Source organism: Cavia porcellus, unplaced genomic scaffold (genome assembly GCF_034190915.1).
Source record: "Cavia porcellus strain 051 isolate PalLab524CR breed Dunkin Hartley unplaced genomic scaffold, mCavPor4.1 scaffold_6, whole genome shotgun sequence".
Lineage (NCBI taxonomy): Eukaryota > Metazoa > Chordata > Mammalia > Rodentia > Caviidae > Cavia > Cavia porcellus.
The window spans coordinates 82961447-83102400 of NW_026947489.1; the positions used below are offsets into that span (position 1 = coordinate 82961447).

The window sequence follows — 140954 nt, forward strand, 5'->3', positions numbered from 1 at the left end:
AGATCAGTAAAATCAAACAAAACAGAAGAGAATAAAACCAATCAAAACAAAGTGATACAGGACTTTAAAACAAGATAACAGGCTACTATATATATATCTTGTTATCTTTGAAATAGCTGCCCATGCCATCAGATATAATACAATCAAACCAAACAAAACAGAATAAAACCAATAACAACAAAACAATGAAAATGCTACAGGACTTTAAAAAAATGCTACAGGACTTTAAAACAAGATAGTAGGGAGTTAACAATGGCTACTATCTTCTCTTCTTAGATGTTTCTTTCCCTTTTACTTTATAATATCCATTGTACATTTTGGATCTCACTAACTCCTTCAGTTTTTTATACTAGGGAGACAACATGATGTTCATTTATGTGACTCTGAATCATTTCACCCAAAAGCATGATCACAAGTGGCATCCATTTACCTACAAGAGCCTCATGATTATCCATTATAGCTTCCCATTGTACAAAAATGCCACATCTGGGCCAGAGATTTAGCTCAGCGGAATCCTCCGCCTGCCTGGTAAGCGCTAGGTTATGAGTTTAATCCCTGGTACCAAAAAAGAAAAAAGAAAAAAAAAAATACCACAATTTTTTTAGCCATTCTGCAGTTGATGGGCAAGCCACCTCCTGCTTTTTTCTGGTTCCCTGTCACATCAAGCATTGTTTTCTCTCCTTTGACTTTCAGTCTTTGACTTTTGAATTAATGTGTTTCTTGTATACTTTTTAAGAGATGTTTCTTTTCATGATACAAGAAACCTGATGGTATCTTGTTTCTTGATGGATCTTGCTTCTTGATCCACTCTGCTTGTGTTTTTTTTATTATATGTCTAGATGGAGATTTATTTTGGTTATGGCTAGTTGAAGTTTTGTATGCCCCACTTATCTGATGTTAGGTCCTTTTCCCCTGCTTGGGAAGTTTTCTGCTATTACTTCTATAAATAATCTCTTTCCGTCATTTGTACTGACTTGCTTTTTTAAAATTTTTATTTATATATTTTTTTTATCGGTACCAGGGATCGAACTCACGACCACCTGCTTGCAGGCGGGTGCTTATGCCACTGAGCTAAATCCCCAGCCCCTGACTTGCTTTTTTGCTAACAACTACCATTCTTAAATTATTTTTCTTTGTGTCATCTTGCAGCCATTGAATTGTTATTTCCTGGTTTCTTGTTATTTTTAAGAGATGTTTCCTTTCCTGACCACTAGTTGCCATCCTATCTTTTAAGGTCTGAAAGTCTAACTTCAGTTTCTTTCAAGCAGTTTTGCCAGCTTTCAGTGGTGTTTTTTTTTTTTGTTTGTTTGTTTTTTTTTTTTTTTTTTTTGACTTTTTCCTTTTTATCGGTACCGGGGATCGAACTCACGACTGCCTGCTTCCAAGGCAGGTGTTCAGTGGTGTTTTTAATTTTCTGGCTCTCTCGAGTCTGTTTCATGCATTCCAGTTCTTCTCTATATATTGTTCATTCAAGGTTTCCCTCATTCTCCTATGCTCCTCTTTTTTTTAATCTATGTCTTCTCTAGATATGCTCAGCAACTCTTTTATTACGTTTGTCATTTTTTCTTTTACCTGAGATATTATTTCTGATCTGATTCTTTTACAGCCTCATGAAGCAGTTTCTTTACTTCAGTTGCCATCATCCCAGAAATTTCAGGTGTGTGACTTCCACATTTTTCCATATCCATGTCTCTTGGACTTGTTCTGATTGGGTTGAAAGCCACAGGTTGCCTTTTGCTCCTTTGCCTTGACATTTTCCTGGCTTCCCCCAACCCAGGTGCTTCCCATATTAGTTACCTCCTCATGGTGTAGGAGGATGGGTCAAGCACCTGGGTTCCTCCTAACCCAGGTTCCTGGGGACTCAGCAGTGTGCAGGACAGACTTCTCTAGACATTTGTGGCTTGCTTCTCCAAGGTATGGCTGGCTGGTTCTCCAAGCCCACACTAGCTACAGGTCCCTCTTATTTTGTTTTTTTTTTTTGACAGAGGGTCTCACTTTGTAGTTCAGGTTGGCCTTGAATTCACTGTTTAGCTCAGGCTCACAGCAATCCTCTTGTCCCAGCCCCCCAAGTGCTGGAATGACAGGCATGTGCAACCAAGTCCAACTCTCATTTTCATATTCTAGAGAGGAATAAAGTTAGAGTCTGAGAGGTTTAAGCAATGAGCTTCATGGTCACCAGCTAGGACAGAGTGTAGCAGGGACTTGTTTGTGCTCTAGTCTGACCGTCACTAAAGTCTGGGTACTAGTGTAGGCACTACACTGTGATGTGGGCTTTGGGATGGGGAATTATTTGTAGCAAATGCTTGATTCGAGGCTGCTTTTATCCAACAATTTTTTCAGGTGGGCATGTTTATGCTGTGCCAAATGAGAATGCCTTTGTTCCCACTTAGAATCATTGTTGCCTCACAAGGTTTATCTCAAATGCCAGTTCTTCTAAATTGCCTGCTTTGACTTCTCTTCCCTCTAGAACTACTACTCCGGTGGAGCCCCAGAGCTATCACAAACTACCTGTGCTATTTGCCAGCTGTTCAACACCAGCCTTCCCCTTAGCCTTGTTACAGGGTGAGGGTACTACATGGTTTTCATGTGTGGTGTCTTACTGTGGGAACACAGGAGAACAAAAATGGCCATGGAACTAGACTGAAATAGCCTAAATTAAACATACTTGTACCAGAAGGAAATTTACTTGTAGTTAACCCAGTTTTCTTCCTCCTCTTCTTCCTCCTCCTCCTTCTTCTTTTCTTCCTCCTCTTCTGTCTTATTTTTTCTTTGGGACAGTATCTCACTTTGTACTCTAGGCTACCCTTGTTGTTTTTTTTTTTTTTTTTTTTTTTTTTTTTTTTTTTTTTTTGTACCAGGGATTAAACTCACGACCATGTGCTTGCCAGCAGGTGCTTATGCCACTGAGCTAACCCTGGCCCTCTAGGCTACCCTTTCGCTTTGTAGTCCAGACTGACCTCAAACTCATGATCATCCTGCCTCAGCCCCTTGAGTAATGAGATTACAGGTGTCTGCCATCAGCCAACTTTTCTCTTTCTAATCATGATGATTTTGAAGGCTAAATGTACACACAAACACATGCACACAACATATATGATTATAAAGGAATGTATGACATTTGTTCAGCATGTGCAAGGCCCTGGTTCGATTCCCAGCCCTGCAAGATAGGTAGGTAGACAGATATATATGATAATAAAATAAAAGAATGTATATTCTGTGTGTGAAATTTATAAAATCAAGAAAAATATTAATAGCAAGCTAAAAGTATATCTATAAAGCCCTTGTTCAGCAATTGTAAGCAGTTTGGCTTTTTTTTCTTCCCTTTATAACTAAAAATAAATAAATAAATAAAAGTCATATTACATAGAATCTGTTGTAGCACTCCTGTCCCAGAACTGTATTCTGTGACTGTTTTTACAGACAGTAAATGTACTTTGAAGCCAGTTTTAATGGTTACATAGGATTCCATTTATCTATGCCTGACCTCCACTTCATCACCATAGAGAATGAGCTAACATCTCTGGCAAAAGGGCAGGATACCTGGCATTAGAAACAGTTGTCAACAAAGGGAAGACATGGTTTTGTAAGGGCATGTCTGTCAGAACAGAAGTTGGTCCTATGGCAAATATTTACTCAGTTTGGGGGCTCTGCCTTGGACTGGGAGGTGCAGACATTGAGACAGACATCCCACAGACACAGACATCCCCTGTCTCCTGGGAGTTCTGCAGAATCCAGCTATAGTACCCAGGGCCAGCCATGCTGCCTGGCTGGCTGCATGGAGGGGCCTCCTGAAAGGACCATGAACTTGTTTTTGGAAGGGCATGGGACTGAGAACCACACAGGTATCGACCTAGTAATTATCCCAAAAAAGAGGGGTTTTTTTGTTTGTTTGTTTTTCTTAATCTCTGCTTTCATGTTTCACCTGTGTGTTCTTCCAAATCTACAAGAGCTGCTACTGATTTTTTAAGTTTCCTCTGAGTTTTTGGCTAAACTGGTCAAGTTAGAGAAAGGGACAGGTTATCGAAGCTGTCTGGGTGTTTATACCCCTTGCCTTTCTCCCTTAGGCTTTGTTGTGTGGCCTTTAGCAGTGCTAGGAAGGAGTAGGGCTTATGGCGATGGGGATAATGTGGTAGTTCCAAAGCCACCATCAATGCTCTGCCCTTCGCCCCAAATGGGGGAAATCTCGGAATGGAAATGTCCTGACTTCCCTATTGTCCAGCTGGAGCCACCCTACCCAAGGCCAAGCCTAACACCTCCCCATCCTCACAGTACATAGTGAAATACGCTCCTAATGATCTGAGTTTAGCATAGGCAGAGACTCAGCAAAAGATTCCATCACTTTCCCCTTTACTTCATGGGAACCCCTGCTGCTTCTAGTTGGTTCTAACAAGCTGGGTGCAGGTAGGTGGTAGGAAGACAGGAAAGGGGAGGAGCTAGAACTTAGATTAAAGGCAGAGTGGGAATGACCTGTCAAAGGAGTTTCCAGCTTTATGTTGTCAGGAGTTAGTCAGTTTTATGTTACTGTCACAAATACTCAAGGTAATTTACAAAGAGGGAGGCTTGTTTGGCTCATGATTTCAGAGGCTCTAGTTTGTGACTGACTGGCCTTGTTTCTTTGAAAGAGAGGAAGAAGAGGCTGGAGTCCTTCTTTTCCCTTGGAGCACACCCATCCTAAAGTCTTCCTAGGCTCCTCCTCCTGAAGGATCCATCACCTCCCAATAGTGCCACGCAGGGGCTGTGCCTTGGACACTTGGGGGGACATTCTAGATCCAAACTATAGCAGAGTTAAAATTTTATTCTTAGCCAGGTGTGGTGGCTCATGCCTGTAATCCCAGCACTCGGGAGGCTGAGGTGGGAGGATCGTTGCAAGTTCGAGACCAGCCTGGGCTACAAAATGAGCTCAAGGCCAGCCTGAACTGCATAGCGAGACCCCATCTCAAAAAAAGACAAAAAAAAATTTATTCTCCAAGCCACAGGGAACCGTTCACTCAACTCACTAGGGCAGAGACCTTACTAGTCTGTCTAGAAAAATAGCTGCTAGCATTGAGGAAGGAGGAAGGGCTGGCAGGCTGAACCTGGTTGCGGGACCTAAGCCAAGGTAGTGTGTGGGAAGGGAGATGGTGCAGATTCCAGAAAAATTCAGGAAGCAGAAGTCCTGGCTTTACAGAGGGGTGTACATGGGAGAAGCGGGGGTGCATATGAAGTTGCAGAGCTTGCGTGAGCATCCTTATCCAGACAGAGTTTGAGAAAGGAGGTGGGAGATGACTGGTTAGAGGCTTGCTATGCAGAAAGTGAGGCCGCTGGGGGACAGCCTTTGCGGGCAGCTACACATGCCACAAACAATGGCAGTGGGAGACCCTAGGGAGGAAGTGGGTCCAGAGAGAAATCTCCAGTATAGCATGCTGAAGAGCAGACTTGCTAATGTAATTATTAATAAAAGCACTAAGCTGGCCATGGTGGTGCATGCCTGTAATCCAAGCACTTGAGAAGCGAAGGCAGGAGGATCACTGTGAGTTCAAGACCAGCCAAGGCTACATAGGGAGTTCAAGGCTACCCTGGAATACACAATGAGAGTCTGTCTCAAAAAAATCAAATAATAACAATAACATGACTAGCAGTTACTGAACCAGTAATGTGCCAGGTGCTGTTTTGTATACTTTCTGTCCACAGATTTGTTTCATCCCAGCTGCAATCCTTTGAGGCAGACACTAGTGTTAATGCCAACATAGATAAGGAAACTGAGGCACAGAGAAAGTTAAATAACTGGCCTACTGTTATACAGCATGCAAATAAAGCTGCTAGGGCTTGGTACCCACGCCACACTATTAACCCCTGTGTGTCCTCAGAAGAGGGGGATGGTGGGAAGAAAGAGGACTGAGTCCTGGATAAGTCCTAGGGAGGCAGAACAAATGATTGCAGGAGCGGGTAGAAAATTAGGAGTGAGGCATCAACTGCTGGGGCTATAATTTGCATCCTTGCCTAGTACGCACAAGGCCCTGGGTACCACAGGAGAGAGGAGAAGGCATTAACAGCATCTGAGGCTGTGGCAGGGCCAAAGAGTAAGGCAAGCAGAGGGGGTCCTGCAGAGGAGCTGCAATGCCTCCCACTGAGAGCTGCCCCTGGGATGGTGGCCAAATGCAGGAAGCCAGAGGGTGGAATGGGGCTAAGGAAGGCTAAGGAAGCAGAGAGAGTGTACGTACATGTGGCGCATCCTGGAGGAAGCCTACAGATGAATAGGGAAGGCAGAAACAGGGATGCTTGGGGACAGGGCAAGGGCAAGGTTATTTATTTAACTTATTCCTTTAGTGATACTAAATATTCAATCCAAGGCAGTCACTCTGAGGTACAACCCTAGTCCTTTATTGACTGATTGATTGCCTGACTGAGAGTCTTGCTGTCACTAACTTGTCTGGGAAGGGCTCAAACTTGGATCTTCCTACTTCAGCCTCCCAGAAAGCTAGGAGTACAGGATGGTACCACTACACTTGCCCGGCTGGGGCAAAATTATTGGTCTTTTCGATGGGTGGGGAGGTTTGAAGCAGTGGGGAAGCAGAGAAACAGAACTAATAAGAGTTTTCTGAGGTGGGCAGGAGGTTTGGTTGGACAGCAAAGGGAACATCTCACCCTTTGAGAAGAGCAGAGATAATCGGCCCAAACAGGCAGAAGCTGGGGGAATGAGGGAAGAGGAGGGGGAAGGAAGACTAAACAGGGCTGACAAGATCGTGCCTGAGAAATGGCAGTGGTGGCACTGGGTGAAGGTCTGAGGTTTGCAGTCCTTGAGCCAGAGGTGGCCCGGAGGTGGCGTTCGTTCAGAGGGGAATTGCTCAGGGCTTAGCCTCCTCTAATTTGAGAAGCCACAGATCCTGTGTGGATTGCCGGTGTGAGCGCAGGAGAGAGTCTGGCTTGGGACCCTTGGAGTTCAGAGGCAGTGGTGGCAGTAGGTAATGTGGCCCAGGGGGTGTAAGAGGCAGGGAAAGGATCTGAGAAAACACCTCCAGAACAGACCCCAAGGGAGGAGTATTGTTAGCCATGCCCAAGTAAAGTGTGCTTCAAGCAAGAACATCCATTACGGTGACTGGGTTTTATGAATGACTATAACGATAACACTTAAACATTTTATGAACAATCCAGAGATGAATGCAAACAGGGAAATCTACCAGTTGGCAGATGCATTTTCCTGGTCCTGAAACAACAATGCCATAGGGATGCACTACCGAGGATCTTGCCAGTAAGCAGACGAACTGCACTGTGGGTAGGGATAAGGTAGCATACTTGATAACATCATCTCAACTGCTGGCCAGCAGGGTAAATCCTGAGCTAGGTTACAACTTGGCAGAGAGCCAGGAGTCTGCAGCATAGAGGCATACACAGGTCAGTATCTCTAGATCTAAGGTCTTTAACCTGGGGCCTAGGCACCATCTCTTTGTGTTTTGAGGGCCTCAAGAAATCAAATGCATCACAGATGGAAGGAACATGGGCAGAAAGAAGCAGGAGGAGATCCTCAGAGGGTCTGGGAACCCAGTCCTGGAGCTCAGCTTCTCGTGGTCACCTAATATTGGGTCTCTGAAGTCTGCCTGGCCGGCTCCCAACTTGCTGAAGGTATGTACTATTGACATTGAAGTGATGGAAACACATTGGTGGCTGGGGCGCTTTGGTTTGTGGTTTTTACCATCAGATGATTCTGTGGCAGATTGAAACCCTTCAGAGGGAGAGGGGACTAGTCCCAAACGACTGGTGAGTCTGTAAGGCAGGCGTTTCCAGGAGGAAGGTTCAGATTCTTTACAAGCCGAGCTGACTGGGGGAAGTGATGGAGGTGATGTGGCCTTCAGCCTCCTCAGATCCTCTGGGTAACTCCTATTTTTTTTAAAGCTGGGTGCTTGGTGGGCAGCTCCTACCCCAACCTACCCATCCCTAAATGGGAACCTGAATCCAAACCACGTGGAAAATGGACAGCCAAAGCCGATTTCTCATTTATTAAACAAGTTCTTTAATGGAAAACCTTAGGGCTCTGAAGCCCCTGAAATGACTGGGAGATGCTTAAGGGGGGGGGGATGGGGAGGTAGCAGGTGGTACCTGATAATGTAAGTTTTTCTTTCCAGCCCCCATCTATCTTTTCCGACCTCAGTTTGCGATCTTGTTTCCTGGCTCCAACTCCCAGGGAGCCGCCCCTCCCCCACACTCTTCCCGTCCCGAGCCCCAGCTGGGCACGGGGGTTCTGCACCTTCGCCCTGGGTTCCCGCTATTGCTATTTATCAGCCATCTCTGTTCAAAGGTCTCCTCCCCTCCAAGTCTCCCCGGTTTGGGGCCTCCCCGCCCCACCATCTTCTCTCGCTGCGTTCAGCCCTGGGAGGGTCAGGACGCTCAGCACCTCCCAGGACCCCATTCAGCCTTCTCTTCGGAAAGTCACTGCAGCTGGTGCGAGGGTGACAGAGAGAGCGTTGCCCGCGTCTTCCTCACCCGGTGTCCCCGTCCCCCAGCCCCCGCGGCCACACTGGTTTCCGCACTCCCATTCCCACTGCCCAGCTCTCTGGAGAGGCTCGAGCATCTGAGATGGTTTGGGGGCGCCCTGGCCTGCCCCCCACCGCCCGCGGCGCCGCTCCTCCCCGCCAGCCCCACTTGTGGCCCCGCCGGCCGCGGCGCAGGGACAGCTGCACTCCCGCCGCTCGCCGCTAGGCCGCCGGCCGCCGGCCGCGCCTCGCATTCTCCGCCTCCCGCACCCGCCGCGTCGGGCCCGCCGCCGCCGCGGGAGCGCTGCCCTTCCCCGCCCCCCGGCCCCCGGCCGCGGGCAGCGGACGCGCGTGGCGGCTGCTCGGTAAGACCCTCCTCCGCCCCCGCGGCCCGGGCCCCCGGCGGCGCTCGCGCCCCAGCTCCGGCCCCGGCCGCGCCTTCCCGGGGCTCGCTGTCCGGGTGCCGCCGGGAGGCCGGGCCGTCGCGAGTTTGATTCCCGGCGCTGTCGCCGCGGCTCCCGGGGACCCAGCCCGGCAGCGGGTCCCGGCCCGCCCTGCTCCCGCCCCCTCCTCTCCCCTCCCCGGCTCCGGGCGCGGGGGGCGGGGGCCTTGGGCTGGGCGCGGGGCGCGGGGCGCGCGCTGGAGGGGTGGTCGCCGGCCGCGTCGCGGGAAGGGACGCGAGGCCTCCGAGCCGGCGCCGCCCGAGGCCCCTCTCCCGCGCCCCCTTTTGTGTGGGTGCCCCTCCTAGCCATGCGCCGGTCCGGGGGCGCAGGCTGGGCGGCGACGGCGGGCGGGGGCGCGGGCGCGGGCTGGGAGCGTATCTCCTTTTAGGGGGAGGGGAGGCGCGCTTCCTGCCCCCGCCGAGGTCGCGGGTCGGCTCAGCCTTTTCTGGGCCCACCCTGTCCCCTGGGAGCTGCATCTCCCCGCGCCCAGGCAGGGAAAGTTCAGGACACGAACGCGCAGTCCCCGCCCCTGCTCCCCCGCCCGCCCCTCTGGTTTTAAGCGCCCCCCGGCGCTAAGCTCCAGGGGGTTGGTGTCCCCCTCCATGCCTTCGATCCATCCCATTTACTTCTGTGCTTTGTTGCTTTACACCTAGCTAGCATTGGCTTGTCCATTTCTTTTTCCCTTAAGAAAAAGTTCTAGTTCCTAGAAATTTATGCCGAATTTAAATTTATGGAAAGGAATTTCTTGTAAAGGGGGTGAGGTTTTAGATTCCACACCCCACCCTTTTTGTAGTATTGGAGATTGAACCCTGAGCTTCACATTGACCTACAGCCTTAACTCTTTTTTAATTTTTAATTTTGATTTTTATTTGAAACAGTGGCTCACCGCAGTCTTTGCCCAATCTGAGCTCGAACTTGTGATCCTCCTTCCTCAGCCTCTTAGAGTACTAGGACTACAGTACTACATCCTGATACCAGGCATTTTAGAAATAAGATGCCCTAGAGGTGATTTTGAATAGGAGACCACCTGCCTTGCTCTCCCCTGCTCCTCAGGAAGCAGCATCCTATAGCTTTGAGAATAAGCCTTTCTCTAGTGATCTTTTGTTTAACTTATTTAACAGCTTTCTGAGACAGCATCTCTGTATATATAGTTCAGGCTGGCTTTCAACTCACTGTGTAACCCAAGTTGTCAGACTCGCAGATCTTCCAGCCTCAGTCTCCCTAGTGCTGGGATTACAGGTGTGTACCACCATGCCCAGCTTCCCTTGGTGAAGCTGGCCCAGGAGAAAGTTCTCTGGCAGTTATGCTGGGCTTCTCATCCATTCTCTTCAGCCTAGTGGACAGAGTCAGCGGGGCTGGCTAAAGGAAGTGAGGTCTCTTAGTGAAAAGGTCATCTCACCACAAGCTTTGTGTGTGCTGGACCTGGCATGAGGCTGACTTCCATTTGGGAAGAGGGTGGCGTCTCTGGGATGATGTGCTCCAAGAGAACCCTGGTTTAGACCACCAGAAAGCTGGAGGGTACATGCAGCAGAGATTGGTTCAAAGTCCCCTGCCCACACTTCCTGTCCTCTTTCTGCCACTGGAGGAGCAGGAGGCAGTCAGGGAGACTAGCCAGGCTGGTCCGGGGATAGCCATCGAGGTGGGGTTCAGGGTATCAGGGTTTGGGGGGGTTGTGAGCCCCTTGGAGACTCTAGTGGGAGTTCGGCCGTCCTAGCCCCAAATGTCCCGCGGCATAGAGACATATTTGTTTCATGTCAGAGGGCTAACACAGCTGCTGGCAACCAGGACCCCAGTTGAGACCCTTGTGCTGGAGCTGGCAGTCTAGTCTGGGCCACTCAGGACAGATGCCTCCTTTGTGGCTGGTCAGAGACAAATTCTGGGCAGGGTGCAAAGAGCAGACCTCTTGTGAGGTCTTTTCTCCTGGCCTTCCTATGCTGCTTTGTGCTTGTGGCCATGGAGACCTGGGAGCTCTGGCCCCACTCCTGGAGGACGGGGACAGATGAGGTGGCCCTTCTTCAGGGACTGAGTTTGTAAGGAGGCTCTGGGCACTGGCTGGGGCTATTGGGCTATTGCATTAGAGGAAAATAAAGGGACCAGGGCAAAGTGGGCATTCTTTGGTTTTAGCTAGGTGTAGCAGCCATGCTGTCCTTTAGGGTTCCCCACTTGCCCTTAGAAAATGGGATTAAATTGCCTGAGAATGACTCCTTTTGAAATTAAAAAAAATTATTAGCACATGTTTGCAGTACATAATGTTTACTTCCATTCCTTGTGTGGAGTTGGACACGTACATAATGCATCCCAGTTCTTTTTTCATCTCCTGTCTTTCCCATCTCTCCATTTCCTGATCCCCTTGCCCTTAGAAAGATCCATCTCCCTACCTCCTATTATCTATCTTTTATTTTGCTCTGAAAGATCCCTTTTGAGAAGGCCTAAGGATGGGATTGTCCCAGAATGGGATCTGAATACTGTAGGACTTTAGAAGGCAAGTGGAGGCCAAGTGTAGCTCCTAGAAGGCCAGACTGCCCTATCCTTCTTACCCATAGCTTGCTGTGCCCTGAGCTGCTGTGCAGGTATTTGTGGCATCTTGTTAGGGATCTGGGGGAGCCTTTGGGTGGGCCTGCCATGAGCGACGACTTGCCTGGCTTGGTGTCAGGAAGCCTTCCTTAGGCCCAGGCTCTGTTCAGAGGCTCAGGGGATTCTTCGTTGTAACTGTTGAGCGTGGTGTTTGCCACATGGCCCCACTCACACCTGTTTTTCCCTCCAATTACTCTGCTGTGGCACAAAGTAACAGAGCTGGAAGTTTTCTAGAGCTTGGGAACAGGAATCTGGATGTCAGATAGGGATCACTCAGTGTTTAGCTGGCTCCTCCACCTCTGGAAAGTGAAGGTGTAAAGAACACTGAAGACCCTAAGACCTGCGGTCCACCAGCCACTGACTTGGGACTCAGAAGATGTCTTGGTGGTGTGCAAGGGTCCTAAAGAAGAGATTGAGGGTTCAACAGAATACTACAGGGTTCGGCTTCCCCCGTGGTCAGGACTTGGCTGTCTTCTGTGGCACTTGCTGCTACAGGTTGTTGAATTTCACACTGGCTCAGTCTGCTTCTCTGGCCCGCCCTGCACTGGTCCATGAGCCTCCCAGGAATGCCCCCGATGGGCCAGAGCAATGGAATGTTCCCTTAACAAGGCAGCTAAAGATCAAATCTGTAAAACAGGTCCTAAATGATGATAATGTTTGTCAACTGAACTCCCTTCTCTTGTGACCACTGTGTTTCTGATGCGGTAGCACCAAGGGTCTTCAAGGTTTTTTGTTTTTGTTTTAGTTTGTTGGCAAGGTTTTGCTAAACTTATCTTAAACTTGAACTTCTCTTGAACTTGCAGTCCTGCCTCAGCCTCCTGAGTGCTGGGATTACAGGTATGGGTCAGCATTCCTTGGCCCTTACTAGGGTTTTTGACATATTTTTAATTTGAAAATTTTTATTAATACAGGATTGCAATACATCATGAATACATTCATCTTGGGGAGTTGGTACATGAAATATTGCGTCTAAATTCTTTTTACTTTGCTTTTCCTTCTCCTCCCTCCATCTCTAGACTCCTCTCCCATTTGCACAAGCTCTAGTACCCTGTTTTTACTTCTGCTTATCTATCTTTTATTTGACTTTTTTTTTTTTTTTTTTTTTTGAGACAAGGTCTCACTATATAGTGCAGGCTGGCATGGAACTCACTGAGTAGCCCAGGCTGGCTCAAACGCATGGAGAACTTCCCTCCTCAGCCTCCCAAGTGCTGGAGTCACAGACTTGCATCACTGTGCCCAGCTTTATTTGCTCTTAAAATTATTTATACTTCGGGACTTTCATAAGAGAGAAATCTTGCAATACTTAAGCTTCTGTGTCTGGTTTCATTAACGTCAGTGATCTCTTGCCATGGGTTTAGCTTAGTGACATAAGTGCCTACCTGGCAAGTGCAAGGTCATGAGTTCGTCCCCAGTATCAAAAAATAAAAATATGGTTTCAAGGTATGTCCATTTTCCCATAAATGATTCAAATTTATATTTTTTTATGGCTGAGTAATACACCAGTGTGTATACAAAGCGTATTTTCTTTATCTTTTTTTTTTTTTTTTTTTTTGGCTTTTTCGTTTTTATCAGTACCAGGGATCGAACTCACGTATTTTCTTTATCCATTCGTGTGTTCTTAAGTGGTTTTATGGCTTCCTTTTGCGGGGCGGGGATCAAACCCAGGGCCTTGTGCGTGCTCACCATGTGCTTTACCATTGAGCTGCCTCCCAGCCCGTAGTTTACTGGTTTAAAGCAAAGGATCCGAAATTAGACATCCACAGGTGGGGTCCCACTGCACCATCTCACTCCAAAATTTCTGCCTTGTGTTTAGGAGATCTAGCAGGAGGTCAGAGAACCTAAGCAACCCTCTGATAGCAGCTATTGTTATTTCTGTACATGGATGCAGAGATTCCGAGTCTTGTAATTAAGAAAAATCTTTACTCAAACTGTAAAGGGAGACGCTGACTTTGGACAGGTGGACATGGGTGGGGTGAGGCTCCTGACTAGTGGGGGATCCTACAAAGCTAGGGGTGGCAGCGCGGCATAGAGTGGTGGGATGACTCAGTACTGGTGGCCCTGTGGTGGAATGGACTCCTCTCCCTTCCTTGGAGACTGCCTGGGTGGGGGATTAAATAGCTTTTTATGGTGCTGGTAACAACACTGGTACAGATGGACAGGGTGTCCAGCGTGGGGTGGGGCAGGCCCAATATGCAACCAGTGGTGGAAGCCGGTAGAGGAAGGGACTGGGAAACTACTGTTCCAACCTGCCCTGAGGGGTCAGAGCACTTGCTTAGCGCTTTGTGTGATGGGCTTGTGTAATCCTCACAAGCCCCTATGAGATGTTATCTACGCTTCTCAGATGAAGGAGCAGAGATAGCAGAGACTTCAAGAGGTTAAACAGCTCACCACGATCCTGTAGCTAGCAAGTGGCAGAGCGAGACTGGAAGTAAGAGGACCTGGCTCACCCCTGGTGACCTAGAAGGGTCATCAGGATAGTGGCTGGGCCTTGCTGGAACAGCCCTCGCTGGTTCAGCTTGCGGTCTGCTGAGAACCACTAGCCAGGGGCCACATACTCTGCTGAGGCCTAGCCTGGGGCATAAAGGTCACTAAGGCATGGCCCTATCCTCAAGGGGTCTGTGGCCCAGAAGCAAGTCACACACCTTAGCCTGGCATTCAAGGCACCATAGCCAGTGCTGCAGTGAGCTGGGGTGGCAGCTCAGTGGTGGAGCACTTACTTGCCCAGCATGCATGAGATAAAATGTTGAAGAACGGCACTGTGCCAGCCAAAGGACCAGGAGCAGGGAGGCCGCTGGAGCTGAGTGAAGGTTTATTAAGTGACTACCGCCTCTGGACTCTGGGTCCAGCCCAGAGCACACCACTCTCTGACCCTGTGAACTGCGGGGAGAGCTGAGTAGCTGGCATGTGGTGTCAGAGGAGGGTCAGCTTTTCTGGATCCTGTAATTCCCTTGTCAGGGTGAGGCAGGAACTGGGCAGTGTGGTCAGCTTTCTTGATGCCTTTGTGGCTTTTAATAGCTGAGCTACACTGTCACCTCCTGTCATGCCTGCAGTGAACATCCCAGGGAAGCAGCAGAAGTCTCCTAAGGCTCCCTTTTCAGAACACAGTGATTCACTCCTCCCTGCTCCTAGAAACAGAACCAGAGGCGAATGCATTTAAACTGCGGAGGAAGGACTCAAGCAAGATATGGGAGGACGCTCCAGATAGCATGTGAGATGTCAGAAAGTGACTCAGGCATGGAGGGGAATGGCCTCTGCCTGGAGGTCTTTGGAAATGGAAACAAGTTTCATTTGTCTTTGTGGTTTAAGAGATTTTTGCCTGGAGACAGGAAGATGATGTACAGGGCCCTGGAGGTCCATGTGGGCTCACAGATAGGAGGATAAAGGAGCTGGAATGTGTGAGCTGGGAGGTGCTCAAACCTGGCCTGACTCCTGCTTTTCCCCTGAAGTGATTGAGGAATACCCAGGCTCACTGCTCACTACTGGGCCCAGGTATGGGCCTGGTCACTCAACAGCAGAGGTGTTCTCTGCAGTGACCCATGGCCCGACAGCATAGGGCCAAGCCTTGAGAGAAGAGACAGGAAACTCTGGGAGTGGCCGAGCCTGTGGCTACAGAAAGCATCAGAGGCATTTCTGAGAATGGCATTCCTGCGTGGAGCTGGTAGGCCAGCCCGTCCACCCTGCTGGCCCTGCACTTAGAAGATCCTTGGGTGGACAGAGGAGGCCCTCAGTAAAGTTTGCTGAATGAATGAGTAGACAGTGGATAATACATGTATTTCTCTTTTACCATCTGCTTGCCGGATCAATGCTTACGTAACCCTTCCTCTTCTGTTTTTCTTAAGCTAAGAGTCGAATCATTTCATAACACACTTCAGCCATGAGGAAGGCCCAGCTATGCAGTGGGCCAAGGGTAAGATTAATAAAGCAGAGTGGAAGATCCTTCTCAAAATTTCTATTTCTTTGAAAGATCTTCAGAGGCTGATGTTTTTACTTATAATAGCTTAAAAAATTGTACGGTTCCAAGAACAAAAGTAAAGAGCTTCAAGATTTAGGGAAATATGGAATGTAATGATCTCAGCTGCATTCAACAAGATGGTTACAGAGGTCTCAGAGGAGAACAAGTTTGCTCTCAGAAGGGACTCTGAGTAAAAATGCTCAAATATAGGTGAGGTGATGGGGGAGAACTGTAAAATCCCAGCAGTTCAAGAGGCTGAGGAAGGAGCATCACAAGTTCTACTACAGCCTGGGCTGTTTAGGGACCCTGTCTCAAAAATGAAAAAAGGGCTTGGGAGGGCTGGGGATTTAGCTCAAAGCAGCCTAAGTGCCTGCCTTGCAAGCACGCAGTTGGTGAGTTTGATCCCTGGTACCAATAAAAAAACAAAAGGCGTTGGGACCTAGCCCTTAGTAGAGTACTTGTCTAGCATGCAGGGGCTTCTGGGTTCAATCTCAAAACTGAAGAAAAAAAAAAGTACCTTGAATAAATGCATGATGGGCACAAGTTACAAACATCATACAGTGGTGGACCATAGCTCCTAGGATGAATGTAAACTGACTTGTGCAAATTAGAAGTAGCAGAAACCACCATGGCGAGAACGCCTGCTTCCTCCTCTAGCTCCATGATTCCCTATTCGTTAAAAGAGTATTCAGTTCTAGGAGGGTGCCTGCAAGGCTCTGTTGTTTTTGAAAACTGAATTTGAGGGGCTGGGGATTTAGTTCAGCGGCATAAGTGCCTGCCGTGCAAGCAGGCAGTCGTGAGTTCAACCCCTGGTACCGATAAAAAGGAAAAAGACAAAAAAAAGAAAACTGAATTTGGAGCTCATTTGAGGCGAAGATGCTCTGGGTGAACAGGCTCAGGAAATGTTTCACTTTGTTCAGGTTTGTGATTAGTTTCGGTTTCAGGCTGTGTACCAGACCTGAGATAGAGTTGATGAGAGCCTGGAGAGGGGTGAGCTGAAAGACAGTTTCATCCTTGACAAGTGGCAAGGTGGGTGAACAGGGAACTCTTGCACTGAGCAGGGAGGAGAGGAAGGAGGTGAATCCAAGATGGAGTTGGGGGAGGTAGCAACTGAATGTGTCCGGAGGCTAGGCTGAGTGATTGGGGTTGGAGTGGTGCACAAAGAGACCAGATGTGCACAGGACAGAACCCATGCAATTACAGGGCTAATTGAGCCACAGGTTAGGAGGTCACAGGAAAATCTTAAAGCAGATTTCCTGGCAGAGGTGGATTTTCCTGAGTAGACCTAGGAGGAAAGCAAACTAAACATGCCACAAAGTCAAAGGCGTCTTGTGCTGGCATCCTTAAAACCAGCCCTGCTGTGCAGCCATTTTTTTTTTAAATGTGAAATTAAAGTTTAAAAATGGACAGTTGCAAACTTGCAGACTTTTGCTTGCGTGTTGGTGCATCCTCTAAGAACTTCAAGCCGTCATTTTTCCTGAGAAGGGGTTTGGGGCTGTTCTGGCTGCTTCACAGGGCATCATTACCCCAGAAAATCAGCAGGTTTCCTCCTTTGACACAGATGTTTCATTCCATGTTAGCAGAACTAGAGCATCATGGCATGTGATGTCTTGGGGTCATAAATTCATTTTATTTCTAAAGAGAGACTCCCTGAATTTTAAAGCTGGAAAGGATTGTGAAGATTAGTCCTTCTGCTCCTGTAGGAATTTGTGGTGCTGGGTCATTATACACCTTGAAAAGACGAATGGCAGGTCATTAAGAATATCAGATCAGACTGCCTGTGTTTGAATCCTGTGTCTGCCAAGTGATGATGGGTTTTTAGGGCAAGTTACTCCCTCTCACTGGCCCTTAATTTCTCAATCTGTACAATAGGAGAGTAATATGGCTAATGGTTACTAATGAAAGCCAAATATTTATTATAGCCTTAGCACAATACTTATTATATTGCAAGTTTCAATAAATGTTAACTGCTGCTATTATTGTTTAATTTCATGAAATCAAGCTTTGTAGTAGAGCCAGGGCTAAAATGCTAAACACTTTTGATTGCTAGTTCTCACCAGGATGGCCATAAAGTGATGTCATTTTAGTCTTGAAATACATGAAAAGACTTATGAAAGTGTTTGTGCAGAGTTTTCTAAGGAATGATCACAATAGAGCTGGAAAAAAATGGGCTTAACACCTTTATTAATATAGTTAAGCTTTGGGCATGAGGACTTGAGTTACCAAATAGTTGTTTTCACATATGTCAGTTACTGGCATTTGGAGATTTTGAAAGTTTGGGGTTTTCTAGAGGTTTTTGTGGAGGAATTCTTGAGCTGAAAACATCCTTTTCAATGAGTAATGGTGGCAAAGCAGACTTTTGAGTATAATGGAAATATTCCCAGAACTTAGCTACTATGTATCAAGGGTGAAGACAGTGCAGATGTTTTAGAAAAATATATGGGCTTGGCAAAAGTCCACACGTCTTAGGCTATGCCTACATAACTGTGTTCCCAAGTGATTCATCCTGACCTTTTGCAAAATTGCTGACAGCCTAGAAGCCTCCCAAGGGGGATGCTTTAGTCTCAGACATGTCAAGGCTGCTAGGATCCCTGGCTTTCAGCAGTCTTTGACACCTTTGATGGGTGGCACCCTCTCCATAAGGACTCGGTGTGTTTTCTTGGAATATGAAAGAAGGAAGGAAATTAATTTCATTTAGCAAGTCCCCATCACTCCCTTGAGACCCTGCTTCCCTCTAAGGGAAATCAGTTTTTGATAGAAATGCATAGAGCTTCTCTTAAGTTCCTTCTTCCTGAAGGAGGGAAGCATGTTAAAAGGTGAAATTTGTCTAGGTGCTAATCAGAGTCCACAATGAGAGCTCTGGCCTCAGCTCTTCTGTGTGTGGACATTGTCTTCCTGAACAGGTCTTTAACTTTTTAATTTGTGCTTTTCTAGAAGTTAATCTATTATTTTGCCACATAACAGCAAATGGCTGATATGTTAAGTGGAGCCCAAATTAATAATTCACACTGCACAGGATTGTTGAGACAGTCAGTAACAACAGTCATGTTATTTAGCATGCTTATTGTGTGTCAGTAAGCTTTCTAAGCATGTGGGGATATTCAGGTATTTAATCAACTCTAACAGATAGTGTTATCAAGGGTTACTTGAACTTGTCCAAGGTCACACTGCTAGTTAGCTGAGGAGGTGGGGTCTGAACTCGAAAAGCTGGGTAGCTGGGTGGGCACCCATGTTTACAGGAGGGTTCCATAGCACTCTGGCATTGTGCTTCTTCGTTGACTGTTGCTCTTCTTATGAGACAAGTGAGGGAGGGATAAACTGAGATTAAGTGTACAGATCACAGTGTTGGAAAGAATGAGGAGACAGGGCATTCTGAGAGCTGCTTTTGGAGTTACAGGGAAACAGCTGTTTCTAAGTTTGGGACAGAGCTGAGAGATTGGGCAGGGACAGGGAAGGACATTTTCTGGGTAGATTTTTACTCTCTGCTAAGAGGGATTGCTTGCCGTGGGCTTGAGTCATGTGTCTCCTTCCCTTCCTAGCACATTTTTATTTGGAGACCTATCTTTAAACCACAGCTGAGCTCCAGCTCGAGCAGTCTTCGGAGAAACTTAGCAAACTGTCAAGGGTAGTAAATTCTTGAGGCAGGAAAGGAAAGGTGGAGGGTGGGACTTGTGGCGTATTTGTGAAGTGCTTGTTGGGAGGGTGAGCCGTGGAGTGGCCTGTGTTCAGTGTAGAACTGGTTTTGTTTTGTTTTTGTCTTTTTCCTTTTTTATCCATACTGGGGATCAAACTCACGACTGCCTGCTTGCAAGGCAGGCGCTTATGCTGCTGAGCTAAACCCCCAGCCCCAGTGTAGAACTGGTTGAGAATGCAAGTGATTTCCTCTTTTCTCACTTAATAAGAGAATGAATCATCCTGTCAGCTTTCATACCAGAAAAGTGAAAAGCAAGAGGAGCAAGTGACATGCCATTTGACTGAAGCCAGCGCCCACTGTGTGGGGCTCTTAGGGCGGGCACCAAGGCCTGGGCTGCTGCGCCAGGGCCTTTGGGAAGGGCACCCAGCTTCCTGTCACCGCCACCCTTGGCCCTTTTCATCCTGGTTAGGTTTTGGGATCTTAGGGCTTAAAGGGAAATAAATACGGGTTGTGTCATTTGAAGTACAGTTCTAGTGACATTCATACACAGCAAGGGGTCATTTTAAAGATGTTAACATAAAAATTCATTCCCTAAAAATGAGACAATTAAAAAAAGTAGTTTTTGACCCTCTAGGATGTGAATAGCCACTCCTATCTTGTCTGTGAAGGTGGCAGAATCATCTTTTACAATGACGGATCCCCCGGGACATATTTGGGGACATCGAGTTCCCTTCTAGGACACTAGCTTTGAGTCCTTCTGTGGTTGGCTGGGAAGCTGGGAGCACATCCTTTCCTCAGCCACCCTGAGGGACCTTTCTGGGAGTCAGTGATCCCATGGACATGTGAAGGCTGCCAGGGAGGATGGGGTGCGTGAGAATCCTCAGAGCAGCTGAAGCCCAATATGGGAACATTAATAAAGTTGTATTTTCAGACTGGCTTCTGATCATGCATCTCCCAAAATGCTTTCCTGTCTTCTTCCTCCTCTTTTTCTTCATCTTCTTTGTGTTTTTGGAGGTTGAACCCAGATCCTTTGCACTGAGCTACATCTCTATAGCTATCCATAGACATCTCCAGGCTTTTATTGTTTGTTTTGAGACAAGGTCCTTAGTGCTAAGCGCCCCAGGCTGGACCCAAACTCGGGTCTTCCTGCCTCAGCCTCTCCAGAGTGCTGGGACTCCAGGCACGGAACCCTGTGCCCAGCTAACATTTGCTTTCCTTGACAGTGGCCCTCTGTCCCCATTTGCCTCAATTTTCTTCCTGTCTCCACCTATCAGCAGCAGCTACTGTTAATAGCTTCCATTTGCAAAAGGACTTACTCTGTGTCAAACATTTTACTTATGTGATTTAATTTAATTTCGTCCTCATACCAACTCTCTGAGCCAGGCATTTTTGTCTTTTTGAATGTGAGAACACAGGCTGAGGGGAAAATAACTTGTCCAAGTACCACACCCACTTAGGGGATGGGATTTGTTTGTCTTCACCTTTACTGGGACACATTTCAACCATACAAAGGTGGAAAGTCTTACTATAGTTAATTTCCATATATCATCACCGAGCTTCTTCAGTCTGTATGAGAAAGCCCTGGCAGACAGACACCGGGTCCTGAGCATGGTGAGCGGAGAGCTCCGGATGGACACTTTGTATAGAGCCATCCTGCCTGCCTAACTGTCTCGCTTCTCAGCCTGCTTTTGGCATCAAGAAAGGAGACTACAGGGCTGGGGATTTAGCTCAGCGGCATAAGTGCCTGCCTTGCAAGCGCTTGGTCGTGAGTACGATCCCTGGTACCGGTAAAAAAAATAAATAAATAAATAAAGTTGTTAAAAAGAAAGGAGACTACAGCCAGACAACAGACAGAGAGATGATTTCTCTGGTCTGTCCTCAGCAAGATGGGGTGCAGGAAGGACAGCTCAGAAGTTGAGGACTTTTATAGTTAAGAACTAAGTAAGCAGGGAGATGATTCCCAGACGATGTTACTTCTGCAAGGCAGGACAGGGACAGATGAGCTGTGTCTTTTGCTGCTTCTGTTTCCTACCTCCTTCTTCCTTGAGGCTGCCTTCTCCACTGTGTTTGTGCCAGGGCAAGGGAAGAGCTTGACTCTGGCCCCAGCCCTGAGGCTGGCAGGAAAGCTGCGGGTGGAGCCCAGGCTCACATTCCTGCCAGCCTCAGGTGTGAGCTCACTTCTGGATGCCACCATGACAGTGTCCCAGGGACATGGTGTCTTTGACTCTTGGTGGCTCAGGTTGGCTGGGGACTCTGGTTAGCCAGGGTCTATTTGAGCTCTGTTTTTGTTTTGTTTTGTAGAGCTGTTTCTTTTAGTCCCAGGTGAGGCCTGTGGGTCATCAGATGGGGACGTTCTTCAGAGTAGCTAGTATTTGTTTGAGACAGGATCTCACTATGTAGCTGAGTCTGGCCTTGAACTTGTTACGTAGCCTAGGCTGGCCTTGAGCTTGAACTTACAGCAATCTTCCTGGCTCAGCCTTCTGTGTGTTGGGATTACAGGCACGCACTACCACGCCCAGTGTTTGTTTGTGTGTTTTTTATTACTGTGCCCTTAGCTGTACATTTGTAGTGTGTGGCACTGGTGCTGTGGAAGTACTTGTTAAGCAGACCATGTTAGACCACTGAGTGCAGTGTCCTGCAGAGGGAATAGTGTGCTGAAGAGCCCAGGTTGGGTGATTTGGGGGCCTCAGCCAGGAGAGTTAGTGTATGCCATGGGAATACCAAACCCCAACGTCCCGGGGCTCACCACTGTCCAGGTTTGTTTCCAGCTTGTGGAAAGTTACGTGGTTGAGGCAGTGTTCCTGCATCTGTGGTGGCTCCATCTGGAACATTCGGTCTTCAAGGTGACTGTAGGAGGGGAGATGTGGAGGGAACATCTGGACCTGAACTCTCTTGACCAGGGACTGACACCTGCCACTTACCTTCTTGTTTCCCTGGCCAGAGCTAGTCATGTGACCTGGGCCTTGCCGCAAGGGGTGCTGGGAAAGGTAGACAAGGGAAGGAGAGGATTTTGTGTCTTAATGTTGGCCGTGGTCCATCGGAGTCCTCTGGCTGAATCACTTACTTTGTCACTGTGTTTTGACACAGACAGAAAAGGAACATCTGCTACTTCTTTAGCCCCAGGAAGGAGGTGTGAGGGACCACTGAAGGAGAGGGTCTTTTTTTTCAGTTTTGGAAGTTGAACCTACAGCCTCATACTGAGCTACATCCCCAGATCTCCAGCCTTTTGCTGCTGTTGTTGTTTCTTTTTGAGACAGGGTACTTGAGAGGCTGAAGCAGGAGGATTGCTGCAAGTTTGAGGCCAACCGGGGCTAACAAAGTAAGTTCAAGACCAGTTTTAACTGCATAGTGAACCCCTGTCTCTAAAAGACCCCCCCACAAAAATTTTTTTTTTGAACAGGGTTTCCATGAGTTGCTAAGTTGGCCAAGCTGGGCTTGAACTAATGATCCTCCTGCCTCTGCCTCCCAGGGTTCTAGAAACATAAGTGTGCTCCACGCTGCCTATCTTGGGCAAGTTTTTTAACCCTTGTGTAATAACATTGCTGGTTATGGGATGATCATTTATTCACTTCACCGCTTGAGCCTGTTCCCTCATCTGTACAAAGAGGGTACTAAAAGCAGGCCGTTTCGATTTAGACTAACTACTAAATTCGAGAAACAGTAACCGGATTGAGCTATTGGAAGCCACAGGAAAATTGGAGACTCAGGGCTGGGAAATACAGCTGGCTCCCCTTAGAGCCTGGTGCCAGGGCTGTAGCTCTCTGCACCTCTGCCTAGGACACCCACAGGGTGCTGCTGCTTTTGTGGCCATGTGTCAGGACCGAAGTGCTAACTGCAGGCCAACACCTGTGGGTCCTCGGCTCCCAAATTTATCCGTCTTCTTCTTTCTAGTAACCAGCAGAGACCAGATAATGTCTGAACCTTGATTTGACTTTCTGGGGAGGAAATCTGATTGGCTCATTTGACAGTTAGCTGTCTACTGCTGATCCAATCACCTGTGACTAGGATGTGATCATACAGTACCTCAGAGGCCTGGGGGACTTCCACTGGTAATTGGGGGTGGAGGAAGTGCTCACGAAAAGGATGAGCAGGGCAGAAATGTCAGAAAGGAGTCTGTCCATGGGTTGTCTGATTGGGTGGATAATTTTTGTCAGAGCGCTCTGAGCGCTGCAAGGTGCTGAGCAGTGTGAGCTGGTGAGCTGGTGTGAGTCTCTCATTAGGAACCTGGAGATTGCGCTGCAGAGGGGTGGGAGCAGTTACACTGCTGTAGGAGAGGACTGAAAAGCCTTGGTGGAGGCAGGGGAGCTGTTTGCTGGGAGGTCATGGATTGAGGCTGGAAGGAGCTGCTGAGGGCAGCCAGGCCATTGCCAGGGTTAAGGCAGGCTTATAGGCCATTAGATCGTAACATTGTAAAAGAAAGTAAACGGGCTTCTCTAACTGCATAAATACCCGTGCCCCGTGCTTAAGCAGTTGAAACCGTGTGATGTGGAAAGGGTATTAGCCTGCAGTTAGCACTTCAGTGCCTGTCCTTACACTGCCCCCACTGGCTGTGTGCCTGTGAGCAGGTCACCTTACCTTGCTGGGGCTCAGTTCTGCTCTTTGAAGACTGTGCATGCAGCATACGTCTGCATAGCTGGGGGTGCACACAGGGAGTCTGGAATCAGACAGCTCCGTTTGTTTTTGTTGTTTTTTGTTTGTTTGTTTTGTTTTTCTGAGTCAGGGGCTGGCTGTGGAGCCCAGGTTGGCCTTGAATTCGTGGTGATCCTCCTGCCTCAGCCTCCTGAATACTGGGATGACAGGCATGTACCACTGAGCCCAGAAAACAGCCTCACTTGAAGCCTTGTTCTTGCTGTGTGTGTGATCTGGGCAGGTTTTTAACCTCTCTGAGCCTGTCTCCTCACCTTCCTCTTATGGGTATTACGAGGACTACAGTAATAATGATAACTACTATTATGGATAGAAACTAAGGCCAGGCCAGCTCCAGGGACCCGTGGTCAGGTGCAGCAAGGTCTGTCACACAGCCAGTGGGATGTGGTGCAGGAAAAGAGGGTAAGAAGCTGCAAGACGAGCCAGGAGGGAGGGGAAACTGCGAGCCAGGAGGGAGGGGAAACTGCGGTTCAGCCTCACCCCGGGCAGCAGCTCAGGCCTTCCTGTGGATCCAGCCCAGAGCAGCAGGGGAGACCCCTCCTCTGCACTCTCCCCTCTGTCTGCTTTCTTGCTACTTAACTGAGGCCTCCGGATACTTGGACCTCAAGGATGACTCCACAGAATCCTGGCTGCTGGCGCTACAAGCAGACCTCAGGTTTGGGATTCCTGTGCTTCTTGTCCTGAAACTGCAGAGCTCAGATTGAAAAAGAATAATAATAAATGAAGAAGCCATTGTGACCACAGAGCCGTGTGAGGGCTGAATTATTCAGAGCCTTGGCTGGCTCCCCTCAGCCTTCTCCGGGAGCTGGCCCACGGGGGAAGGGAGGGCCTCTGTCCCTCCTGGGGTGCTGCTGTACTCAGGAACCCCATAGAGCTCACATTGCCAGGCCTGGCCCTTGCTGCCTTTGTCCTTGGGCTGTGAGGTCCCCACAGTTTCCTGTGGGCTGCCAGGTTCAGGTTGAGGCCTGGAGGAGAAGGGCCCCTCCTTTTCCTCCCTCCCATCCTGCTGGGCTCAGGACACAGCGAGGATAAATTACATAAATAAGTCATTCCCATTAGCAGCCCTGCCAGAGCCAGTCGCTGGCCTGGGAGGCAGGGCAGATCCCAGGAAACGTGGGTGTGGACCTGGCCAGTGTCCCTTCCCCAGAGAAGCTACTCAAGCTGCCTCGTCTTGCTGTCAGGGGCCTGGAGGGTGGTGGTCCCTGGCCTTCTTCAGGAGGAGCCTTAATTATCTTTCATTTCCTGCAGAGTTGTGCTTTCAGCCTGGTGGGCACAGTGTTTCCTTCAGCAGTACAGCCCAAAGACTGGTGTTTTGGGGTCAGTAGGGCCCCCATAGAGCCACCCCAAGGTGGAGTGTCTGGGTGCTGGGCTCTGGCTGGGTCTGCCTAGGCTTGGCTGGCAAAGGTGGACCGTGGCCATGGCAACCCCTGGCCACAGGCAGCTGGGGTAAACACAGGCTTTCAAAGGGGGCCTTGTTCCCTGTGGGAGCCCTTCACTTCCAGCCTACTGGGGCCTTTCAGACCTGGGGAGGAGAGGGAGGGCAGTGGGGACCGAGCCGGCCTGCCTGGGAGGAAATGTCCTGCCTGCTTCCCCCTTCGCCCTGGCCCCAGATGTATTTCCTGGAGGCCCCCGTTTCCAGAGCTCCTGCCTGTGGCAATTGAAAAGAAGGGTAAGCACCAGGCCAGTGTTCAGTCTCTAGGCAACAGGCTGAGAGAGCTTGTGTACTTAGGGGGAGGGAAGAAAGATCACTGTCACTCTGGCCACCTCAGAGTGGAAGGCCTCACTGCCCTGCACTGATTTGAGCAAGCTAGTCAGGGCCACCTGGCGCAGATCTTGAAGGATTGCTCATCCTTTTGGCACTGAATATCAAACAAGTAACATCTCAGAGCGAACACTAAACCATTCATTAAATATGAGATGACCACGTTGGCAATTTGCATTCGTATGGATTAGTTAGTGAATTTTAGTGAGGAGGCACTAAAATGTGGGCACTTGGATACTCTTTGCTATCTTCTGGGAGAGCTTGGTCCCTGGACTTCCCTTTCTGCATTTTTATCTTTAGGCTCCCACCTCCTTACCACAAGCATAGAAATCAGGCAGGATGGCCTACCTTCTTTTTAAGCAACTAGATCGTGAATGAGCTGGTCTCTTGTGTGTCTGTTAGAGGAAGAGTGGATGCCAAACGTGCTGCCTCTTCTTAGGGGAGGTCAGGGTCCATGCCCAAGTACCCTCCCTTGCTATTGCATTTCTTATATTTTGGCAGAAGGGGCAGTAGGGACTGAACTCAGGGTCTTTGCATTGACCTGTATCTCCCCAGTTCTTTTTTATTTTTTATTTTGAAACAAGGTCTCACCAGGTTGCTAAATTGCTCAGACTAGACTTGAACTTATAGGAGGATCCTCCTACCCTAGCCTCCCAGAGTACTGGGACTATAGGCATGGGCTGCCATGCAGGGATTGATCATATCTGAGAGCGCTGGCCTGGTCTCTCCTTCAAGTTTCCAGTTGCTCCTGGGCTCCTTGAGGAAGGTGTGGGGGGTGGAAATCTCAGCCTTTACAAGCAGGGACCAGAAAGGAACTGATTTGGGCCTGTATTCACTTGTTTAAAAGTCACTGCCAGCCCAGGAAAGAACACCTAGTCTGAGAGAGTGGATTTCACTGCGGATGAACCCAGCCTTATACCCTCTACTCTGGTCAGGGTCTACAGGCCAGAACTGAGGCTCTCTTTTGAGAAGGAAAGCCTGATCAGCTCATTCAGACTCAGACACAGGGCCCAAAACCAGTGGTCGGATTCTCCTGCAGTGCCCATCTCTTCTATTCTTGCCTCCCTTCTTAATTCTTCCAATTACATGCTGAATTTGGGTGACTTGGTGTTGTGTTTGTGCAAGCACACATGCGTGCTGGGGATCAAACATAGGCCTTATGTATACTCTTTCAGACCCAGTTGGTGCTATTTAAAGCAGCTTTTTCATGAGAAGATGGGGTGGAGGGCACTTATGAATTTTCCAGGCTTTCTTGAGCTTTTTCTTAAGAAGAGCTTTGTGGAGAGAGGAAAAAAGCAGATGTAGATCTTGCATCTGGAGAAATTTGGTCTAATGGAGGAACCAACTAATGCATTAGAAGATCATTAGAGGGTATAGAGTGACAGATTTTCCTGTTTCCTGGAAGAATCTTAGATCAGGCTGAGAGTGTCTTAGATCAGTACTGTGTCCTGAGGGGGACATTCAGTGGTTTTCCACCTTGCTGCACACCAGAATATCTGGTTTTGCCTGCGTGAGGCAGAGCCCAGGCATGCATGAGTTGTTTTTGTTTTTGTTTTTGTACTGGGAATCAAACTCATGACCTTGCGCTTGCCAGGCCAGCACTGTGCCACTGAGCTATATCTCAAGAATGCATGAGTTTTATTGGGTTGAAAATCATCCCTCTAGGGAAGCAGACCATACACAGGGACAGTTTTGCCCCTCAGCACACACTGACAGTGTCTGGAGTCTTTTGATATTGTCACAACTGAGGGGTGGTAGTGCTACTGGCATTTTATGGGTAGAGGTCACAAATAACTTCTAATTACAGGATAGCCCTTGACAACATAACATGTCAGTAGTTCCCAAGGTGGGAGAGCCCTGCCAGATCATACTTTCTGGGGATGAGAATGTGGAGAGGAGGAATGTGGCAGGGTGCAGTGGGGTATAGGCATCGAGCAGTGATGCACGATGCATGTGGCAGAGTTTGGGGGTAGGACAGTATGATTTGATTTTGCAAAGGTGAAAGAGTTCTGTGGTTTCATGAGAGCTGCCTGAGATCCAGTGGGGTTTTTTTAGGCCTATGCTTCCTAGATCTGGATTTGTACCATGTGCAAACATCTTTAAACTGGGACACAAACACCTTTATGTGTTTGCCTTGAATATCAATAATCCCAGCCATTCCCTCGTCCTTTTGTTGGGCACCATTAACCTCAAATGCCCACTGTGACATTCTGCAGGTTCATGCAGTTATGGGAGCCACTGATCAAAAACCTACTCTATCACAACCCAGGAACAATCAGTGCCCCTTGACTTGGCTAATGGCTTCATGACCCTCCTATCATTTATTTCTTCCTTTCTTATTTACCTTTTTTTTTTTTTTTTTTTTTTGTCTTTTTCGTTTTTATCAGTACCAGGGATCAAACTCATGACTGCCTGCTTGCAAGGCAGGCACTTATGCCGCTGAGCTAAATCCCCAGCCCATTTCTTCCTTTCTTAGAATAGCATGAAGGAAGAGCCCTCAGCTGCTGATCCCAAATAGTGGGCCTGCCACCTGACAGCGTAGCAATGTAGTTTCTCCATCTATGTTTTTGAATGAATAGATCTTCTGAATAAATGAATGAATGGGAGCTGCCCTGTTAATAATAGTCACAGTGCAAATTGAATTAGGAGAAACTGAGGTTAGGTATGAGAGGAAGGCCCACACTTTCAGGAATTTCCAGGGAGTACTTCAGGTACCTGAGGGTCACCCAAGGAATGGGGGGGGGGGTCATTCCCATTTGGAATTGGGCTGTTCCTGGCTGTGTCCTGGCCATAAGACATAAGAAAGACCACTTAAAAAAAAAAAAAAAGAAAGAAAGACCACTTCAGGGTGATTTCTGTCCTCCTGGTTTGACCCCAGCATGTCCCTTCCTCAGAGGCTTTAGCTCTTAATTAATTAGATACCTTAGCTCTCCCAAGGATATGTGAGTATCGCTTTTTTAAGAAGTAAAAAGTGCTGCCTAAGTGTGTGCATGTGGTCATCTTCCCAGAGCATCATGGTCAGAGACCCTGGCATGTGCAGAGCTGAGGAAGCGGGCACAGTTTTCTCACCACGCCTCCTCCTTCTGGGCATGGTTGTGGGTAATGTTCCTCTTAGTGTTTGTGGATGCTTTTCTCAGTCTTCTGTGAAGCCTGTAGGACAGAAAGGGCTGTCTTGTCTGCAACTAACAGGAAGGTGGAGGTGCTGAGCTTCCTGGCCTTGGCTTGGAGTGGGGAGAGGTATTTTGCAAGGGCTGCCTGTGAGCCCAGTCCAATGCCAATGCTAAAGCCTCGTGCAGCCAACTCTGAGTGGAAAGCTCTTATGGCTGGGTCCCTTCCCTGCTCTCCGGCCTGCTCAGACCCAGCACCAGCCTCATAGGCCTGGTGTGTTGTGCAGGTCTGGGGCAGTCACAGTCCCCCGCCCCAAGAACTTCCTGAGTCATTTTAAGAAGTGGTTCATGGGTGTGCACACTGGGGTCTGGGAAGGCTTTGGATGGAGGCTGAGGGAGCTGAAGTGGTGACTGAAGGCCTCATTTAAGCATCTCAATGCCTTGGCTTTGCAGAGTGCTTTAAAGCTGTGCTTCTCAGGTTATCTGAAATAAAGCACAACATGAGGGGTTTTGTTTTGTTTTTTCATTTGCTCAGGAGCCAATGAGCATGAGCAGTCTGTGCAAGTCTGACACCCTCAGCACTGGTCTCTGTCCTACTCCGAGAGGCAAAGCCGCTGATCACAGGCTCGGAGATGGCACTAATGCCAACTTGCAAATAAAGTTTTAAAATTCTTCCCTATATTTTTTTCTGTACATACCTTGCCAAGAACCTATAGCTAATCATTCATGGGTGGTCTGCAGATACGATTTTAATGGCCCCAGTGTAGAATCCTGTCTCTGGGACCAAATAGATCCAGGCTTGCATCCCAGCATGCTCATGTACTTGCTGTGTGTTGTTGGGTAGCTGTTGAGTCTCTCACATCCTTAATTTTATCATCTCTAAATTGGAGATAATAACGACCCTGCTTCATGGCATCAGAGTGAGAATGCCGAATCGTGTGTGATATTGGGAGTCAAAGGTTGGCAGCAGCATCATTATTTGCTGTCTTTGAGCATCTGGAAATGAGGGCAGTGGCCTCAGGTAAGGGACATCCTTGTTTTTAGGCAGACAGTGGTTTTCGAAACTGTAGTAAATTAGCTTGGAACAAAGACTTTTCCTCCAGCTGGGCATGGTGACACAAGACTATAATCCCAGCATCTGAGAGGCTGAGGCAGGAGGATCACCGAACATTTGAGGCCAGTCTATTTTACATAGTGGAACCCTGTCTCAAAAGAAAAAAGAAAAGAGCGGCATAAGTGCCTGCTTTGCAAGTGCATGGTCGTGAGTTCGATCCCTGATACCAATTAAAAAGAAAGAAAGAAAGAAAAGAAAAGAAAAGAAAAGAAAAGAAATTACAACAACAAAAGAGAAACTTTTCCTTCCCAGTTAATTTCTGGTACTTTAGGCTGCTGTTAATGAAATTACTTGATATGGATCCAAACAAAACCCAGGACCAGAACTGGGACAGTGTCAGAACTTGTTTTTAGCAGTGGGAAGAAGTAATAAACGCTGTGTAGGAAATCCCTTAATCCTCTAGGGCCTGGCTGTTAACGCTTTCTCTCCCTCCGCCCATTGCATTTCCTGACAGCATCACCCAAGCAGGTTGGGTGGATTTTCATTGCCAGGCTGCCTGGGCTGTCAAACTGCCAGTTTGACACCCTCTGAAAGAAAGTCAGGCCACCTCTTGAGAGCAAAGGTGTGAAAGAGAAAAGTAGAGGACTCCACTTAGGTCTGTGTCGTGGAATCAGCTTTGCAAAGCATTGGAGTGTTAGGCTGTGGCTGTTGGCTCTTAACCTTTTGCTGGCCCCAGACCCCCCTGATCCTCTAAGACCATTTTGATACCTCTCCTCACCCTAAGGAGTGCATGCATACACAAACACATTACAGTGGGCGTTTGTCTTCACAGGGTTGCATAGAGGCAGGAACCTGGGCTAGGTACCTCTTACCAGGGGAGGTTAGGGTTCAGTGCACAGTCTTTGAGTCAGGGTGTGGGGCGCTGTGTTCTTCCTCTGCTACTTGCCGGCTTGTTGACCTTCGGTGTAGTTATTTATGCTCTCCAAGCTGCAGGTTCCCCATCTATGAAGTGCAGATAAGATTGGTACCTCCCGCCCAGGGTAGTTGGGAGGTTAGATGAGGTAAAATTCTTGCGTTGCATGAATTACCGTTGTGTCACCCACACAATGTCCCCTTGCCCTTTGGAGGAATCCTACCTTAGTGGCAAGTGCTTGGGCTGCCTTTGTCCAGAGCGGCCGGTTTGGGCTTTAAGTAGCTGTGAGGCTCTCTTTCGGATAGGCGGGGGGGGGGGGGGGCCTGGGCATACCTGGGAAATGTGGGGAATCAGCGTGAGGCGGGAGACGCAGCTGCTTTTGTGCAGTAGCCCAAGTGCTGGTGTTGCTCTTGGCGCCAGAACTGGAGTTCCCTGCCTCGCTGGTTCGGGAGCTTCCCTGGCCCAGCGCGCCTGAGGCTGTGGGGAGGAGGGGAGGCTCAGTGGAGAGGAGGCGCAGACGGTTTTTTGTTTTTTTTTTTCCTTCGTTAATTAACTCTGGCTCTTGCGCTTTCAGGCTCTCAGGCTCTATGCATCCGCAGCTATTAGGGGGAGTGTTAACTGGGGTCAGGGCAGTAGCAAGGCTGGGGCCTCCCGGGGACAGCGCCGAGGGGGCGGAAGTGCCTCTCGGGCGCCCCGGCGAGGGCTCGGCCTCCTGCCGCCCAGGCCCGCCTGCCCCTCGCTGCCCCTTTTAGCTGAGCTGCTCAGAAAGCCCTCGCCACCCTGCTTAAAGCCCCTCGCTCTCAGCTGCGCCGTGAGAATGGCGGGAGGTGACGGATTCCAAACATTGGCCCCCACCGGGCCTTAATGACATTAAGCACAAAGCGGCAGTGGCAGCGCCCTGCGCCTCCCGTCCCGGGAACAATTGGCGGTCTGTTCTCACGGCCTGCTTCCCCCAGCTGTGCCTCCCTTTCATCTCGGCCTCATTCCCAGGAACGTGGGGCTCCAACCTCTTTATTTCTTCCCTTGTTTCCTGAGCTTTAGGTCCTGCGTTCCCCGGCCGGCCCCGAGGGCAGGCGCAGTGGCAGCCTCCGAGCCGGTTCTCCTGTTGCTGTAGTAGCACTGTCCCCCTTTTCACAGCGTGTGCCCTTGGAAAGGTCACGCATGTGCTTGTCTGGTTTTGCTTCTGATTTGTGTATTATCTCTTTGAAGGGGAAACAAAATGCCCCCCGCTTTAAAATGACACTGCATGAATCATAACGGTACCCCCCACTTGTTTAGAAATTGTGTGTGTGTGGTATGGGGGATGGAAACCCAGGGGTCTTCTACCACTGAGCTACAACCCTAGCACTTTTGTATTTTTTATTTTGAGAAAGTCTCTTGGTAAGTTGCGCCAGGTGGGACTCAAAATTGGGATCCTCTTGCCTCACCCTCCTCATTGCTGGCTGGGATTACAGGTGATCACCACTTCGCCCAGCAGAAGCTGCTGGTTTTTAGAAGCGCCATTTCATACATTCCTGGTGGATCTGTAGCCATGTCGATGACTGTTTTAAGACACTGAAGAGCTTGGGGGACAGGACCCAGCAGGCGTTCCTCCTGCCTGCCTCCTTGTCTTTACATTCCTCCCAGCTGTCTCTGGCTGCCATCCCAGGAGGAGCACCTTTGGTGATGTGAGAGACTCCTAGAAAACTACTTTTCTCTCCATTCCACTTAGTTCTGTCCCTCCTCTGGCTCTGCATGGGACAGGGATGTCCCCTTTTCTCATTCCAGGGTTGAACTCTTCCAGAAGCTTGATCTTCAAAATCTCCAGAGAAGCACATTCTGTAGCCCTCGCCACATCCCAGGGGCTCTGGCCCCAACACAGGTCTCTTGACCCTGTGACGAGGACAGGAAGCTGGAAGAGCACGGGCCCTCAGCCCCAGGCCGCGATTGCAGGCAGCGCGAGCTCTAGAGCCTCTCTGCGGCACAACCCCTGTAATTAGTGTCTTTGGAGACAGCTGCGGCCGGTGCCTGCTCTTTTAACCCCCTTGCTTCCTCACATATGCACATAGCTTAGGGACCTGCCATTGTTGCTCGCCAGGGCGTCCCCAGGAGGCTCCCACACCCCATATGGTGAAGCTTGTCTGCTTACAGTCCCTGTGCTGGGGGTGGCAGCTCAGGCAAGAATCCTGCATGCTGAGGGTCTCTAAGGGACGCTGGACTCCACAGGGCAGCTGTCTTCTGCCTCTGCCTGGGGCGGAACACCTGATTACGGGTTTCACTTTGATGTCTTTCGCCGAACTCCTTTAGAGCACTTGAAAGACAAATGGCTTTTGTTTAGTTCCCTGGGGAATTTCGGCCCCTCGGGAAGGCTCCGGCAGGCTGGCTTGTCCACATGCGCCCACAACAGCCCCGGGGCTTCTTGACTGCTCTGTGTCGGCAACAGCTCAAGGCTGGGGGCTGTCTGCTGGTTTGAACAAGCAGGGCTTAATCTCTGCAGCCGAGACAACTGACTGGGGACAGGATGTGGTCTTCTTGTCCCTGGGTTGTTTATGCTTCATTCCCAATAAAAATTGATCATTCTGATAATGTAAATACTGCTGCTGCTGACATTTGATTGTGCTTCCTTCTGTTCTATTTTTAAAATATATGTAGATTTTAAAAATTGGTTATGACCTGATTATATTCCTTGAACGGCGCCTTTTCATGTAAGACTGCATGTAAGCATTTATTTATTTATTTATTTATTTGCTTACTTAGCCCTGAACTCACGATGTACCCCAGGCAGGCCTCAAACTTGTGACGATCCTCCTGTGTCAGCCTCCCAAATGCTGGGATTACAGGTGTGTACCACCTCCCTGAGAGCTACCTATGAGTATTTAAAATGGAATGGTGTAGCTTTAAAATTATTTTAAATATTTCATCTTGTGGCTTTACCATTGCCTGTTGTCATCTCTCCCTCACATCTATATTTAAGCCTTGGAACTTCATGGAGCAGAAAAGTCAGGAGCCATTTTCTGGGTTCTCCGGTTGTAATACTAATCCAGGGTGGGAGCCCTGCCAGAACCCCATCTTGCCAAGGTGCTAGGAGAAAGGACCAGGCTGTGGGATAGGTGTGGGCCTGTATGGAACAAAAGTTCCTGGTGTGGCCTCTGCAGCCCTCAGCTCTGTACTCTTTGGAGTGGAACACTCCCTTGAGTGCTCTCTGTTTGTTTCAGAAGCTTCCTGGGGCTTATGCAGGGGTGGATGATGGCTTTTTGGGGCCATCAGCACATTAACTGAACCTTAGTTTCCAAGCTTGGGCCTGGTGTGGTGGCCTGGGTGCCAAAAACTTGCTCATCTCTTGTGGTCTCCTTCCTTGAGCTCTTGGGGGTTTTGGCTCTTCCCTGAGATGCCTGGGTTTTCTCCTTGGATCATCAGGTGCTGTTCACCTCGCAGAGGGCCTGGATGGCTGGAAACTGCCTGGGGCCAGGATCTTCCTTAGCTACCCTACTTAGAGTATAGATCCCTTTCTTTTTTCTCAACACTTCTTAATTACACTTAATAATCATAATGATTAAGAGTAATTATAATAAGCTTTGTCCCTTCTTGAAGACCTTATCCAGCTTTTATACTCTTCCTGTTTTCCTCTGCCACTGTGAAAGGGTAAATTGAGTCACTGAGAGATTTAAGAGTTTTGAGCATCAATATAAGGAAGCATGGGCTAGGGTTCCATTCCTGGCTTTGTTCTGTGTAAGCTTCCTTGTCAGTTACTCTTTTTTTTGGTGCCAGGGATCGAACTCATGACCTTGTGCTTGCCAGGCAGGCACTTAAGCCACTGAGCTAAATCCTTCCCCCCCTTGTCAGTTACTCTTGAGCCTCAGTTTCCTCCTGGATACAATGAAAATAGTGATGCCTGGCTTCTTGCAAAATTGATGCAAAGATCCAATGGAAGGATTTCTATGAAACTGACAGGCACATCGTTGGTGCCCAGTCAGTGTTGTATTTGTTGATGTTCAGGGTCACCAAATACACCAACCTCAAAGGCAGAGGGGCCGTGCACCCAGCTGCCTCCCTGCTCATGTTTCCCCAGAGCCCCTCCAACTGTGCCCTTACTGAGCCAGCTCCAGGCAGGAAGCTGTCCTGCTTGACTGATCAGAGGAGTCTGGCTGCCCAGAGTCGCTATTGTTCTAGCTCCTTTTGGCTGGGACATCCTGCCAAGGCAGGCCATGATCTCCTGTGCATTGTTCATCCGAGTGAAAGTAACAAGGTCCTTCCCTTTCTGACTTCTCCCTGGACCTCGAGTGATCTTGAGAATGCAGGGTATTGGGGCTGGGGATTTAGCTCAGCGGCATAAGCGCCTACCTTGCAAGCAGGCAGTCGTGAGTTCAATCCCTGGTACCGATAAAAAAGGAAAAAGCCAAAAAAAAAAAAAAAAAAAAAGAATGCAGGGTATGGAGACACTAGTAATTTGCTAGTGGCCAACAGGATTATTTCCCGCAGCTCTGCCCAACCAGAGAACATTCTGGGGACAGGCTTTAGTTCTGAGTCTCTGTGCACCCCAGCCTGGCTGGGCAGAGCTGCGGGAAATAATCCTGCATCCTTTCCAACTATCTGGGCATCACCTGCCTTTCTTCCTGCAGCATCAGCATCATTTGGTCACTGGTTAGAAATGGTCTCGCGCCAGACCTAATGAGTCAGGACCTACATCTTAGGAAGACACCTAGAAAATTCAGATGCCTGCTAAGTGTTGAGAGGTGCTGATTCAGACCACAGTTCTCAGCCACAGGTGCACATTAGAATCACCTGGAGAGCTTTTTGAAAAATACACTGGTTCCCTAGGACCTACTGCCAAAACAATGAAGCACAATCACCAAGGATAAAATCTGGGTATTGGGACTCAAAAGAGAAAAAAGAAAAAACAAAAACAAAACAAAACAAAACAAAACAAAACAAAAAAAACAAATTCCCTGGATGGTTCTCGTGTACAGCTGGACTGGAGAACTGATTTCAACTTGTCTTTGGGATGGGTGGTCTCAAATGAGGGCAGCCTTGACAGCAATAATTGCTGTTTGTTGAGCTCCTGTTATTCAAGGAGAGCTTTATCCAGTCTGTCATCTGCATTCCAAACCTGGCAGCTGCTGTTGTGCTCCCCGTCTTCCTGGGAGAGAACCACAGCTCAGCGAGCTGAACTGAGTTCTCTCAGGCCCTGTGGGGAGTGGGCTGGAGCTGTGGGCCTCCACGCTGTTGGTTATTGTTCTGTGACTTGAACCCAGGGCTTTCGCATTGAGCTACATCTTCAATCCTTTTCTTATTTCTTGTTTTGAGATGAGCTCTGTCCATGTTGCCAGGTTGCCTGACTGGGCTCGAATTTGCCATCACAGCGTGCTGGGATTTCAGGCCCATTCTCTTTCTTTGGCTTTCGCTGGGCTTCTTTTGCTGTGAGTACTGTAACTGAAGCTCATCAGTGTTTAAACAGGCCTGGTTCTCTGAGGAAAATCTGGCTGGGGATTCTTTTTTTCCTTGGTTGTAATGATATTTTTGGACCATGCCACTTTAAGACTGTTCAGTTTGAGGAAAAGTACAGTGGCTCTTAGTTCCCAGATTTATGTCTCCTTAGGGTGAAGGGTCAGGGGGTGAGGTCAGCAACAGACAAGTTAAAGGCAAGTGACAAAGAAGTTTAAGGAAAGGAGGCATTTCCAGAGGCCATACAGAAAGTTTGGGAACAGACAATCTTAGCCAACTCTATTTTAAGCTAACTGTCTGGGTTCGAGAAAGTTTCTTTATCCCTCTGCACCCAAACTCCACTCCACCAGACAAACTGTTGGTAACCACTCTTTCCACTTCTGAAGATCTGAGTTCTAAGATTCAGAGGCAAGAAAGAAGACATTGGCCAAAAGCCAGGGGAAATGCAGACCCCAGGTCCTTGGTCTGAGGGCAGCTGGGTGGCAGTGCTGAAGTCACAGGCAGGAGTCACAGAAGTCCACGTAGAGCAGCTGCTGTGCCCAGAGAGAAGAGGCCTAGAAATAAAACCTCCTGAGGATCCTCAAGCCTGCAGAGAGACCAGGAGAGAAGGGCAAAGAAAATGGGCCAGACATTGAAAAATAGCCCTTTCTTTTCATGGTTTGAACCATATCCAAACCTAACGTGCAAGTTCGAATAAGGATTTGAAAATCAGCCCAGGGCTCCCACAGATTCTAAATCCAGGTTACTCTGTATATCTTCCTTATAAAGTCATGGAATATCTGTGTTTAGGGAGTGGAATGAGTAAGGATAAACGTTTCGTCGCTTTTCCTCCCTCTCTTCTTTTCATGAAAACAGTTGGCCCTTGGATTGTACAGCACCTTGCAGTTCCCCAGACATTATGCATCTCACTACATGGAAGATCCCCACACGCACCCTATGGGGCTGACAGAGGCCATGGTTACCCCTGGCCCATAACGGGAAACAGGTCTGTAGGTGAGAGCCTTGAGATTCCACAGCAAATTAGGGGCAGAGCTGGGACTTGACCCTGGATCTTCCTGCTCTCTTTGATTCCCCATCCCTCATCTCATCCCGCTCCACAGAGGAAATCATTGAGGATGGCTTGGTTCACCTCCTTTGAGCCCTTTTATTAAAAGGCCTTTTGCATGTATTACTGGTAGATCATTGTAATCTCTGACCACCCCACTTGCTTTTATTGCCGCCTGTGTATGTGAGCGTGGAGAAAGCAAAAATTCTAATATTACCTTCGGCAAGGCACACTGGGATGGTACCCCGGTAAGGCTGGTGCTGGAGAGCAGTAATTCTCAGACCTGGATGTGTGTATGAATCCCTCACAGACTTTGCCAAAATGCAGATTCTGATTCTGTAGGTTTGGGCCAGGTCTTAGGTTTCTGCTTTTCTAAGGTTTCTGCTTTTCTCTGCTGAAGGGTGCACTGTCAGCAGGAAGGATTTTTAGAGTTTGGGCTGTGCAACCAAACAGACCCAAGCCGGGCATGGTGGTGCATCCCTGTACCCCAGTTACTTGGAGAGCGAAGGCAGGAGGATTGCAAGTCTGAGGTTAGCCTGGTAACTTAGTGAGAGATCCTGTCTTAAAAGGGCTGGGATGTAGCTTAGCACCCCTGGGTTCAATTCTTAGTACTGTTAACAAAGCAAAGCAAAGCAACTTAGTTGCTAGCCAAGTGAGCTAAGCAAGTACCTAAACTTCTGGTACCTGTGAATTAGGAATAAGAATGGAGCCTGATTTGTGGGGCTGCTGTGGAAACAAAATGAGCTGGCACCTGGGAGGCCTTTGGTCCAGGGCTGGCACAGAGTGAGCCATCAGTGAATATTAGTTCTTAATATTGTTGAGAGGCAAAGCCAAACAAAAAATGCTTGCGGTGGATTACTGTTTGGGGCCCTTTGTGCTGATGTACTCCCCATTATTCACTAATATCCTCCTCATCTTCCTCATCAGGATTTTCAATATACCTAGGGTGGTGTTACACTTATGGGGAAACCGAGGCTCAAGGAGTTTGGGCGACTTAATCACATCCCTACAGCTAAGAAGCAGCACAGGCAAGCTGGTATCCAGATCCAGGCTTGTGCTTGCTTTGTGCCTGTAGCTGTCTTCTCTGGCAAACTTACTGCTCCAGCCAGGAATATAGCTCAGCGGCACAGCGCCTGCCTGGTAAGCTCGAGGTCATGAGTTTGATTCCCAGTCCAAAAAAAAAAAAAAAAAAAGAAAAGAACTTATTATTCCAGGCCTGCTGGGTCTTCCGCAGAGGGACTGAGGGCCCTAGAGCCCTGGACCCTGGCTCCAGGGAACTCAAGCAACAGGCTTCAAACCTCTTTTACTCGCACATTTATTGAAAGAATTTTGTAAAACTGGATTTCTTTCTCCTTTTTTTCCCCCAGTACTGGGAATTGAACCTAGGGAACTCTACCACTGAGCTACACTCCTAGCCTTTAAAAAAAATTTTTTTTTTTTTGTTTTTGTTTTTTGAGATAGAGTGTCAGTATATAGTCCCAGCTGGCCTTGAACTTGCTAGGTAGTCCAGGCTGACCTCCAGTTTGAGATCCTCCTGCCTGAGGGCCCCTGATCTCTGTAGGAGTATGTCACTGCACCCAGCTTGGCTCTCATTTTTAAACTGACATATGCCTTAGATGGCATCTACTTGCTTTACATATGTTTTTGTCAAAGCCTTAGAGCTGCACACTCAGCCCAGGCTGAGGATGGAAAATGTCTGCTGTGTTCCTCATTGGTAAAACTGGTTCTCATTGCAAAACCAGGAAGCCCGTCACTCTGTGAGTCGGAAACATCCTGACTCCATATTTTTACTGGGAGAGTTGTTTGAAGCAGGCATCCCTGGGGCCGTACCTTTGCTTCCTAATTCTGACTCTAAAACAAGCAGGAGGCCAGATAGGACAGAGGTGAGATAAGCCAGCGCCCTCCTCCGTGTCTCAGGGAAGCACTCTGTCCCCCTGGGGACATCTCAGCAGGGACATTCTCCAGTTGAGCAGGGAGCCAACCAAGGTGGGGTATCTTTGGGAAGCCATTAGGAGGGCCACTGGGAAGAGAGACGAGGGAGCCCGGGTGGTTCCTAGCAGATCGAGTTTAGGAAGGTGTGCAGGTGGCAGTGGACTCCCTGGAAGCCATCCTCTCTGAGCACCCTAGAACTCCCCAGATATCTTCTCGTGGGAAACCACTCAACTTCCCCCCAGAACCTAAGGCCCCTGTGTGAGCTAGATGTGCGGTATGCTCTGTAAATGCCGCGTTGCCCTTTCCAGGGCCTGTGGGTCTCCAGGAGTAGGGACCAGAGCTGAGCCTTCTCCTCTGACTGGCTCCCAAGTGACACCCTGGAAATGCACCCGCCCGTGTTTCTCTTTTCAGTGGGATGGTGGAGTCCTCACCCTGCAATGATGCATCCTTGTTGCAGAGAGGCAAACTAAGGCACAAGACAGGAAAATGACTTCAGGGCCACAGATCAGTTCATATACCTGCCAAGAAAGCCAGCTGGCCTTCCTGGAAGAGGCATCACAAGGCAAGAAACGCCTTGGCTGGGTTACGGAGCTGCTCTTTAGAGTTCGTCCTCCATGTGGGTACATTACCTACCTCCCTGTGCCTGTTTCTTCATCACTCAATGGGGAAAGAACAGCATCTTTTTCCTGGGGTGTTCAAGGAGATAAAGGACCTCTGCATCCTTCTGACCACTTCCCAAAGAAAGGTCGTTAGCCTCAGGCCCCACAGCATGCTCGGGGAATATGATCTCTGCTCACCTTGGTTTTTGTTCTTTGTGGGGATTAGAGTCAGGAGATACCCAGTGGAGGGACGTTCTGATGAGAGTCTCCAAGGACTGGGTGTGTGGCTGTGTCACCTTGTCCCCTTTTCAGGATGACTACATGTGCAGAAGGCGCTTAATAGTGTCACCTGATGAATGGTGAGAGCAAGCCAAGGGCTCCTGTGACTGCCCTTGAGCCCTGGCCATCTGCTGAACGGACTGTTGACAGCTAGTGGCCTCCACTGGAGGACATTTCAAGCCTCTCCTTTGCTTGTGGCCCTGGGGAGGTGAAGATTGGTTCCCACATACTTCCTCTCAGTTCCGTCTGGTGGCTTGGGGAGTTCCCTACGCCCGCCAGGACCGCCTCACCCGTGGCCACCTAAGGGGCCTCTTTGGACAGTGCTGCTGCCCAGCCCCCTCTGTCCTTCCGGGTCCTCGGTCCCTCCTGTTGGATGGCCTCCAGGCACCCAGCTCACCTTTGTTTCAAAGCTGCCTTGTGGCTGTCAGCAGATGTCTTAGAAGGAAGTCCTGACCCCACACGGCCATCCTTCCCCTTAGTGTCTTGTCATCTTTTACAGATGTCCCCCTGGCAGTCCTTCATAGGGTCCTCCTCCTCTGCTGCCTCAGAAAAGTCAGAAGACAGGCAGACCTCTCCAACCCATCCTGGGATGTCATTTCCAGGAATTGCTTTTCAAGCAAAGAATCCTTCTGTGCAATGAATAAGCACTCACTTTGGATTTCGGTTCAAGATTTTTTGTTCAGGATCCTTCAGAAGATTGGGGCCCCGAAGGCAAGTTTGTAGGCCTGAGGTGGGGGTGGTGGGCCACTGCCTCCCTCTCTGCCCACTGAAAGGAATCCCGTGTAGCTTCTAGATCTGCTGATTACCTTTCATCCTTCCGCGGTCTTCCTGTCGGGGTTCTGGCCGCCAGCATCGATCACAGTGGCCCGAAAGGTGGTGATGGGCTTGTGTTTTTTATCGCTCTGTTTTGTTCCTTTGCTTGGTCAATTGTGTCTCCATGGAAACAGGTGCAGCCTTTGTGTTGCCTTTGCTTTGGGCAGATGGATGCTGAGTGGAGATTTCTCTTTTACTCCCCACCCCCTCCCCTCTTTGGGATCAAAGCGGGAGGTGAGGGCATCACACGCAGGGACTGACCAGAGGTCTTGTGGCAGCCTGGGAGGCAGGGGTTAGTCTTCCACAGGGACTCCACAATGTGGCTCCTGACCTGGCTTGCCCTGCCCTGCTTCCTGGGGCCGTCAGGATGCAAAGGGATCTACAGTGATTTATAAACGCTTCCAGCCTCTTTGCCCACTGTGTCCTCAGAGGCACCTGCTGGCCATCCGGGGTGCATTGCTGGGCAGAGGCCGGGACCAGCTCTGCTTCTTTGGTATGCCCCCAAGCGCAAGGCCTTTGACCCTTCCAAGCCTTGGCTTCTTCTGAGAGCTTGGAGAAATTCAGAACTCTATCGAATACAGGGTTTTGGTGATGGGATTCCCTTTACCTTCAGAAAAACCCTATATGGAGAAATGCTGCTGTTTTTTGGCCCAATGAGCAGTAGGAAATTCTGTGTTGGGATCAATCCAGTGAGTTGCTGGTTGGAAAGAAACATGTAGAACAAGAGCCCTTGTTTAGACTTCGCGTTTTTCTTATAAGCCAGCCCCCTCCCCCTGCCCAGTGGCCCAGGCTAATGACAGCGTATTAGGAAGCCTTCTGTTCCAGGCCAGAGCACAGTGTTGGCCTGAGGAGCCGAGGGCAGCCGCAGATCTGCTTTGTGTCCTTGAGGTCCTTGCAGAGTGTCAGGCCGGGCGGGCAGCAAGCAGGCAGGGGCTTCCCGAGATAGGTACTGGCTTCCGCCTGAGCTCTTCACCTGCCTGCTCATGCAGGAACTGCTGGTTTGATGAAATACAGTATCTAACAGGTGACACAGGTTGGCTTTTGGGACACCTGTGCTTACTTTAATGCCGTCATGTGAGCCTCGTTGATTAAATCAGCAAACTCCAAACCTTAAAGGTCAGGCTGTCCCGTCTCCTGCTGCGGCGTGGGCACTTGAGCTTGCTGCACCTTTCACAGCTTGATCCCGGGAGCCGCGGGCACCATGTGCCTGTAATGCCTCTACTGTAGCTGGAGGTTTTCCTCTAACCTAAATCCCATTTTGTCGTGTTCTGTCTTTAAGGAAGAAAGCCAATAAAGAGCCAGCATCCTTAATACTTTTCTCAAAGAGACTTAAAGCTCTCCTCAGCCTCACCAAACACACCCAGTGTTTGAGGATCACCTCCCTCCAGCAGAACAATGCCTGAGTTTCCTGTTGGTACAAAAAGGAGTATAGTAGTTGCCTTGTTGGGTTGGTGTGAAAATCGAATAAAGTCTGTGGGCCGCACCTTGCCAAAGGTTTGGCACCTGGTTCATTTTCAGTTACTCTAGTTGAATCTGAGTAATTTTATTTCCTGCCTACTTTGATGTGCGCAGGGTAACTGCTTTGCTTCCCAGCCTCTCCTGAGGAAAATACCGGGGGGCCTGTCTTCCTCGCAGGTCTGTGCCTGGGCAGGGAGAGGCCAAGAAGGGTTGGTGTGGGCCACACCTCTCTGCCACCCAAACCTGAGCCTGTGGGGTCTGACACTTGTGTCCTTTCTCCCTCTCTGGGGAGTCCCAGGCATGGGAGAGAAAAGTGCTCTCTCTGAAGGCCCAGTGTGACATCCTCCCTGGGCGTCCAGCTGGGAATGCTGATTCCTAGGTTCCCCCTTGCAGGCAACACTATTCCTGCAACATCATCGGGAGTGGCCTTCAGGGGAGACATGGTACTGCTCCTGCCTCTGTGGACAGCAACTCGGATCTGTGGCAGCTACTTTCCCCTTGGTTTTGCTCTTTCACCTGGTCTTCCCAGTGGCACACAGCAAGCACTACTAAAAGTCTTGGTTAGGATTTCCCCAGGACTTTGAGAATGTGCCTGGTGTGGATCTGCCTGATTTCAAATATCCTCCGCATCCTTTCTTGGGATCAATAGAACTACTTGCTTGCCTGCTCTGTAGAGGGCTTTGAGCTACATGCTGGGGTCAAGGAACTCAGTGAGACCCCAAAAATGCCCGCTTCCAGGTAGGCATTGTCTGTTAGGGCCATCGGTAATGGCAATCATGATGTCTCACATGACTGGCCCTGCCATGTGAATGGAGCAAGAAGAGAGAGGGTCCAATTAGGCAAGGCTGGGCTTAAAGACATGAGCCCGGAAGTGCGTGTGGGAAGACTCCCTGGAAGAGGACGGCTGGGATCCGGATCCTGAGACAGAGTCATAATTGCTCAGGGTGAGGCTGCTGGCTGGGGTGAGCATTTAGGGCTCGGGGAGAGGGACATGTGCCAGGACAGATGGTGGTCAGAGAAAGAGTAGTCCAGGATCAAACGCAAGTGACAGGTTCCTAGAGGACCTGATTTGGTGTGGAGGATGCCGTTTGCTGTGTGGAGGTGGATTTCTAGGATGGGAGGTGGGAACAAGGTGAACTTCAGTGCTGACACCGCCTCACTTCAGCTGGCCCTCAGCCTGGCCATGCTTTACAGCTCTGCCCCTCCTGAGGGGGAGACACTAGAGTACCCCCAGAGCCTCTTTGATTTGCTCAGGACTCGGGATGGGGATTGGGTGCACTTCAGGGGATCCTGGTTCAGGAGAGAGGGCTGGAGACCACCTGAGACCCTGATGCACCTGATGCACTCCAGTTGGGAGTCATTGCACCAGGGAGGCTGGCATGTGAGGGGTTGCCCCTCCCAGGAACCAGTGGTGCCTCCCTGTCCCATCTCCTTGTTACTTCTTTTACTTTTATATTGCCTTGTGTGCGTGTGTGTGTGTATTTGACAGAATCTTGCTATTTGTGGCTGGCACTGAGCTTCTTGTGTAGCCTGGCTAACCCTGACTTGTGACCTTCCTGCTTCAGCCTAAGTTTTGGGATTATAAGTGTGTACTATAATGCCAGACTGTTATTTTCTTTTTAATCTCTCCTTTGATTCCTCCAAAGGGAACCTTCCCCATCTCGTTTTTTGGCTTTACCTTTTTGGGGGTAGGTACTAGGGACTGAGCTCTAGGCCTTTGCATGGAGCTCCAGCCCAGCCTTTTTTCTTTTTGGTACTGGGGATCGACTTATGACCTTGCACTTGCCAGGCAGGTGCTTGTGCCGCTGAGCTAAATCTCCCAGCCTCCTCTTTTCATTTTTACTTTGAGATAGGGTCTCTAAGTACCCAGGCTCCATTTGAACTTCTGATCCTCCTCCCTCAGCCGCTCAGAATGCTGGGACTCCAGGTGTGTTACCATGCATATTTGTGTGTGTGGGAGTAGTACATAGATAGTAAAACTGAGTGAAAACTCTCCACAGTCAAGGTGAAATCAGCATTTCTCTTCCAGAATGGGGTCTCTTCAGCCTGCTCACAGTGTTTTGCTGGGCAGAAGGCCTAAGTGTCCAGACCCCTGGGTGTGGGAAGAAATGGGGCAGAGTCTGTCCTAGAGTACACCGCCTTTTCACAGGGAGACAGTGTCTTCTTGCCTCTCTCCAGTGGGGTCCAGGCCTGCATAACCACAGGTATTGTTCCCAGTGGCTCTGCCCACTTGCCTGGACATCTATTCTCTTTTTTTTTTTTTTTTTGTCTTTTTCGTTTTTATCGGTACCAGGGATCGAACTCACGACTGCCTGCTTGCAAGGCAGGCACTTATGCCGCTGAGCTAAATCCCCAGCCCCGACATCTATTCTCTTAACAGTGTCTGTCCACAAATCCTGTCTCCACCATCCATGGTGCCTAAGCTGGGGAACAATGGTGCCTACAGGAGGTGGCCAAAACCTTGCCATGGTTACACGAGGGTGTGACCACAACTTTGTGTGTGTGTGTGTGTGTGTGTGTGTGTTGGTGGGCACAGACAACTGCATCTGGGGCCAAGACTATATGTGTGTCACAATCTGTAGACTGAGGGTGGGGACTGTCTGGCTGCAGCTGGAGAGATTCCTCACGGAGCGCTTCCTGTAGGCTTCTGCTGTAATTCATGCTCCTGTAATTCTTGGTGTCTGGAAAGAAAAAAGGCTATTTTTTCAGATGTTTGTTTTACTTACAGATGTTTTCGTGTAGTGCCTGGGATTGAACTCAAGACTTTGCGCATGTGAGGCAAGTGTTCGGGCACTGAGCTATGTCCCCAGCCTGCAAGGAGGTTGCTATCATGTGCGTCCCGACACACAGTAGGTGCCCAGTGAGTGTAATAATAAGCCTACATGTAAGAATCTCTGGGAAGTCTGGGCTCCAATTCACTTCGCCCAGGAGATGAGAAATGCCTTCGGTAGAGTCACTGAGGAAGAGTCTGTCCCAGCCTGCACCTAAGAGCTGATAGGATGCAGGGGGCGCCCAGCCCCTAAGGAGCAGGTGCTCAATGCCAGTGAGTGTTGTTAGGGGAGTGCAGGAAGGGAGAGAGAGATGCATCCAGCAGTTTCCTCATGGGAAAGGGAATCCTGAGCTTGGACTTGAAGGGTGGCTTTTCAGTAACACAGAAGAGAGGTCCAGATCAGGTGTTTTCAGAGTGTGTGTGGTTCCTGGACCAGTGGCAGCGGCAGCCCCTGGGAGTTTGTTAGCTGTGGGGAGTTCGGAGCGCTGCTGGAGCCCAGCAATCCACATGGAATAAGCTCTGCAGGTGACAGTTGACTGAATGACCACTGATACGGCAGGAGGGGTGCTAGGAGGTGATGCTGCATAGAGGGAAGATGAGAGGGACTCAGATCAGCGGGGAGGTTCACAGGAAGCAAGTTGTGGATGCCGGTGCTTGGCTGAATTCTTGGTGGGAACCCAGAAGCAGAGCTGGAGTGGGAGTGGGGAGCAGTGAAGGTAGGATGGGCCAGGCTGGTGACACACTCGGTCTGGTGCCACACTGTAAGAACACTCTGCTAAAACATACTTAGAGATGACTTGGCCCCTCGTGATCACACTCTGATGTTCTAATTGTGGGAAAACATAAGGAGAAAAATGTTGCAGAATTCAGGATAATGATTGATGTGTGGGCACATTTCCTTCTGGTCTCTTTTTTAGGTCTTTTTTCTTTATATGGTTTTCTCCCTGTACTCTTTGCATAAGAACATGTTATAAACATTCCCCTCCATGATTTCACACTCCTCTTCTCTATTTGTTGTCACAGGAGCCCAGCAAGTTGGGCATTGCAGGTAACTAAGAGGGTTCAGAGACAAGAGGAACCTTGCGCCATGAACTTCAGGCTGCGGGCAGCTTGGGCTGTAATCCTACCACTGTAGGAGGCTGAGGCAGGAGGATCACAAATTAGAACACAGTTTGAACTGTTTGTAACCTTGTCTCAAAAAAATTTTTTTGTACTAACTGTACCCTTTTAATTGTCTCAAAATTTTAAAAAGGGGATGAGGCTGGGGATGATCTTGGGTTCAATTCCCAGTTCTGTTTGGAGGAGGGGGAGGTAAGGATCGACGCCAAAGTCAGCTCATAGAGAGGGTTTTAGAGTAGCCAGCAAATCTTTCTTGCCGTGGATAGTTACGAGGTATTTGCTTGGTGACAATTCATTAGACTTATGTGTTTTGTGAAGATTTCTGTATCTGTTTTATTTAATTTAAAAAGGAACCCACTCCAGGATCCCTGAGCAGAACCAGGCTCACAGGCTGTCTTCTCAAGATCTCCATGCACCCCCTGCACCACACTTTCTGTGCTATCTGCTTGGCTTCCCCCAATCCCAGCTGGCTGCTGGTAAAAGAAAAGTGCATATTTACAGGTGATTTTGGTTGGCTTTTCAGGAGACACGCTGGGGAGGGACAGTGCTGCTGCTTTGACATAGATGGGGAATTCTTAAACTGGTTACATTAGGGGTGATGGATGTACATCACTGGGTCCTTGTGCAGCATGGGGTGGGAGCCCAGCCTCTCTGTCTCTGGTTAGTTCAGAGATGCAGGGCCAAAGACTCAAGTACTCTTCACGGTCACTTCCTTCAGCTGACCGTGCGTTCCTTGAAACGACACTCTTACCTTTAATGAGCACTTGCCTGTGCTCACTCCCACCGCAACTCCAGTTTTCCCTGGCTCCTTCTGTTGCAGTAGAGAAGCCCCAAAACGCAGTGCTAGGGCCACACACGGGGTTCCCCAGGAGAGGGGGCAATGGAGGAGCCCTGGATGCTAGGAACACCCTTCCTTCCCATCTCTTCTGAACCTGGGCTCTCACTGGACTCCTCTTCCCCTCTGCCTTGGGGTCCAGCCTCACAGGAAACAGGGCAGAGCTTAGATCTTGGATGAGGCTGGATCATCAGTTATCGCAGTAAAAGCAAGGCCTGTGTGCAGAGCTCAACCTAGCTGTGTCTGCCTTGGAGGGCTCCTTAATTGGGGTAATTGTAACAAAGCCTTCACAGGGGCAGTAAATTAAGGAGTTCTTCCCCCACAGAGGAGGGCACCAGGTTTTAGAACAGCATTGCCTGGCAGGCCACCCAGCCATGCTGGAAATGGTCTGAAATGCGCAGCACAGGGGCTGTTGAGGATTGAAATGTGGCAGTCTGACTGGAGTACTGCATTTGTAATCCTGCTTAATTTTGATTAAAAATTTTATTGCCACATGTGATTAGTGGCTACCTTTTTGGATAACTATAGGCAAAACTGAAATGGCCAGAGTGTCATGTTAAGATCTTTCGGAACTGCCTGCCCACTTGCACACACACACACACACACACACACACACACACACACACACACACACACGCTCACTCACAACACCTAGCACCTAGCATGTTCAGGCAGTCCCTGGATTCGCTGAAGTCCACTGCTGAGCTATTCTTATCTCAAGAGAGGCGGAGCTGTCACTAACCACAGCCTCCCCCCCCCCCCAGCCACTCTTTGTCCTTGCACGCTGGAGATAAGCCGGTGAAACCTCAGGAAGCTGCTCTGAGAAGTCTTGGGCAGTCACAGGCCCCAGAGCTTGGTACCCCACTTGGCTGTGACTGGGCTCCTTGTGTTTCTTTCCTCCAGGAAGGAAGAACTGGGGTCAGCTGAGGCCTGATAACTGGCCAGCGGGCATGCAGGTGCTCTGCCCATGGGGGCAGTTTGATCTTACTTATTTTCTTTTGGTACCGGGATTAAACTCACAAGCTCATGCTTGCCAGGCAGGCACTTATGTTGCTGAGCTAAATCCCCGGCTCATTTTTCTTATTCTGGATGCAATGATCTAGCCTCAAGTAAGAAGGTGTTTGGCCTCCTATGAAGCTTTTGCTCTTTTTGTTTTACATAAGTTTATTTGTTTATTTTTGATCCCAGGGATAGAACCCAGGACTTTGCACGTGTTAGGCAAGCACCCTTCCAAGGAGCCATACCACCAGCCATTTTTAGAAAAAGTTTAATTTCGAGACAGAGTCTCATTAAGTTGCCCAAGCTGGCATCAAACTTAGCATCCTCCTGCCTCAGCCTCCAGCGTGACTGCATCACGGCCTGGTTATATTATATACATACTGAGTGTTGAGCGCTATGAGTGGGCAACTGGAAGTGCACCAAGGTCCAGATGGTCTGTGATTTGTGATGGTTCCACTCCGAATTTTCTGAGTTCACGATGGTGTGCAAACATACCCACAAACTGTTCTGTTTTTCGCTTTCAGTGTAGTATTCAATAAATCATGAGATGCTCAACATTGTGGTATGGAGCAGACGCTGTGCTGGATGACTGGCCAACTGTCGGCTAAAAGAAGCGTGCTGAGTATGTCTACGGGAGGCGAGGCCAGACTCTGACGCTTGGCAGCTTGGTGTATTCGGTGCACTTTTGACTTAGGATATTTTCGATTTGCCATGGCTTTGTTGGGCAGTGACCTCGTCACCAGCAGAGGGGCCTCTGTGTTTACCAGATGGCTCTGACCTCTTCTCTCTCCCACCCCCACTTGCCCACTGCCCGCAGCCTCGCCCCGGCTGGCAGCAGGTGTTAAATGAATGATTCCTGTCTCCCACAGCGCCCTCTAGGGCCGACTCCGCGGGTCTCCGGCTGCATTCCCGCCCCCCACCAGGCCCGCCCCCTGTCCAAGGTGCTTGCATGCGCTGACCATTTTAATTCCCGTTTCCTAAGGCATCGCGACCCAGCTCTTCCAGATGCCCTGAAAGTAGCCCTGCGCTGCCACCCCCAACCCCACAGCATGTGTGACTCCGCGGGCCATGTGAACAGTGCTCACCAACAGGGGTGTCATTGTGTCAGGGCCAACTCCATGCAGATGGGGACAGAGCTCCTCTGTGTAGGCCAGGATTTCCTGTACACTGGTGGGCCTCTCTGCATCGCCCAAGTACTGTCCCCTTCTGCCCATGAGCCTCCTCCTGCCTTAATTATATGTCCTTACCCCCTCCTTCCCTTCCCGTCCCCTCTTCCTTTTTTCTTTATCTTTCTTGTACTAAAAATATAATCAATATTAAATTTATCATTTTAACCATTTTAAATTTACAACACGGTGGCATGTAGTACCTTTGCATTATTGTGCAATTTCCAGAACTTTCTCATCACCCCAGAGAGAAACTCTATGCCTAGTAATCCTAACTTCACACTCCTAGCTTTTATAGTCCCTTTAGAAGCCTCCCTTCTACTTTTTTTTTTTTTTTTTTGGGTAGCGGGGATTGAACTCACGACCTGGTGCTTACACCGCTGAGCTGCTGAGCTAAACCCCTAGCCCCTCTCTCTTCCACTGTCTGCCTCTATGAATTTACCTGTTCTAGGTACCTCAGATAAGTAGAATCATACATTTGCCCTTTTGGGTGGCTCTACCTTATTTTACTTAGCATAATATTTTCAAAGATCACCCATATTAGAACATTTAAACCAGACATGGTGGTACATATTCAAGGCAGGAAGATCACTGTGAGCTCAAGGCCAGCCTGAACTGCATAGTGAGACCCTGCCTCAAACAAACAAACAAACAAACAAAAATATGAGAACATTTATCAAGATTTTACTCCTTTTTGTGGCTGAGTAATGTTCCATTGTTTCAAATGCCTTATTTACCATCTGTCAGCAGGTGGACACTTGGGTTGTTTCTACCCACGGGCCATGGTGAACAGTGGTGCTACTGTGGGTGTCATGTACAGTTATCTGCTCAGGTTCCAGCTTACAGTTCTTCTGGGCGTATACTCAAAGCAGAATCACTGGATCATGTGGGAACTCTGTTTAACTTTTTAAAGTGCCATCAGGCTCTTTTCACTGTGGCTGTGAGCTTTACATTCCTATCAACAGGACACTTAACTTTTTAAAGTTATGAATTGTTAGCTATAGAAATGATCACATTTCTCAAAACATGAAAAGCTGCAGAGGTACAGGCGGTTCACGGCACAAGTTCCCACTGGCCGCATCCTACCCCGAAGCCACTGCTGCTGGGAGTCTGGTGTCTGGTGTGTGGCTTTGAAGGTCCACCTACAGACTCAGATATTGTCATAAAAGCAGCACAGCATATGAGTGGCCTTGACATTTGAGTTTCATGCTTGTCCCTCCCATCCATGAACGTTGTAGCTGCACATGTAGGTATCCTGTGTTTATGTTTTTAAATTTAATCTTATTTTTCTTTCTAAATTTTTTTTGCAGTTTTAGGGTTTCAACTCAGGACACTGCACATTCCAGGCAAGGGTTCGACTGACCACTGCCTGAGTACATCCCCAGTTACTGTCACCCAGCTTTGTGTTATGCTTTGGTTACTAGTACGGAGAGATATGTGGGTATCCCTTTTTCAGGTTTCCCAAACCACTCTGTACTTGTGGCTGTGCTCATGCAGCGTTGCCTCCTGTCCTCTAGGTCTTGGCTTGTTTGGGGTGTGCAGTGCCAGCTGAGCCTTGCGCCAGTCAGGCCTCCAGGCCGGAACCACCTTCAGACGACCTCACCTCCCTGTACAAGAGGGCCACCCAGCAGGCCCCGAGGTAGGCAGTCACAGCCAGGCATGCCCGCCCCTCTCAGAGCGCCTCTCGGGGCTCCTTCTGAGGTTGCGTGTGTGCGTGTGTGCACATGCACATGTAGCTGTAACCACTAGCAGGCTGGACTCTAGTCCTTTTGGGAGATGTTTCCCATGGTGGTTTGTGGGGGCCTTCAGGTTAGAGTCCTTTGGACATGCTCAGAAGGACCCAATTAGGCCTGCAAAAGGCCACCTGTGAAGCCAGGGGCCAGCAGGTCCTTTGCCAGCAGCTTTTTCTGCATAGCCCTAGGCAGCTGGTGGAAGAATACACAGAGGCCTGGAAAATCCATAAACTGCACAATCAGCCCCCGCATCTTGGCCCGCTTGACTCTGTTTATTGCTTCCTGTCCCCGAAAGCCCTTTGCAAACAGAGCTGCTTTGAGGGGGGTGAGCTGGACCTGCTGGGTGGCCTGCTCCTGTCCGGCTTCAGTCCCACAGCAGCACGAGGGAACAGCCTCCCAGGACAAACCCTCTGCCACCACCCAGCAGAGCCTGGGGTGGGGTAGGGGAGCCCAGCTGGGGGTTGTGACAATGTGAAAAGACCCCTCAGAAGGAAGCTGTCACTTTATCACTGACAAAGAACAAGAGTCCCAGTTCTCCTAATTTCCTCGAGAGCCTCCTGAGTAAACTCAAGAGAGGCACAGGAAGGAAGCAGAGTGAAATCTTAGTGTCCTGTGGACCCTGCGAGGTGGGTGGCAGGGGGTGGCCATGGCCAGTTCTGGGGACAAAGGCTTTTATGGGGCATGCTTGCCGCTGCTTTATTGTTTGTGTTTCATTTTTAGAAACAGGTTTTTCCCTGCAACTGACTTTTATCCCCTGGTAACCCTACTTCCTTCCTTCCCTCTCACCTCCCTGGCCCTCATCCCCCCTTCCCCAGAACTGACTTAACTCACAGCCTCTGGGGCCACAGCTCAGGTGGCTGAGAGGTGACTCTCAGGGAAAGGCCACAATGTTGATAAAGCTGCCCTAACTGTGGGGTTCCAGTGCTGCTGGGTGTCTGTGGGAACTGCTAAAGTGGTTGGGTTTTTTTCCCCACCATCTGGACAAAGCACAAGCAGGTTATAGTGACACCTGATGATCAGAAGAGGGTTGCAGCCTTTTAGGAGGCAGGGGCGCAGAAAGGCAGCCTTTCCAGAGCTGCAGGATGCAATTCCCTTGGCATCGGCTGGACCGAGCCCCTTCCTCCTCAGTGCCCCCAGCTTGGGCTCCCTGGCTTGGAAGACTTGACCACAAAACCCCAATTTTATCCCCAGCTGGAAGCCTTCTCTAATTGAAAAAGCAGTGGAGACAGCCTGTTCTGTCCGTCCCTCTCTGGCTCTCTCTGGCTCTCTGGCTCTGTGTCCGTCTCTGCCTCTCTCTCTCTCTTTCTCATGTCTTTGTGCGCTGTGTGGGACAGGACTGGGGTTTGCCTGCACTTTTCTGCAGGTGGCCTGTCTAAGCAAACTCCACCTGGGACCTGTGTGTGTCTGAGCCTGTGCTTTTTGGTTGTGCAATTCTGAGCCTGCCCCACCCTCCCAGCTCCTTCCTGAAAGTGAAATGCTACAGTCCTTGCTCAAGAACAAAGGCCCAAAGCACAGGGCTGCATGCTAATGATTTTCAAGTGTGGCCACTTCCTCTTGCCTGGCCTAACTCATTCTGGTGCTGCACAGGGTGGCTGCGAGGGAAGTATACGTGGAGAGAGGCCAGATCAGGACAGGAAGGCCCTGCTCTGGGTAACAGTGGAGCCTGGCAAGATCCCTCCAGACCTGGGTCTACTGTGGCAGAGGAAGTATGTGCTCAGTTTCAAGGTGGGGTGGCCCCGCTTCTCTTCATCTCTCTGTTCCACACCCAGCCCACTGTGGCTCAGCATGCAGCTGTCTTACTCCAGGAGGAGTGGAGGGGAGACCTGTGCCAGGCCCCCTCCTCCATGTGCCCAGCCCTTCCTTCCCTGCTCCCCACGCAGGTACATTATTGTAAGACACTATGGTAAGGAGTTGGCAGTGTGGGCTTTAGCATAGAGTCCTGACATGATAGTTTCTTGACTGTGAGACCTCTGGGTCTTCTGTGCCTCAGTTTCCCCAACTGCAAAATAATAGTTCCTACCTCCTGGGGTTTTGTGGCAATTCCACTCACTAACACACCTATTCTGGGGGCTGGCTCCTGGAAAAGGCTCTTGGACTTTCCCCAGCCTTGCACACTGTGAGGTACTGTGTACACATAAAACACAATCCTCACGGGCAGTCAGCATGGTCAGAGGGAGAGGATCATCTATTTTGGGTTTCCTAAATGATGAGGATCAGCAGATCCAGGCTATAATTCACAGATGTTTCCCACTAGGGAGGCTGGGTTTGCATTCCTGCCTTTCCTGTTTGCCCTTCCCCTTCAGTTATTCTGTGGGCACACGCTCACTGTAGGCACAGGTACCTGAATCTGAATTCTCCCCGTGTCCAGGCAGTGGATCTGACAACCCCCACACTTCCACTGTTGGGGACTCGTAGACCTGGCAGGATGATCCAGTCATATATGTTTGGTACCACCAGGCAGTATCTGAGTACTAGCTGAATGCATCCTATTTTAATGGTGATCATTAAAGTAGCCACAGATAGAACGATGTCTAGCTGGTTTTGGAAGCTTCCAGCAACCACTGGCTGCTCCTTACATTCCTTCAGTCTGGATGAACTTGCATCCCTTTGGTAGGCTGGAGCCGTTCTACCCAGCATAGCCCTTCATGCTCATCCTGCGCTAGAGGAAGGGCGCTTACTGTCCATCCACACAGGCCAGGCTGGCTGCTTCCCGTGAGACACAGAGCTGGTGAGGTGCGAGACCAGTGCAAGTGTGGGCTTGTAGGCACTTTGGCAGTGCCTTTGTTTAATGACTGTTGACTAAGCCCAAGTGTGCAAAGCCAGTGTTTACAGGATCCTGATTGGCTAAGGGATGTGGCTGGAATGAGGAAAATAGATGTTTAGGGGAGAGGGGAGGTGGCATAGGATAATCCAAAACCCATTTGTTCAGGGCCCGGAGCCAGAGATAAGGTACTTTTTGCAGATGTCTCTAAATCAACCAGACAGGAACTCTTTGTAATGACTGTGTACAGTGGCTGTTGACCTAGGAGTCCTTGAAAGTCAGTTCCTATATGTATGAACCACTGGGAACTCAGAGCAGACACAGAACTGTCAGGGATGGAAAGCATCTTGGGGCTCATTTAGTCCTCTCTGCCTGTTTTCCAGGCAGCCTGGAGGCTCAGTAGGTAAATGGACTTCCATAAGATCATTTGGCTGCTTAGTGATGGATGTAAAACCAGTGTCCAGGTCTCTAGACTGCATCTACCTGTCAGATGTGGTCCTCACACTGAACATCAGTGTGACCTGGAAAGCTTGTTAACATGCAGATTTCTGGCCAGACCCTGGGATTCTCATTTAATGGTGGGATGAAGAATGTGTTTTTTTAACAAACCTTTCAGGGGAGTCAGATGATAGTGGTCTACTCCAGCATACTCTGATACGCTACCAGACTGCAAAGTGCATGTGTTTCCTGGACCCACAGGAAACCGTATGTGAATTCCCTGAAGCTACACTGGTTGCAGTGAGGGGAATGGGTAGATGCAAACAGCTTGGGAGATGATCGCGGGAGAGGTTAGACCGAGGCTTTAGGACATATTGCAGGAATCTGTGGTGTGTCAGGAGACTTGGCACACATACTCGTTTCTACAGTGTTTGAGTACTAGCTGAATATATATTGCTTTAATAGTGATTGTTAAAGGAGCCAGGGACTGAGAGATGTCCAGCTAGCTTTGGAAGTTTCCATAAGGCTTTGCAGGTTGGAGGGGGCGTAATCCTGAACAAACTCTAGGTCATATGTGACTCAATGTCTCTTCTATAAGATGCCTGATGTTAGAAGGTGTTGACAGTAGAAGCTGATAATGTACTGAACTACACTGTCATGATAATTAGATGACAAGATGCATGAGAAACACTTTGCCTAGCACCCACTAAAGGGCAGGTTCTTTGTTATGTATAATTGCTGGGCAGGGCAAGAGCAGATTTCTGCTTGATGTCTTCAATAACTAACTTCTGCTGAGGGTTCTGCTTGAGGGAAGGAGTTCCGGTTCTATAGTGAAGGAAAGTGTGAGTGCACAAGTCCATCCATCCCTGGGAGACTGGGACACACTGACCTCCCGCAGAGGTCATCGTGGTTTGTGCCTAGCACAGTGGTGACTCTCTCTGGGCCTGCTCCACCCCTCCAGCCTGCATCTAAGTGGACTTCTATGATCAGACTGGACAAGGAAACCACTGTTCTCCATCTTCTGTAAGTGGAGACTGAGGCAATGAAATTGGTTGTGGGCCCTGGGGAACTCCTGCCTCTTCCCCTGACTGTCAGAGTTGAGGGCTGGGCTGAGGCCCGCTCCCACAATCAGGAACAGAGCCTACAGGCAATCAGAAAGCCAGCACCGTGGCCAGCATGCCATTGCCTGATTCTGGCCAGGTTTGCTGCAAGTCGGGTCAGCCTGACCTCAGAGCTGTAAAAGCTATCGCTTGCACAGATGGAAGAGAAAAGGGGCGATCCCGTGCCTCATCTGGCTGTGCCATCTGCCTGGTGAGGGGCCAGGCTTGCTGTGGGAAGGATGAGGGTACTGTTAGTGTGCAGAGGATATGTATGTTTGCACACGTATATAGGAGTGTGACTGTTTTCAAACCACAGATTCAGAGTTGAGTGAACCGCTTGAGTGCCTGGGCCAGATGGGAGAGTTCAGAGAAAATCGTGGGGAGGATGTCTCAGCAGCACCTGTGGCTGAAAAGGGGTCTGGCTGAGTGTGAATGAGGCACACTGTAAGAGTGAGTTAGTGTATGTGCGGCAGCGAGCACATGCAGACACGTGGCAGTGACCTGGAGCCTGCAGCGCGTACACCACACAGAGAGAGCCCTGGTCCAGGAGTCTCATGGTCTGGGTTCAAATCCCAGCTCTGCAGCCCCTGAGTTTTGTCAACTTTGACTCTGTACTAGTGGAAGTAAGAACGCCTGCCTCCCTGGCCACAGAATTCCAGAGTGCATGTGGGGGCACTTGGGGACATGAGTGAGTGACAGCGTCAGGCTACCTGGCAGCTGCCTCTGAGTTCTCCTGGCCTGGAAAGGGAGGCTGCTGCTATAGAACTCACAGAGGGAGGAGGAGCAGCCTGTGGCTGGGGGAGTAGCCCGCCAGGGTGAGCGCTGTGAACAGGCCCATCTGCTGTCTGGGCTGGGTGGAATTTCTGATGCTGTCCCGGCTGCCTGAGGAGGGTGACCCTCCCTGCGCAGCTGCTGCCTGCTCTTTTGAAGCTCAGCCATGGGCCCAGCCCCCCTTCTCCTACCCTCAGCTTCTGTCCTCAGCCTGCATTCCTCAGCTGCTGTGAGGGCCGCTTTGCCTGTGCTGGTGTCACTGTGGGGCAGACCCCTAGCACCAGCACCACTGTCACCACAGCTACCACTGCCACTGAGCCACCTCCTTCCTGAGGAGGAGCTGGAGGCCTGAGCCTAATACTCCAGCACGTCTATCCTCAGAAATTCACTCCCTGGGGTCGGGGTGTGGGCAGGAGAGGGCAGAGGGGCTCCTCCCTCAGAGGCCTCTGAGGCCTGTGTGTTGCACTCATGCCGGGTTGGATTCAGGAGCACGTCCTGGGCCAGGCCCTAGATTTAGCCCCTGAGAACTGTGTAGTTGTGGGCTGTGAAGGGCCCATGCTGGTCTTCATAACAGGCACCTCCAAATGGGGGCGCCCACCACAGTGACTCTCCCGCCTTCAGAAGCCCCACCTGAGAGGGTGTGGCTGTCCCTGATTCACAGATAAGGAAACTCACTGAAAGAAGCCCAATTGTCCAGGTAACTGTGCAGTCAGGCAGCCGCTGTCTGTCGGAACTGGGCCTACCCAGCTGCCTGCCCTGCGGCCTCGTAGTCCAGCACCAGCGGACGTCAGCAGTTGAGCCCTTTAATTATGGTCCTGCTTCAGAAAGGCTATAGCCTGGGCCATCCCCATGCCCACTGGTCCTGTGTCCCTGACCAGGGTGGGGACAGCATGTGGTTCCCACTGAGGCAGGACTGGGGAACATCTGAAGTAACCATAGCTTAGTAGAAGAACTGTAAAAGTTTTCAGCCAGGAAGATCCTGTGGTTTGTTTGCTTCTCAAGGTTTTTTCCTACCATGTTTAGTTTTCTTTTGTTGTTGTTTGTTTTGTTTTGCTTTAATTAGACCGTGTCAGGCGAGTGTTAAGAAAAGCATGGACTTGGAGCCATGCTGTTTGGATTCAGCTTCCAGCTGTGTTCCTGACTGTGTGATCCTGTGGAAGTCATGGAACCTCTCTGAGCCTTTATTTTTTTATCTGTAAAGTGACGGTCATAGTCACTTCACTGTGGTGATTTAATGAGATAACGCATGCCACATGCTCAGAGGGTGCATGGCACATAGCAAGAACTCACAGATATTTGCTATCATTTTTTATCAGAAAGTAACTCACAGGGCTGGGAATATAGGTCAGTGGTAGAGTGTGTCCTTGTCATGCGGAGGCCTGGTTGAGTCTCTGGCACTCACACAAGACAATGTAACCTGTCCATCGCAGATAATATACATATGCAAAAAGAACATAATGATCCCTGGCAATGCTATTACTCTGATGTTCTTGCATATTTTATTGTTAAATTAAGAAATGAACATGAATTAAGACTTAAATGGCATTCAAAAATTTATAAGGAAAATTTCCCTGATCTGTTTCTTATGGCTCAATTCTCCCCAGAGGGTTGGGGCCAAGAACTGGGGCTTCTGTCTCCAGGACCTTTTTGTGAATCTCAGGATGCTTCAGGCATGTTCAGATGCTAGATTGTGGGGTGTGACTCCCCACCTGTCTCCCGGGGGCCCAGAGATGTTTTGTGCTGCTATCCAGACCCTGCAGGATGGCCTAAGGAGGGCAGCTGGTTCTCCCCCCCACCCCCAGAAGTTGGGCCTGGGCCAGCATGAGCTCACGCCTGGAGTCAGCCCAGCTTCCTGGCCCTGCGCCTGAGCTGCCACAGCCCTCTTCTCCCATTCGGGGCACTTTCCCTGGGTCCCAGGCGCATGCACATTCCTGACAATCCAGTGGGGCTCCCCAGAGCTGCAGGATGTTGGGGAGGGCCTTGGGGAACAGCATCTCTCCACCCGCTGGAGTTTGAGCTCCTCTCAGGCACCTGGGTTGAGGTCTTGGCTGAGCTGCTGGTGTTTGTTGATAGAGAGAGGGATTGTTGTAGAAATAGTCCCCCAACCAGCCAGGCTCTGGTGCTAAACAGTTGGTTGCTCAGGCAACTTGATAACTTCAGTGGGGTGGGGAAAGCATTTTTCCTCCTGGACAACGCTTTACCTGTGGCTTCCCTCTTTTGCTTGCTAGACAATGTGCCATTGCTTATAATTCTAGAGGCGCCCGGAATCGGCCCCTCCCCAGCCGGCCTGTGGGCCAGGAGTCACTGCAGCTCACAGTCCCTGATACTTGCTGTGTGCTGGGCCCTGGGCTTGGCTTTGAGGAACACTGCGTGCTGCTCAGGCCTGATGGAAGTATTGCGTTGGTTCTGGAATCGGACTGCCTGGGTTCACATTTCAGCTTGGCTACCCAGCTGTGTGACCTTGAACGAGCTCCTTCTCTTCTTTAAAGTGGAAAGGGCGGGAGCACTGTGTAGGCTGATGGACAGGATGGAGAATCGCCATGCAGGCGGCCCTGGGAAGAGTGGCTGGCATGCAAGGAAGCAGGCAGTGAGTGCTGGCTCTTGTCATTATTATTGTTCTTGCCATTGTCCTACCAAGGACACGAGTTACTCATGCCCAAGGAGCTTCATCTTGGATCTGTTCGGCTGGAAAGCAGAGCTGACTTTTTGATGACACCTTTTATGGCAGCCAAGCCTGACATCTGGGCGTCAGAAGCAGACATAAAAGATGATGTCCTGAGGCCCGAGAACCCAGGGCCAGTTTACCTGTGGGAAGGGGGATCAGCCTCCTGTGAAATCTTTTGCCCTAGTCCCTGCCCCATGTCTCCCATTGGCTGCAGATCCAGAAATACTGAAACAGGAAGAGGAAAATTAGAAAAGAAAAAGGATTTTCCCCCTCTTTTTTATTTTCAGAATTTAAATCCCCAGTCTCACCTCCTCCCCAACTCCTTTATTTTTTATTTGGAGACAGAGTCTTGCCAAACTGTTCAGATTGGGTTCCAACTTGTGATCTTCCTGCATCAGCCTCCCAGAGTGCTGGGACTGGGATTATAGGCATGCACTACAATGTTTGGTTTTAAAAGTTAAAAACAGCGACAATGAAATCTTTGAATGCCTTAGAGCTACAGATCTGACCACAGGACAGGAGTGAGGTTGGGTTGAGGAGCTGTGCTATGCATATGAGAGCCCTGGAAAGGTAGGCACTGCCCACAGCCTCATCCCTCCAGGGGGTATAGCTGGGTGGGTGTGGAAGCCATGTGTCCTTCTTTTCTGTATCCCTTCTTCTCTCTAGCAAAGGACTTTGGGGGTCCCTTTATCAAATACTCATGTTTACCAGATGAAGAAAAGATAAGTAGCCCAGAGAGGTAAGGAGGCAACCTAAGGTCACACAGCAAGCAAGGAATGGCAGGATTGTGTTTCTACTCCTGTTCCTCCTCTGCTCATGTCCAGCTTGGCCTCTTTCTCCAGAGGGTATGCCAAGGGACCTGTGAGCTCTTCCTGGCCGCCCCCGGGTAGGCACAGGTGTGCTGTCCAGTGGCCCCAGGGACCTCGGACAGTAAGACTAGCTTTGTTGCAGCCCCAGCAGCTGTGGCCATTTGGGCCGAGTTTCCATTAAGCTGCTTCTGTGCCTTGGGCAGTAGCAGATCGCTCAGCATTTAAAGGTCACCCGGCTTTTGAAGCTGCAGCGACATTAATAGCTTGGGAAGAAATAGCAGGGGCAGGAGGATGAGGCGGCTCTCTTAGGGTTGCCCCTTAGGCGTGTGCACACGTGTACACACACACACACACACACACACACACACACACACACACGCGAGAGCCTCTGTCTCTTGCTCTGCCCTGTTGGGCCTCCTCAGGAGCCCTGGCCCCCTGCCCCATCGCGTCTGAGGTGACAACTGGACAAGGAGGATGCAGCTGCCTGGCTTCCTGGGCCCAGCAGTCTCTCCATTGCACCGAGGTTTCCCAGGACTTAGCAGTGGTTACACAAGCCTCTCAAGGGTCATGTGACCTTGCCCGGCCCGCTGGCTTTTGCAGCGGGACTGATGAAGCAGCCTGGCCCTAGCTTCCCGGATGGAAGGGAGGGAAGGGGAGGCGCTGGCTGAGCGCTGAGGCTCGCTGGCCAGGGCTGGTCACGTGCCAGTAGCTGGCCAGAGCGCCCTGTCACAAAGGGTCCTCAGCTGGATGGACTAGTGATGTCTGCCAAGAACTAGGGATAGAAAGCGGTGGCGGAATGCCACAGATTTCCCACTTGGGGTCCTAAGGCCCCAGGGGCGATTGGGTGGCTCTTTCCCTTCAGTCTCAAGGTGGGGGTGGGGCACACCCTTGGCTTCTGGCAGCGAAGCTGCTGTCTGCCCTTTCCCGGGAGCAGCCGGGGTGGGAGCGCGGGCATGCCACCTAGTGGCCTAGCCTGGTAGTGCCACTGAGCTGGGCCCAGAACTTGGGCAAGAAGTGGGTGTCTCTGGAACCCACAGGGGTGACGTCTGTTCCTCAGTGATTTTCTGAAGAGGGAGCCCCAGGTGTGCAAGGACAGAGCTGGTCTGGGGCAGTCCAACCTGTCCTTCCAGAGCTGCCTGTGGGACCTCTGACCCTCAACATCACACCTCCTTCTGAGGTTCCCTTACCTCTCAGGGTCACCCGTACCTCTCACAGGGGACAAGATGTAAAGCCAGGTCAGCTCTGGGAGTGAGGGGCCTCCTGTCCCCTAGAGCTGATGGGGTGGCAAAAGAGGACCACCATGGGGGCTGGGGATTTAGCTCAGCGGCATAAGCTCCTGCCTTGCAAGCAGGCAGTCGTGAGTTCAATCCCTGGTACCGATAAAAAGGAAAAAGACAACAACAACAAAAAAAAGAGAGGACCACCCTGCCGTCAGCCTCACATGCCAGGCAGTGGAAAGCATGTCTGTCACTGAACTGCCCGGGCCTCTGTCACCCTCTCTAGGTGCCCCATGTACCTTGTAAGTTTGTGGCGAGGAGTCCGTGAGAGTGTAGAGAAGGGCGCTTTAAACTTAAAGTCCTCTCCCACCACTGCTGGGAGCCAAAGGAGCCAGGGCAGAGAAGAAACCTGATTTACCACGCCTCTTCCTCTCGCCTTTCCTCCTCACCCGATGTGGGCAAATCTATTGATAGTCTGGGCACTGTTTCAGGGTCTGGAGGTCTTGCAGTGAATATGGCAGAGACCCTACCCTTGGGGAGCTTCCATTTAGTGGTCAGTGACAGATGTCATTTGACATGACCTGTCACATAGATGGACGGAGCAGGGCAAAGGTCAGAGAACCTAGGAGAGGAGGTGGTGACAGGGACCAGAGAGAGGGGCAGGATGGAGCTGTGTAGATCTGTAGACTCAGCCAGATGCTGGAAGGGGAGCAGCTAGAGTGCTCCAGGAGGAGCGTGCTTGGCTTGCTGGGGATGGATGAGGACACGGGTGGCCGAGGAGAGTGAAGATCCATCCACCTGTGAGGATATCTGAACCTGTGCCTGTGTATTCACGTGCTTGTTTGCTAGCAGTCACTGGCAGGCCACCACAGAGCTCTGGGTTGTATCTAAGGTCATGAGGAGTAAGGAGGGTTTGGAGCTGAGGAATGCTCCCGTGGCCACCATGGCGGAGAAGAGAGGCAAGAATTAGACGGGGTGCTAGGCATGGAGGTGCCTGGATTCTTAAGACAGTTTGCTGGCTGGGAAGACAGGACATGCCATGGATGTGCTGCAGGGCCCAACAGACTTAAAGATGAGCCCAAAGCTCTGCCTGAGCCCCAAGGAGTTGCAGGTGACAGAGATGGGAGCAGACTAGGGCCGGAGAGAATCGAGAGTGGGAAGGACCCACACTCCTGGTGTTGCTGGTGGGCAGCAGGTAGAGGCAGCAGGTGGGCTGTGTGAGTGGACGCTGGAGGCTGCAGGCTGGAGGGTTCCCAGGGGAGCCCAGAAGGTGCCAGAGAAGTGTAAGAGTTGGCATGCCGCATGCCATGGGGCTAGCTGAGATTGCCCAGGCCACATCAGCCTGTCTTTTAGGGCGCTTCCGGCGATCATGTACCCACAGAGTCCTAGCACAACATGCCTTCCACGTTACTGGGTTACCTCTGTTTCTACCAGCAAGGAAGCTGAGGTCTAGGGCATTGAACTAGTGTTGTCAAGGCAAACAGCCTTCCTAGGGTCTGAATAGGAGCTCAGGACAGGAGCCGCATGGGCCTTGCTAAGGCAGGAGACCAGCTGGGTTGACCTTGGAAAAGCTGGGAGAGTCTGCCCACCTCCCTGGGCCAGGCCTGGAGTGACTCAGGCCTTGGCTGCTGCTCGCTCTAGGAGTGGAGCTGGCCGTGTGCCACCCCTGCCAGGCCTGGATTCCTTTGCTGGGAGGAGGAGGAGGAGGAGGAGGAGGAGGAGGAGGAGGAGGATGCCCTCGGCCTGGCTCCCTGGGACATGGGGGAGAACAGGTGTGGGTTTCTGCTTCCAGGTCCTCAGGTCACCACAGCCCTGAGTTCGCGAGAGGTCTAACGGGCTCAGTGGGTTTGACTCACTTCCTTTGTCAGAAGCCACTCAGGGGTTATCTCCCTGTTTCCCTGCCAGAGCTCTGCAGCTGGGGTTCAGAGGGGTGCTATGGTTTCCCCAGGATCACAGAGGTCTGGGGCAGAGCCAGCAGACCTCCCCCGTGCTGTGTGGGTCACATTCCTGTGAATAAACATCCCGAGCCTGGGGCACCTGGCTGCATTTCTCAGCCTTCTTGGCTCTTAGCCCTGCAAGGCTTACTTGGCATTTTTGGCTTTTAGGAAGTAGGTTGCTAATTCTGTTCTCTTTTCACACTAGCTGTGTGGCTTTGGGCAAGTTACCTAACTTCTCTGGCGCATTTTCCGTAGCTATAAAACAGAGATGGTGGCACCTATCTCTTGGGGTTGTAATAAAGATGAACGGTGAAAGTGCCTAGCACAGACTCATAAACCTAGGTCACCTGAGGGCCTTCGTTCTTTCATGTGCCTTAAATTGCTTTCTGTTTGAGCAGAGCTGGTAGCAGAAGCAGCCTGACATGGATGACTTTGACCTTAGGGACAGCCCTTCTTTCTGTGGCTAGCCACACCTCAGGGCTGGTGTAGCGAGGCGTAGAGGACAGTCCTCGGAGATTGGGGACCCTTCCAGCCCTTCCTGGTACTATCTGTAGGCAACCTGGCTTCAGGACCCTGCGTGGGTGGTATGCACTCAGGATACCCTGTCTTACCACTTTGCATCCAGGCTGTGTGCAGAGGCTGTCCAGCCAGCGTCCCTCCCCGCCATGCCATGAGGACCAGCATTTCCTTCAGGGGCCTGAAGGAATTCCAGGGATGACATCTAGATACCACAAAGAGTCCTTGAGAATTGCCCACTCTGTCCCCCCACCCTCGGAGGCAGCTTGGCCGGCACCCCAACTGCGCCTGGCTTTTTACCAGCCTCCGGGGGCAGAGACAGCAGAACGCGGCTCACCACCCTCCAGGCCCTGTGCTGAGGGCTTGCTTGTTTTCTTTGCATGGAAGCCATATAAGGGCTGCGTATACATGAGGGCACTGGGCCACAAAGAGGACAAGGATGTGTAGGAGTCTGCAGCCGGGTGAGCAGCTCATGCTCACTGTCACTGAGCACCAGGTGCCAGGACACCTTTTAGGGCTTCTTAACACCAGCTGAGGGGACTGTCCAAAGGACTGCTAATGGGGACATGGATGCCCCATTTCTCTTCTTCCTCGCCCTGGGTGGCTGGGTCCTGACCTCTTTCTCCAAGTGACAGCTGACTCCCCTGTCTTTCCTGCAGAATTATCAGAGGGACGGGGACATGGTGGCTTTACTCCCAGGGGCCTGAGCATGAGACTTGTCCCTGTGTGTGATGACACTGTGATAGACACTGGCCCAGGGGTCTGTGTTACAGGTCTCACTCAGGACAGGTCCCCAGAGCCCAGGTCAGAGCAGCCACTAGGGTGGAGCCAGAGCACAGCCTTGGCTCTGCTGCTGTGTTTGAGGGTGCAGCAGGTTGGGGATCTGCAGCCAGCTGTGGGAAGCCACAAACCGAATGCATGGATGGTCATTTGAGGTCAGCCTTCTGTTTCTCCTTGTGAAACGGCTTTGGCCTTCCTGGGCTGTGAATGGCGCATCTGGGCAGAAGGAGGTAGAAGATAAATCGTGTTTTACCCAGGCAACAGGATACCACGCAGGCAGCACGCGTGATGGGGTAGGTCTGTGTGTTCTGTCAGGGGAGGGTGCACACCATATATCATTCTGCAGTGAAACTAGGACACAGTAGAATTTATGGTTCGATCACATTATAAAAATCGATTGACTGATTGATTGATTTTTATGATAGTAGGGACTGAAGCCAGAGCCTTGCTTGTGCAAGGCAAGGACCCTACACCAAGCTACATCCCTCCCCCACTCCTTTTTTAAAATATACATTATTTTGAGACAGGGGCTTGCTAAATTACCCTGGCTGGGCTTAAACTTGTGATCCTCCTATCTCAGACTCCCAACTGGCTGGGATATAGGCATATGCCACTGTGCCTAGCGATGACATTTTAGCAAAATACATTCATGCATGTGATAATATATGCAAAGAACAAGTATGCACACACAAGGACAAATGTAGACACAGGTTTCTGTTAGCAGATTTTCTCAGGGAGGGACTGGATTTGTGCCTTGCACCTTCAGTCTCCACTGGCTTGCACAGAGCATGAGCTACCTGTGGTTTCCCAGCCTCAAACCCAACCCACCTTTCTGAGATGAGGCAGACTCTCAGCAGGCCCACGGCAGGAGCCTCTGACACGAGGAGGTAGAGGTCTGAGGTCTGAGAATCTCAGCATGGTGGTACTTGAAGCCACTGGACGAGTATGAGGGCCCAATGACCTACAGGCACTGGAAGTCACTGGCAGTGGTGCACCCTCTGATGGGTGGGGAGGCCCCTGTCCCGCACAGCCCTCAGTCCCTGGTTTGATCCCACAAGGATGATCCCACGGCTTCACTCACATGACTGTTTCCCTGTGGGGTAAAGCTTGTGACCTCCAAGTCCTAGAAGAGGAAAATACAGCCAGTGCTTTTCTGCAGTTAGCTAAGGGTCTGTCCATCCATGGTGAGCGGGAGAGAGCCAGAATGAGGTGTTTTCAGACTCATTTGACCCCGCCTGTTCGCACCGCCCTGCGGTGATCCTGGCAGTGGTGTCCGTGCCTGGTTCTGAGTGGGCCGGGTGGTTTTCTGTGGTGGATGCAGGTTCCTAGCTGTGTTTGACTTTCAGCTCTGTGCGCACAGAACCTCAGGCACACTGTGCTGGGGTTGGGGGTGCACGCGGGGCTGGCTGGGACAGAGGAACTGGGTTTGGGGGAGAACTTAAGATAGTTATGGCTCCTTAAGAGCTTTCAAAAGAAACTTCTAGGGCTTTCTTTCTTCCTCCTTTCTTTCTTTCTTTTTAAATACACAGGGCACTCAGTATTCTTTAAAAACAGATCTGGGGCTGGGGATTTAGCTCAGTGGCATAAGCACCTGCCTTGCAAGTGTATGGTTGTGAGTTCGATCCCTGGTACCAATAAAAAAGAAAAAAACCAAAAAAAAAAAAAAAACCAGATCCACATCTCTGATATACTGTAACTTGCCGGCCTAACAGAGTGTTGTGGAGATGCAGCCCAGCCTGGCTCCTTCCTGCAGGAATGGTGCTTCTGTTTGTTTGTTTTTTCTTTTTTGTCCTTTTGAGACAGGGTCTTGATATATGGTTCAAGCTGGACTTGAGCTTACTCTGTAGCCCACGCTGGTTTTGAACTCGCAAGGGTTCTCCTGCCTCAGCCTCCCAAGTGCTGGGATTACAGGTGTGCGCTACCACACCTGGCAGGACTGGTGCTTCTGAAGGGCCTGGACTGAGTGCTAGGGCCTGGCCTGAGCTCTCTCAGGGAGGCAGCATCAGTGCTGGGCCTCCTCAGTCATCCGTGGCTCCTCACGAATGGAAATGATCTTTCTCAGGTTGGAGGTTCCGGTGATGCTGGGGAGACCCTCAGATTCAGGAGGACTCTGCACGAGGGAGACCTTGTGGTGACAGGAGTGATGTTGGGATGGTGATGTGGGAAGATGGGGAGCAGGACCCGGAGCCCCTTCCGCCCATCATCCAGTCCTCGGGAGCTCCTTGGCAGTATGCATAGTGATTGAGACCGGTGGCTGGAGGTGGGGCGTGTATCCTGGGTTCAAATCCTGCCTCTGCTACTTCGAGTCTATGCGGAGCCTGTGCACCAACCATAGAGCGCTGGCTCGGGTTAGTCCCAGGAGCCCGCAAAAACTGCAGCCATAGAGGGAGCAGGAAGAGGCAGGTCTCCCCAGTGTGGCCCGGGTCGCCTCCGCCGCCTTCAATTCCTGACTTTCCACCCAGACTTCTTGTTTTTCTCCTGTTCCAGGTGGGATCCGGAGCCTGCGACAGCATGCCCCGGTGGTATGGATGACCCGCATCCAGCCAAGCCCGGCCCAGGCCCGCGTGCCCCGTCCCGTGAGCGCTGCTTCCCAGCGGCTGTCCGGGGCTTCGTACCTGTAAGCCTCCTGACTCGTGCGGAGGAAGAGGCGCAGGGGTGAGCGGTGAGCTCCGGGTACCGGCGGAGCAAGGAAGGAAGCAAGCACGCGAGTGGCCGACGGCGGAAGGAGCAGGGACGAGGGGCTCCACGGCCGATTGACCGGAAACATTTTCCCCACGAGGCTGCACAAAATGACCAGCCTGTTCCGCAGGAGCAGTGGGGGCGGCGGTGCAGGGGCACGCGGGGCCGGGGCGGGGACCGGGGGTGGCCCCGCAGCTCCGCAGGAGCTCAACAACAGCCGGCCGGCCCGCCAGGTGCGCCGCCTGGAGTTCAACCAGGCTATGGACGACTTCAAGACCATGTTCCCCAACATGGACCACGACATCATTGAGTGCGTGCTGCGTGCCAACAGCGGCGCCGTGGACGCCACCATCGACCAGCTGCTGCAGATGAACCTGGAGGGTGGCGGCGGCAGCGCCTACGAGGATAGCTCCGACTCAGAGGAAAGCATCCCCCCGGAGGTAGGCTCCGGGTGACTCCCCTGCCTAGGTTCCAACGGGCCAGCAGGCTTCCTTTCCCTTGGAAAACGCAGAATCAGACAGCAGCGTTAGTTTAAGGAGCAGAAACCGTGCAGTCATTCAACAAACATTGACCTCTGAGTGGTGCACCAGAATCAGGGGTCATCAGAATTAAAGTGCTTGTTGAAAATGCAGAGTCCCAGTTCCAGGGCCAGAATCTTCTAGTGTATACTTCTCAAGAAAGGATTGCCAGAAAAAAAAAAAGAAAAAGAAAGGATTGCCAGGTATGGAGGCACACACCTGTAATCTCAGGCACTCAGGAGGCAGAAGGAGCCCCATGAAGTGGAGACTAGCCTGGGCTCCATAGTGAGTTCAAGGCCAGCCTCCATTACATAGCAAGACTCTCTGTGGCCAAGTCAGACAGAGCTGGTACCCAACAGTGCTCACAGTCCACTGTGGACTGCAGCAAGACAGGGCCCACAGATGAGATTTAACTGCTCTGTCTTGGGTCCCAGCATGTACTGGGAACCAGCACTTGGAAGTAGCCTCTCTCTAGCCCCGACCCACTGTAGGGAGAGCTTTATTTTTATTGTCCTCATTACGGTGATAAACCCACACCCAGGTAAGGCTGTGGAGTCTTCCTCTTCCCATGGTCCTCAGCAGTCAGTCGTCCTGCAGGGCCAAGTCCTGCTGCCCCCAGTGCCCTGCCCTGGCAAGTTCTCTTGGGACTTTCTGTGCAGGGAAGAAGCTGTGTGAGTAATGACCCCTGCCTTGCCCCTGTGTCACATGCAGCACCCAGGACAATCCAGACATAGAGCAGACACTCACGGAGTGTGTGTTGAATGAGTTAATTTTCTCTCAACTCTTATTGAGCTGTCTGGATTAGCCAGTGGAAATATGGGAAGGCCCAGATGTGTGTGTGTGTGTGTGTGTGTGTGTGTGTGTGTGTGTGTGTGTGTGTGATGCATGCACAGTACATTTTTGGAGGGAAGTTCCCTGCATTCTCTCACTCTGTAGACTCGTTGTTCTTGACAGTCTGATAAGCAGAATTTTCCTCCTTATCCCTGGTGCTCACAGCTCTACCTGTTTCTCCAGTTAGTCCCTATGTCACTTGTGCTGTGTGTGACTTGTTCTCCAGCCAAGCCCCTTCGGGCACCCCGCTCCCCCTCTGGCGCCCTGCCTGGGCCCATGAGCAGCCAGCTCTGATCCGAGCCCAGCCAGTAAGAAGTCTGCAGAAAATTTACGAGCAGCAGCTGGATTGACAGTAACTACTGACTGGGAAAAAAAACCCTCTCGTGCTGATGGATGGCGGGCTGGCCCGAGGGGTACCCTTATCACAGATAAATGGCCCAGACCCTGACCCCCCCACCCAGCACCTGGCAGGCCTTTGTCACCCACAGCAAATTAAGCTAGGATCCCACAGAACTGAAAACCCCAGCACCTTTAGAGCCAGAACAGGCTCCTTGGGGCTGGTAGGGTAGCCGAGGAGGCTGGGAAGGAGACTGGGGTCTGCCTTTGCAGAGATTGGCTGCCTCCGAACAGGGATGTACACATCCCTGTTCCTCTCCCGGAGGCTCCTGGGGCTGCACCAAGGATCTGATCTCCAGGGTCTGGGGGTTCGTCTGCTGCACTCTCAGCAAAGGAAACCAGGGAAGCTTCCTCTGGGAAGAGTTCGTACCAGTTCTCCCCTTCTCCCCGCCTCTTGAGACCAGCCTCACAGGCCCCAGGCTGGAACCAAAAGCTGAGGAGTCCGGGCAGTGGGTGTGTGGACAACGGCCCAGCGAGTGCTCTGCGTGCCTAATCCCTGCTGAACGGCTATGAGCAGCCACAGTGCTTGCAGCCCCAGTCTCTGTGTGTCTCTGTCTGTCTGTCTCTATCTCCTGTCTCTCTTTGGTTTCTCATAGATATCTGCAGTAAGCATAGCACTGACCCACAACGCAGCTATACTTTTTTTTTTTTTCCTGCAAAAGCATCTGTTTAAACACTTTCTGCCTCACAGGAAAGAACGTTAGTGTATTCCAGGGTGGGAGGGCTCCTCGGCATGTGCAGACTCTGTGGGGCATGTGCCTGCGTGCTCACACATGTGTGCTCCCCAGCAGGGCGTCTAGTGCTGGGCACGGTAGGTCTGGAGCAGAGATGCCCATGCAGCCCAGCCCAGGCTTGCAGGTGCAGATGCAGGAGAGGCAGCTTTAGAAGTGACTTCTTTTTTTGTGTGTCTTTTTCCTTTTTTATCGGTACCGGGGATTGAACTCACGACTGCCTGCTTATAAGGCAGGCGCTTATGCCGCTGAGCTAAATCTCCAGCCCCTAGAAGTGACTTCTACAAACGCACTTGGAGTTAAATGTGGGCTTGGGGACTCAGCTCTTCCCAGGTCCGGAGTCTTGCAGGAGATGGGAACAGCACTGAGGGGTGTAGAAAGAGGGTCCAGGGGTGAAGGGTGAGAAGGGAGCTGCTGCTCTAGATGTCTCTTAGACCTCTGGGGAAAGGCCCAGATCAGTCTGTCCCAGGAACTCAGTCCCGGCCTCTCCTATCCCTCTTACTGGCTTCTGGAAGAGAGACCCTGGATAGCAGAGCTGGCGTCTGGCCTCTGTGCGTCCTGAGAGTCCACCCCAGGTGTAGGGTTTGCACCTAAAGGAGGGACTCGCTGCAGGACCAGGGTACCAGGTGAAGACTCCATGAACTCCATGTCGCTTTGTCAACCTGTGTCTCAGGTTCCTCATCTGTGAAAGGGTGTAATGACCCACCTCTATCTTGCCAGGCAGTTTGAGGTTAAGACAATAGATGTGAAAGTGCTTTGAAGAGGAAATGGGTGATGTTTCTTCAAAGCAAGAGGACGCAGGTCATAGGCATGCAGTGCGGGGAAGCTTCACAGTGTGAATGCACTACAGTGTCACACCTAGATCAAGAGACGTCCGGGGACAGGGTGACGCTGCTGATCCCTGCTCCTGGCCTTTTCTTGAACCTTGCTTGCATAGCATTCTGCTGTGACACTTGTCCGGGGTCCCATGCTTTCGTTTCTGCTGGGCCTGCAGCAGCGGTAGGGACAGGAGTTCAGCCTTAGTAGATGGACCCATTTTCTAAAGAGTGGCTGTATCAAGTTACTCTGCGAGCAGCGGCACCGGGAGTGCTGGTTACACATCCTGCCCACACTTGGTTTTGTCTCTTTGCCGTTTAGATTCAAGGGAGACTCATTAATATGTCTTTCTTTGTCATCTCTGATTTAGATCTTGGAAAGGACTTTGGAACCTGATAGCTCTGATGAAGAGCCCCCGCCTGTGTACTCCCCACCGGCCTACCACATGCACATGTTCGACAGGCCTTACCCGCTGGCTCCCCCGACGCCACCGCCCCGGTGAGGACTCATCTCTTTTTTGAGCACAGGGGAGCAGGGAGGGAGTGGTTGGGTGAGGACTCATCTCTTTTCTGAGCACAGGGGAGCAGGGAGGGAGTGGTTGGGTCGCGTAGAGATGCCACAGGAAACATAGATCAGGCTTCTACTGCGGCAAGAGACGTTATAGCTTGATACCATGGAGAACATCTAAGTGTCAGGATTGTATGAGCAAACATTTAAATTCCTACTCTAGGCCAGGTAGTGTGTCCCAGACTATGTGGGACATGGGTACGGCTCAACCTTTGCTTTCTGGGATTGTAGTCAAGGGAGAGGCTGGAGAGGAAGGTAAGCCCCAAGAACATGTACCAACATGCCCCTGACACTCCCCTTAGCCTGAGGAAGTTTCTCACTAATCACTGTGTGCTTTCCTGCTGAGTCAAGGTGGCAATCAGTAGCTGTCAGAGTGGCTATTTCTTGTCATCCCCAGGATAAGGATATTGTGGGGATTTTTTTTTCTTCTGATACTGGAGATCAAAAAGCAAAGCCTTGTACATTTTGTTCAGTCTCTACCACTGAGCTATACTTCAATCTTTTAAAATTTTGAGACAGTCTTGCTAAATTGCCCAGGCTGGCCTTAAACTTGCAGTCCTCCTGCCTCAGCCTCCCAAGTCTCTGGGATTAAAGGCACAACCTCAGTGCCCAGCCACCTTAGGGGACTTTTTAAAACAGTGGGAGGAAGCTGCTTTTTCTGGGATAGTATGATAGCAGGAGGCAGGAGGATAGACTGCGAGGTCCCTGGAGACTTGACTTTTTTAAAGGACTTTGTGAATGGAGGCTCAGAATGAAGGGACCAGTTGAGTTTTAGAGAGTTGCAGATGCAGCATCTTAAGTTAGGGGCTATTAAAAGCGTACAGAAGGTGGCAGGCTGGGCCGGGGTGTGAGGCAGGGATAAATGGCCAGTCTGGGTGAAGCTGGGGCAGGATTCACATTCTCCAGAGGTCACAATTATTGCCTTTTTTATTTTGTACCGGGGGTTGAAACCAGCAAGCACTGAGTCATATCCTCAGCCCTTTTTATTTACATTTACTTTTAGTTTTGAAGCAGGGTCTTGCTAAGTTGCCCAGGCTGCCTTTGAACTTTTGATCCTTTTGTATCAACCTCTCAGCAAGCTGAGAATATAGGCATGGGCCACCAGTGGCTGACTAGGACTTATTTTCGTTTTAACATCCCAAGATACTTTTGCCGAAAGTTTCTGTTAGGCAGAATGGTTCTGTCTGCTTTACCGAAGGGAACACTGAGGCTGAGGAGTGAATGCCAGCATACTCCTGCGGTGGGTTTGTCCTGCCTCATCCGTCCTCTCTGCTCAGCTGTGGTGGGGTAGGCTAGGGGCAGGGGCAGGGGCAGGGGCCGTGCAGCCCACCGATGGGTGCCTCACTCAGACCAAGGCTCTGGGGGCCTTGCTTAGAGCCTGTGGGCTTCGGCCACCGATACTCTGGCCTGGACCTGACCCAGGAACCGAGGCCTTTCCCCTGCAGGGAGTCTGCACATTGCAGAGAACGTGACTCCCCCTTCTTTTGCTGCCAAACTTCTGATGTTTCGGGGTCTCTGCTGCGTCACCTAACCTCAGCTTCATTTGCTCACTTGGGGAATGGGGTTATTAACCTGCCCCTCAGCACTGTTACAAGGATTGAGCTGTTGTGTCCGGAGCACTTAGGGCAGTGTTGGGGACAGACCGGACCTATAATCGGGGGTTACTGCTCTTCCTGCCCCACTGCACCGGCTGGCCTCAGAGGTCAGCTCTAATTCTGAGATGCAGACCAGTGCTGAGGCTTCCCTGGCTTCTAGCATGCACCAGCAGTAGGACCAGCCCCTGAGCAATGCCCTTTTGCTCCCATGGCCTGGTTAGGCCCAGATCTACCTTCCCCGGGCCTTCTCTAGGGCCTTATTCAGTCTCTGAATCCAGGACATTGGTTTCCAGCAAGTCCCTGGCAGTGTGCCACTGCCCTGCCATGTCTGTGCCCCACAGATGAACAGACTGCCCTGCCCCCTGACTCACACCCCAAGGAGATTGGAGTCCAGGAAGTGTAGACACAGGGGCAGGGAGCTGCCTAGAAGGACCGCTGTCCACGCTATGAGCTGAAGGCCACACACCTTGGCATTGGCCCTGTGAAGTAGTGGATGTGAGGGAATGCCAGGCACAGGAGACAGCATGTGCAAAGGCCTGGGGGTAGAAGAGGGGCGTCTGGGGTCTTGGAACTCCTGGAGGGTGGAGCACTGGAGGAGGCCACAGAGGCCAGCAGCATCTATCTTACCCTGCAGCTTTGGGGAGGCCATGAAAAGATTTCAGTGGTATGCTCAGGCTGGTGTTTTAGGACTCTCGCAGCTGCAGAGAGGGGTCAGTCTTGAAGGAAGAGAATGATCTGAACCCTGGGTGTCTGAGAGCCTGCGGGTGACTTGAGTTTGGAAGCTTGGACATTACTCTGGGGGTCCTAAGAGGCAGGACCTTCCCAGAGAGTATCTTAGTTACTTTTCCCATTGCTGAGGCAAAATACCTGATACCCAAAGTAAAGGGGGAAGTGTTTGTTTAGCTCACAGTTTGTAGAGGTTTCACTCTATAATCAGCTGGCTCCAAGGCAGGCTGGTTTGGCCGACAGGCCTCACAGAGGAGGAATAGTTCATGGCAGGCAGAAGCTAGCAAAGCAAGCAGGCAAGCAAGGGGCAATCACAGCTCTTTCTGCCCCTTATATTTTATCCAGGATACTTAGGACAGGGAGCATGCACACCCTTAGCCCTAGTGCCCTTGAGCCTGGCATGGCACTGTGAATGAATCCCAGCACTACACTCTAGATCCAGCCACCTCTGAAAAAGCCCCATCTATGACTGCATAAGGCTTTGGGAGACATCTAGACACAAGCTGTAACAGAAATCAAGCCTGGAACACAGGGTTCCCTGCACCTTAGGTGACTCATGTGACCTGGGACAGGGCCTTTCCCATGTTGACTTCAAAAATCCTGCTGGAAAGGCCTCTCTTTTAAGTCCTCAGCCTCCAGGTCTGACACTCTGTGAGTAAACCCAGCTCTGATGGAGACTGTCCCCAACCTGCTGTCTCTCTCCCCTCCCTAGCCTGTCCCTCCTTCCATCTGTCTGAAAGTCTCTGAAGTCCGGGAGAACCGCCACACAGGCCACCTGCTGTTCTTCCATTGAAATTGCAGCCTTGGAAGTTTTTGTATTTGCCTCTCAGCTCATTTCTGACATTCCTTTCCAACCACAGTGGAGTTTCCTAGGCTGCCTGTGGTCTCACACACACACACCCGCTGTTCTTGCAGCTGAGGCCTGCCTTGGTCTCTGCCCAGACTTTTGCCAGGGCCCTGGGCCTGGTGAGCCTGAGCGAGGTCCTTTGTCTAGCACCCAGGACCCCACAGCAAGGGAGACTCATGGAAAATGGGGACTCCTCTGTGCTGACCCCTGCCACTTGGGTGTTTTGGCTAGTGGGATGCAGAGACAGGTCTGTAGCTTTCTGGGTGACCCCAAAGGGGAGCTGAGTTCAGGGTATGCACCTGTGTCCCCATATGGAGACTCGAAGGCCCAAGACAGGGTCATGACCCTAGAGAAGATTTCTCCCAGCTGCAGCCAGAGGTGGTCTTTAAGTCCCTGAGACATGGGGCATCCTCTTGGGCCTTGGGAGGAAATCAAAGCCTGTGATAGGGACAGAGGTTGCCCCCACCGAGAATTCCCTGCTCTGTACTGCAAGAAGGTGGCCGTATGTGGGGTTCCCCTGGCTCTGGGCTGCCAGGCTGAGTTCCTTCCATGCTCTTAGCAGCTGGTTATCCGTCTGCTGCCTCTTTTTCTCTCTCACCCCCGCTGGCCATAGGCCCAAAATAGAAAAGGAAAGGAAGTTATTTCCACAGTCCTGGAGCCCAGAAAAGCTCCCCTCCAGTGAGGGGGCGGGCGGGATTCCTGGAGCTGGAGGCCAAATCAAAGCCAGGCTGAGCATGAGAGAGCCCCCACCACCCCCAGACCTCGGCTGCCTGCTCAGTGTGACGTTTCCCTGATTCAGCAGAACACGTGTCCTGCGGCTGCCACGCTGCAGGCTGTGGAGGAGCTGGGGGAGCTCTTGGCTGGGCTCCAGGCTGCCCTCAGGACCTGGCAGTATCACTTCTCTTCCTCTCCTGCAAACCACCCCCCCAAGGACCCCCTGCCACCCACCCTTCCTTCAGGTGGGCTGGCTGTTGGTGGCTTCTGTCAGTACTTCATTTATATTGTGCTAGGCGCTGGTACAGAAGCACCAGAGGATACGACCCTTTGACTATAGGGAACATTCTTAAACATCTATGTCCAAATCCACACCTGACTGTTAGCACCATGAGCTGAGTCCTGAGCCCAGGGGGTGCTCTGAGTAGAGGGCATGATGGTCACCTGAGCTCAGGGCCAAAGCCAAAGCCAGGGACAGAGCCAGGTGGACTGAGAAAGGCCTCCTGGGATGAGATCAAAGCCACTGTCTAAGGCAGCAGGAGCTGGGAAGCCCTGAGCAGGGTCCTGCCTGCCTGAGGACCACATGCAAAGGACTGGAAGACCTGTGCTTGGGCCTGACTCCTCTTCCTCTCCACCTCCCACCCCACAGGATTGATGTGCTGGGGTCCGGGCCCAACCCCAGCCAGAGGCGCTATCGGAACTGGAACCCCCCACTGCTGGGCAACCTCCCTGATGACTTTCTCCGCATCCTGCCCCAGCAGCTGGACAGCATACAGGTAATGGCTGCTGCGTGCTCCCCCAAGTCACTTGCCTGTCTAGCATCTCTCTTCACCCACACCATTTATGCCAGCCAGTCAGTTTTGCTTTCTGGTCATAAAGCTCAGGCTGAGTTATTTCTGCTGCCCTGGGTCTGCAGGGAAAGAATGCCCAACCAAAAGTCTCACTTCCTGTCTGGGCCTGGAGGTTGCCTGTTCTGCCCAGGAGAGGTGACAGTCTAAGGACACTCTCTGACTGTAGCCATCACCTCAGGCTGGAGAGAAAGGGTCTGGAGCACTCAGTGGCTCCTGCCCCTTGAGAAAAGGCTGGGGCAGCTTCACCACAGACCTTGATAGGTTCTAGAGTGTCCCTGCAGAGCGTGTGTGTCTCACCCTGCAGAGTGTGTGTGTCTCACCCTGCAGAGTGTATGTGTCCAGGGAGAGGTTTGAGTTTGCCTGTCCATATGCAGACTCTTGAGCTGTTAGCAAATGCATTTGCAGGAGCCTTTGGATTGTGGATGAAGGAATGAGGGGAAAGATCATTTTTGAGCCCTCGTTGCTTCCACAAAGAGGCCGGCCTCAAATGTGAAGGGTCCATGTGCATGTAAGTGTGAGTGGCTGTGGGTGCAACGTGTGCCCTTTTGGGTAGGCCTCAGCATGCCCCTCCCTCAGGGTAACCCCCGGAGCGCCAAGCCTGTGAGTGGAGAGGGAGGCCTGCCTCCCACGGCCGGAGACCAGGACAGCCGCTGGAAGCAGTACCTGGAGGACGAGAGGATCGCTCTCTTCCTGCAGAATGAGGAGTTCATGAAGGAGCTGCAGCGAAACCGCGACTTCCTCCTCGCCTTGGAGAGAGGTAGCCACTGCCCCAGGGCTGGAGAAGGAAGGATGTGGGCTTCCGCAGCACTTGCATACTGTTGAGGCACAGCCAGCACCAGCGAGCCTGAAGGAGCCCCAGAATTCTACCGATGTGAACTGGGGCACCAGATACTCTCTGCCTCCCTAGGGACTCACAGGAAGAGGGGTGCATCTACTTCCTCCCCCTGCACATGTGCTGGGTGCTCAGCACTGGCGTTGGCTGGGGGTGACAGGATGAATGAGCTGCCTGCCTTCCTCACTGGGCGCCAGCCACAAGGCTGACAGACAGCCTGAAGCTCCAGGAACATGGTGACTGGCTCCACTGGAGCCACAGTGGGGGCTGCCTTCATGGAGGATGTCAGGGCAGGGCATTTGGGTGATCTTTGGGAGGGGCACCCTGCTCCCCAGCCTGGCTGCTGCTCCCCTTCAGGATAAGGGGCTGTCTGGGTTGTGGAGGTTGTTAAGAGTCCCAGTGTAAGTAAGTGTGAGACTGATGTGCTTTAGCAGGGAGGAGCACTGAGAATGGAGGTGAAAGGGAGAAGGTCCAGACGCTGGCCATGCTTTATAGCAAATGCTGAGAGCCTCAAGGCACTGGCGGGCCACCTGTGGTGGTGCACACCTGTGATCCCAGCACTTGGAAGGCTGAGGCAGGAGCATTACCACGATTTCGAGGCCAGCCAGGGCTACATAGTGAGTTCAAGAGCAGACTACATAGGGAGACCTTGGCTCAAAAAGCTAAAATAAACAAATATAAAAATAAGTCAAGATTCTCTCAGCCACCATCCAATTCTGACTTTCTACCAGTTGAGGTAGTTGCCAGGCAGCCATTTCTGTGTTACCCCTGGCTATGTCTGTTCCTGTATCCTTTGTGTGTACGGGTACACTTGTGTGTGATTCTGGGGCCTCAGCCTCCTCCATCTTGCAGCATACCCCCAAAGACCAGGAGCCCGCTTCCCTAACAGGAATGTGGTCCTTTTCCAGATCGACTGAAGTATGAATCCCAGAAATCCAAATCCAGCAGTATGGTTGTGGGAAATGACTTCAGCTTTCCCTCTTCTGCCCCAGGTAACCTTGCCTTCTGGGAGGGCACACCCCAACGCTGCCTTGCCTATTTAGAGTTTGGGGGCAAGGTTTGAAATAGAGGCAGGCTGCTGAGGCCCCTCAGCAAACTGGGAGGGGTGGTGCTGCCCCCACCTCTGCACCTGCCATGGAACGAGATGTCTGCTCAGCAAGTGGCCCTGGTCCTCGCTAGTCTGGGCCTGCGGGGTTGAGACTGATTGGGTGAGCTCCTAGCCTGTGCCTGGTGAGATACATCATACCACACAATGTCCCTGTTTGTTTTTGCAGTATTGGGGATTGAACACAGCATCTTGGACACTTTAGGCAAGTGCTGTACTACTGAGCTACAATCCAGCCTCTCTTCGTTTTGACACAGAGCTTTGCTAAGTTTCCCAGGTTGGACTCAAACTTCTGGTCGTCCTGGCTCAGCCTCCTGATGGCCAGGGTTGTAGGCACGGGTCATCATACTCAGGACACATTTGCTGCTTATAGAAAATACATGGAGAGGAGGAGGAGGAAGAGGAGAAGGAGGGTGAGATCAATCTGGGAAGGGTTTACTCATTCATTAAGCATCTGGGAAATATTTGCTGGGGGCCAGGCCCTGCACCAACTGTTAAAGGAAGAGAAATTTCAAGCTTTGAGTACAAGGTCATGAAAACAAAAATTGCATCGAGAGAGCCAGGCCCTTGTGCTTGGAGCCTCTGGCAGAGGGCAACCAGGGCATGGGCAGCAGTGCTACTGGGACACATGGACTGGCGGGTGAAGCCAGAGCTGGGAACATGGGGCAGAGGCCCTGTCTTCACTCTCACCATCTGATCTCTACACCTGTGTGGGCACAGTGTCCCCTATTTGGTTGCTGCCCAGGCACAGAAGGGCTCAGCAGTTTGCATGGAAGAGCGTGTCCATGGGGCACAGGAGTGAGGCACGCAAGAGTGGCAGGTGGGGCCCAGCTCAGGCCGGCTTGAAGAGAGAAAATCCTGCAGGCGGGAGCTTAGGCCCTAGCAGATGTGTATCTGGGCATTTTTACCGAGCCTCTTGTCCTTGATCCTGAATTAACCAGAGACACCAGGGCTGCTGAGGTGGATCAGAATGATTCAGAGGGGACTTAGCAGACAAGGTGACTTGGGATTAGTTACAGGATGGCTTTAGAAGGGCAAGGAGCAACCTAAGCAGGGCTGGTGGGCCCAGAAGGGCTCTGGTTCTTGGCTGTGCCCAGTGATCTGAGGGCTGACCCTGGAAGGGAGAAGGGAAGCCCACTCAGAGTCTGGCCCGTCCATCTCACGCACACAAGATGCAGGCAGAATGGTTAACAGTGGCTCTGGGTGCAGGGGAAGCCTGGTCCGTCACACTTGGTGACTTCCATGGCATAAATACCCCCACCCCCAAAGTACAGTGTGACATTGCTCAGAGGAGTGGACAGCCGGGACCCCATGCCAGCTGGCTTTCCATGCATGCAGCAGACTATGAGTGTCCCCATTTGCAGCTAGGCATGGTGGTGCCACATACTTGGAATCCCAGCACTTTGGGAGGCTGAGGCATAAAGATTCCGTTTGAGTCTCACCTGGGCAATTTACGAGACCCTGTCTCAAAAATGAAAAAGGCTAGGGATGTAGCTGAGTGCCAAGGCCCTGGGCTCAATCCCCACCCTCCCCCTGCCCACCAAAAAGAGTGTCCTCATTTTCACAGAGGGGAAAGCCTGGTTTGCTGGGGAAAGAAGTGCTCCTATACCCCCAAGTGTCCTGGCTTTAACCTCCCTTCCGGTTTAAGGGCAGAAGCCTGCATCTTTGCTGCAATGGGAGGTTAGGACTCAAAAGACAGCCCAGGGGCTGCCCTGCCTCACCTCCCTGGGGCCTCAGCAGCTACTTGTTCTTGTCTCAGAGACCGGGTCCCTCAGCAGGTGTCTCCTTCTTCCAGGAAACAGTGATGCCAACCCTGCTGTGTCTGAAGATGCCTTATTCAGGGACAAGTTGAAACACATGGGAAAATGTGAGTCTCGCCTGCAGCCCTCTCCCCAAGTCCCAGCTCTTGGGAGGCGGGCAGGGTTTTGAGTGCCGCTGACGCTGGGTGAACTGGAGTGACATTTTAATCACAGCCTGGCTCCCTCAGCCTTCCTGCCTCACTTCCCTCTGCAGCTGAGTCTGGATACAAATTAAGTTTAAATCCTCTTGGGCCAGCTGTCTGCAGGAAAATAATGTGCCCCACATGGCCTCACCCGGATGTTGTGTTCACATTCTCTGTGGCTTGAGGCAGCTGGCACTGTCTGGCCCTGTGGGGGGTGGGGGGAGGCCCTTGCGAGGCTCCTTTTGTTTGGGGCGGGGTGGGGGGGGGCATCAGGGTCAGGGATCTCTGCCTATGAAGTCCTGCCTTCAGAAGCCCTATCCTTCCAGGCTTCATTTCAGGTCCTAAAAATCCCAGGACCAACTCTGGAGAGACTAAGGGAGGGGCAGGAAAGAAAGCCAAATGCCGGGCTGGCAGGCTGTGGCGGCTGGAGAAGGGATACCCGGATCTTGGGCTGCCAGTGGGTCCCGGGCTTGGCTCCTGGTGGCCTCTGCTGCCCCTGCAGGCCGACCTGGGATAGCAGCCTTGCTCCTGAGGTGGAGCCTGGGTCTGCCTTTCCTATCACCGCCCTTCCCCCAGCTCCCACCCCAGGGGCCCCTGGTGCTGCTCTGGCCACCCCCAGGCTTGGTGCTCGCGCTGCCAAGAGAACAAACAACTCACAGGTCTCTCTGCCCCAGCCACCCGGAGGAAGCTGTTCGAGCTGGCTCGCGCCTTCTCCGAGAAGACCAAAATGAGGAAGTCCAGGAGGAAGCACTTGCCTAAGCATCAGTCGTATCCTTCTGGCCTGGCACAAGATGGATGGTGGATGCTGCCTGGGCATCCTGAGGCTGTGCCCTTGCCAGCAGTGGCATTGAGTTCTGCAGCCTCCTCTCTGCTCCATGAGCTGGGCTGCTTGGTGGCCACCCGTCTCCTGGAGCACCAGGCCCTGGCTTGGGGAGCTGGGCAGAAGGAAGTTATTTGCCCTGTGATGAGGATGATGACATTGGTTCTCCTCTTCTTCCTCCTCCTTTTCCTTCCTGGGGGAAGAACTGGTTCTTCAAATGCAATCAGCAAACCTTCCCTGGGTCCTCACACTTCACTGGGAGAGCCCCACCTTCTCCTTTTCAGTGCCTTGAGTAGCAGTGAGGTTTTCCATGTTTTTACCCAGACTCCCATCCGTGTTGTTGAACAGGGCCAGCATACTGGACAGCCATGGAGGAGCAGCGAGAAAGTCCCTCTCCTATTCCCAGAGATATTTCCGGGAACCGAGGGTCAGGGCCTGGCTCCTCTGCTGACCCCAAGAAAGGAGGCTGTCGGGACAGGGTTAGAGGACAGGCAAGGAGGCCTCCTGAGCTTGGTAGGCGAGGCAGGGCATGGGAACGGGTTGGGCCCTGGTGCTGCTTGTCTATCTCCAGGAGAGTTTTCCTGAATGGTTCGGCAGGCTGGGGGCCGCCGCATCAACAGCCAATCTGCTGGATGACGTGGAGGGCCACGCTTGTGGTGAGGCAGGGAATGGAACCTTTGGCTCCAATGTGTCTGTGATGGGTGACACTGCAAGAAGAGGTCTTGGGTGTTCCAAGTCAGGGGACCATGTGCTGCATGGCTTCAGCCTTCCTGCTTTCACCCGGTCTCTTCCAAAGCCATGGGTCCTCGAAGACCCTGCCAAGCCCTATTGCTTTCAGATCCTACCAAGCCACACCCAGCTGAACCCTGATCTTCATGCTATAGGGCCTTCAAGGCCAGGAGACTTCTAGATACAAGGACCAGAGGGCCTTGGGGGTCTTGGATAGTCCAGATTCCCCTCCTATTTTATAGATGAAGAAACTGAGACCCAAAGAAGAGGAAAGAACGTATCTAAGGCTTCAGAGCCAGGCCAGCACGCAGGGGTCCTGCTGCCTCTCAGTAGATGCATGCTTTGCCCACCAGAGCCAGCATGTGCCCCATTGGCGGGGGGGGATGGCGGCTGCGGGTAGAGCATGAGGTGGCTTCCCCCTGCTTTCAGATGAAGACCTCCGGGGCAGGCGGCAGGAGACATCCAAGATGGAGGAAGCCCTAAGAGAAGGACAGTAAGAGGTAAGTCCCAGAGCCATGGCTGTCTGGGGCTGCGTCCCCTTACACGACTTCCCAGGGAGACAGAGGCACCCAGCTCAGGCAGCTGAGTAGCACGGATCCTGGGTCTCTTCCCTCATCATGGCCAGGGACAGGGCTTCTGCATACAGACTTCATCTTTTGCATTTCTTTTATTTGGTTATTTACTCATTTGACAAAAGATCATCACACCTGCCTTGGACAGATGCTAGGAACAGAAAAACAGAATCAGCTTTTGACCTTGGAATAGCTTACAGCTCCAACGAGAAGACAGTCCCAGGGCCACTTAGCACAGAGTGGACAATTTAAGGAAAAAAAAAAGAGGTGGCTGGGCAGATCATCTTCTGCTTGGGTTGGGTAGTCTGGGACTTGCCACTCCAGGGGAGGCAGTCCTGTCTCCAAGGCAGCTGCTTCTCCCTTGTCCCTGTAACCCCTCTGGGGGACAGATAGGGAGTGCATGGATGGCCTCCTGTAGGACCCAGGCACACAACCCCCACCACCACCACCATCTAGAAGCTGCCTGCCCTGCCCTACCTGTGTTCCAGGCACTGTGGTAAGCGTCCGCCAGGTTTTCTTGAGCTGTGGTGTGGTGGGTACCCCCTCAGGATGCTGAGCGTGGTGGAGGTGAGATGCACAGGTGCAGAGGGCAAAGCCAGTGAATGAAAGCACCCTCTTCCATATGGGCAGCTGGCCTCTCTTCCCTTGAGTTGCCTCCCTTCTGCCTCTCTGCTCAGGTGCTTCCAGCCCCCTCTCGCCCTCCCAGCCTTTCCTCAGTCGTCACAGAGCTGTACACCTGCTTCCCACATCTCTGGGATGCCCAAATAAATAAAGGCATTCGAGGAAACATCTCCATCTCCATCCCGTGTTGCACCATACACACACTGGTGCCCAGGGAAAATGCATCCTCCTCCAAACCACCCCTGTCTCAGAACCATGTTCATTATTTCTTTCTCTTCCAGTTTTTCCCTTAAATTTACTTCTCCCTCTTTCCCAGTGGGAAAAGCAGGAGAGGCTAGTTGATGGTGCACGCCTATAAACCCAGCCAACTCCAGCTCTTCAGGAGGCTGAGGCAGGACAATTCTAAGTTAAGGCCAGCCTGGGCAATTTAGTGATATTTTGGATCAAAATAAAAAGGGCTGAGGGTGTTGCTCAGTGATAGGCGTCCTGGGTGATAGGTGATAGGTGCTCAGTCTCCAGCACCACAAACAAACCAGGAGCACCATTTCCTTTACTGCCCAGCTGACAGGAGAGTGACTTCTTCCTTTACCTACCGAGAGCTGACAACTGCGAGAGGACTCACAGGGGAGGTCACCTGCCAGCACCAGGGCCTCATGCTCCCTGCGTACATCTGGTGCTCCCTTCCACATGGTCTGTTCCTAAAGCTCCTTCCTCAGTTCCGGTGACCACAGGAGCCCCGTTCTTCCTACCTTCCAAGGCTCTGGTTGCCCCTCCCATGCCCTCACTGCTCACTCATGGCTCTGCCCTGACCCTTTCAGCCCCCACCCCGGCCAGCGCCACCACCCTCATGCACTTGTCTCCAGGACAGCTGCTCCTCCAGATGGGCTCAATTCATAGCTGCACCGTGTGTCTTTCCAACCCTGAACATCAGCTCCCTGAAAGCAGGCAGTGCCTCCCTGTTTCCTCATTCCATTTCTCATCCCCATGTCCTCACCCATAGCTCATCACCTGTTAGTAGCCCTAGCTGCCACCCACTTCACCACGTTTTTGCTCTTTGTGTGGTTCTGGGTCTGTGTGGCCTGGTGTCTGGGACCCACCAGTTCTGGCTCCACTTTACTTTTCTGACCTATGACCCCCTTGGCGTAGCTCACCTAAGATCCCAGCCAGCAAGGTGGGCGGGCACTGCCCCACCTCAGCACGCACACAGCGGCTTCCTCCCTGTCCCATCCCACTCTGCTCCTTCTGCAGTCACTGAGCCTCTAATGTTCTGCAAGTCACTAGGATGACCCAAGGCAGAGTTCTCAGGTTCCATCCCCTGGAGAGAGGAGAAGGAAAGGAGCTCCTAACTTTTGGTATCTTCTGCCCAAAAGCATTTCTTTGGAAACCACTGATCATAAAGACGCCCCCCATCCTCATGCTGGGAAGTGAACCCAGCTTTCACACTAAGGTGCATCTTTAGCCGGTTTTTCATTTTTTATTTTGAGATAGGATCTTGTTAAGTCACTTAAGTTTTGCCCAGGCTGGCTGGAACTTGTGATTTTCCTGCCTCAGCCTCCCAGGGTGCTGGGATTACAGTCGTGCACCATTATGCCCAGCCAGTGGGCTCCTTTGAAAAAGACTTCACTCATCCCTTTTCCCTGCTAGGTGCCCGCAGCTCCACCTCGCCAGGGATGCTCTGACCCGATAAGGGCAGCTGGAGAGCAACACAGCACCCTGCTAAAGGGCCCGGATGCAGCCGAACTGATGGTGCTTGATTTCAGAGGCCAGGTGGTCCTCCAGCCATGGTCCAGCCCAGCCACTGCCACCTTCCACGGGACCTACAACTTTGGAGTCGCCATCCTGTGATTGGAGGAGGGAACTTGGGGCCTCTAGAGGCAGCAGCCAGTCACAGCCTCTTCTGCAGCCAGGCTTTTCTACAGCAGTGGGTGGAAATGCAGGAACCACCCCTTCTTCTTAAAAAAACAGAAAACAAAAAAACATGGAGGAAGTGCAGAGGTTGGAGTTTGGGAAAGGGCAGGATCAACCTAAGCAGGCTCTTTGGCCTGCAGGCGACTTCCTTCCCTCCTCCCTCCCCCCTTCTCTCCAGCCAGGTGCCAGACTGCCTAATCTACTCCTCTCCCCAGCTCTGGGCACCTTGTGCCCTTTCTTCCTGAGGCCACCTGCATCTCAGCCTTTTCCAGGGGCAGCAGTACCACAGGGAACCATGGGTAGGGGGAGACCCTGGGCGCTCACCAGTGTGCCCTGGGGAGCGACCCTCGGCACCCCTCCAACCAGCAGGGGAGGGGAGGGGTTCTCAGAGCCGAAGGGCTCTGGCCAGGCAGACTCTGTTCTCCAAGGGTGGGCCGTGGAGGGACTCCAGAGTGACACCCTGGAGAAAGCGCAGGGCTGGGTGGGGCGGCTGCCAAAATCCAGACAGTGACGGGAGGAGGACTCTGACTCCACCTACGCTTAACCGGCAATACCACTGCCAAGGGGAACGAGCCGCGTCTCTCCCCGATCTGGGCGCGCGCAGCCAGGCCAGCTTTCCCAGCGCGGGCTTCTGGGGCGCGGGGCCGGGAGTGGGATCCGATACAGTGTTTGGTGGGGCGCGGGTGGCCGTGAGGTACTGGGCCGTGGTGAGGGTGAGCCAGGATCGCGCCCCGGCCCCCGCTGCCCCTCTGCGATTCCGCGCGCCGGCCGAGTGTCTTCAAGCCCGCAGCGTGAGCAAGTTTGGAAGCGGGATGCTGGGGCTCCATTCGTGACCCCAACTCCTTCCGGCCAGGGCGAGGCGCAGCAGGGGAAGCCCCAGCCCCAAGTCTCTGTGTGTTGTTGTTTTTTTTCTTGTATGTGTGGGTTTTTTCTTGGAGCTGTTTCATAGAAACTCCTGTAATAAAGACTTGGTGTTCTCTTGGTGCTCTGATGTGGCCTGCAGTTGTGGGCTGGAACCCCCTCGCCGCCCCCGCTTTGTCTCCTCTCTCTGTCTGCACAGGTCTTGGCCGCCTGAGATCTGTGTCCTGCCCTCCAGCCACCTGCTTCTCCCGCCTCCACCGTCTGCCCCCCCCCCCCCCAGGAATTTCTAGGCCCGGAAGCACACCAGCTCCGTCCCTACTGCACTCTTCAGGCAAAAAGACACCTGTTGCCCTGCACCGAAACCTAACCCTCTGGCTTTGTCCAGCGCCCTTGTCTTCCTATTTGCTGCAGGAAAGTCAGCCTTGCTGCTAGGCAAAAGAAACGCCTGGGGAAGCCAGTGTGTTATTGCTGAAAGCTGCTGCCCCCACTCCGGGTCAATTGCCTAAATAAACACAAAGATTCTGGATTAAAGGCGGCTGGAAGGGCAAGGGCCTGCGAACTCAAGACTTCAAAGGGACCACGGAGACCTTGCGGTTCCCCTGCTCCTAGTCCCACACAGGACAGGAAAAGAGGCCACAGGCAGAGGAAGCTGATGCTATTTTCAAACTCGGCTGGCCGCTTGAGGTGAAACCTCCTCCTTGTGGGGCACAGAAGGCTGTCCAGTAGCTTCTGTCTTGCTCTTCGCCTGTGGGTCACCATGGCCAAGCCTACCTCTCGCCCCTCTGATGCCATGTTCCCAGGCAACCAACTTTTTCTTCTGGTACCGACCCACTTAATCCGGTGGGCTTGAATAATCACATGTCTGGGACAGCCTGCCCCCACTGCCCTGGCTCTGCACCTGATTCACGGACAGCTGCCTACCAGTACAGGCCTTGGAGTGTAACCCCAGCCCTACCAGGGACTTGTTAGAAAGGCCCGTTCCCAGTCCCAGTCCCAGTCGAGCCCCATGAGTCAGAAACTTGGGTGAATTAGTGTGATTCCACTGCATGCCATGTACTAGATTAGTTTGGGAGCCATGTACTAGATTATTCCCTAGTACTGGCTGTGTGCAAATACTTTTTAAAAATTCTGTAGGGGCTGGGGATGTAGCTCATTGGTACTCACTGGCATGCAGGAGGGGCTGGGTTCAATTTCTAGCATGGGGGGTGGGGTAGGGAGTGAAGCTACATTTTAAAATCAGGCTCAGTGATGCATGCCAGTATCTCAGCACTTGGGAAGCTGATGCAGGAGGAGTATGAGTTCGAGGCCAGCCTGGACAACTTTGTGAGACCCTGTCTCAGAAAGGAGTGTAGTTTAGTGGCACAACACCTTTAGGTGCTAAACACAGAAATATCCAGATGCTCAGTATTACAGACCAATTAAATCTCCCTAGATAACTCAAGTTTGCAGTCAAGTCTGAAGACGGGCACACTAAGCTGCCCGTATCAGCTCACCTGACCTCGCCTAGTAACAGCTCCTTTACAGATGATGAAATGACAGCTCAGAAAGCTTAAGTAATTTATCTAAGATCACAAAGCTAGAACTCCGTTAAGCCAAGAGGGACCAAGAGCTGCCTGACCTCAAACCTTATGCTGCATACAGTATTTCCTGCTACTCCAAGAGTGCTCTGTGATCCAGCAGCATTACCATCACCGCAGAGTATGTTACAATCTCTGTTATCAGTCCCTACTCCACACGTAGTGAATTTGCAATTGGGGTGCATTGTAAAAGGTCTTCAGAAGAGTCTGACACATCCTCACATTTGCGAACCATGGTTCTACACCTTGGCCACTCAGATATGCTTGGTGGTCCAGCAGCAGCAGCTGCAACTGCAGCAAATTACCTGGACATCCCAGACTCTGGCCCAGACCTCCTGAACCAGAATGTGCATTTCAAAGACTCTTTAGGTGACTCATGTGCACATTACAGCTTCAAACTTGCTGTATGTTAGAATTTTTGTGGATGCCAGAGTTTCTTTTGTCACTGGTTTGGGATTTCACCTGAGAATCTGATTATAAACTCTCAGGCGATTATAATGTATAGCAAAGTTTGAGAGCCATACATTGTTTTGCCTATTAATGTAGATGAGATTGAAGGTGACTTCCCCACAGAGAGAGAAAGAAGGAAAGGGGAGGGGAGAGTGAGAAAGAACGTACACCACACACATCCTGTGGAAGAGTGTGGCTGGGACCCAGGACGGAGATGGACCAGGCATGATGGTGGCACTAGCATCTACCCTTGTACACCGTGCTTATCTGCAAGAGTCGGGCTCCCTTGAGCCACAAGATGATGGGATTTATCCTTTGCAAAATGCTGAGCCAGGCTCTCTGGAGTCTGCCCCTACTTGTGGTCCTGGGGCTCAACCCCAACTTCCAAGGGAAGCACAGGTTTGGAAAACACTGCAGCCCTTTTGGGGCCCTACCCTCCTGTTCTTGAAGCACCTGCTTGGGGGTAGGAATTAATGGTTGGAGGAAAAACAGGAGAGTTTGACCTGAAGAATAAAGGAGGCCAGCAAGGTGGAGGTGATGAGAATTCATTATATGACAGTCACTCTTCTGGGGTGCTTTGCAGGCATGATTTTACCTAACCCCCACAACATAGATATACAATCAGCATTACTCTCTTTTTCTATACACCAGAAAACTGAAGTCAGATGTGGTGGTGCATAACTCGGGTCGCTGAGGCAGGATTGCTGCAAATTTGAGCCCACTCTGGATTACATAGTTCAAAGCCAGCCTGAACTACATAGCAAGACTCTGTCTCAGGACCCAACACAGCAAACAAAAAGGAAACTGAGGCATAGGGCGGTTCAGTTCCTTATTTGGCAATAAGTGTTAGAACCTGGATTTGAATTCAGGCAGCTAAATTCTAGAGCTAAAGCCTAAATGCTAAGTTGTATGTTGGAGCCTGGAAGGAGACAGGGATAAGGCCCAGGATCCCCACATGGATGCTATTTCCAGAGACTAGAGAGTGACGAAACATCTCCACAGACATCTGCCATACGGCACTGTGCCCCAACTCCCTGCTAGCATTTTTTATCTGGTTTAAAAACAGTCTCTTAGTATTTCCATTAAATGACAAATATGCTGTTGAGCGAGCAGCACATGAACTCCTTCTGCCCATTATCACAGCACAGATTAATTTGTTGGATTAGCGGGCTGGGCCAGCTAGCGGAAGAGCTGGAAATTTCTGGAGCTAGCAGAATTTAAAGGAGCTGTGTAAATCTACTGCCCCCTAGTGATCACCTTGCAGAAGTGGCAGTCATTGGCCACCAAGAGATGGAACATTGTTTTCCCAGATGTGAGCACCTCTTAAAACCTAAACAGACTGGAGGGAATTTGTTCACAGGATCTTGTTTTGCAAGATTTACAAACCGTAGGCATTGGAGGGGGTTGTTCTGGTTTTATATTAAAAGGGTCATTAAAGATACTTAAGTTTCAGTATCTACAAAACTAGCATGGAAGGCTTAGGCCTGGAGTTAAGTGTCATTTCTAGAGAGTAAAGTGTCATTGTTCCTTTTTAAAAATCTTGTTTCTTTAGCTTATTTCTTTTGGCAGTACTGGGGGTTGAACTCAGGGCCTCAGGCATGGTTGTTAGCATGCACTCTACCAATTAGCTACACCCAAGCCTTAGGTGTCACTCTTCTTTGTGATGTCAAGAGGTTTATCCCGAGGACTCTGGAGTGGACAGCTATGAAGCTCAGTATAAACTCAGTACAAGATTTCTTGCTGTGACCTCACTGGTTGCAAGTGTGGCCCGGTTGCAGCACTTTCAGTGCTAAAGCTGAGAAGGCCATTAATCGACACAAGCTTGGGCAAGTTGGTTGTTCTGTCTGTAGACTAGAAGCCCTGATATTAAGCCAAAAGCTTGTTGGTATTGCAGGCTTTCAGCTGACCCGGTGCTCCTTGTATTTCTTAGCACTCTTGGAGACTGAGGCAAAAAGAGCACAAATTCAAGCCTAACCTGGGAAACTTAATGTGACCCTGTCTCATAATTAAAAATTAAAATAAGGACCAGGGATGTAACTCAGTATAAAGGCCATCAGTTCACTCCTCAGTACTGGGGGGAATAAAAGCAGTTTTTCAGTTGAGTGTGGAAGCACATGCTTCTACTTGCAGCTTCTCAGGAGGGTGGTGAGTTTGAGGTCAGTCTGGGAAGGTGAGATTCTTACAAGAAGAAAGAGCTGGAAATGTGGCTCAGTGGTAGGGTGTCCTGAAATGGTGCCCAGCATGGTGGGTGGAATACACTTGTAATCTCAGCACTAAAGGAAGCTGAGGCAGGAGGATTGCTACTACTTTGAGGCCAGCCTGGGCTACAAAGTGAATTTAAGACCAGCCTGAACTGCATAGTGAAACCCTGTCTCAAAAAAGACAGGGCAAAAAAGAAAGAAAGAAAGAAAAAAAAAAAGGCTGAGCTTCAGGCCTCATGCTGTATTCCTCAAGATCTCCAGGAGACGCCCGTGTACACCTAAAGACCAGCTTGCTCTGACTTCCCCAGCAAGAGAAGTACCCTTGCCAGCCCTGAGAAGTCAGAGCAGTGTCTTTGGGAAGGCGGGGTAGGGTGGGGAGAACATCACAGAATGATTCCAATTAACCTTTAACTCCAACAATCAGAGGCCAGGATGCTGCCCCTGGCCAGCTGGCTCTTGCTTCCTGGCTTGCAGAAGAGGCTGAGGGGATGCATATCTCCCAGGCCAGGTAAGGGCAGAAAATGCTCATCTCTCCTCTGCCTAGATTCTGCTTGCATTCAAAGCCCATTTGGTGAAGAAGAGAGCAGACAGCCACATACAAATGTCTTACAAATGGAATTTAACTGTAGGCCATTGCTGCTTTCATGTGCAGAGTAGTCAGATGTTGTCATCATCACTCATATGTGTTGAACAGTTACTAAACACCAGCCGCCAATCATCTGAAGCACTTTGCTGGTATTGACCCACTGATCGCTTGCTCACAAGGCTTTCTGCTAGGTGCCCGATGGTCTCCATCTCACAAGTGACACAACTGAGGCCCAGAGGATTTGTAAAAGCTCTGAACCAGGTGTGGCGGTGCAAGCATGTAATTCCAGCACTCTGAGAGGCTGAGGCAGGAAAATCACAAGTCTCAGCCCAGCCTGGGCAACAACTTAGCCCTTTAGTACTTATATATTTAAAAAAATTAAAACATTTTAAAAGGGATGGGGATGTAGCTTCATGCAAAGGCCATGAGTCCAGTCTCATGCTGACAAAATTGAAAAAAATAAAATTAAAAAAAAAATCAAAGCTGTGTCCACCAGAGAGGTGCAGAGCTGGAAGTGAACATGACCAAGCTGCCCAGTGCTGCCGAATGAGTTTATCTCCACACAAGCAGAGCCCTCTCTGTCTCTCAGTGTATCCGGGGAGGCCTTACAGGGCAGCTGGGCTGGAGTGGGCAGGGAGAGATAAGCGCCCTGGTTCCTGTGCTCACAGAGGCTTGGTGGGCAGAAAGGTAAGGGAGAACAGAGTGCTGAGTAAAAGCAGGTCAGTACTCAGCCATTCAGCTAGTGTGCTGGGGCCGCAGCACTGGGGATTCCAAGTAGACAGGAGGTGCTCCGCCAGGAGACACGTGAAGGCACCGCGTGTGTGTGTGTGTGTGTGTGTGTGTGTGTGCGTGTGCATGTGTGTATGTATGTATGTACGAGCATGTGCATGTGTGCATGTGTAATGCTACATCCCGGGCACTTTTTATTTTAGGAAACAGGGTCTTCCTAAGATGTCAAATTATCCAGGCTGGGCTCCAATTTGCCATTCTCCTCACTCAGCCCCCCGAGAGCACACAGGACCCCATTAGCCCAGTTAAAGGAAGGCACTTTTGCCTTCCTTGCCCTTCGGTGCCTCCTTCTTTGCCCTTCGTCTTTGTTCTGGGTCTCAGTGGGCCTGTAATTCATATGCTGTGTGTTGCATATACTTTTCCCCCCTTGAGATAGGAGCTTACTTTGTAGTCCAGGCTGGCCTTGAACTCACAGTGCTCCTCCTGCCTTAGCCTTCTAAGTGCTGATTACAGGCATGTATGCTGTATTATTGTTGCTTTCCCCCTTTTAAAGTAACCAGCTAATTGCTCCCCAGTCCTAGCCCTCTGCACAGCTAAGTAGCAGTGTTCATGATTTTGTCAGTATGTGGCATTTTTCACTTCCCAAAGCTGTGCCACAGTTGGAGATGCTTTTCTTCTGTTTGACAAACTCTATTGCTCTACTTAACTAACGGAGCTATTTACAAAGAGGTGGACGGAATGTAGGGAACTTACATTCTAAGGGCTACTTAGTGATTTAGCAAATCCCTGTCTCAAATTTTCTCAAAATTAAAAAAAAAAAAAATTGTGAAGGCCCAGGGTTCAGTCTCCAGTCCTAGCAGACAGCTGTTTGGCAGGGACTGTGACCAGTGTTCCTGGAGGTCAGGGAGGGAGCCGAGAAACAAAGACTGACTCCACCCTCTTCCTCCTTCTGGTCCCTTGCCAAGGCTCCCACTGGCAGGCCCAAGTGGAATCCAGCTGGAAGCTGAAAGCCAGGGCCTGGAGGATGCAGCACCCAGAAGTCACCCTCCTGGGGCACAGAGCAGGCTGAAGAATGGCTGGTCGGGGCGTGGATCTGCGGGTCCATTGTAGCAGTCACAGCACCCATCAGTGTCATGGGCTGAACTGGGTACCCTCAATTCATATATTGAAGTCCTAATCCCCGGTACCTCTGAATAATAGAGGTAATTAACTTGAAATGAGGCCTTAAGGGTCGACCCTGACCTGATATGCCTGGTTCCCACATAAGACAAGGTGATTAGGACACAGTCCTTAGCTCACGGAGGAAAGATCAGCCAAAGACATGGAGAAAACAGCCATCCATAAGGCAAAGGAGGAAGCCTCAGGGGAAACCAACCTCGAAGATACCTTGATCTTAGATTTCCGGGCTCTGGAATTGTGAGAAAAGAACTTTTCTGTTGTTTTAGCCACCTGGTCTGTGATGCTTTGGTATGGCCACCCTGGCAGCCCTAATGCAATCAAGCCATTTAGCATATCACGCATCATGAGCTAGTGTCTCAGGACTCAGGTGTGTGGGAAGAATGTGTGTGGGAAGGATGGAACACTTATCTGGAGAGTAAAACATTACAGCCATCTGTGGAATAGCACCAAGATGCTGCACACCCTGGTGGCAGCAGATGGGTTATGCTATTGCAGCTGCAGTGATCCTGAAACAGCCACTGGAACTGTCATTTGCCAGCCCCTTTCAGCCATGAGTGGATGATGAAAAGCCTAAATGTCCCTGCTTTCTGTCCTCAGTTTCCCCAGCAATGTGGGTGTGCACTTGCTGTGCCTCATAGGCTCAGAGGGCTCCTGGTCAGCCATGTTCCTGCAACCCCAAGGCCCCCCACTCTGCTCACTCACATCCTGCTCTTTCAGTTGCAGCATTAAAAGCATTAAATATGATGCTGGAAAGAGGATCTTCCAAAGCTCAAAAGAGGCAAGTGATTTTAAGAGAAAAGTCCTGTCTTGCAAGGACTGTTCTTCCACATTGAAGATTGGGGTCTTTGGCTCTCCTCTCTGCTCCCGGAATCAACCCTAATTCTTCAGTAGACTGACTGCTTGTTCCGGGAGCACACCCTGGTGGGAGAAGGGAAGTGTGTCTATGGTGTGGGCTGGCAGAGAGCTCTGGTCTAGACAGAGTGAGAAACCTGACAGCAGGCCCAGGAAGGTTATATTTAGCTAGGAGCATGTTCGTGGTCTTCAAAGCAGTCTTCTAGACTTCCCCAGGGCCAGGGAGCAAGAGTCAGGGCCCTAGGCTCCCTCCTGTCTTCCAGAAGGCCGGAGGCAGCAGTGAAGTCCACCTCTCAGCTTAGCACTAGCTTCAATCCATTGTGTCCCCTGCTTTGCAGGCCAGTTTTGCTGGACCTTCCCAGCTATCCATTCTCTAACGTTAGGCATTAGGCAAGACCATGTAGCATCTTAAGGTCCTGAAAAGGGGCCAGGCTGAACTGTATCTTGGCTCAATCAGCTGCCTGTCAGACAAATTACTTAACCTCCTGGGGGCTTGCTTTCTTATCTGTAATAAGCATGATAATAGCTACCTTGAGAGTAGACTGTGGATTCAGAGAGATAACACAAACAAGTAGTAACTGCTCATCCAACAGTCTTGGGAGTGGCAAGATTTTGGGATGATTTCAGGCTCTTTCCTGCTGACAAAGATAACAGACTCCCAAGGGACCTTGAGTGTGTGTGTGTGTGTGTGTGTGTGTGTGTGTGTGTGATTTAAAAATTTAAAACACTCATGGAATTAAAAACTTTACAAAGGAGCCAGTGTGGGTGGTATACCCACTACTAATCCCAGCTATTCAGAAGGCTGAGGCTGGAGGATCTCAAGTTCCCTTCCAACATGGACAATTTCGCAAGACCAAGTTTCTAAATAATTAAGTAAGTAAATAAATAAATGGGATGGAGGGCCTGGGGATGTAGCTTAGACTTAAGAGTGTTTGCCTGGTCCAGGGTAGTCCCTGGATTCATTCCCCAGCACCCAAGAGTGTTGAGGGAACTCAAATACGAAACAGCAAGCAAATTTTTTTTTGAGACAGGTCTCCCTATATATTTCACACTACCCTTGAACTCAGTAAGTAGGCCAGGATGGTCTCAAACTTGCCTCAACCCTCCTGCTTCAGCCTCACGATTTCTGGGATTACAGGTGTGTGCCACCATTCCTGGCATAATAATTTTCTTTTCTTTTTTTTTTGTCCTTTTTGTTTTTATCGTTACCAGGGATCGAAGTCACGACTGCACACCCTGGTGGCAGCAGATGGGTTGCAAGGCAGGTGCTTATGCCGCTGAGCTAAATCTCCGGGCCCCAGAATACAAATTCTTTACAAGTTAAACTTTAAGACACACATAAGGGAAGAAACATACTCCATTCTCTGCAGTTAACCCCTACCCCCTGCCATAATTACAGGCTGGTGCGTCCTTCAGTACAATTTCTATCCCCAAAAACGGTCACACTGATGGATGTTTGGTTTTATTTTTCACCTGACAGATTAGGATTCCACTAAAGGCGGTTCTGCAACTTCCCTTTTTCATTGAGCCATAAGCTGTGGACTTCAGTCTAGGTAAATACACACGGAACTGGCTTCTTCATTTTAACAGCTATACAGGATTCCCTTAAAAGCATGAACCATAATTTTTCAGACACTTTCCAGTGGATTTTCATATTATAAATAATGCTATATTGATCAATTATGCTTTAGTTTCCATGTAGTACTTCCCTTGAAATATGATTGCTGAGCTACACCTCTACCACCCCCCTTTTTTAGACAGGGTCTTATGTAATTCAGGATCCCTTGAACTCACTATACAGCCCAGGATGGCCTACAACTCATGATAATCCTCCTGCCTCAGCTTCCTGAGTGCTGGGATTACAGGCGTGCTTCACCACTCCTGGCCCAGCCCCTTGTTTTTAAGTTTACCAATGAGTTGCTTTCTCCAGATTTTGGAATACTTTCTTCGGAACCTGCGTGTTCTGGGCACTTACTTCTCAAGGTCCAAGGAGCAGCGAGCCAGAGGCTCCTCTAGCGGAGGGAACCCAGGGGCAGGCAGCATCCCTGTGACTGTGGGACGCTGGTGACACTCCTGAAACCAAGGGCTCAGGTGGAAAGCGCTACACAGCCTAGAGTCCAGTATGATTTGAGAAAGGGCCTTCAGTGGGCCTCTGTTTCCTTCTGCGTAGCCTGTGACTCTGACCAAGATTAGGCTGAGTCCAGCTCTGGAGCTGGTGACCTCAAATCTCTGCCTCTATATAATAGGTTGTGCCTGATCCTTCTTCCGCTCCCTCCTCGACATACAGTATTACCTCCCCCGGGCTCGACTTTGTGGAAAGAAGCTGGCTTCATAAAGCCAGAACGAGTAAAGCAAACACTATACTTAATCCTTCCCCTAGATAGGTCACTACTACTCCTGCTAGGTTTTGGCTCCCTCCCTCCCTTTGGCCCTACTATCCAATGCTCCAGTCTGAATCTGGCAAGAAACTAGGGATGGTCTCTGTTTTCGGAGGATCATTTACTTCTGCCTGGCCCCGCCCCCCAGATTGGGCTGTGGTTTAAATGCCCGATCCTTGGCTCGGCCAGCAACTTACACTCCCTCTTCCTGCCACCACTTCCGGTTCCGGTTGCGGCTAGCTTTAGAGTACTACGCGTGGCCATGGCTGGGAGCCGGCTGGAAACCGTGGGGAGCGTCTTTTCGCGGTGTGTGTGCGGCGCTGGGCGCGGGCTGAGGATGCCTCCCCAGGCAGGGGTTCTCTGGGTCATGCTCTTCTTTGGGCTGGCTGGGCGAAGCCTTCTGCAGGTGCGAGTGTCCTAGCCGAGGGAGGCTGTCGTACTTCAGTGGCTCCAAGCAGTTGTGTTTGTCGGCGTCTCCTCAAATTCATGTCGTGAACCCTCCACCCCCCAGTTGGCCTTCTCCAGGAAGGGGCTGATGGCCCTCACTATAACGTCTTTCATTTTCCGTGTTGGGACGCGCACCAGAAGTTAGAGGGGTTTCACCCCGAGCAAGCTTAGGCTGGCGTGGGATGTGACGGTGTCTTTCCCATAGGTGGGGACACTTCCTGCCTCTTTGTCCACTTGTTCTATACACTCTACAGCCTGTGACGCAACAGGCTGTGCCAGACAGATTCAGGGACTCTGGCAAGCTGTTGTAACCCACTGACCTTGGTTCTGTTCCCTCTCTAAGGACTCGGAACCTGCTTCGAGCTGGGGTGTTGAAGGAGAAGCCCCTCTGGTATGACATATATGAGGCCTTTCCTCCGCTGAGGGAGCCAGTCTTCCAAAGGCCCCGCTTGCGATATGGCAAAGCCAAAGCGCCCATCCAGGACATCTTGTACCACGAAGATCGGATTAGAGCGTGAGTGTCAGCCCCTGTAGTCATCAGGTTGCAAGAGAAGTTGAGAAGGAAAGAAGGTTTAGGTAGCGAGCTGGTAACTTGAAGACGACGTTGAGACAGGGTCTTCCCTGGTTGAGGTGGTCTTGTAAGTGGGGCGGCAGCAGCCCTCCCTAAAGTGAGAGGAAACACAAGCTTGAGAAGTGGAATGTGGAGCCAAGCAGCTGACATAGCATTGCGAGTGTCTTTTGCACGTCTGCGTAGGGCCAGCTGCTGTACTATTAGTAACCTTTTATCAACATAGGAGACTCAGGAAGATTAACTCCCTTTGGTTACATGGGAGGGTGGCGATTGGGAATCACATCTCAGCTGTCAGACTTATAAAGTCATTGTGCCTGCTTCTACAGGAGTGGAGATAGGAGGAGCAGGGTCTGTGGCTCAGTAGTTGAGATCTTTGAAGGCAGTCAGACGGAAGGACCTTTCAGAAGTCCAACGAATTTGAGACAGTTATCACTAGAAATTGTTTTTCTTTGTTTTGTTTTTCATTTTTTAAAGACATAGGCTACCTGTGTAGTGCAGGCTGGCCTTGAACTGACTATGTAGACCAGGTTGTACTTGAATTTCTGGCATCCTCCTGCTCAGCCTCCTGAGTCCTGGGATATAAGCATGTGTGCCACCATGTACAGCATCACTAGAAATTTCAGGAATAGTACTTGCACCCTTTGCTTCTTTAGCATCTACTTTCTCTTTTATTATAAAAGTAAAATACACTTATTGTATAAAATTTTAGAAACAAAGAAAAAGCCTAAAAAAGAAGGCACAAATCACCTGTAATCTCACTATCTAAAAACAGTTTGAAGGAAATCCTGCCACTTAGAAGCTTGGGCAAATTATCCCTGCAAGTAGTAGTTTTCATATGGTAAGATATACTAATAGTACCTTACTAATAGTACTGTTAGTAAGATACACTAATAATAGTAAAGACAAAGTAAGAAAATGCATACAAACTTTTTAGTTCAGTGGCTGGCACAAAATAAACTTTCAATAAGTATTAACCTGTAATCCCAGCTATTCAGGAGGCTGAGGCAGGAGGATCACAAGTTTAACACTAGCCCAGGAAACTTAGTGAGAGTGTATCTCAAAAAATAAAAAAAGACCAGAGATGTAGTTCTGTGAGTTTGATCTCACGGTTAACCGTTAAATTGTGTATTATTAACATTTGGGTATATTTCTTTCTTTTCTGTATATATATATGTATCTACATATATACACATAGAAAATCAGTAATATACGTTACAAATAATTGTGTTCTACTTAACATTGTAAGCATTTTAACATGTTATGTATTTGAAAATATATTAGCCTGTTGTATTCTGTAATTTAATCCTTGTTCTTGCATTGAATGTTTATGGTATTTATGTATTATTGGCCAAAACAAATTGTATTTTTGAATATCTATCTTTCTCTGTAACACTGTTTTCTTAAGGAGGGATTTCTACTGCTAGAATTAAGCCAGACAATGTGGAGTTTTACTAGTTTGTTTTAAAAGATTATGCTATTTTATTTATTTATTTATTTATTTATTTATTGTCTTTTTCTTTTTTATCAGTACTGGGGATCGAACTCATGATCACACACTTGCAAGGCAGGCGCTTATGCCACTGAGCTAAATCCCCAGCCTCAAGATTATCCTACTTTTTATATTCTGATTATCAGAGTTCTTTATTCTTGGCAGCATTGATAATTGTTGAATTTTTTTCCTGCTATAGATGGTTTTAAGATAGTATCTAGAGATTTTAATTTGTTTCTTTGATTAATAAGATGTTTTCCCATTTTCTTGTTGATTGGCCATTTGAATTTTAGTTTTAAAAAATTTAGGGCTGGGGATTTAGCTCAGTGGCATAAGTACCTGCTTGGCAAATGTGAGATCATCGTGAATTCAATCCTCAGTACCAAAAAAAAAAAGAAAGAAAAATTTGTTTTTTTACCTATTTTAGTAATTGTTACTATTTATCAATAAAAGTTCTTTCTAGAATTAAACATATAATATTTATAGAGTTAAAGTAATACATTGTAAACATTTTTCATACATTATTTGCCATTGGTCAGATGTGATTGGGCTCATTCAGGGTGGTATTATTTGCCATTAACAGTGCTTCTTTTTTTTAAAAAAATGTGTAGAAGTTGATTATTTTTTTCTATAAATGTTTTCTGTGGCACCTTCTATGTGCCACGCATTGTGCTGACCATTAGGATATTTTGTACATTCAAATCTGCCTTTTTCTTTCTTTCTTTCTTTCTTTTTTTTTTTTTTTTTTTTTTTTTGGAGACAGGGTTTTGCTATGCAGTTCAGGCTGGACTTATAGCTCACTTTGTAGTCTAGGCTAGCCTTGAACCTGTGGCAGTACTCCTGCCTCAGCTTCCTGAGTGCTGAGATTATAGACATGTGCCACCACCTTTACCCAGTCTTTACCATGTACCCTTCCAGCCTCTTAAGTGATAATAGGGGAAATACTAGATGTCAGATACGCTGTTTGTGTGCTCGAAAGTCAAAGAATGAATTCTATGGAACAGTAGAGGTTAAGAGTAGGAAAATTTATTGGAGAAGAGGAATAGGGAATAGGAATGGGAAATAGGAATATTTCTTTTTTTTTTTTTATTTAAAGAGAGAAAAGAAAGGACATAAAAAAACAAAGCAGTAAAAGGGTGCAAGTAATACAGAATTTCAAGAAAAAAATATACAGTAAGAAATCACTAGTTAATAGGTTACATATTGTCTTCTTAGAAACACTTGTCCAAATTATAAAATTAAAGCATATAAAGTGGACATTCATACAGTGATATTGGAGACAGTTCCGTTCAATGATCCAACAAAAGCTCAGTAATAGGTTTTCCATCCTACACACTCAAACATACCTGCGGTTATATCCCTTAGTCCACCTTCCTTTCCTCTCTTTTTTATAATAACAGTTACACTTTTTGGGTTTTATTACTCCCACAGTTCTTATTACTTTTTTTGAAGAGAATAAAACAAACATGACTAAGCAAAACAGAGTCAGTTAGAACAGAAGGATGGGCATAGTACATGATGCAAAAATAGAATACCAGGTGATCAAAAGTGGTTACCATTGTGCCTCTTGCTATTTTTAAATTGAGTTGCTTATATCATCAGGTATAATAGAATTGATCAAAACAGTACAGAACAAGACCAATAAAACCTACACTGGAGACCTTATACGACTTCAAAAAAAGATAATAGTCAAACCATAATGGGCATCATAGTATATCTTATTACCTTCAAAGTGGTTGCCTATACCCTCAAACTTGATACTATCAAACAAAATAGAATATAGTAAAATCAGACAGAACAAGATGGGGGGAGCAATACTGGGGTTCAAATCAGGTTAATAGGAAAACAAAAAAATTACTATAGTGTATCCCGCTATTTTTTCCTGAGAGACAGGAGGGGTCCTGAATGAGTTGCCCTCTGCCAATATTTTTCTTTTAAAACGTTTAAGTTTTAGAAGTTTATTTGTATTAGTACATGTTTACATTATATAATACATTCCTCTTGCGGATTTGGTGCGTGGATATAACATCTTAATTTTTCTTCTCTCTTCCTCCTTCATTTCTTGGCCCCTTTCCCTGTTACAAAAAAGCTCTCTTTCCTATTATCAGTTTCTTATTTTACTCTTTATTTCTCTTTTGGGTTGTCATACAGAGAAACCATGCAATATTTAGGCTGTGTGTCTGATTTATTTCAATTTTTTTCTTTTTGATCTTATTACCTTTCAGTTCACCATGTTCAGGAAAATCTTTTTCAGTAATTCAAATGTCTTTTTCTGACTCAGGTTCAAAGTGCAAAATGGGAGTTGAAACAAATAGAAATATTTATCCTTTAATGTCATTCCTTTTTTCCCTCTCCTTTTCCCTCAAACATGAATAACCTTCAGAAATGTGCTTCTGATGGTCTCCCACCGACAATGTTAAAACTGTCTTGTCTATGTGTCTGTCAATCTACCTATCTCTTGTGATGCTTAGGATTGAATTCAGGACCTTCACATTGAGCTACGTCCCTACCCACTTTTCTGTTTTTTATTTTGGCACAGTATCTCATTAAGTTACCAAGATGTTCAGGCTGGGCTGGAGCTAGTGATCTTTAGTTGTCTTGGCCTCCCAGAAGGTTGAGATTATAAGCATGCACCACTGTACCTGTCCCCTCTATTTTTTTCCATGGTAAAGAACAATTTAGATGTCATTTTCCTAGAGATTGTTCTCTGCTGCCTCTGTGTTATGTCACCCCTTCTGTATACTGTATACTTCGTTATATTGTACCTGTGATGGTCTTAGACTATTTTTAATAGCTTTGCGTACCAGACACGTATCCTGAGTCATACTTTACTAAACTACCATGGGCCACACGCTGTCTTACTCATCCTTATAATTTCACTGCTTAGTCCACTGCTCTTGGTCCCTCAAATGAAGAAGTTATGGATGAATGAATGAACCATCTAGCTAGCAGAGGGAGATAGCAGAGAAAAGTCCTGGATGGTGGAAGGATGGAGGACCAGCCATGAGTGTTTTCTTAGTGCCCTGAAGCAGCGTCAAGAAGGGTGAGTTAGAAACTCGATCAGCGGCTGTGTAAAGCTTCACTGTGTGCACATCTTAACTCAAAGTGCCAGTCTCTCATTGGGAATTTACTGACAACCCTTTCAAATAGTCATGTTAAGTTTTGTTTTTTGTTTTTTAAATTTTTTCACTTTACGATCTTTGACAGTGAAAAATTCATAAAATGTCATCAAATTCGCCACACAATAACCATCTATTATGGGGGACACATTCCATAGAACAGTAACAGTCTTAATATCTAAAATAGTTCCAAACTCTTATTGTAAGATTTGGCCAAAATACAAAACATCTTTGCAGTAAAACTGACAGTGCAATTTAAATAGCTTGTAGTAGGTCAGAAATACCTTGTGAAAAAAAAATGATAATGGTCATAAACTGGACGGGGCTAGGATGGAACATCACTCCACCAGAAGAGAAGAGCATGGACCTCCTCCGTGTCAAACTGATAACCATTTAATGACAGTGACCTGCGATACATAAGAAAACAGAGTATGCTCTTCAGAAGGAATGGCATGAGACAGTAATTTACAAACAGACCTCTTCCCAAGTCCTGAAGAGCTTTTCAGGGGACATAAATGGGTAAAGATCATTTCTATGACATGATAAAGGATTCTTGTATATTACAATACCCTCCTCTACTATCAGTGCAAATCAAATGTTAACATACTTGCAAAACTGTGAAACATTTCTCTGTTGCCACATGTGGCTTCTAGTGGCATTTGGATGCAGAGGTTTAACTTGTGCTAGTTTGGATAAGCCAGAACAGGGACACTGACCTGCTTGTTGTTGCTGCTACTTCTAGATGCTAGTGGGACCTGCTTTAGCTTTAGCTTTCAGCTGAAGGACTGTGTATTTGTAATAGTTTTGTAGTGGCCTCTGAAGACAAAGAAACCGGGTATGGTGAGGACTGAGATGCTGATTTTTTTTTTTTAAACTTTTTATCGGTACCGGGGATTGAACTCATGACCACCTGCTTGCGAGGCAGGTGCTTACGGCCCTGAACTAAATCCCCAGCCCCCGAGATGGTGATTTGATTGTAGCTGGAGAAGAGTCGACTGCAGTCGTTTTTTTCTGTTTTACTTTTGCTCATAGTGAAGTCTTCCCCATTATCTTCACTCTCATCAGGCCAGCGTCGTTCTCAGAACCTTCATCAGCTGCGTCATCTTTTTCAGTGTCATCAGCACTGTCATCATCACTGCCTTCCAAGAGCATCTTCCTTCACGGAGCTGCAGCTTTAGATACTGCTTTTCTGTTCACTTGAATACCACGGCATCACCTTCCTCTGTAATCGAGGTAATCTAAATCCAAACCTAAATAACCACCAGCTGTGTTGGTGTCCTGGTTCCGAGTCACTGCTGTCAGACAAGCTGAAGTCACTCTTGCGGCTTCCAGACCCAGTAGAGCTGCTGCTGCTACTGTTCTCTCTCAAGCAGGATTCAGTTCCAACCACTGGATGACTGTGGTGTCTTGGATTTTGCTTAACATTTTCCACAATTTAATTGAATTGTTGATCGCCAGTAACTTTTCCAGCTCTTGTTTCTTCTGGGAATTAATTTCTTCTTTGGACTTCATTACTTTCTTATCATGGGGTTTTAGTGGTTTTTTTCTTAGATGTGCTGCAACATATTTTTCTAGTTCTCTCAGTGTTGCAAAGTCTCTTTCTGCCTCCTCAGGATTGGAACTTTGTAGGGCAGACTCTTTTGATTGCATCGTATGAACTACTTGGCCCAGTGTATCTCCAGGGAGTTTGCTTATATTCAAACGCAATTGCGTTTTCTCATCACAGTTCATAGGCTTAGCATCATCTTCACCTTCAGATTTAGGAGTAAAGACTCTTACTTCCTCTTCTTTGGTTGATTGCTCTTGGACTTTTCCTTTAATTGGAAGTTTTTTTGAATTTTCATCTCTGTTATTGTTGTCTCTTTTTTTCCTTCTTTTAGACTTCTCTTTTTTCTCTAGCTTATGGAAAGGTACTTGGGACAAAGTCTGTAGTTGTTGATGAACAGCTTTAAGCTGCTCCTGAAGTTTTCTTAATTTGTTCATCTTCAGAAGAATCAGAAGTTTTCTTAATTTGTTCATCTTCAAAAGAATCAGAAGAGTTATCTTTAGAGGAGGCTTCACAGCTGCTTTCTTTACTACGGTTTTTTTTTTTGTAGGGCCTGTTGTGATGTTGCATACAGGAGTGCTCTCAATAGGTTCATTGGGAATTTTGACAAAATGCATTTCAAAAATATCCTGGAGCATTCTAACCGTTGCCAATACGTCATTATCTGGAGAAATGTATTTGTAGCAATTCATGAACATTAATGTTGCATCTGTAGCAAATTCATATGCATCCTTATATTTCTTGTCCATTTTCTTCTTAATAGTTTTAAGATCCATTGGATTTTTGTCAATGGCATAATAGTTACATAATCCAAAAGCATTAACATCAACAGGATTATAAAAGGACCATGTGTATGAAAAATGTTTCGTAGAAAGCATTTAAGAGTTTCATTACAGTGCTTTAGTTGTTCAGTTATTTTAATCCTCTTTTCCACTTTACAATGTTACTAAGACTCCAACAAAACATTTTCCATCTCATTTTCTTTTGTTGGTGGCATCCTGGCTGTTTTTTTCCCATAGCTGGTGTAGAAGATTCATTACTTGGTCTGACTGCAGAAATTGTGGGAATTGTTATATCTGCTTTTCTCTTCCCACCCCTGGTAGCTCAGACCACAGTTTGTGAGCTGTTGTGGAGTAGAGCTCCTTATGCCATGTTTAAGGGAGAGATGGATTTTTCAGGAAGTACAGAGGGATTCTCTTGTTGCTTAAATACAATTTCTGTTGCTTTGGGAGGTGGTTTTTCTTTAACAGAAGAAACTGATGCATTCCATTGAGTGCCTTTATTTATTCTTTGCCCACAACTTGCTCTTCTAGTGGCATCTGAGATAATTTCTGCATAAACACCTTCTTCAGAGCTTGTGCTGTAAGAACAGCATCATCTCCAGGCTTGTTATATATAACAGTTTGAGAACGTTACATTGAAGTCTTCTGTACATTCTGAAGCCTTCACATAGTACTTATTCTCCAATTGCTTCTTAGTTGTATTTAAATCCATTGGATTTTTATAATGGTGTGGTAATCAGTTCAGTTCAGTTTCACAGCATCCACAGGCTGTTGAAAAGGCCAGGAAAAACAGTGTTTACCTTCAGGACAGCTCTTTGTAGACTATGCAGCTGATTTGTCAGTGCTCCGTTTTTCTTAGTGTTGATATATTCTGGTGGGGGTGGGTTAACAGTAGCTGCTTGTCGACCTGGCAGGGATAGTCCTAAGTGCTTTGGCTCTGGATACTCTAATGCTCTCTACAACTGTAGTTCCTTTTAGGAAAGGACCTTAGCTGCCTTATTTGATGGTCTCTTCCTGCTGCACGAGACGAGGCACAGGACAGTGGCTCCATTTGCTCAGTGTCCATGGCCAGCACTTCTCATCCAAATGGCTGCTGCAGGTTGGCCCTTTTTTTTGAGACAGGGTCTCTATGCATTTCAGACTGGCTTTGAACTCGCTTTGTAGCCCAGGCTGGCCTCTTAACTCATGATGATCCTCCTATCTTAGCCTCCCAAGTATTGGAATTACAGGCCTGCACCACTACCCAGGCCAATCATGTTAATATTTATTGCCTAGATTTTTTTTTTTTTTAAATCGGTACCAGGGATCGAACTCACGACTGCCTGCTTACAAGGCAGGGGCTTATGCCGCTGAGCTAAATCCCCAGCCCCCTATTGCCTAGATTTTTAAAAAAATGTTAATACTAATGCTTGTGCCTTACTGATTTATTTTGCTTGCAGTATTAGGCCTTGTATACGCCGAGTGTGACCTCTACCACTGAGCTACATTCCCAGCTCTAGTTGTGCCTAATTGAAATTATTCTTACACTATTCTGGAGGAAAGAAAGTAGAGTTTACAGCCTTTTAGGACTCTTCTTTTTTTTTTTTTAAATTTTTTCCATAGCAGTTTCTTGAGATAGCAGAACAAGTACATTGTTGCTCTGTGTGGAAATTGAAGGGAGGACATTAGAACTCTGGACAGATTAGACTTTTTCAATATCTTTCTGCCCAGTACCACTACATATACTTAGTGGTCAGGATGCTTCTGTGTCTCACTTGCACCTTAGTATCATTTGTGAAGCAAAATCAAAAGACAACCCAAAACACAAACAATTTTTGTAAACATGCATAGCAAAAGACTGATTTCCTGTGTATGTGACAATAAAGTTTGCTTTTAAACTGACAAGCAAAAGACACTGTCTTGTTTTGGGCTGTTAAAATACATTCCATAGACCTCAGTAAGCAGAAATTTACCTCTGTAAATAAAATGACTTTATAAAAGCTCACCGTTTTGGAAGCCAGAGAGTCTGAGACCAGGGTGCTGGCACGGTCAGGTTCTGGCAGAGCCCTGCTAGAGAGAGGGCTGTATTCTTGCTGCGTCCTTGTGTTGGGAGAGCAGAGAGGGAAAGTGGGCCCTCTCCTGGTTTCTAAGGACCTAATCCACTATGAGGCCACTTTGCAGCCTCCCAAGGTCCCATCTCCAAACGCCATCCCCTTGGGGGTCAGGGTTTGACATAAGAATTTTAGGGGGGACAAGCATTAGTTTATAGCGACCACCAGATGGAAGAATGGGCAAAGAACATGGATAGTTCCCAGAAAAGAAAATTCAGTTTGTTTTTAAACTTATAAAAATAGCCAGTGTCTTTCATAAAAAGGCAAATTAAAAGTACACAGAGTTATTGTTTCTCACCTTGGTAAAGATCAAACAGCTGGAATATATACCTTGGTCAGGTACAGGGAAATAGGTGCCCCTTGTCCTTTTTTTTTTTAAACATTAGATTTCTTTGGTACATTCTAGATACTCATAATGATCACATTCATCATAGTGTATTTGTACCTGTACATAAAATAACCTTTTTTTCCCCATTCTCCTCCCCTTCAGCCCCTCCTGCCCTCCTCTTTTACAAAGCTTTATTTCCATGTTTTCCTTCTTTTTTCTTCTGCCTCCCCCCTCCCCACACTCATTTTGGTCCTCATTTATACTTTTGGTCTCACACAGTACTCCTACTTTCATGAAAGTGTAAATTGGAACAGCTGCTTAGGGCAGCAGTTAAGTCGCCCAGAAGGCTTATTTACAACTGCTTACCTTGATCCAATAATACCATCTTCGTGAATGTATTCCGTAGACTTGCCTGCACAGTACATAGACACGGGTGGTTCTTGTAGCAGTGTGTAAAGCAGCAAAGGCCTGGAAATAGCCCCTCTGCACTGATTCTCTAAGAAATAGTAAGTTAAAAAGGCAAGGTGGGAGGAAGAAATGGGGAATGACTGTTAAGTGGGTAGAGGGCCCTCCTTGGGGAGCATGAAAATATTGAAAAGTGGGTGGGCCTCATAGTTATGTGACTGTGATTGTGCTAAATCTCACTTTGTGTCATTAAAAATCTACGTTTTTAAATATTTTTTTTACCTGGGATACAGCTCAGTGGCACAGTGTCTGCCTGGCAAGCGCGAGGTTGTAAGTTTGATGCCTGATACAAAAAAGGAAAAACGGGCTGGGGATTTAGCTCAGTGGCATAAGCACCTGCCTTGCAAGCAGGTGGTTGTGAGTTCAATCCCTGGTACCAATTAAAAAAAGAAAAAGAAAAAAAAAAAAACAGCCAAGTTTTTTTGGGGAAGAGTCTTGCTCGGTAGTTTACCCTGAGCTGAGGCTAGTGAGCTCAGACTGGCTTTGAATTTGTGATGTTCCTGTCTCAGCCACCTGAATCCTGGGATTGTAGGTGTGCACCAACAGGCCCACCTCAAAAAGGGTTAATTTTTTGATCTGGGAATTTTACTTCAGTTTAAAGAAAGAGAAAGTATAGGTCAGGCATGGTGGTGCATGCCTGCAATCCCCGCACTCAGGAGGGGGAGGCAGGAGGGGGATCCCTGAGAGTTCAAGGCCAGCCTGAACTACATAGTGAAGCCCTGTCTCAAAAAGACAAACGAGAGAGAGAGAGAGAGAGAGAGAGAGAGAGAGAAGTGGAGCAGGATTTCTCGTCCTTTAAAGGTTGAAGAATGTGGTTGGGACAAAAAATTAAAGATGTATAAGTGCTTGTCCCCTGGAGGGCTATTTCTGGGTAGTACACAAGAACCCAGTTAATGTTGCTTCCTTCCCGGGGAACTGGGGTGCAGAAGAAAGAGGAAATGTGATTTTTGTGTTGTTTGTGTTTTGTAGGAAATTTTATTCTGCTTATGGGCCTGGTCAAAAAGCTTTTGATCTGTTCAATCCAAACTTCAGATCTACCTGTCAACGGTGAGCCATTTTTAAGTTATGGTCCCTCTCCCTCTCGCCTGCCAAAGATTTCATTATCAGTTTGAGATGTTTTGTTGAATTCTACTTGAGAAAAAGGTGTACAGGAACGCCTGTTGAAGACATGCTCAGTGCGAGGATGTCACGTCATGTTATCCCAAACATCATATGGCTGAGATGTGGCTGCTTGGAATTCCTCCAGGTTCGTGGAGAAGTACATTGAGCTGCAGAATCTTGGAGAAACAGACGAAGAGAAGTTATTCGTGGAAACAGGAAAATCTTTATTGGCAGAAGGTGTCATTTTAAGACGAGTGGGAGAGGCAAGGAGCGTGAGTATTTTATTGTTAAAATTGTTTTCGTCGGGCTCTGCGTGTAGCTCAGTGGTAGAGCCCTTGTCCAGCCTGAGCGAGGCCCTGGGTGTGATCCTCCGCATGCACCAAAATCAGTAGTGCTGATTTCTTTACCTGTTTATCAGAAGTTGAAGAGCAGCATGGTGTACTTTCCCCAGCCTGGGCTCATGTTCTTAAATTCCAGGTCAGATACGTGTGAGTGAATAGGCTGAAACTGTGGTTATGACCGCTACTTGGGACAAGTGAGTTGTCGTTAGGACTCTGAAATACAATTCTGTAGACATTTTTATTATGCTGATTACCATTCGGCATAAAAGAATTTGATAAGATATTAGTGGTAAATCCTCAGTGGTTGCGTGTGCCTTGTCACATGGCTACAGCCAGTTAATTGAGTGAAAATGGTAATATCTGTGTGACACTTCTGTCTGGTCTGTTAAGCAGCTGGAAGGTAGTCACGTGAATGCCAGAACCCAAGCTGCCTTGGATGGAAACCAGCCCGAGGAAGAAGTGAGCCAGGACCAGCATATGGAGGCGCCTGAGGAGCCGTCAAAAGGTCTCCCGGCTCCCTGAAGGACTTGTATATGGACGGCACGCTGCGCGCTGCAGAGAGTGGGCTGTTTTTAACAGTTGAACTATGTAAATGCTTCCTGATCTCCAAGGCATTAGTGTTCACCTTTTCTTAGTTCCCACTTCTGGGTTGTCATGCAGCTCAGTATCACAGCAGTTTTGTGAACTTTTATTTTAGGACATTACTAAATAAAAGATTCCATACTGCCGATAAAGTAAATTTACTTTGAAATTGTAAATAACATGAAGAAACCTTTAGGAAGATTGTTTGAATGGGACTTTCTCTGAGTATGCTGCTGGGCTGTTCCTGCTGGCTGTAGTGGGTTGCATTTTTTTTTTTGAAACAGTCTTGCTATGTAATTCCGGCTGGCCTTGAGATCACTATGTAGCCCAAGCTGGGCTTGAACGTGGGCCAGTCATCCTGCCTCAGCCACCATGCCTGGCAGCATTGTGCTCTGCTGTGAATCTCTGCAGCCATCAGACTCTTCCTTGCACGTGGTGTGGTCCTGGGCCAGCTGTGTCCTTCTCCAGGTAATCTTTGTGCCTTTGCTATACAGTTACTGACATCACTGTGAGAGGCCAAGTTGACTTGTGCTTTGCAGTGAGGACTGACCATTGATGATGGACAGAGGCTAACTGGAGCTGTAGTGTCATGGATTGAGTGTGTTGGAGACAGCCTAGGCCTGTGTGGAGTAGGCTGCTCAGAACTGAGTGAATGAATGTATGAACGAATGTATGATTACACTGACAGATGGTGTCCTGTAGGTCACTGGGTCAGGGGGTGGCCAGGGCAGTTGGTTCAGTTGCAACTCTCCACAAGCTTCCTGCCTCCTGGCTGTGTCATAGTTCTCACCAACTGCCCTGCCCTTCTCGCTGACCTGTGTTAGTGAATAAATGAAATACATCTCAGCTGAGACTGAATTTGTGACGAAGCTAATAGTTTTCAGCTAGTAGTAAGCTGCTGCTTCAGAAATTCCTTGTTTTAAAAGTCATGCAGCTTTTCTGCCCGAAGGCATTTTCTGGTGGGCTGAGAGGCAGAGTCGCCTCACATAGCCTCCCCTCCCTGTGTACTCAGTGACTGAGGTCAGCGAGGCCCCGGGGCACAAGCAGCGCTCAGGGCTGGTTCACCCAGTTTGTCCCTTGCAACTCCTTGTGTTTGGGGAATGCTTCACTCTAGGGTGGGAAAGTTACTTTCATTCTTTCAAAGACCTTTAGGCAGTCAGTGAACCTGGTGATGCAGGCCTGTACTCCCAGCACTCGGAGGCTGAGACAGGAGGGTCACTGCATTCCAGGCCAGCCTGGGTGGCATGGTGAATTCAAGGCCACTTTGAACTACAGAGCAAGACTCTGTCTCAAGAAACAAAACAAAACAGAACAAAAACAAACGATACTAGGCAACGATTGAATGCAAGTATCAGGCCAGACCTTGGGAAGAGGACCTCTTCCCCAGCAGGTTAAGGAACAGTGGTTAAGTTGGGGGTGTCACTCATCTCTCTGAACCTTAGGTTTAGGTTATAAGAAGCAATTTCTTTGCCATAAATGATAAGGCTTGAAAAAATTTTGTTGCAGCTATAAAAAATACTTAGATATGGTTTAGAATTTAAAGGTAGAAAGCCCTTCGTGTTTCCCAGCTGTCCACCTTACCTGAGCTAGGTCTTAGTTACTTTTCTGTCATCGCTGAGACAAAATACCTGACACCAAAGTTAAAGGCGGAAAGGTTTAGCCCACAGTTTGTAGACGTGTCAGTCTGTAATCAGCTGGCTCCACCGCAAGGAGACTTGGCAGAGGGACAGTGCAGAAGAGAGCCAGTTCATGGCAAGCAGACAGTAAAAGCAAGCAGGGAAGGGCAAGACAAACTTCTTCCCGTCCCTTATACTGTATCCAGTCTACCAGCGTTTCGGTGGCACCGATCCAATCACTGGACTGCTGTAGTAATCACCTGCCCTTAGTCCCTGCACCCTCAATCATAGCATTGCACCACATACTCTAGACTCGGCTACCTCTGAAAAAGCCCCGCCTGTGACTGCCTATGACTTGTTTTCTTTTTTCTTTTTAAGGAGACTAAAATCAAGCAAAATAAAATAGAATCAAGCCAGTCAACACAGTGTGGGTGGGAGCACATCTAGGTACAAACAATAGCAATCACTAATTCTTTGACCTTCAGAACTACTTGGGTATGTATATGGAGGCTATATTGTTCCGTACCTTGTTTTTCTAGTTAGTGTGTCCTAGAGACTCTTTGTATGAATCTTTTGTGATTTAACCAGTGCTAAACTTTCAATGATTGTCTCTAGGTTTTACTGTGCAGCAGGTGGGCTGGCAGGGCTTTGGGGTGCTGGATGGAGGGGTCGCTGTCTCTAGTTGTGATAATAACCTCAGTTCTACTCCACAGCAGTGTATGAGAATGGAACTCACAAGGAGCAGGAAGAGCCTGCTTTGGCATGAGGCAGCTGCTGTCACCCAGCGCTGCCTTCAGGTTAAGGCTCAGTGATCAGAACACAGCGGGAGGTGTGAAGTTTATGTGGGGAATTCAGAACCTTGCCCAGTTTGGAGGAAAGCCTTTATCAGGTCCCTATGGTGTTCTTGGAGAGAATGGAAAGCTGACCTCATTCTTGCTTTTTCTTTTTTTCTTTTTTCTTTTTAAGGAAACTAAAACCAAGCAAAATAAAACAGAATCAAGCCAATCAAAACAACGTAAGTGACCCAAGGTTTCAAAATGACAATTGGAAATCAATGATGGCTGCCATAATACAATGCCTCTTGTCTTCAAGATAGCTGCCCATACCATCAGACATAGTAAAATCAAGCAAAGCAGAATAGAATGGAACCAATAAAAACAACAATGCAAAAAAAAAAAAAAAAAAAAAAAAAAAACCAACAATGAATGTAATACAGGATTTCAAAATAAGATAATAGTAAATCCAAAATGATTACTGTAATATATCTTGCAATCTCGGAAATAGCTGCCTATAACATCAGATATAATAAAATCAAGACAGCAGAATAAAACCAAATAAAAAGCTTAAATTCAGCTAAGTATGGTGGCTCAGGCTTGTAATCCCAGCACTTGGGAGGCTGAGGCAGGAGGGCTGCCTGGGCTGCACAGTAAATTCAAGTCCAGTCTATAAACTAGACCTTGTCCCAAAACCCCTCTCCCCCAAAAAATCAAGTTGGGAAGGCAAGAGTGACTTGAGGAAGAGCAAGAGGAACGAGAATCTTTTGGAATGTAATTTCAGTATGTGGTAGAGGTTTCAGGGTTTAGCTCAGCTCAGCTGCAGCAGGAGGAGCTGGCCAGGCAGGCGTGGCAGAGAAAGCACACACACGGCTCTGCTCCAAGCAGCCTCCCTGCTACCAGGGCCTTAGAGGTGGCATCTGCAGTGCCTGTTTCAAATGCTGTCTGCTTGGAAATTTGACCATTGCCAAGTCACCTGTGGAGCCCCTGCGGAAGCCCTGCACGCGCAGAGCATAGGGTGTAGGGTGTCACTGTGATCACCACACCTGAGCTGCCACCTGTGCTCCTGTCTGATTCACTGTGGCCCGCATTCCTGTGCCTGGTGTTCCTTCCCTTTTTAGAAGCGAGTAATCAAGGGCAGACATTCTCGCTCTTTGTAGCCACAAGTGTTAAATGGTCTTGAGCAGCAGATCCTCCAGGGCTTTCTGGGCTGATCAGAAAGGCCTGTGTTTGTGTCCAGGCCACTGTGGGGTGTGCATGGGACAAATCCGAAGATCTGGGTGCTTCTAGCAACTCCTTTTCACTGGCATGGCCATGGAAGGGCTATCACCCTATAAAATAGCAGATTTTGCCTCGTTGGCTTCCAGCTTAAGCTGTGAGGACTCCTTGAGATCATGAATACAAAGCTCACTTGCATAACACGGGGAGGGACTTTAGTATTTTGAGCTCGTGGAAAATGGGTCTGAGCAGGTGGGATGGGATCGGCCAGTTGGGAAGTCTGAGCAAGGAAGAGATGTGCTGAAAGCTGTGTCAGGTCGAAGGAAGATGATTCCAGAAATAAATGGAGTCGGGGCATGGGCAGAGGAGGAGGGGAGAGCAGACAAGTATTCCAGTTACAAACCAGACCAGCAGCATTGCTAGCAGGCAGCTGGGGAAAGGGAAGTGACACAGGGCAAAGAGCACCAGTTCTTGGTTGGAGGGGATGGTGTGACATCCAAGTTACAGGCTGCTATGGGACACATATCTGGGAGAGAAAGAAAACCCTCTAAGACAGGTGATATTTGGAGCCCCGAGGATGAATGAGCTGTTTGAGGGGAATGGAGAGAAACACGTTGGGCTGGCTGGGGGAGGGGACTCTCAGTTAAAGGGCAGAAGAGAAAAGGTAGCAAAGGAAGGCTTGTGCCCCATCTCTTCCACTGTCTGTAAATGCTGACCAGGCAGTCGGAGATTCCTTAGAGTTTACAGAGTCCTGCCTTCGCTTCTGTTGGGCAGACCTAATCCTTGGTTGGTGTTCTTGAAAACAGCTCATTTCTCTGCGTGGTTTTGTGTAATACTTAGCATTATGCTGATTTTACTGAAATGATACCTTCTAGGTGAAGGGTGGCTTGCCACTTAAAAATATTCAGGGAAGGGGGAGACATGTATTCATCATGTACCAGAAACATGTTAATAAAATTTTTTTTTTTCTTTTTTCGGTACGGGGATTGAACTCACGACCGCCTGCTTGCAAGGCAGGTGCTTATGCCACTGAACTAAATCCCCAGCCCCCCAATTTTTGAAAAAAACATTCAGCAGATTTAAAAATTTTAAACAAAGGTGTTCAAGTAGGGTGATAGGCTTTTTGGAGCCCAGGAGCAGCCTGCTGGAGTTGTTGCTGGGCTTCATCCACCCATCTCCTGTCTCAGCTGTGACCAGGCCTGATACTGACCTCCAACGCAGGATGGCAGTTTTCCCTACAAATTAGGGCGTGGGTCACGGAGTGACACGGGGTGAGAGTGAAAGCCAGCTGACCTTTGCCTCAGCCAGGGCACCTACAGCCAGGGACAAGGACAGGCAAGCCGAGTGAGCGTGGGCAGGAAGTCCAAGGCTCTTCCTCCCTGCTCTCTTCCTGAGCTCCAGTCTGGACAGCCAAGAGGTGAAAGTGACTCTGGCTGGCTGTCTGAGTCACCGTCTCAGCCTCTGACTGCGCTCAGTGAGTGCGGGATGCCTGGGCAGAGTCAGAGAGAAACCTGGTTGAGGTCACCTTGGCTGGCGGAGGGAGGGCATCTGCCCTCCTGTGGAAAAGACGAGAAATGGCTTTCCCGTCACTCAGCGTGACCCGCGCGTCTGTGATTGGGCGAGCCCAGCGCTGGAGCGGATTCTGAGCAGACAAGTGGTTATTGCTGGGCAGGATAATGAGGAGGTTGCTAGGGGAAGGCGAAGGAGGCAGGAAGTAAAGGGCTACATCCCCTAAACCTGTCGCCACCATCCTCCCCTGCCACTTTCTACCTGTGAAGTGACAGAGGCGGCTTTTGTTGGATTCCAGCTGACAATGAAACTACATCTTAAGTATAGTTTTGCCCTTGAGACACTTTTCCGGGACTGTGACTTAAATAAACATCAGTCACTTGACCTTCTAGTTGCCCAGTTCTTTTAATTAGCAGATGGTTCTAAGCAACATCAGGGGTGGCCTATTTATTATTTATCAAACGTTTTCCTCCCAGCAGTCCGCGAAAGGTCGGTGGCTTCAATGGATGCTTTGTTTTTGGTGAGCAGCTTAGAAGAAAAAGATACACAATCTCCGCTGCCGTCTGTTTGCTCGGGGGCAGGACCCTATTTAATAGTCATGGTGGCATTTAGCATCGCAGGTCTCGGACACATGCAGAAAAGTGCATTGCGTCCCTCGCTGCTAAGCGTTTCTCCAAAAGTAAACGTCAGGTTGTGATAATGGTTAATAATGAGCTATTGATTGTCTGGAAATGTCACCTCCGGGAAGCGTCGGCTCGGCACCACTAGGTGGCGCTGCGCGGTCGTGCTGTTTAGACCGCTCGCGCATTCCTTTCCTTGCCTCGGGGTACCTTGCCTTTCAAGGTTGGCGAGTGTCCTTGGAAAACAGTGTCCTGGCTGAGATTTAGGAAGCCGAAGGCCTGGGGTGCTATTGCGATGGGGATGGGAGGGGGCAGACCAAGGAAAGAACGACACAGCCCTGCGCACCCGGATAGCAGCAGGCGAGGAGGCAGGCGCGTTGCTGCGCCCCCAGAGACTCAGCCCAGGGCAGTGTCCCCGACCCTCTCCCGCCAAGGACAACGACATCTACAGGAAGAGAAGGGGAGAGGACAGCGCGGGCCAGGAGACAGAGCGGAGTCCTGGAAAAAGCCAGGCCTGGTCTGTTGCTTTGCCTTGTAACCTCAGGAGCCAGTGAACCCCTTGCACTGTCCGTCCACATCCAGAGGACCTGGATGGTAGTGTCCACCGCGCGGGTGTGAGGATCAGAGGGAACCGGAGCTGAGTTCTCGCAGCACCCAGTCTTTGCTCCCCCGAAAAGCCGAAAAGCCGAGGTCTGCGCCCTGGACCCTCTGGGTGGGGCGCAAGGTTGCAAAAGCGATCACCTCTCTTTCCAGGGCCATTTGTCCAGACACTCAGGATCCTCACGCCCCTTCCCTAGGACACAGTTAGTGCCTCTTTCTAGCACCCAATAAATACATGAATGAATAGAAAATGAAAAGCAAAAAGAGCAAAGGGGAAAATCAAACATCTTGGGAACTTGTTCACTCTCAGAATTTAGTTTGATTGTAGATTTCACTGAAAAACTTACTCTTATTTAGCTATTTGTTGGATTGTAAGTGTGTGCAGAAATCAGTGTTTGTTTTTGCAGTGTTGGGTTTAGAACCCAGGGCTTCATGCATACAGGGCAAGTGCTCTTGGCCCTAGAAACTGGCATCTCTACTACTTCTTTCTTTCTTTCTTTCTTTCTTTCTTTCTTTCTCTTTCTTTCTTCCTGTGTCTTGCTTCTGTAGCCAAGGCTGGTCTCAAACTGGCCATCTTCCTGCCTCAGAGAGCAGGCCTGCACCACCATGGCTTGTACAGTCTGTAATCCCAGCACCTGGGAGGCTGAGGCAGGAGGATTGCTGTGAGTTGGCAGCCAGCATGGACTACATAGTGAGTTCAAGGGTGGTTTGGACTATAGATCAAGACCTTCTCAAAAAGTAACAAAAACTCACACACACAAAGACCAAATCAAAAAAGACAGGAAGAAATGAGTATCTCAACTGTAATGCCCTGCCTCTGTCTCTTTTTTCCATCCATGTCATTCCTCCCCTGCCCTGCTTATGCACATTTTTCTGCTCCCCACTTGGCCTGCACCCCACATTATGGAGAGAAGCTGGAAGGTCACTACCTTAGAGGCCCAGGGAGGAGAAAGGGGTGTTGCTTCTGGGCCCTTGGAGGTGGCAGCAGCTGGGGCAGAGATGTGGACACTCTCGCACATCCATCTTCCTGTGACCCACATGGGGAGGCTGCAGGTGCCAGGGCTGAAGGGGCGGGCAGGGCAGGGAGGGTGGGAGCTGAGAAGCTCTCAGATGCTGCTCATCCCCGTTGCACCCTAGTTGGCCCATTGGTGGCAGGAAAGTCACAGGTGCACAAGGGCTGTAGGTGCCACCCAGCTCTGGCCTCCTTCCTCTGTGTGTCTTCGTCAAAAGAGCTGGGTTCGACTGCTGATGCTGGTACCGCTGTGTGCTGGGAACAAGTCACTTGGCCATTTTAAGCTACAACGTCCCCACACAATCTGAAACCTAATACAGTGCAGGGGTCCTGGTGAGGTCTGAGTGTGAGCCGTGCTGAGCTATGTCCTCAGCCCTTTTAACGTTTGTATTTTGAAGCAAAGTCTTGCTAAGTTTCCCATGCTGACCTCAAACTTGTGATCCTCCTGCCTCAGCCTCCTGTGCAGTCCAATAGATTGCTGAACAGATGAACAAATGAATGGTTCCCCATCCTTGGCATGGGGATAATAAAACTGCACCAACTATGAGTTAGGATGCCAGACAAAACAAGGTACTGGCTGCGACAGAACTCTGCAAACACTCAGACCTTCAACAGTTACACAAAAATAAAGATGAAGGAAAGGAAATACAGTGGCATTGACATGACCCGCAGAGCCCTGGAGAGCAGGGGAGCCAGGCAAACTGGGCCAGCGGGAAGGGCTGCTTAGGCCTGCTCTTCAGACCCTCCTGGGCACAGGGCGGCACCAAGCCAGCTTGGGTCCTCTCCTGCCACCTGAGGGAGTGGCCCTGCTGCTCTCAATCCATCCGTGTAGCTGGGCCACGGCCACTCCACTGCAGGCCAGCCTGGGCTTTTGGCCCTAAAGCTGCTGTGCTGAGGATAAAGGCCTGGTTTTGCTTGGCCAGTTTTCCACGGTCACACATAGCACCTGAGGGACGGTCCCTATGCCTTCTGGCTTCCCTGCTTGGCCAGACTCATAGGCTCCCTGAGGTCACAGCAAGAGGCAAGGGGTTCCGTGCCCAAATAACTCCGGTGTAAACCCTAACCAGGTGGAGCTTGTCTAGGGCACCCCCACTCTGGCCCCAAATGTCCCACTTTGCGATGTGGGAGAAGGGGACTGAGGGGGGCACCTGGCAGCCTGAGCTCTGCAGCCCCCTTGAGTTCTGCCCACACCCCTGCTGGCCCGCTGTGTGGTCCAGCCTGTGCCCAGGGTTGGGACCTTTGATGAATGGATGCCAGAGTGGCTTCTGACAAGAACCCCTTTGAACACCTACAGTCTAGGAGGTTCACATTTAGGAAAATCTCATCTGGGGACCTAGGTACCCTGAGCCATTAGCCACTTATAATTAATTTTAACCAAAGCAAGATGAGGCATGTTTATTGCTTGACTGACATACATGTTGCCAAGCCCCAAGGGGCTTCCCTGAAAATCTAAAGGATCTGAATGTTCTTTATAGTCATATTGAAGAGAATAAAACCTTTAGGGTATAATCAAGATTTTTTAAAATACATGCAAACCCAGTGACTCATAAGCAAAAAAACAAAAGGATATGAACAGGGTGTACTGTTATTTCTTACTGACACTTAAATGTAGTTCCTTTGGCGGAACATGGTGGCAAATGTCTGTAGTCCTAGTACTCAGGAGGCTGAGGCAGGAGGATCACTGTGAGTTCAAGGCCAGCCAGGGCTACATAGTTTTTAAGGCCAGTTTTTAAGAACTGGATAGAGACCTCGTATAAATGAATGAATGGATGGGTGGATGAATTAATAGAATAAGTAAGTACATGTAGTTCTTTTAGTCCAAAAATGAGACAGAAGGCGACATGAGACAGTAGATACAATACTGGGAGACGCTCCCTGAGGCCCAGCTGGCTCCAGCTTGCCCACTAACTGTGTGACTTGGGCCAACTGTTATACTTTGTTAGCCATTTGTAAAATGAGGGCGTTGGACCATGGGCCCTAGAAGAGCTTCAAAAATGGAAAGAACAGGCATATTCCAAGACATATCACCTATGTATGCAAAATCTTTCTACTTTTCAAATTTGATTATGGCAATAGAAAGAGAGAAAGCTGGGGATGGTGGCACACACCTGTGATCCCAGCTACTCAGGAGGCTGAGGCAGGAGGATTCAGTCAAGTCTGGGCAACTTACTGAGACCTTGTTGCAAAAGAAAAGGCTTCAGGATGTGGCTGAGTGATGGTGCATCCCTAGGTTCAATCTCTCGTCCTTAAAAAGAGATGGGTAGAGAGAAAAAGAGGATCTTCCGCATGAGCAGATCTTTGTGTATTTTGTGTACTGAGGATTGAATCTGGAGCACTGAGCTACATGCCCAGCCGTTTTTTTTAAAATGTGTTCAGGGAACGGCAGACTTGGCCTTTTCTACCCAACCTGCTTCTCTGAAGAACCTGATTCTTTCTTCTACCAGCATGCGCCTTGATCAGACTGAAAACAAGGTAGTTAGCGGTCATTCTTGAATATTCCCTGATGCTCAGATCCCCTTCAGATTTCCTCCTGTCCTCTGGGCAAACGCTCACTCTCTCCCACTCCAACCCTGTCTCTGTGCCAATGGCTTTCGCCCTTTCTGTGCCTGGTGCTCCTGGTGGTTCCCTTCACCAACGAATCAGCTCAGGCCACCATTTCTTGCTTCACCAACCGCAGGCACTGTCTGTTGGCTTTCCACTAGGATGGTGAGGTTCTGGCTGTCTGATTCTCTCTTGCTTGCAGAATGCTGTATTTTCATTTTAGTTCCTCTGTGTCATGATGCTAAGTAAGTTCTGTCTTAGAACTGGGCATGGCAGCCCATGCCTATAATCCCAACACTTGGGGAGGCTGAGACAGGAGGATCCCAAGTTCAAGCCCATCCTGGGCAACTTAATGTCTTAGAACCTGTTGCAAAACTACATAAAATAAAATAAAATAAAATAAAGAGGCTGGAGATACAGCCCAGATAAAGGCTTTGGGCTCAGTCTCCAATAGAGTGTGAGAAGGGGGAAGCTAAAAAAACAGACTGCTTTGGGGTGAATGGTGTCCCCCAAAGACATGCTGATGTCCCATGCTTGTGCCTGTGAATATCACTTTGGAAACGGTCTTTGCTGATAGAATCAAGTTAAGATGAGTCGCACTGGAGTAAAGCGACCACTCCTTGTAGAGAGAGAGGTCTGGAAACACACACAGCGAAAGACAGGGACAGGAAGGCCAGGCGGAGCAGCGGGGGACACGCGCAGCAAAGCCAGGGAGGCCAAACCTCACTGCAGGCCGCCAGGAGCTGGCAGGAGCAGGGCGGGACCCTCTCCAGAGCCTCGGGGGTGGGGGCCCGAAGCTTCCAGAACTGGAGAGAACACCTTTCTAAAGCAAGCCATTCAGGGTGGGGCAGTTTGTCACGGAAGCCCTGGGCGAATGCAGGTTCCCTGCGCTCCAGAGCAGAGGCAGGACCAGGCGTGTGGGGCTGTCACCTGGGCGAGGCCCGGGCAGAGCCTGCAGGTGCTGTGTGGGTCTTGCTCTGGGGCGAAGCCAACTGCAGGCATCGCGGGGCGAGGTCTCCCTTTGTGGTCACTACAGTCTCTCCCTCTGTGGGGACCCATGGAAGATGCTCCTGGCAACTTTAGCTCACGAGAAACCTGTGCTTCGCTGGGGCAATGGAAAGTTTATCTTCTGGTGTGCAGACTTGGCCTGTTTCCATCTCGCTTGGCTGTGGGGAAACAGAGCTGGAGTTGCAGTCACAGGTGGATCTGCTGTACACATATTCTCAGGCCTATGAAAATTCCAAAGAGTGTGTACATAACAGGTATCCACATACCTGTAACCTGGTTTAAGCTGTAAAATTTAAACAGACGGAGTCTGTTTGTTCCTTCCTGATCTTTCCCCCCCTCTTCCCTATCCGTGTGGAAATATCTTCTTATACTTAGTATTTATCCTTCCCATTTAATAAAGCAACTTCTCTACAAATGTGCAACTATAGCAAACCAAAATGTTGTTGCGCATATTTTTAAAAATATGATTTTTAAATCACATGCATCCCTCTGTAATTTGATATTTTCACTAAAGAGTTTTCTTTTAAGAGTTTTCTTTTGAAACTTACACATGCAATCAAATGTACTTTCAGTCAACTCATTTTTCACTGCTGTGTAGTATTCTATTGTGTGACTGGACACATAGGGTTAAGAGAGCAGCCCTGGGACCAGATGCCCTTGGCTCAAAGTCCAGCTCTGTCACTTCCTAGTGATATGTGAAGAGCATGAGAACAGGGGTTTCCCGCTACCCCTGCCCTGTATCTCCAGCCTCTGTGGGTTTTGAAATTAAGATAGTGATCAGTAGCAGGTAACCCTGGCCCTCAGTGCTTACTGTCTCTGTTGTTGTATTCAGTCTTCCAGAAACGCCCTCAAAATAGGATTGCTATTCCCAGAACCTTGATCCAATGATATCATGGTGTGTGTGTGTGTGTTTGCAATACTAGGGGTTGAAGAACCCAGGGTCTTCATAGTGGGCTACATCTGAGCCACTATTTTATTTTGAGACAGAGTCTCACTAAGTAGCTAAATTGCTCAGATTGGTCTCAAACCTGCAATCCTCCTGCCTCAGCCTCTTGGGATGCTGGGGATTCCAGGCGTGCACCACCACAGTGTATGCATTTGACCACGGGGTTGTGGGGTTCCTCAGGCTGCACCTTCATAGCGGCCCTGGCTGTGAGTGAGAAGAGGGATTGAAGGAAATCGGCTGAGGAGGTAAACTGCACCGCCGTGGGACCTCTGCTCTGGATTTATTCTAAGGTCACGGTTCTTCATGTCTTAAAAGCCTATTGGCATGGGGCCTCCCGCCTAGGAAAACATTTGTTTAGGAAGGTAGAGCCCAGCGTGGGCCCGTCCTCCCACATGGCCATGTCAGGGCAGCGGCTTGGCTGCCGCTCTCGTGGCTTCCTCCCTCGGCCACCGCAGACTTATTGAGCAATATATTACGAGTGTGCCCCGCTCCGATGATGTGTTATGGATAAATCATTAAGGAGGCAGCTCACCGCGGTGATGTATCGGTGTAATAGATCATCAGAGCGAAGTCTTCTCCCGACATCCGGGCTGGCTCGAAGGGTGGTGTCATTCAGGGGCGAAATAGCACAGCGGCAGACCTGGCTTAATTACAGGATAAAAGGTTTGTGAACGATAGTCTGACGGCTGCAGCACCAGCATTTTGATTCTTGATGTAAAAATATAATTGGGCTTCCGGAGAGAATTTTTGATTATTTTCAAACAGCTTCTGCTTTGTCACAATGGCACGATTTGCCATGTGGCTGCAGGGGAACAGTTTATGGGGCGGGGCGGGGGGTCCCCAGGCTCCCTCTCCTTTTGAATTATTGTCCTCCTTCCAATGTTTAGGTCACGGATTGAGTAAGGGGAGATCAAATCGGGGAGACTTGCATTTCAGGCCCTCAGAATAATGTCCTTAGCAACTGGACCATCAAACTCAAGTGATTTATTCCAATCGTCATTAACTAAGGTCGTGGTTCTCTGCTCATGGACCAGAGTTGTGAGCGTACGTGGGGAAGAGGGGGCTCGATGTGTCAGAGGACAGTGGCATCCTGGGGGTGGTGATGTTTATGGGACTCTTACCAGGTGCCCAGCTGTGCTAAGGGCTTTCCAGGTGGTATTTAATGTCATCTGTTCCATGTGACAGCATGCAAGGCAGACGTTATTCCACTTCTCATCTTCCAGATGAGAAAACCAGCCAGGTGCTGGCCTTGTCGGCCGCACGGCTGTTTACTGGCATAACCCGTGTATCTGGTGTTGTGGGTGATTCCTAGACGCCTCCCTTCCCATCCCAAAGTGTTGGGAGCCGCCGACACCGGTCGCCTTACTTGGCGGATGTAGGGCCTGTGGGTGGGAGCGGAGCCTGAGCTAGATTGCCCCTCCCATCGAGTGAGTCAAGTTGGCGCCTGCTTCCTGCCCCCTGATTGCGCTGGCGACTTAAACAACCCGCTCTGTAAGATAGTCTGCCTAGCAACAACTGATGTTAGCCAATCAGCCCGCATCGCGCGCTTTGAACTGATTGGCCACTGTCACCCTATAAAAGTGAATGCCTCTCCCGCCACGAGACAGGAAGCACACAGGAAGCACAGAGAGAGATAGAGAAAGTCCACCGGCGAGAAAGGGCTGGTGGCAGAGTGGAGGCCTCGCGGGGCCCACGCGGAGACAAATAAAGAAAAGGTTGTCCACTGCCAGACTTTGTCGTGTGTCCTTCCTGCCGGCCAGGAGCGACATCGACATTTGGTGACCCGCACGGGGACTGATCAACCCCGAGACACGGCGGTGGTGTGCAACGCTCCAGCGTGGTGCTGCCGGACAGGTGAGTTGGGGATAAGCCTGGGCTCTGGGTGGCGCGCACCTACAGGGCTTTTAGACTCCCCTCAGGCTCACGCGTAGGTGACGGGTTCTTTAAGTCACACGCGGTGAGTAACAGCCCTTAGAGGTTGAGGATGGGTAATTTACCGAGCGCGGAGGCGCGGCCCTTGGTAAAGGCCCTTAGAAAGCTTTTAAAAGCTAGAGACCTCAGGGTAGGTCAAAAAACACTGAAACTATTCATAGCAGAGGTAGATAGGGTGGCTCCCTGGTTTTTACCCACGGGGCATTTAAACCTGCCATCATGGGAGAAGTTAGGCGGGGACCTCGCTTCGGCGGAATTGGAAGGGGATATTTCGCCGGCTATTCGCCCCCTGTGGGAAATGATACATGCGTGCCTTGACTCCTATGCCGAGTTGCGCCGCGAATTGTGTGCGTGCGCCGCTCGAAAAAAGCAGAGAGAGGAAAAAGGGCCCCCGAGCGCTCTCTGGCGGGGAGGAGATAGAGAGCCATCCGCTCCGCCCTGGAGCTCTTCTCCAGAAGCGGCTCCCCGCCGAGAGGCCGCTACAGGGAACCCTCCCTTCTCTCAGCCGGCACAGGAAGTGACGCCCCGTTCCACTCTGTCGCGACCGCCATCCTATGACGTTGCGCTGCGGGGCGGACGGTATTTTCATGGGCGGCTACTCTGCCGAGCAGGCTGAGAAAAACGCCGGTCGAGGAAACAGGGGCTGGGGATTTAGCTCAGCGGCATAAGCGCCTGCCTTGTAAGCAGGCAATCGCGAGTTCGATCCCTGGTACCGATAAAAAAAAAAAAAAGGAAAAGACCAAAAATAAAAAAAAATAAAAATAAATAAATAAAAAATAAAAAGGGGGAGTAAGCCAAGGCCTGCCTCCAAAGGCGCGGTTATCTATGGCATGACAATGGATGGGCCCGGATCCGGTGGTTAGCTGGAACCGAGGCGCGGTTTGTGTTTTTCTGCAGGAATCGGGACGAAAACCACTGTGGGTCCCAGAGAGGTTGACGCGACAAGTCCCTCGACTAAAGATCAGGCCTGTTCCACCAGAGGCCAACCGCAGACCCAACAACAAGATGAGCCCTAAAAGAACTGCAGGACAATCCCTTTTTGGGGAGCCTGGAATGGCTTGCTCCCCTATGTTTTACCATTGTTAGGTCCCCTGTGCTCCTTGCTTCTGCTCTTACTTGTAGGACCATTCTTGCTCCGATGGGTTACATCATTTATTAATGGGCGCCTTGCGGCGGCCTGGCATCAAGTACGCCTGGTTGCCCATGCGGCCCTGGCAGCAGCCCGTGATGGGCACAATGACCCCCAGGCTTACGCATGGCTCGCTCCACTGGCCTACGACCGGGTCTAGATGTGGCGGGTCTTCCGCACTCCTTCCCTAATGACACCACACAGCAGGGTAGGTGAGTCAATGACGGGTAAGAGCGTGCCTCCCCAGCATGACTCGACCTAAGCCAGGCCCTACCCCATGGCGCACGAAAGCCGCTGGATTACTAGAATCTGCCCAGATCTAGATGCCTCTCCGAGGGGATCACACGGAGGGGCATGAGTGCATGCCTATGTGCATCCAGGTTCCGTCCAGTTCACTCCTGGCCCTGGAAAAAGGACGAGGGTCTCAAGGCCTTGGCAGACCCGGGGGCGGCCGACCAGGGTCCAAGCCAAGGGCCTACGGTGGGCCTCAACACAGGGCATAAGCCTCTGCACTCGATCCAGGGCGGGCTGCGATGCATACATTCATTCAAAGTAAATAAAATAGGGGGAGATGTTGGGAGCCGCCGACACCGGTCACCTTACTTGGCGGACGTAGGGCCTGTGGGTGGGAGCGGAGCCTGAGCTAGATTGCCCCTCCCATCGAGTGAGTCAAGTTGGCGCCTGCTTCCTGCCCCCTGATTGCGCTGGCGACTTAAACAACCCGCTCTGTAAGATAGTCTGCCTAGCAACAACTGATGTTAGCCAATCAGCCCGCATCGCGCGCTTTGAACTGATTGGCCACTGTCACCCTATAAAAGTGAATGCCTCTCCCGCCACGAGACAGGAAGCACACAGGAAGCACAGAGAGAGATAGAGAAAGTCCACCGGCGAGAAAGGGCTGGTGGCAGAGTGGAGGCCTCGCGGGGCCCACGCGGAGACAAATAAAGGCAAGGTTGCACACCGCCAGACTTTGTCGTGTGTCTTTCCTGCCGGCCGGGAGCGACCCCTACACCAAAGCCCCCTTTCTCTCGAGGACCCTAAGCAGTGCTTGGGTAAACCACAGACCTCTGAGCACAATTAAAGATGTATTTGTTGCAAAGTTGATTATTTTGCTGGAGGACTCATAAATCAAACTTTAGGTGTCCTTAAGGCCCACATGTAGGGTCCCAGATTTGATGATTATTTATCTTGAGCTGGTGGCAGGCAGGTTATACTGTTTGGACACAGCTCTTCCCCACCCCTCCCCAGGAACGTCTAAAAAGCTCCATGAAATACTTTTTTTTAAAGTTCTCAATAATATGCTACACTGAGACGACAGTAAGAAATACCTTGGTCAACAGGGCTGGGAGAACAGGAATGAGAGGGGAGAATGAGCATGGGCGTCACTTTGCTTGGAGGGTGTGGACTGACCCTGGGTGGAGGCTTCCTGGAGAAGCTGCAGCTGGCTGTCAGAGAAGTTGGAGGTGGGGTCAGTACAGGGAGAGGAGAACCTGCCTGTGGGCAGCTAGCTGGGCCTGGGACTGAGGTCACCTCAGAAAATGAAGGGGTACAGCCATATTCATGCAGAATAACCAAGCAGGTCCAAGTGCCCTGATTGTCCAGGCCAGGAAACCTCAGGCCTTGGACTTGGTTTAAGTGGGCCCAGATAGGTTTGGTCCAACACTATACAAAAAGAGATCTTCAGCTGGGCATGGTGGCCCATGCCTATAATCCTAGCACTAGGGAGACTGAGGCAAGATTGTTGTGAATACAAGATCTGCATGGGCTATGAGGTAAGCTCAAGACCAGCCCAAACTGCATAGTGAAATCCTGTCTCAAAAAGACAAAAACAAAAACAAAGCAACAACAAAAACCAGAAAGAGATCTTCTATGGGCAGAGATACTTTTTTTTTTTTTTTTTACTTTTTCGTTTTTATCTGTACCAGGGATCAAACTCACGACTGCTTGTTTGCAAGGCAGGTGCTTATACTGCTGAGCTAAATCCCCAGCTCTGGGCAGAGATACTTTTACATGAGGTCTAGATGTTTCCCTAAAGCCTCAGGCAGGAATAGGTGGGGCTTTTTTCAGAGGTGGTTGAATTTCAAGTGTGTGATGCTGGGATTATGGGTGGGTGATTACTTAATCAGTACACCGATTGGTTTGGCACCGCCCTAACCCTGGTAGCCTGGATAGAATATAAGGGACAGAAAGAGACTAGTCTTCTCCCTTGTTGCTTTTGTTACCTTTTTGTTACCCACCATGAACTGCTGGCCCTCTGCCATGTGCCACTTTGCCTTTGAGCCAGATGGTGATGGACTGAAACTTCCACAAACTGTAAGCCAAATAAATCTTTCCTCCTATAACTTTGGATGTCAGGTATTTCGTCTCAGCCATGAAAAAAGTGACTAAGACATTTCATGTTCCTATAAATAATTTTTAAAATATGGGAGTATGATCATCTAGGCACACAAGGAAACTGAGCTCCATAATTACCAGCAAGAGCAGAATAAAAGCAGACATAAAGATTTTAGACGTCGAAACTAGTAGACAACTGACAACGAATGACTTCTTGCTTACTATGTTTAAGTAAATACAAGTTTGAAGGTATCTTCAGAGAACAGGAAGCTTTCTCCCTCTCTCTTTATTCCTTCTTTTTTCCTCCTCCTCTTCCTCTTTGTCCTGTTTTGTGGTACTTGGGGTTGAACCCAGGGCCTTCATAGCGAGCTGCATTCTCAGCCTCTTTTTTATTATATATGTATGTATTTTTTTTATTGGTACCAGGGGTTGAACTTGCAACCGCATGCTTGCAAGGCAGGCGCTTATGCTGCTGAACTAAATCTCCAGCCCCTTATGTTATATTTTGAGACAAGTCTTGCTAAAGCACTAATTTCCCAGGCTGAGTTTCAACTTGAAATCCTGTCTAAGCCCCTTAAGGGTGCCCAGGTAGGAACAATCTTTAAAAGTAATTATAAAACACACGTACAACTACCTTCCTCTAACCTCCCCGGAGAAGAAATAGCTCTGGGCTGCAGAATTCAGTGTGGAAATCTCATCGCTCAGCACTAGGCAGACTGTACTAATAGTTGTCGTATCTTCAATATGTTAACTGTCAGGAAAGAAAGTCCAGCCGGGCGTGGTGGCACACTCCTATAATCCTAGCACTCAAGAGGCTGAGGCAGGAGGATCATTGCAAATTCGAGACCAGTTTGGGCTACAAAGTGAGTCCAAGGTCAGCCTGAACTAAATAGTGAGACCCTATCTCAAGAAAAGACCAAAAAAAAAAAGGATTTCCTTTTGACTGGTTTGTGACTCTGAAAAATTATGATCTGAAGTATGTTATTAATATGGAAGAAATGCCTTTAAAAACAAATTGAACGAAAATTCTTGGAAATATATAATAAAGGGCCAGGAGTTTAGCTTAGTGGCGTAAGCACCCGCCTGGCAAGTACAAGATCTTAAGTTCGATCCCTAGTACCCCACCCTCCCCCAAAAAAAGAAAGAAAAGAAAATACATAATAAAAATATATTGTACCCTCATCCTACAAAAAGAAGGAAATGTTGGAATTTTTAATCACTGTTAATATGTGATAAGTATGAAGTTTAAGTGACTATGAGGTTGTGATGTATAGACGACAGTAGTGAAAATTCTTAGATCCCTGGAGCATAATATTGCAGTTAAGAACACGGGCCTACATCAGACACATGGGAGTTCCAGCTGTGACACCGTGCTCTGGAGTCTTAGGCAGGTTACTTCACTTCTGCAGGTCTCTGTTTGCTCATCTGCAGCATGGAGATGATGTACCACTGCCCTGGCTTCAGGGGTGGAAGGAGCAAAATGAGCTCCCAGGTGTTTCGAATGTAACAGTCTCCCAGCATGTGAGACTTGGCATTGTGACTGTAGCTGTTGGAACAACAGCATGACTTTATCTCCTCGACACTGGCATTTGCGTTTCGCTTGCATTTAAATCCAGAAAGGCCTCATGAAGAGCAACTGCTTTCCTGTGTGTAACTAGTCAGAAAATCCCTCACAGTGCCAAGTCAATAAAATTTGGCTCGTGGGGACAAACTCAGAGCCACTCAGCTTGGGCAGTGACAGTGAGCCTTTTGATAAGGAAGCCACTGGTTCTGGCCTCTAAAATCAAGGCCATCTCCTTGTGAAGGGTAAAAATCCAGGTGAGATAAGATGGATAATCCTGCATTGCAGAATTTATTAAAGATGTCCAGATTAAAAATTGGGTTGTCTGTCAATCAATCAGCCAGTTTGCTACATTTTTCTCTCGTTTACTAAAAATACTTTTGTACCACTGAATCCCTTGTGGCCCTCATAAATGCTAATAGCCTTTCCCCATCATTTCAGAAGGACAAGCTTGGTCCTGTTCTCTAGCACAGGTCCTCAAGTTCGTCCTTGTCTTCCAGAACACTTTCCTCTTACTATTTAAAATTCTTCCCAGTCATCTGTTTTCAAGTGGGGAAGCAACAGAATGTGGGGCAGCTGATTCTCCTGCCACCTGATTTCCCGGAACTCTGAGAGGAGCCAGTTTGGAGACAGCCAACTTGAAGATCCACACCAGGCTCAACTGCTGACCAACAGACCACTGTGCAACCATAGGAGTCCCTTGAGCTGAGGGACTGACGCAATATCATTTGGGTTCCTCATATTAGAGTTTTGAGCTTGGGGAACATCTGAGGTTGGGCTCCCTGAAGAGAGTTGGAGAGTTGAGAATGTGGATTAGTGTGCTTGGAAGGAGCAAAGGAAGGCAGGAGCAGGCAGATGCAGAGGCTGAGGGGTGTGCGTACAGAGACCTCACCGATCTCACAGGTGGCTCTGGAGCTGGGGTGGCCTTGCAGGGTTGTTCTTGGCTATGAGTGCTGGGCCTTTGCACTGCTCCCCATTAGCCAGCTATCTATCATTAATCTAGCATCTATCTATCTACCTATCATCTATCTATCTATTTATTATCTATCTGTTTATCATTGTAGTCAGGGGTTGCAATGAGAACAATTACACATAGGACACATAAAGTATAGTATTATTTATAATGGCCATCCAAGGAGTCAAACACAAAGAAACTGCAGGAAATCTGTCCAACTGAGGGCCTGGATCCCATGGCAATAAACTGCATGAGTTCAGCTGAAAACCTAGATAGAGCCCATGACAATACTCATGCAAGTCTATTTCACATATCTGTCCTGGGAAGGCCCAAAGGTCTGTGGTGGAAGCTAGAAAGTCTATGCCAGTGAAGTGAAGGATCTGGGCCAGTAGGTTGAGAGTTCTGCAGTGAAGCCAAGAAGCAACACTCAAAATAATGACCGGATCTCCCCTGAAAAGTAGCACAGCCATCCTCAGCAACAGTGAGGTCCCGAGCTCCTCCAACAATGAACACAGCCTAGTTCATATCAGGAAGCCAGCGTGACAAGCTTCCCCTGGAGAATGAACAGCACACATCCTCCCCTGCAGAGCCTGGAAGTGATGCTCAAAGGAAGGACCAAAGCTCCCCCAAAATGAACTGCAGCCATTCTCTGCAACAAGGTCTCGAGTTTCTCTGATGATAACAGCTGAGTTCGTATCAAGGGAGCCAGCATGACAAGTTTCTCCAGGAGAACCAATGTCTCCAAATAACAACACTTAGGAGAACCCACAATGCTATTCTTTCTCTCCGGGTCTCCTTTTTAGGCTGGCAGCTGTCCTCAGATGGGTCATCCATGCTCAGTGCCATGCTGATTCAGTTCATGATAATTTTATCATTTTGTCGCGTGTTTTTGGTTAGAATTTCTTTTCTTTTCCTGCTGATTCAGTTCAGCTGGCGTTAAACTGACCACGTTACCAGCACTACCATCATGTATCATCTATCTGTCACCTGTGAACTGAACCCAGGACCTCTGCACTGAGCTACATTCTAATGCTGTTAAATCATGATTACTATTGTTATTTATTTTGAGACAGGGTGTCCTAAGTTGTCTAGGCAGGATTCAAACTTACTGTTTTGGTTGAAACCTGTTGTGTCAACTTGAAAAGTTTAGAAGTTTAACTGAGAGACTCAGCAGGGAGCCAGGGTTCTTTGTAAATATCCTCATCCTGTGCAAAGGAGGGCAAGGAGATTTTGTGAGTGTTACATCTGCCCTGGGGGCTGGGGGTGGCCTGCATACAATATAAGAGAGGAAAAGAAGCTTCCTCCCCACTCCCACTTTTTGTTCTGGTTGATTTGCCTCCTGCTGCCTTGAAACACTGCTACAGTGCCATGCCACCCTGCCTGGCATCCAACCAATTATGGACTGAATCCTCCAAAAACTGAAAGCTAAATAGACCTTTCCTTTCTTAATTTTGGGTGTTGGGTGTTTTATCCTAGAAATGAGAGAAAAGTAATCAAGACAAAACTTGGAACCAGGAGTGGGGTTATTGCTGTGACTATACCAGACCATGTGGTTCAAAAGCTTTTGGGAATGGATTGTGAGAAGGATTTAAAATGGTTTGGAGATATTGCCTGAAAGAGTAGCCCTGGAACAGCTTAGGCTGGACTGTATGGGAGATTCTGATCAGAGCTCAGAAAACCAGAAAGGCGATAGAAATCCTGCTAGGAAAGCCCAGGCTCAGGAGTTTTCTGCTGGGAAGAAGGACTGCATTGGTTGTTGGAGTCCAGATGATGTGTATTATAGCTTGACAGTGAGTTTGTCTGCATTTTGCTCATGTCCAGAGACTTTGCCGGAGACTAAGATTAAGGATGATAGACTAATTAACCTGGCAGAACAAATTTCAAGGCAGTCAAATGTTGAGCCTGTGGAATGGCTATTGTTGGGAGCTGTTAGCCAGATTTATGTTGTAAATCAAGAACAAAGAGCCCAGCAGGATGATTTAAAATGCTGTGAGTTTGGCCAGAAAGGAAGCTCCAGTAAAGCAGTGGACTGGAAAGATAGAGCTGAGATCTCTGTTGCTGAAAAGAAACAAAAAATAAATATATAAAAAATTGCTGGCATCATGAGAAGCAGTGGATCCCCATACTTTGCAGTCCCCAAACTGCAAAAGTGACTTTGATTGGAGGAGAAAGCCTAAGAGCAGTATAGGCCCCACAAGATTCCAGAATGACAGCAGCATAGAGAATTTGTTTTTCACAGTCAGGTTCTGAGTGTCCAGTGATCCAGGCACTTGACCTCTGCAACCAATAGAGAGAAAAGTCTGGTTACTGCTCCAGCTGGCAGCAGACCTTGGCATCATCCACGTGGTGCTGGTTTTAGGTGCATACAGAATGCAAGGGTTCTGAAGTAAAAAGGCTTCCACCCTGATTTCAGAAGGCCTGGGAGGCCAACCAGTGTGCCCCTGAGAGGGCAGCATGTGAAGCTGTGAGTGTGAAGCCAAATGTGCAATGGAGAACCCAGAGTTTGGAAAAGCCAGGAGCGTGGATTGTATAAGGAAACCTGCAAGAGACAGCAAAGCCAGCCTAAAAGAGAAGCCATGGGAGCTAAAACCACCAGAAGTGGCACTGGGGTGGAGTCACACAAGCCTTTTGGAGCTCACGATTTGCTGTATATTGCCTCAAATGCTGCACATGGAACTATAGGACTTAACGTTTGTGCTGCTGGATTTTGGACTTGCTCTTGTCCCAATCCTTTGTATCCTCCTGTTTGTAACTTTTGGAATGGGAATGTTTATCTTGTGCCATTGCATGTTGGAAGTGTTTAACTTTGTTTTCATTTGTACAGGGCCTTGCAGCTAAGAGTTTGCCTTCCATCTTGGAGGAGACTTGGAACTTGAACTTTTCAGCAATGTCAAAATTGTTAGGACTTTGGCAACTCTTGCAGATGAACTAAATGCCTTTTGAATAAAGGGATGTGTACAAGTCTTTGTAAGGCCACGGACAAAACATGATGGTTCTAAAGTAATCTAATGTGGACAGACTTAAGGCTGGTTCTTAAGGACTGTTAAACTGTGTTATAATGTTCAAGTTGCAAAATGTTAAGAATAAGCATGCATTTGTATCTGGAGGCAAGTTTAAAGAAATATGTGTGGTTACCAAATTAACAGGGGGTGGATTGCTATGGTTGATACATTGTGTCAAATTGAGAAGTTTAGACCTTTAACAGAGATTCAGCAGAAAGCCAGGGTTCTTTGTAAATATCCTTATCTTGTGCAAGGAAAGCAAGGAGATTTTGTGAATGTTACATCTGCCTTGCGGTCAGTGGGGTAGCCTGTATATAATATTGGGGAGGAAAAGAGGCTTGCTCCTCCACCCCCTTTTTTGCTCTGGCTGCGTTTGCTCGCTGCTGCCTTGAAGTATTACCCAGTGCCATGCCACCCTGACTTGCAGCCAGCTGATCATGGACTAAAACCTCCAAAAACTATAAGCTAAGAAAACCTTTCCTTTCGTAATTTGAGGTATTGGGTATTTTGTCCCAGCAACCAAGATACTTGCCATCCTCCTGCCTCGGCCTCCCAGAGAGGGATTACAGGCATGTGCCAATCACGCCCAGTTTTGTCAGCCAGTTATTGATCAACTACACCACTCTCTAGGAGGGACAGTGGTTCAGGTAAAGCAGTTTCCAGGGAGGGAAGAAGGTTGTAGCCTCAGCAGCCCACACTCAAAAGCTGAGGGACGGCCATGTGGACATCCACCCTGATCAGCCTTCCAGCTATCCAGATCTACTTGCTTCTCACAGAGATTGACCTGGCCCTGATGGTGTGGTAGGGACTGTAGTTGGTTTGCTTTCCTGCATTAAAGGGACAAAGTTCAGCCCCTGATGCTGCATTTGCTCTTAAGGCTCCAAGTCAGCTCCTTCTGCATCACCTGCACCTGGTCCTTGCTCTCCGCTGACGTCACTGCGGTTCTCAGAGGCTTGTTTGGAGGGATGATACAGACTCTCCCGCCTGGGGCGGGATATTAGTTCTTCTCAAACCTTGGCTGCGGTCCTTGCCCACTCATCATTAAAACTGCACATGGGGAGGCCAATGAGTGCCCCAGTGGACCATCTGTGCGCCAGGCATACCAGGCCCTGCCTCCACCGGGCGTCAGCAGTCCTGGCTCTCATGACTGAGCTGAGCTGTCTGTGAACATAGCTTGACCTTTTTCTCTTTGCATCAGCTGGCTGCAGGGGACCTTCATGCGGCCAGTGGTGTGAGCTGAGGGAGAGGGGTCGGAGCCACACTGCTGTGTGATGTGGGAGTCAGGGACACCTGTTCCTACAGCTTCCTTGTGCTGACCTGAAGGCGCCTCTTCCATCTCAGGATGGATTTCTGCTGGGCTTGCCTGCCTTTGGAACTCAGAGGATTGGAACTGTGATGGGAACCACAGTAAGGGGACACAAGGCAAATAAATTCTGGGCCCCAAAACTCTTACCTTTTGAGAGAAAAAGCATTACTAAAAAAGACAAAAGACAAGATAAAACAAAAACAACCCTAAAATAAGCCTTCTGACATCTCTAGCTCTTAGTTATCTTACAGACCACTAACTTTGGAGGTTACACAGTGGACAACACGTGACTAGCTTCCCACAAGCTTCTCTGGGGGTTGTGATAATAGTTGTTGAGCTTACTTTGCAGAAACCTGAAGCCCACTTTTGCTAAAACACTTGCGCCTACAGATACCTGATAGGTGACCAAAATGGAATAAAAGGCTTGGCATCTCTTTCTTTATATTGTGTTCATCCCCTTTGCTGCCTTAATCCTTGGGGGGTGGATTCTGCTTAGTTGTGCACTTAAACATAATGATCATTTAAAAAAGTGTTTTGTCTCAGATTATGACTCAACCTGAGCGAGCTGTATTCTGGCCATGGAATCCAGGTACACATGGGCATCCAACAACTTTTTTTGTTTCTCCTTTTCACCCAAAGACTCCTAGACCATCCTTTCCAATTTAATATATGAAATCAAAGCAAATCTTATCAGACCCTATTTCAGTTTTTAGTTTGGCCTAACATTTTGTCATTAAAGTTCAACTGGAAGGATAAATGCATGAAAATTGCCAATAAAATTTTGAAACATAAAGATGTGATGTTATCTATTAGCTGTGAAATATATTGCAAAACAATAGCAAAGCCACATGATGTAAGTATAGAAGTACACAATTATGTTATGGGGATAAAACAGGGACTTTCGAAAAAAATTCATATATATATATATATATATATATATACATATATATATTACTCTATGACAAATATAGCAGCTTACATCAGTGAGTTAAGGATGGACCATTACATAAACACTATTGGGAATAGCTTGTGTAATTTCATGGAAAGTTAAATTTGGTTTTCTGACCATACCCAAAATCCTACATTGAAGACCTAAAAATAAAAATTAGACCTATAAAAGTATTAGAAGAAAATATACTACCTTTCTGAGCATGACACAAAACCCAGAAGACAATAAGGAAAAAAAATGATGATTCTGACTGCATAAAAAACAGTGATGACATATGTATAGCAAAATATACAGTCAAGCCAGGTGTGATGGTGCAGGTCTATAATCTCAGCACTCAGGAGGCTGAGACAGGAGGATTGCCATAAATTCGATGCCAGCCTGGCTATGCAGTGATTCAAAGTCAGTCTGAACTACTTAGTGAGACACTGTCTCAAAACAGCAACAACAATGACAACACAATCAAAAGTTAAGCAGTAAAAAGACCAAAACACTTTAAACATATATACTCAACAGAAGCTTAGCATCCATAATATATAAGCTGGTAATTAAAAAGAAATATCTTCAATAAATGAGCAAGTGTGATAAACTGGCAATTCACCAAAGAAGAGGTACGTCTTATGATATATAAACCATGAAATAATATTTAATCTCAGCAATCATTAAAAAAATGTGATACATTTTTCCTATCAAAATTGACAAAAATTAAATAGACTGCTAATATTCAGTATTTGGAAGGATACAGATTTAATCTTTGATCCAGAAATGAATGTTTTTAGGATTTTATATGTATAATTCTTCTTTCAAGAGAGAAGAGATGTGACAAGTTATCTATTTAATCCTCACAGTTCTGGAATTGAACCCAGGACCTTGTACATACTAAACAAGTACTCTACCACTGAGCTATACCCTCAGTCAAGATGTTAATTCAAATAAAGCAAATCAATGTATAGTACATAAGTCAAAAGTCCATTTTTAGCCTGATGTGGTGGCACACATTTATAATCTTAGCACTTGGCAGGCTGAGGCAGGATTGCTGTGCATTCGAGGACAACCTGGCCTACAAAGTAAGATTAAGGCCAGCCCGAACTATATAGCAAAAGCCTGTCTCAAAAACCAACGAATCCCTGATACCGATAAAAAAACAAAACAAACAAAAATGTTCATTTTTTTAAAAGACTGAAACAGTATTTTTAAAAAATAAACTATTATTGTAGAAAAATTTAAACATGTAAAAGTAAAGGGTGTTGGACCAGAATGTGGCTCAGTGGTTGAGTGCTTACCTAGCATGCATGAAGCCACGAGTTTGACGGCCTCCCAGAACCAAAAGAAAAAAAAAAAACAGAAAAAGAAAAGTATAGTGTAATCAATCTCTATATTCCAGTCTCTTGTTTATACTAACTTTCAACCTTTGGGGTTTTTTCTTTTTTCCTTTTTTTGGAACTGAGAATCAAACTCAGGACCTTGCCTTTGCCAGGCAGGCGCTGTGCAACTGAGCTATACCTCCGGGCTTGGGTCTTTTTCCACCCACTTTTTGCTTCTCTACCCATGAGTTATTTTGAAATAAATCTCCAAGGCCTTATTGTTTTATCTTTAGCACACCAGATCTGCCTTTATGCTGGTGCTAGTAGGAGAAGGACTCAATGGTACACATCAAGTAGATGTCAGTGGTCCTCATGGAGACTGGGACGGAGCGAAGTGGGTTTTTATTTCCAGCACGCCAGTGTTAGATGATTGGCTGGTGGTGCTGGGGATTGAACTCAAGGCCTCGATCACGCTGGCCTTAGCTCTGCCACTGAGCTACCTCCCCAGCCTTGTTAAGATTTCTAATAGGGAGAACTAAGAAATCTCAACCACACCTTTTGTCTGAATACAACCACTTTCTAAACTTTAAAAACAGAAAACAGAATATTGTTATTTGATTTAAAAAGATGTTTTGAAATTTTGGGGTTTTTTTTTTTCTTTTCTCTTTGAAATAACGTGGACTTAAAAAAAATAAAAAGACTCACCTCTAGTCTCTTGTGGACTGGGTTGAGATTAATACACCCGTGAAGACACTAGAGTTTGAACACACGATCAATACCTAGGCTATCCGGTTGAGTCAAGTTTTTGACAGTTGAGCTGTAGCCTGCATGTGCTTTGCACGCCGTGTGTGCATTAGAATATAGAGAAGCCCTTGTAAATCAATGCGTGTTTACGACCAGTGTGTGGATTGGCTTAGCAGCTCAGTTACACTTTGCAGAGGGGGATGTGCTCAGCCTCCCTTGGACCAGCTGTTCCTTCCTGGCCCAGTCATCTGGGAGCCGAGAAGGCAGGTTGGAGAAGGAAGGGTGCCCGGACACCAAGTGGGCCTTTCACTTCTTTTGCTTCTTTCTCTACTTCTGCTGTGCTTCCACCCCGCATTTCCCTTCCAGATGTTCACCGACATGACTGCTTCATGCAGCCGCTGAGGGTTTGGAGGGAAGAGCTTGGTAGAAGCACAGAGGCAGTGGCTTTGAGCAGACACTGGGGCGTGCGTGCGCTGACCAGTTGTGATTTTGACTAGGCCCCTTGCCTTTGAGGCTGCTGGTTCCCCTTTTGAGATGAGGATTGTGAGGAGAAAACGCACTCTGGGTGAAGGGGACTCAGCACAAGCCTGGGAACAGTGGCTTAAGGTCCTCTTTATGCTTTAAAGACCTGGGGCCTCAGAGTTGCCACATTACTGTGAGGGCCATTGGCAAAGGCTCCTCCTCTTCCTCCCAAGCTCTGAGGACGGAACCAGGCCCAGCTCCAGCACAGGAAGCACTGTTTTCACAGTGCTGCTGCTCAGCTCTTCCCCACCACCCTGCTCTTCAGCCCTCAGGGCGTTTCCTCTTTGGGTCTATCCTTCTCTCAGGCCCATCTTCCTCTCACCGCAGGCCTCTCCACAAACCCACTCGGATATGCGCTAATGCCATTATCTTCCCGAAATTAAAATCAAGCCTCAACCTATAATGTTTCACAGAGAGGGAATTGGGGTTATATATTCCTGCGTTGAGCGGTATTTTATTTCAGTCATAGCATTTAATTATGATTGGTATGTTAGTGCCCACCGGAGCATAACAAATTGTCATTATGTTATTCTGCTGAGTCTAATTTAATTGGCAAGTTGTCACAAAAGCAATTATCCATCATTTATTTTGTTGCCATAACCACATCTCGAAGAGCACCTGCTGTCTGTGAGGAGAAATGCACCACAATCTCTCAGCCCTGGATCCAGGCCACTTATCTGATACAGAGACATTGCTTCCCCTTCTGATTTAAAAATATGTTCCTCATTTCCTGCTGTGGTCTCATGAAGCCTCAGGGGGGAGCCTCAAAGTGCCAAAGGAAATTCATGGGCTGAGGAGTTGCCTGGGGCCCCACCAGGAGGTGGGAGGCCTACTCTGCCCATCCCTGCCTGGGTGGGAGGCCACAGGAGGAAGCAGGCCTCGTGGCAGGTCCGGGCCTGGACTGGGTCAGGCTTTGCTCTGTTCGCTGTTTGAGCGGCCACCTCAGAGTCAGATTCATAAATATTTGTGGCTCTTTTTCTCTGAGGCACAAGCAGTGTTTATTCCCTGAGAAGCAGGGTTGGTTGGCTATTTCACAGAGAAGAGCCTGAGGCCCAGGCCCCGAGTCCCAGAGGGATGTCTGGGAAGAGCTGGGACTGGGCGAAGATCTCCACCAATTCAGTGTCTTTTTTGGTTCTTTGGATTCAAACAAGTACAGGAAAACAGAGTGACCTTTAGGTTTGTCAGAATCCCTGTTAGAGTCCCAGACTGTCTGGGTGTAGAAGAATGTTCCTCCAGAGTAAGGGCTAGACTTCATTGGTCCTGTTTCCCATGGAAGCATCAGACAGGAGGGGAGAAGAAGAAGAAAAACAGGAAAGAGGAGAGAGGGAAAGGGAGAGGTCACCAGACTGCGTAGATTACAGAGCCTGGAGCAGTGAGGGTCTGTCCCGAGAGCGACTACTTCCAAATTCTTCCAAAAGCCCTGTGACCCTATTCCTGCAGGGCTCCTCTCCCTGACTGAACAGCACCCCCACACCCTATCATGATAATTTTGCAAATGAGGAGGCAGAAGCAGACAAAGCTGGTACCTGTTTTCTTTTTTTCTCTGAAATAGGAAGATAGTTCTAAGGGAAGCTAAAGCCTTACGTCTGCCTCTGTCTTGTGGACTGGAAGCAGGTGGGATCATTATTGGTCATGTTCTTGCTTGTAGGATGCTCTTATTAGCACAGTCAGCAGGGGACTCATTATACACAAAAGCTAAAGCCAAACAAAACCCCAAAACTCCAACACAAAACAAACCAAAAAAAAAAAAAAAAAAAAAAAAAAAAATCCACTGCTGTATTGCCAAGGAGAAAACAGAATCAGACCTTTAAATAAACCAGCTTTCCCCTCTGGGCCAGTCAGTGACAATTCCCAGGCTATCTTTTTGGGAACACTGGAAAACTACCAGCTTCCTAAACACTGGCAGACCATCTCTTGTAATTCTTTAAATAAAAAACCTCTCTTAGTGCAGTTGCTGATAAAATAAGCCAGGGATATGTCAGGTCCCTCCTCCTGGACCAGCCTAAGGAATGTTCCCTGCAGCTGTCCCCCTGGCAAGCCGTTCCTGCCTGCATCAGCACAATGTCCAGGATTTCTGCTCCTTGGGGGAGGCCCTGCTTGGGTCTGCGTGGCCAGAGCTTACACAGTGATACCGGGTCAGGAGCAAGCTTAAAGTGCTGAACTGCAGGGTGAGGCGGGGGTGGGCTAAGCATCCCGGGGAGTGGGTGTGGAAATCAGAAATGCTGGGGGAAAGTAAGTGAACTAAATGGGTGAAGACCCATGAAAGAAAGTGCAAAGAATTTTCCTTGCACAAGCAAATTGCTTCAAAAGTGGAAGATGTTGGCTCCTTTTTAACTATAATTGCAAGAGCAAGCACTGTGCTAGAGAACAGGGTACTTGAAGCACTGACTGTGAGCGCATGGAGATGGCTGGAACTTCATTTTCGTTGTCTAGGAGGATGCTGAGACCTAGGAACTCATGAGGTAATTTCATTAAGCAGGCATTGATGGAACAGGTCCCTCAGTAACATGTGGGTGCACCTGCATATGAAACACACACCCACAGAGGTCCCACCAATATTAGTTTCTGGTTGCTGACTGAGTGACTTGAACACAGTTGTGTAGATCAGGAGTCTGCAAATGGGCTTGTTGGAATAAAAATCAAGAGATTGTTAGGCCAGTGTTCTACCTGGAGGCTGTAGGGGAAAATCTGTTTCTCTGCCTTTTCCTTCTCCCAGGGGTGCACCCCCCACCTCGGCTGGTGGCCTCTTTCCTCCACTTTCAAAGCCTGTGACTCCAAGACCATCCTTGTTCTGTTGTGTGCATCACCCTGATGTTCTTCCGTCATCGCATCTTCCTGTCTGCCTCTGTTTACCTTTTAAGGGTCTACACAGTGACAGTGGGCTTGCAAGAAATCCAGGTAATTCAGAGCTCAAAATTTAGTGAGATGCATGAGCCCATCTTCATAGACATGGCAGGGTGCCACAGTCAGCTGGCGGGACCTGGGGAGGTGAGGCACAGCCATACACAACCCAGACGTTCTTTTCTGGAAACTCTCTGCTTGTCCAGCTTGGTCTCCCTCCTCTTCCCAGCAGCCTCTCCAGTGCGGTCATTTTATCTACTGCCCTGCTCTTCATTTCTCCCTGCGGTCTTCCTCTGAATCTCACCTTTGGCCGTCCCTGTTCCCCCATGGGCTACCTTACTTCTTCCTAGCCTCTGCCTACCCAAATCCCACCCACCCGGGTCCAGACAGACTCCCACATCCTCCATCACTTTTTTTTTTTTTTTTTTTTGTCTTTTTCCTTTTTATCAGTACCGGGGATCAAACTCATGACTGCCTGCTTACAAGGCAGGCGCTTATGCCACTGAGCTAAATCTCCAGCCCCAATCCTCCATCACTCTTCCCTGCAACCCCGCGCCCAGGGCTTTTAGAACATGTCTAGTCTCCATCATATAATATTCCATGTAAGCATCATTGCTGTGCTGCGCCACTGTCTCTGTTTGAGCATGTGCTCACAATGCAACTACTTTTTAGTCATTTGAAATCAGTGGCCATGTGTTGTAATTCTTCTGTCACTTCCACAGCACCTAGCAAGTCACTGTGCGGAAGAACTGCTCAGGTCCCTCTTGGAATAAATGGAGCACTCCTGCAGGCACTAGACCCTGTGGATGGGAAAGTGCCTCAGAGGATCTGGGAGAGCTGTGCACAGGAGGGGCCCCTGCCTGGGTCAGCTCTTGGCAGGTGGAGAACGGCTTCTCCAAGGAGGTGAGGTGTTAGCTGAGCTTTGAAGGCTGCAGAGGAGAGAGCTAAATAAAGGGATGCGGAGAAGGTTGCTCTTCTAAGAGGAGGAGGCCCATTTAGCGCACAGAAAGAGAGTTCTGGAAAAGCTCCGCTCCTCTCTTCTCTCTCCACCTGATATGAGTATTGCGGGTCAGGCACAATGGAGGAGCTCTGAAGAGTCGCTGCACAACTTTACGCCCGCATTCAGTACAAACGTATTGTGCACTTAAAAATATGTTATGAGTGAGCATTTCATGTTAAGTGCTCCTATCAGAATACAATACAAAAACTGATCTGGAGGGGGGAAATCGTGTTGTAGACACTCAGCGCTGTCGAACTGGGCTTTCCCAACCTCCCAGAGCAAACACTCTGCTCCAGTTACTTTAGCCTCCTCTCTGTTCTGTGGTGATGAGGTGCTTTTTTTTCTATTTCCTCATCTTTGCCCATTAAGTTGGAAAAAATTGTGAAGGCTGATATTCACAAGTAAAGCTGGCAGGAAGAGACAAGATGATGAAGTTTCACTGAGTCAAAAGAGTAATGATAGGGGCTGGGGATTTAGCTCAGCGGCATAAGCGCCTGCCTTGTAAGCAGGCAGTCATGAGTTCGATCCCCAGTACCGATAAAAAGGAAAAACACACACACAAAAAAGAGTAATGATAAAAATACGACAAACAAAAATCTGCAATATATAACCTGTTGAGAAAACGATGGATGAAGGACATCTTTTCCTTTCTTAGTTCTGGGAATTGAACTGTGGGCCTCTGTGCTAAGCTTCTTCATGAACCCTTTTAATTTTTTATTTTGAGGTAGGGTCTTGCTGTGTTGCTAAGTTTCCCAGGCTGGGCTGGAACTTACAATCCTCCTGCCTCATCCTTCCAAAAGTACTGGGGTTATAGGCGTGCACTACTATGAAGGGTTAATACAAACAAGCATTTTACAGGTGAGAGAATATAACTGACTGATAAGCATATGAAAGACACTCAAGTCTGTGTAGCAAGGGAAATGTGGAATAAAACAAAAATAAGTCCATTCACACGCATCTGATAGGCAGAAATTACAGACTGGCAGCACCTAGTGTTGTTGAGTGGTGTGTGCAGAATAAACCGGGAGAATAAACTCACACACTGAGAGTAGGAGAGTGACTTGGTGAATCCTTTCAGGGACACAGTCTCAAGGTGACTATTGGAGTTAAAAAGCAACTCATCTTTTAGCCTAGCAACCCCAATTTTGGAAATGCATGCTATAGAAATAATGGCATCAATATATAATTATATTGCACACACAGGCACTCAAACAACGGTTTATAGCAGCACTGTTCGCAGTACTAAAAGTGGGCTGGAGGCTGGCTTGTTTATGGAGAGGGGAGTGAGGACCAAACCACATACGCGTGGATATTACAGGGTGTGGATATTACAGGCTGTGGATATTACGGGGTGTGAGTTAGACTCATTTGGGTTGGCCTGGAGGGATCTCCATGAAGCCATGTTATCTGAGTTAAGCAGCAAAAGCCAAAAGCCAGTGTCAAGGGCCACAAGATAGTGTGGCGGGGAGGGGAGGCAGAAAAGAGAATGGCAGAGAACCATTAAAAGGTCGCGGAGAAAGGCACAATGTGACAGGCTTCCCCTGCAGGCTGCTCACTGCGATGACCTGCTGTGGCTGGCACTGCAGCCGGGAAGGGGGACACTGAGTCACGGTTGTCCTGTCTGCTGCTGGTAATGAGCACGTCCCACATCTGTAATTACAGACATTAATGACTTGGGGCGAAAGGACAGAGGCCAGACTTCGGCAGGGCCTCTGCGTTAAGAGAGGAGGAATGATTCAGGAGCCAGTGTCTGCGCTGGGCCTGTCTGTCCCTCCCTGGCTCCTCTTCTGTCCAAATGAGCTAATTAAACAAAAGTGAGAAGCGTTCATTTCCTCGGTTAAGTGGGTTTGATCCTGGGATAAAAACAGAGTCATTTACATATGTAGTGACCCTTCCTTTCTACCAGTGAACTCCAATAACAAATTAATTAGAGCCACTCGGTGCCAGCCGCCTCCCTGCGGACCGGCTTCCCGGGTGCGCGCGGGGCTGGTCCAGGCGCGGGGCCGCGCGCATCGCCAATCCCTGTGGGCTTTTGCTCTTGCAGCGCGTGGGCCCAGCGGCTCTGGCTTTTGAGAGTTTTCTCCACCTCTCAGAGTCTAAGCCAGTTAAATATCTGCCTGACTGACCCGGGACAATGCCATTTGCTTCTCCACCTGCGCAGCAGTCACACGGGTTTGGGGTTGGGTGGGTGGGCGCTTTACTTCGAGCTGAGCCACTCTGGAGGGCGAGCACCCACGGTCACCATGGCAACTCCCTTCAGCGCGTGACCCAGGGGGCTGAGGAATAGAGACCTGGGTGGGGGGAGGGGGCTGGGACAAAGCTAGTTATTGTAAAGCCTCAGTCACCGACTGGCATGCATTATCTC

General features: G+C 49.2%; 2 protein-coding genes, 1 long non-coding RNA gene and 1 pseudogene across 9 annotated transcripts; 2 read left to right on the top strand and 2 right to left on the bottom strand.

Annotated features, from left to right (window-relative positions):
- Positions 1 to 8660: 8660 nt before the first annotated feature.
- On the top strand, positions 8661 to 84480 carry Cuedc1 (CUE domain containing 1). Of its 5 annotated transcripts, XM_063251246.1 has the most exons (12): positions 8685 to 8812; positions 50487 to 50608; positions 66184 to 66815; positions 70038 to 70165; positions 74766 to 74892; positions 75544 to 75724; positions 76708 to 76791; positions 78700 to 78771; positions 79521 to 79614; positions 80264 to 80385; positions 80825 to 80895; positions 83233 to 84480. In XM_063251246.1, the coding sequence occupies exons 3-11, from the start codon at positions 66486 to 66488 to the stop codon at positions 80890 to 80892; spliced, it is 1206 nt and encodes a 401-aa protein (XP_063107316.1). In that variant the 5' UTR covers positions 8685 to 8812; positions 50487 to 50608; positions 66184 to 66485; the 3' UTR covers positions 80893 to 80895; positions 83233 to 84480. The 5 variants fall into 5 exon arrangements, with proteins under 5 accessions (XP_063107315.1, XP_063107319.1, XP_063107316.1 ...); XM_063251245.1 differs by lacking the exon at positions 50487 to 50608 and having other exon boundaries at positions 8661 to 8812; XM_063251249.1 differs by lacking the exon at positions 50487 to 50608 and having other exon boundaries at positions 8661 to 8812; positions 80264 to 80322.
- Positions 30007 to 31949, bottom strand: LOC134476519 (uncharacterized). Of its 2 annotated transcripts, none has more exons than XR_010048241.1 (2): positions 30867 to 31949; positions 30007 to 30622 (listed from the first exon to the last, which is right to left on the bottom strand). It is a non-coding gene; the product is annotated as an uncharacterized LOC134476519 (long non-coding RNA). The 2 variants fall into 2 exon arrangements; XR_010048242.1 differs by lacking the exon at positions 30867 to 31949 and adding an exon at positions 30757 to 30848.
- A 10003-nt stretch (positions 84481 to 94483) lies between the features above and the next one.
- On the top strand, positions 94484 to 107327 carry Mrps23 (mitochondrial ribosomal protein S23). Of its 2 annotated transcripts, none has more exons than XM_003467013.5 (5): positions 94484 to 94615; positions 95100 to 95270; positions 106116 to 106193; positions 106393 to 106519; positions 106979 to 107327. In XM_003467013.5, the coding sequence occupies exons 1-5, from the start codon at positions 94572 to 94574 to the stop codon at positions 107108 to 107110; spliced, it is 552 nt and encodes a 183-aa protein (XP_003467061.1). In that variant the 5' UTR covers positions 94484 to 94571; the 3' UTR covers positions 107111 to 107327. The 2 variants fall into 2 exon arrangements, with proteins under 2 accessions (XP_003467061.1, XP_005002421.1); XM_005002364.4 differs by having other exon boundaries at positions 106982 to 107327.
- LOC106027051 (bromodomain testis-specific protein-like) lies at positions 101077 to 102990 on the bottom strand (annotated as a pseudogene).
- Positions 107328 to 140954: the final 33627 nt, after the last annotated feature.

Excerpts from the sequence above, each read along its gene's own strand:
- Cuedc1 (XM_063251245.1), top strand. The coding sequence starts at position 66,486 with ATGACCAGCCTGTTCCGCAGGAGCAGTGGGGGCGGCGGTGCAGGGGCA. Across the intron at positions 75,725-76,707 it reads CCTCCTCGCCTTGGAGAGAG|ATCGACTGAAGTATGAATCC; the intron begins GTAGCCACTGCC and ends GTCCTTTTCCAG. Across the intron at positions 78,772-79,520 it reads GTTGAAACACATGGGAAAAT|CCACCCGGAGGAAGCTGTTC; the intron begins GTGAGTCTCGCC and ends TCTCTGCCCCAG.
- Mrps23 (XM_003467013.5), top strand. The coding sequence starts at position 94,572 with ATGGCTGGGAGCCGGCTGGAAACCGTGGGGAGCGTCTTTTCGCG. Across the intron at positions 94,616-95,099 it reads GTGGGGAGCGTCTTTTCGCG|GACTCGGAACCTGCTTCGAG; the intron begins GTGTGTGTGCGG and ends TCCCTCTCTAAG. Across the intron at positions 106,520-106,978 it reads GAGTGGGAGAGGCAAGGAGC|CAGCTGGAAGGTAGTCACGT; the intron begins GTGAGTATTTTA and ends TGGTCTGTTAAG.